Source organism: Carassius gibelio, chromosome B8 (assembly GCF_023724105.1).
Source record: "Carassius gibelio isolate Cgi1373 ecotype wild population from Czech Republic chromosome B8, carGib1.2-hapl.c, whole genome shotgun sequence".
In the NCBI taxonomy this organism is placed as follows: Eukaryota; Metazoa; Chordata; class Actinopteri; order Cypriniformes; family Cyprinidae; genus Carassius; species Carassius gibelio.
The window spans coordinates 30013443-30157621 of record NC_068403.1 but is presented as its reverse complement, the minus strand read 5'-3'; the positions used below and the strand labels follow the sequence as shown (position 1 = coordinate 30157621).

Sequence of the window (144179 nt, the reverse complement as noted above, 5' to 3'; positions counted from 1 at the left end):
AACTGATCTGCATAAATGGAGCAGGCGCTAAGCAGAAGTTTTGATTATCGGGGCATGTGGAAAAGCTGATTGTGTGAATGTGAATGTTTATTTCAACATCTTTGCCTTTACTGTATAAAGGCTGTTACCCGTAGCCTAGTAAGCAGCATTCTCTACCATAAAGGAGATTATAATGAGATTTTACCCAACGCTGAAGTACAGAACTAACATTACATTTAAGGAAGACATATATTGCTTTTGGTTGTTTAGTTTCCGTAACTTTGTGTCATGGCTTGTGTGTCGCTGTGCTGTAATACTGGGATCCCCTCACGTCACACTCCAGGATTCCCCAATGACGGGTAAGGGGCCTTTCACATATCGCGCTTAAAAACGCATGGAAAACGCTAGGCACACCGCTTTCTCCTTCTTTCCAAAGCGCCCGGGCAGAAGTGCTCCTGAGGCACCTGCCTTTGCTAAGCATCCATGACCTGCTCTCTCCATGAAGACGTGAAAATTTCAGCAAAGGATAAATGGATTTGCAACACTAAAAATCGCTTGCAGTAGAAAAAAACGAGCGCGTCCGCACCCGCAGCTAGTTAAAAACATCTCAACTTTTCAGAATGCCGCTGTCACGGTAGGAAATCCAGTGTTTCCTCCGTGTCATGTTTTGTGGTTGTTTTTGTACTTAAGTTGTCTCCATGTGCTCGTTTAGTTGATTGTGGTCACCTGGGTGTTGATTGTCTCGCTCCAGCTGATCCTCATCACCCCTCAGCTACATATACTCACCTCTCTCTCTGTCTGTTGTCAGATCCTCACTCATGTTGCAGTATCCCTGTTGGATTACCGTCTCTCGTGTTAGTGTTCTGGATTGTGTTCGTGTTGTCGTCTTCGTGTGAGTGTTCCGGTCACTTCCTGGTTTCATCCATCGACCGTCTACACCGTCACCACCGACTTCACCATCCAGCACTTCTCACGCCACTGTAGACCTTCCGTCACCATTGCCCACATCCTGGACTGTGCCTTCATCTTTCAGTTTCGCTGTATTTTCTACCATCAATAAACTACCATTCTAATTACCTGCAATTGCTTCCTCCTCTCTTACGAATCATCACAGTAGGATCTGACCATCATGGAAGCAGCAGGCAATCACTCCCCATCTCATCTAGAGGACATTCTGCAGAGAGTCGTTGATCGTATGGAGCGCCAAGACAAGACGATAGATGAGATGGGTCGAGCCTTCCAAGCAATGGTGACGAAGGTGTCCGAGCTCGCTCTACAGGCTCAACAGCAACAACAACCGCCACCCGCTGCGCCTCCCACGCTACCCACACCGCCGATCGTCTCCGGAGGGATTTCCCAGCCCGAACCACGCCTCCCCATTCCTGAGAAATATGCGGGTGAGCCAAACTTTTGTCGATCATTTCTGTCACATTGTTCTCTACACTTCGCCTTACAGCCCCGCACGTTCACCACCGAGGAGATGAAGGTGGCTTTCGTCTTGTCCCTACTGACGGGGAGGGCTGCCCTCTGGGGAACGGTGGTGTGGGAGAACCAGGACAGCTGCTGTGCATCGTTCCACACCCTTTCGGTGGAGATGAAACGAGTCTTCGACCGCTCCGTCGCCGGGAGGGAGGCGGCTAGACTTCTCACGGATCTACGCCAGGAAGAGAGGTCCGTATCCGACTATGCCATCGAGTTCCGCACCCTGGCGGCGGAGTGTAAGTGGAACGAAGAGGCGCAGTGGGATCACTTCCTGCATGGGTTGGCTGACCGCATCCAACAGGAGATCCGCGCCGCTGAACTCCCGAACTTCGAAATGATCGACAAAAACTTCTCTCAATGGTCTTATTGACTTCACCATCAGGATAGACAACCGACTCGACCAAGCCGACAGACGGAGGGGGAGAGTTGTTTTCGCGACCAGACCGGAGGCTCAGCGTCAGCGCTCAGAAGTTGCGGTCAGCCCACCTGGAGATTCTGAACCCATGCAGGTGGGGCGAGCTCGGCTCTCCCGGGAGGAGAGGATCAGGCGGAGATCCCTGGGACTGTGTTTATACTGTGGCAGCCAAGAACATCACATCCAGCGCTGTCCGGTAAAAGACCAAGCCCGATAGTAAAACCGAGGCTACTATCGGGTGGGATCTCTGCCAAGAAGACCTCATCTACATCGACACTCCTTCCGGTGAGTCTACGGTGGTCTACCCACGCACTTAATCTTCACGCTTTGGTGGATTCTGGGGCCGAGGGCAGTTTCATGGACTGCAAATTCGCCAGGAAGCTCAACATTCCTCTCACCTCCCTCAAACACCCCATTGCACCTTTTGCACTCAACGGACACAAACTGCCGATCATCACACAGACCACTCTACCGGTTTCGCTCATCACAGCTGGCAACCATACGGAAGAGATGTCATTCTTCATCACGGACTCACCTCTATCTCCCATTGTTCTCGGTCACACCTGGCTCCAGAAACACAACCCCAGGATCGATTGGCTTCTCGGATCTGTGGTTAGCTGGAGCGAGGAATGTCATTTGTCTTGTCTTTTGTCTGCTGGTGTTAATGTTTCTGAGTCTGTGTTTCAGGGGGAGGCAGTGGATTTGGCTAACGTGCCCGCGGAGTACCACGACCTGAGGGAGGTGTTCAGTAAGTCTCGGGCTGATTCTCTTCCTCCTCATCGTCCCTATGACTGTGCGATAGAGTTATTGCCAGGTACTTCTCTGCCTAAGGGCAAGTTATATTCCTTGTCTATTCCAGAGACGGCGGCCATGGAGAAATATATATCCAGTTCTCTAGCAACGGGGTTCATCCGCCCTTCTTCTTCTCCAGCGGGGGCGGGGTTCTTTTTTGTGGGAAAGAAGGACGGATCCTTGCGACCTTGCATTGACTACCGAGGGTTGAACAACATAACGGTAAAGAATACCTATCCTTTACCGCCTATGTCTTCAGCTTTTGAGAGGTTGCAGGGAGCGTCTGTTTTCACTATATTGGACTTACGTAATGCTTATCATTTGGTCCGCATCAGGGAGGGGGATGAGTGGAAGACTGCTTTTAACACCCCTAGAGGCCATTTTGAGTATTGCGTCATGCCCTTCGGGCTAACCAACTCGCCGGCAGTCTTTCAAGCACTCGTTAATGACGTGTTACGAGACATGGTCGATCTATTTATATATGTTTACCTGGATGACAGATTGATTTTTTCTTCGTCTCTCCAGGAACACGTGCAACACGTACGACGAGTGCTTCTGCGGTTGCTAGAGAATGGGTTGTTTGTCAAGGCGGAGAAATGCGTTTTTCATGCACAGTCTGTTTCTTTTCTAGGACACATCATTTCGACTGAGGGTGTTCGCATGGACCCTGATAAGGTTAAGGCTGTGGCAGATTGGCCATCCCCAGAGTCTCGCAAGGCCCTGCAGAGATTTCTGGGGTTCGCCAATTTTTACCGGCGTTTCATTCACAATTTCAGCCAACTAGCCGCGCCTCTGACCGCTTTGACCTCCCCTAGATTGACGTTCAGGTGGTCAGACGCAGCCGAGGCTGCGTTTACCAAACTGAAGAGCTGCTTTGTTTCGGCTCCCATTCTCGTCACCCCTGATCGCTCACGTCAATTCATAGTGGAGGTCGACGCGTCAGAGGTGGGGGTAGGAGCAGTGTTGTCCCAGCGCGCATCCTCAGACGAAAAGGTTCATCCTTGCGCGTATTATTCTCACCGTTTATCCCCTGCGGAGGTTAATTATGACATTGGTAATCGAGAGTTGTTGGCAGTCAAACGTGCACTGGAAGAATGGCGTCACTGGCTTGAAGGGTCGGGTGTACCCTTCATTGTATGGACGGACCATAAGAATCTCGAATACATTAGAACCGCCAAAAGACTTAACTCCAGGCAGGCTCGGTGGGCATTATTTTTTGGTCGTTTTGATTTTACACTTTCTTACCGGCCGGATGCTTTATCCCGTCTTTTTGAGCGTTCCGATCGTACTGCTACTCCCGAGCCCATTTTACCGGGGACCATCATTATCTCCGCGCTCAGATGGGAGGTCGAATCGAAGGTTTTGACTGCCTTAGAAGGGGTAACGCCCCCGGCTCGTTGCCCACCGAACCGATTGTTTGTGCCGGAGGGGTTACAGTCAGACGTTCTCCGGTGGGGTCATTGTTCCAGTGTTGCTTGTCACCCAGGGGTTAGTAGAACTAGGTTTCTAGTCATGCAACGATTTTGGTGGCCTGGTATGGCTCGTGACGTCCACGACTTCGTCTTGGCTTGTTCGGTTTGCGCTATTGGGAAGACTTCCAATCGACCTCCAGAGGGGTTACTCTTACCGCTGTCTGTCCCTTCGAGACCCTGGTCCCACATCTCGCTAGATTTCATTACCGCCCTCCCGCCCTCTAAGGGCAATACGGTGATTTTAACCGTAGTGGACCGGTTCTCGAAGACGACTCATTTCATTCCCTTGCCCAAATTGCCATCAGCCAAGGAAACAGCGGTAGCTGTCATTGACCACGTCTTCCGTATACATGGCCTTCCGACAGACGTGGTTTCTGACAGGGGTCCCCAGATTTTGGCGAGAATTCTGTAAATTGTTAGGAGCGACTGTTAGTCTTTCGTCCGGGTTCCATCCCCAGAGCAATGGTCAAACCAATCAGGATGTCGAAAGGGTTTTGCGATGTTTGGCTTCCAATAATCCTTCGTCCTGGTGTCAGCAACTCTCAATTGTGGAGTACGCACACAATTCTTTGCCAGTGTCATCTACGGGCATGTCTCCATTTAAGTGTAGCTTAGGGTACCAACCACCTAATTTTGTCAGTACGGAATCCGAGGTTTCGGTCCCCTCCGCACACGCACTAGTCCAGAGGTGTCACCGCACCTGGACCAGAGCTCGCAGAGCTCTGCTCCAGGCTAGGTCGCGCACCAAGGCTAAGGCCGATCGCCACCGGTCGAAGCCTCCCCGTTACGTCGTCGGTCAAAGAGTGTGGCTTTCTACCCAGAATATTCCTATGCGTTCCGTTTCTAACAAACTTGCTCCCAAATTTATTGGCCCGTTTTCTATTACCAAAATTATTAATCCGGTAACCGTGCGTCTTAGCCTTCCTCCGGCGTACAGGAGGATTCATCCCGTGTTCCATGTGTCCAAAATTAAATCGGTGATTTCTTCCCGTCTTAATCCGCCTGCCCCGGTTCCCCCCCCCCCCCCCCCGCCTCGTCTCGTTAATGGGGAAACCACCTATTCGGTTAATCGTATTCTGGACTCTAGACGGAGGGGACGCGGATTTCAGTACTTGGTGGATTGGGAGGGTTACGGTCCGGAGGAGAGAAGCTGGGTTCCTGCTCGGGACATATTGGATCACCACCTTATAGATGATTACAATCTACAGGTAAAGCAGGCTGGGAACGTCAGGTGACGTCCTAGGGGAGAGGGTACTGTCACGGTAGGAAATCCAGTGTTTCCTCCGTGTCATGTTTTGTGGTTGTTTTTGTACTTAAGTTGTCTCCATGTGCTCGTTTAGTTGATTGTGGTCACCTGGGTGTTGATTGTCTCGCTCCAGCTGATCCTCATCACCCCTCAGCTACATATACTCACCTCTCTCTCTGTCTGTTGTCAGATCCTCACTCATGTTGCAGTCTCCCTGTTGGATTACCGTCTCTCGTGTTAGTGTTCTGGATTGTGTTCATGTTGTCGTCTTCGTGTGAGTGTTCCGGTCACTTCCTGGTTTCATCCATCGACCGTCTACACCGTCACCACCGACTTCACCATCCAGCACTTCTCACGCCACTGTAGACCTTCCGTCACCATTGCCCACATCCTGGACTGTGCCTTCATCTTTCAGTTTCACTGTATTTTCTACCATCAATAAACTACCATTCTAATTACCTGCAATTGCTTCCTCCTCTCTTACGAATCATCACAGCCGCAAGTGCACCGCGAGTCATGTAGCTTCCTCACCTTTTCCGTAACAAGATGAAGGAACAGCTGATCATAGCTGTATATGGATTGCCATTTTTAAATTAATTTAGTAGCAGAGCAACTACAAGCAGTTTTTAGTGCTGCAAATCCATGTATCCATTGCTGAAATTTCCGCGTCTTCATGGAGAGAGCAGGGACCCAAGGGACCATCTGACAATTCCACTGACTGGGTTAAAAGGTCCAATGTGATTTAATAACAATTTTAAATAACGTACTGTCAAATTCTAAATCTTGTATTTCTCATAGTGATTATCTACAGGTGAGATTTTGCCAATACCTCCCTTCATATATTTACAGTATACAATTATTTAAAAATTAAAGATCCCTGGAAAGGGTTTTTCATGTTCCAACAGTTGTTGTACATTGCTAGATACTGACTTACTAATTTTTTCTTAAACAATATTTGTGTAGTGTCCATACAAAGAGAAATAAGTTATTGGCCATATATATTTAGTCAGTTTGAGTAAATAATTAATTTAGTGTAAACTGATTAATTTGAATTTAATATTGTACTACGTTTCATTTTGAGGTAAATTTGCAGATGGTCTCTAAAGCAGCTTAGGCGAATAGACAGCAAATATCAAACATAAAACTACTGCGCTTGGTTTTCTTTTTACAAAAAAAAAAAAAGGATTTGGTGAAACTTTTTGGTTTGTGGGGCTCATTTCTGGGCTCATCTGCTGAAATGTACATAATATACAGTAATATATTGTATTAATTAGATGCCGAATTTAATATCTTGAGGCAATAAAAGACGTTAATTTTTTAATGTTAAAGTTTAAAACTGAGTTTTTCTTAATTGACTTGCGTTAATATCCTCATCTGTCTGTATATAATTTGCTTCATCAGTAAGATGTGAGTTTAAGTCGCTTCGGATAAAAGCCTCTGCTAAGTGAATAAATGTAAATGTAATCGCTGTTAGTGCGCTGAGCCACGTTAATCAGTTTTCTTTTCTTTAACAGATTTCTGAAGGAAACCGCATGAAACCTTGAGCGTTCGTTCATATTTTACATCTGCTTAACTATCTATATAGTTTGCATAATCATCAATAAAGTGTAATCTGAGATCTGAGGTCTTATATCATAGTATTAATTGATTGAGAAGCGTTACTCGTCCTTGGGGAATCCTGGAGTGTGACGTGAGGGGATCCCCAGTATTACAGCACAGTGACGCACAAGCCATGACACAAAGTTACGGAAACTAAACAAGCGAAAGCAATATATGTGTTCCTTAGATGTAATGTTAGTTCTGTACTTCAGCGTTGAGTAAATCCTTTATGATAGAATGCTGCTTACTAGGCTACGGGTAACAGCCTTTATACAGTCTATGGTAAAGGCAAAGATGTTGAAATAAACATTCACATTCACACAATCAGCTTTTCCACATGCCCCGATAATCAAAACTTCTGCTTAGCGCCTGCTCCATTTATGCAGATCAGTTTTTGTAACTGTATTACTAATCCACCCGTTGCTTTGGTCTTCATCAGAAGCCGCTTGCACCACCTGCTGGTGAGCGACTGACAGCAGATGGACATCATGCCCTTGTGCTCTACTGCTATTCCTGCAGCTCCCGGATGTGAAAGGGTGAATTATCTGCTGAATTTTAACCACTGAATTTGTGGAAGCGAATTTGGAAAGTGAAATAAAATGGAGCGAAATTTGCCTGTCGAATATTATCGTATCTTTAAACCATCGTATTTTTAACATCGTATTTTTAAACCAATTTAATATTTTGGAAGTGAATTCTGGAACGTGAAAATGAATTATAGATTTTTTTAATTATGAAAAGGTGTGTGAAATATTTTCAATTGAAATATTCACAGCTTAAACGAACAACTATGTTAAATTTCAGGACCTAAAAATGCAAGCCCTGGAAATACAGGGCATTAAAATGCAAGCACTTGTAATGCAATGTATATTTTTTTCAGTTAGTGCTATTCAGCATGCTTTTTTGTTTCAAAGACATTTGTCATTATTTTACTTCCATACATAACAGTGCTTTAATTATCTTACAAATCTAAAAAAGTAGAATGAAATTGTATATGTGTAGAATGAAAGATATAGAAATCAACCATACAACCATAAAAATTTGCGATGGTGTCTGCGAATGTTCACTAAAACTTTAGATTTCGGAAACACATCCCAAATCCCGAATCCTTGAGCTATGTCATTAATGATGGAAGTTGTGAGCATAGTTGGCAAATTATACTGAAAAAACTTTTTCTCAGAAACACAAAACCACTAACTTACCTCATTCTGTGTTAATTTTTCACTACAAATGCCTCTGTACTGCAACAAACAAACAGACAAACAAAAATGTTTTCGATGTACCGATTTTGATGTCGGCCTCTTGATCAGATGGGACCTCACGAAAACTGAAGGGCGAGACGTCGCTCCACATGGAGAAAGCCTTGGCCATGCCTCTCCTTGTGTCACTGGCGTTCAAAAGATTCCTTGGAAATGACAGCAGTCTGCAGGAACACACAAAGCACCCATTGAACATTTGAGGATAAATGATCTACTCATGTTGTTCCACACTTGTATCACTTACTTCCTGCCATGAAGCACACAACAATTTCTAAAATAAGTTTTATACCAGATCAAACTTTGGATATGCAAGACCCCAATTAAATATTAATGGCATAAATATACTGTATGACCAGAGGGACACACATTTTGTGCTCATTGTCCTTTGGATACACGCTCTAGAGCTTCTAAACATATGTAAATATGGGGGGGGGGGGGGGGGGAATATGGACAAAGCAGAAGCCACAGGTTTCAAACGGAGGGCTGTGCTATCAGACTGATGCATAAAAACATAAAAGCATTCTTACTTGTAAGTCAGCTTGAATTTGTCCCACTTCAGTTTCTCTGGAGTGAGCGTGTAGCGTTTGTTTCTGGAAAGGTGAAGCACATGGGAGCGGGCGTCTTTATGAATCCCAATGATTAAAACACCAGACATGAGAGCTTCTTCCTTGGACAAAAAAATCTCAGATTAGATTAGATTGATCTGTGAGCAGGATTTTCCATGAAGCTCTGTGCCACGCTTGCTCCTACAAGAGCGATAAGTCCACTTGTGAGGTGCTTTAAAGTCTAATTTTCTCTAATAAATGTCTTGTTGAGCCAGGAACACATCTTGTATTGATTAGTCAGGACTGAAATGAGCGCTTGCAGAGAGGAAAGTTCAGTTCAGTTGTTAAGTCAGACTTGTTGGGCTGCTCTTCTCATCTTCCAGCCAGACTGCTCCACTGTCTGATGTAAGACAATTATTTCATGCTCTTTACAGAACAGCGCATGCAAAGCACTGCAGTACATTTACATTCAGTTACAGTAGCACATTAATTCACTAATGAACTCTTTTGTACAAGTGGTAAATATGACAAATTCTTAGTCTAAAACTCCAAACCGATCACGTACTCATTTCAGAATACAAGATAATCGTCATATATAATAAGAACATTTGGTTTAATCACCAAACCACAGCAGCATGACCTCAGTGAAGTCATTTTATCTATCTAAACAAAAACAGAAGAAGTTCAGATCAGATGTTGTCAGACTGTGGCTCTTGCTGATAGTGATGATAAGGTAGAAGTTGAATCACAGCGTCACTGCAGTAAATCAAAGAAGATTCTCGAAACTCCAGCCAGGAGGAGGCTTTTAAGAGATTTACACATGTTCTACAGTTAAAACACACACACACACAGTATTATCTGATGTGTAAATAAACTTCCAGATTTGCTCGAACCACACATGACATTTTGTCTGGTAGTTTATTATCTGTGTGACTTTTCTTCTGAAAGAATTTGACCTCTGCAGTGGTACTGAGGTGAAAACTACATTTTTGGTTGGAGCGTGCAACCACAGCCCACACATGCTGTCAACTTGCTCAAGTACTTAACTACATGAGTGGTCATTCCAGAAAATCAACAACAAATAAACATTAATAGAACTTTAAAGAGACCATGACATTTTTTTCCATGACACTGTTGACGTGGATTCACAGGAAGCTTTGGTGGGACATATCAAATTTTAAAACCATGGATGAAATGAAAGCACTTTCGTGAATAAATTTAATTCTTAGCAATAAATTCCTTTGCAAATGGCTGTTAAAAAATAAGGTACTAGTGCTACCTTAACTAAAGACTATGTGTCTACTGCTAGTTGGTGACAGATAGTAATTACGCTTTAATTTAGAGGAAGGGGTCAGTTTAATCCTAGAGAGGATGTATTAGAAAAAAAATTTAAACTTGTCTTTTACTAGCCATCAAAAATCACCTCATTCGATATTGTTATCCCAGAAGGTATTTGGCCTGAATTTGAACTCAGACGTTGATGTTGAGAGCGCTCTCTGGGTTTTATAAAGCTGTCCACATTTTTTTACTTCACTGGTAATCTGACCTTAAACTAGTGTCTGAAACAGACACATTAAGCAGACATTCACAGACACATACACAAACACAGCAGAGAGCCAAGAAGTCTCTGGGTTAGAAATCGACAGTGTTTGCATAGAGCTTGGCTCCTTTCGGCTTCACACAGAGCGTACGCTCTTCCAAACTGGACGAATGCATGGACTAACATGGAAGGTTTTCTATATGTGCTGTAAAGTCCTGTGCTGACTTTTATCTCAGTCTTCTACAAGAAAGGTCAAGCGTCGATAGAGTGCATGAGTCTGAGTGTTTTAAAAGGTAAAAAGCTAGCAGACGCCACTTGCAAACACTGATAGGAGCAGTGCAGTTAAGATAGTTATAACTAGAGGAGACAGACTATTTCGGTCCGACAGGGCAGAGGGGACATTCCTGAATCCCCAAGGCCTGCCTTTATATCACATGCATTTACAAGCTGACGTGGTTTTTTAAGCTGCACTCTTGGCAAGCAAGACTTCCATTCTTTTCCAGTGGAAAATAATTGAAAATGGAAAAACGTATTTTAGGTCCAAGATACATTGACGGAGTGGAACTCACAAATGACAGTGTTTTGGGGCGATCAGCTTGCCGCCTAGTTTCATCATACAATATGTGTTCAGCTGCACTCGAACCCGTGATGTAAAGGAGTTTGATACTTCAGTAAGGTCTCTTTGTGCAACTACTCGCCAAATCAGATGCTCGCAGGACTGTCTAAAGATTTAATCAGAGATCCGCAGAACCCCATGAACCAAGAAGAAACACAATGGGACATGAGTGCATTTCAAGAAATATGTGAAGCTAATACATGGGTGACTTATCATGAGTATAACTGCTCTGTACTATTGTTATAATAATACAAGTCTTCATAAACTACGTCCTTCTCTTAGAGAGCAGATGGTCAACGGAGTCTTCAAGAGCAACAAGTGCAAATTCTTGGAATGCCATTTTAAAGGCATCACTAAATATATAAAAGTGTTTTTAGCAGGGCGTGACTTGGAACCACATTATTTGCCCAACTCTGAGGTTTGGTGTTGGTTGCCAATGTCAATGTCAACTGGAATTCATGCGGCGTTCTGCAGCTGGCACATGGAGCGTCCCAGCACTGTTTGCTGTGTGCATTCCAGTCCCTCGCAGTGGAGAGAAGAGAAGGTGGAGGTTTAGTCCCTCAGAGACAAGCCAGCAAGTGCCTTTCCACACAGCTCTGGTCTACGGTTTAACCTTCAGGACAACTGGAATATGTCTGATCACAAGAATCTGCTAATTTCCTCATTTAGTCTTTCAGATTCTCTGTTCGACTGTCGATTTGACCTTGAAGTAAGGCAACGATTGGCATTTAAAGTCTAGTACACTGGGAACGTAATGGTTTGTGGAGAATAATGCTATAGAGAACTGGTCTGTGGTGGCAAAGAGAACAGAGACTTGTTTTGGTCTGCAATAAAACTCACAGAAATGTTTGACCACTGTCCAACATTTTTCATATAACCAACTGTATACGGTCTCTAATGAACAGAGTCAGGGGTAACGCATTACAAGTTACACAGTCAGATTACTTCTTTAAATTAACAAGTAAAGTAATGGAGTGCTTTTAGATTTACACCAAAATATCAGTTACTTTTTCAAATAAGTAATGCTAATTACTTTAGAGCTGCCAAAAATATAACTTTTGGGATTTTCGTTTTTAAAACATAAAAAAGCAAGCCCAGGTCAGGTGACAAAAAGTAACGCAAAAGTCACATACTTTGCCATAAAAAGTAACTATGTAACATAGTTAATTACCTTTTATGTAGTAATGCAATTCAGTAATGCAATGCATTTCTTTTAAAAGATCCTTTCCCCTATACACTGCTAGTGATGTTTGGTAGCAGTAACCTGGCTCGTGTATGTACTTGGACATACGCAAAACCTTGTGGACAGTATTCAGTTGTGGGATCAGAGGAAGGATATGGATAACTTATAAAATACATGGAATCAAATCTTTGAATCATATTCAAGGACTTTTTGTTTTTGAAGTAGTAAGTAGCAAGTAAACCCGATGAGGATGAATGTGAAGAAAGTGGATTAAAGGTAATTTAGCATACACTGAATACAGGGCTAATGCTGCCAAGCAGCCTTTTCCTGGGTAATGACCTGGAAAGAGTCTCTGATCATTGTATTTTCTTAGAATTGCAGGTCATTTTCCCCACATGCAGGATATCAGGATATCGGCCTACACAACTAATCATAACCATGTCATGCTGTAAGATTCAGGAACAGAAAAAGGATAAATCTGAAGGTAGCAGCTTGATCCAAGAGTCTTGAGGTTTGGCTGCTTTCCTCTTCATATGTTTGGTACTCTCTCAGACTCTTTTCTCTGTAGCACCACACTGCATGAAGATACAGGACAAGACACTGTGAACTAGATTTAATCCCCAGCTCCTTCCAGGATACAACTGCTCACAAGAATCACGGTTCAAGGTGATTTTAATGAACCATGGGTGACAGTAGCTGACCTCAGCACAAACATTCAATCAAACACACAAGAGAGTTGCTGTAACTGATTGTTAAAATGAGACACACTTCAGAGTCTTATCGATGGCCATGCTCCTTCCATGACAGAGACAAACTATCTTCCCAGCTACTTTTGTGATAACCAAATGATCAAACAATTTCCAAAACGGATGTTCATATTGTTCCTACAAATCAAAAGATCTGCTCTTATCTCTTCTCTCACGGTGTCTGACAGCTTTCTCAGCTGTTGGCCATGAGCAGATTTAATGCGAAGTAATGAGCTGCCACTGCTGACTGTAAATTATGTAACACTGCTAGATCCAGAAAAGTGAAATAGAAAGGTCTGAGAAGTGGACTGGATACGTTTGTAGATTTACTGAGACGGTGTAGTAACATGCCAAAGCAAATAGCTTAATATCCCAAAACAAAACTGTTAACACTTCAATAAACCAGTCAGACTGAAAAACCTTGGACAACAAGTAATGCAAGGGTTAAAATCCTAGCGACTGTCGAGAAGTCAGTAACACACTGATGGGTAAACTGTAAGTCATACTATCCATGCCAATACACATATTTCAGCCTTGTCCCCAAAGACAAAGACTGATTATACAACTACTACAGATGGAGCATAGTATGGTACTGTACCCTCCATCTACAGTCAGGATTGCAGATAATAACAAGAACTGCTAATACTGCATCCTGAAAGGAAACTGAGATCAGTACATACCCAGTTACCTTTATCTACGTCTCAGCAATGGATGCTCTGCAGTGAATACAGCTGATAAAAACATCCACAGCACTCCAGTCCATCAGTGAACATCTGGAGAAGACAAAAGCTGAAACACATCCAGCATCAAGAGTCCATGATCCATAACAACACTTCCTCCAGTGAAGAAGTGCATCTCCTGTCGTCTCTCACATCAGAATCCAGACACAGATTAGTTCAGATCTGTTTAATCGCTGCTTGATCTGTGCAGATTTCTCTCCTGATTCAGACCAGAACACGTCTTCACTGGAGGGAGTGTTATTATGGACTCATATTTGAGTTAAAAACATCTTAATGCTGGACGTTTTTTAAAAAACATGCAACTTTTTTCTTAACAGACTCACATTCTGATGGCACCCATTCACTGCAGATAATCAAATGGTGAACAAGTGATGCTAAATTACTCAAAATCCATCTTGATGAAGAAACGAGCTCATTCTTATCCATTAAGTGCACTAAACGAAAGCAGAAGTCCTGCACGTCACCAGAGACATGTCATAGTCAGTTAAACATCCAGGAGTTTTCTGAAGTCAAAACATAAGTTACAAAGAAGTTTAGTGTAGTTTTTATTTCATCCCTATATTCACATGGTCCCGGCTCATGATTGGGGAGTGCCCTACTTCCAGCACTACATGTGCCTCCTGCCTGGTGATGAATGGAAAGCTCTCTCCAGGCACTACAGACCCCCTCACAGGTGATATTAGGAGTGGATGCACTCAATCTGGGGACAGTTTATAGACAAAACTTTGGGGAAGCCTGTGAGTGCAGAATGAGTTGTCCTATTTCTTGGATGAGAATGGAGAACAACATGATTTTAAATACTGTGTAAATGTTTTTGTTTTCTAAAGGTTACACTAGTATGGATCAGTCAAAGCGAAGAAGCCTAAAAGCCACGAAAAACCAAAATGTAACATAGTTTGGAATTGCCAAAAGTGCATCCTCGAACGTTTCCGAATGTAAAAGTAGAAGAGAAACACGGACAAAGAAAAGACACACAAACACAGAGCAAAGAAACCGCAGCAGAAAACGTAGGAATGGAAAGCAGAAGAATGTCATAACTGCTGTCAGTCAGAGGTCGTTGTTGGCCAGACAAGCTTCGCTCGTGACTGTGTCGCGCCTCGCCACCAACACTGCGTTTTAAGCACGACGCGTCAAGTTAACGACCGCTGTCTACTCGTCGTTTCATAACGCGAGGGTTTCAGCTGATAGTATCGAATCAAGCGTGACACCTTTGAGCCGCTTAGATGCGTGTCTAGAGTTATGCAAGGAAAAAGCGCGCTTCTGAAATGATCGTTCTGATGAAAATCTAGCATACCTCAAGTCTCCAGACAGGCAAAGCCGTGACTTCATGCATCAAGAGCCCAAACCCTGCCGCCGCCAGCAGAAGCAGTCCTGCGAAGTATTCTTCTTTCCGCAGACTGCCATAAACTCCACGCACCATCTTTGCGACGTCGCCGTCCAAATGATTTCCCGTAACAAAGACGTGTCAGACCTCACCATTTATTCCCCGCGGGTGACTGGGCTTGCCATTGGGTTCGTGCAGCTCTGAAAGCGGTCAGTGCGCCAGACTGCAGCTCAGCTGAAGCACACATTGTAATGCAATCAATGCAGGGTTTTTTTCCTTTTTTTTTCTTTTTTTAATACCACACTTGCTGTTTCATTGTCATTTTTGGAGGATTAATCACCTTTCAAAAGACATCTGCTTTTGATTCAGCCTCCTGAATGCATCAGGCTTGCATTTAAAAACAAAAGTAGCCCAAATAGCCCTTTTTGTACATAAGTTACTTGGAAATGTAGCCTATAGTTTGCAGATTACAAGTAACCCTACCTAAAATGTAATAAGTCTTGTAACTATTTCAATTACTTTATTAAACATTTAACTGATTGCATTTGATTACTTTTTATTTTAGTTTTCTAAATATGTGATGTTTCAACTGTTGATCAAACATGTAAAGTAACATGTTATAGACTCAACACTGATTACATTCTAGATATGACAGCTATGACAGGAAACACTGGGATCTAACAATGCTTTGGAATAATAAAAATGCACAAACCCCAATAGAAAATAAAACAGTTATTGAATAAGCATGTGTCCTAAACTCCTATAACATTGGTATCTCATATTTTAGAGCAGTCACTGCAATTCATGAAAGACATCAATAAAATCTGTATGTGGGTGTATGAAAAAAAAACATCATAAGAAAACTGGCATCTACGCTAATATTAGTCTGTTTCTCTCTTATTCCGAGGTCACCGTAGCCACCAGATCCAGTCTGTATCCAGATCAGAGGGTCACTGCAGTCGCCCGGATCCAGTACGTATCCAGACCAGAGGGTGGATCAGCACCTAGATATGACCTTGACCCTTCTAAATGTCAGAGGAGATCAGGGCCCGTATTCACAAAACATTTTATCTTACCACTAAGAGTTATCCTAAATAGCAGTAAAAGTTTTTAGCTAAGATTTTTTTTTAACGCTGAGAAAAACTTTTACTAAGGAATAGACAGAAGTCTAAGAGTAAGAGCGGGGTTGACCTTGTTGCTATGGATGATGTCAGCATACTTGCAAACTATGCACACAGTGATTGGCTGATAGTCTCTGTCAGAGATTTATTCATAGAAATATTGTAGAGCGCAATATTATTTTGCCATATTCAAATAAAGGTTTTAAAATAAAAGTTTTAATTGCCACATTCAAATAAATATTTTATAATGCAGGCTTAGTGTCACCAATTAGTAAGCTATATATTCAGCTAAATGTCACCCTCTTATACAGTCATGGCCAGAAATATTTGCACCCTTGGTAAATATGATCAAAGAAAGCTGTGTAAATTAATCTGCATTGTTAATCCTTTTGAATTTTTTATTTAAACAATTCACAAAAACATATCCTTTTATTGGATAATAAGAATTTAAAATGGGGGGAAATATCATTATGAAACAAATGTTTTTCTCAAATACTCGGACACATTTATTGGCACCCCTAGAAATTCTTATGAGTAAAATATCTCTGAAGTATATTCCCAGTCATATTCACAATTTTGAAGCACTCCAGCATGATTATAAACATGAAATTCTCCAGCCGTGGCTTCCTTTTTCACAGAAATATAAATAGGGGGGAAAACAAAGGCCAAATTCCCTTAATCATCCATCACAATCAGAAAAACCAAAGAATATATTTCTGATGTGCAGCAAAAGATAATTGAGCTTCACAAATTAGTGAAGTGGCTATAAGAAAAGAGACTAGAGCAGTGAAAATTCCCATTTCCACCATCAGGGCAATTAATAAGAATTTCCCATCAACAGAAAATGTTATGAATCTGCCTGGAAGAGGACGTGTGTCTATATCATCCTAATGCACAGTGAGGAGGAGCGTTTGAGTCACCAAATACTCTCCAAGGATCACAGCTGGAGAATTGTAGTCTCAGGTTCAGAAATCTTTAAAAACAAATTGTCAAACAGAACCTACATCAACACATGTTGTATGGGATTGTTTCAAGAAAAATTCTCCTGCTCATCCAAAAACAAACTAAAGCATATTCAGTTATCAGACACGACTGGAACCTCAAATGGGACGGTCTTCTATGGTGAGATGAAACACAAACATTAGCTTTTTAGCAGCAAACACTCAAGATGGGTTTGGAACACAGAGATAAAAAGTACCCCATGTGTACAATGACATATAAAGCTGTATTTTTTTATGTTGTGAGCCTATATTTCTGCTGGAGGTCCTGGACATCTTATTTAGATACAGGGCATCATGGAATATATCAAATACCAACAGATAAAAATCAGTAAGTGACTGCCTCTGTTAGAAATATTATAATGGGCCATGTTTGGATCATTCAACCGTACAATAATCCAAACACAAACCTCAAAAACAACACCGAAATGGGTCACTGAACACAAAGCCAAGCTTCTGCTATAGCCAGTCCAGTCCTCTGACCTGAACCCTACAGAACAGTGGTTTTCAACCTGTGGTATTGCAGGTGGGCCGCCAATTACTATTAAAAGAAATAATATTGTTAATATATGTAAAAATGTCTAAGTCATAACATAGGATCATTTCATATATATAATAAAAAAAGGAAATATTAAACTGTAACTATGCTTCCACTATTCAAGCTCGCTGATTGGTTTAAGAATAAACCACCAATTTATCTTAGATATTTTTGCTGCATATGCTACAGAACAACAAATCCAAACATGCATAAATGGCTGTTGTGTTTCCTCCTGACTGCTTGCTCCGCTGACTGTCTATCCGCTGCCGAGCTCTGCCTGGATCTGGTTTTCCCGTTTTGCTGAGCGGTGCCAGCATAAAATCACGATTTGAGCGTGCGTGATTTCTAAATTGCTTTATAGCACGATTTTCCGCGGCCCTGACCTCCTGCAGTACGCTATCCGATCCAATCAGAATGCAACGCACCTAGCGCGAGAACAGAACAGACTGGGCATATGCCTAATTCCAGGTTCACACACTGTCTGTGATGCGTTTTTTTTCCTGAGCCCATTTTAACGGATCAGAGCGTTCACACTGTACACGGTAAAAGGCTAGAAATAAAAATGTGTGAAAATAATCAATATCTAACACATGAGCATAGAGAGAGCTGTGAGTGAACAGGACACCGTTTAAGTGAGAGGAGACAGGTTTTAAGTGCGCACACTCTCTCCGCACGAGAGCAGGGCGTATCTGAGCAAGTAGGCCTATGTCTGGTTTTGTGACAGTGCAAAGGAAATCTGCGTGCGAACAGAGAGATTCGTGCTCGAGCATTATTTTAATGTTCTTTCACGCTATATTTATGCGCTCTCGCTGCTGACTGCATACACAGACTGTATACACACTGCAAACACCTGAGGCACCGCTACAATTAATGAGCTCTATGAACAATGCATGGAAAAAAATAAAAAAAAGTCCCTGGACACTGGATTTTTTCTATACATTTTGTTAAATCTTTACTATAGTGATAATTTTGACTTATGTCTGTTCTAGAGACGTCACAACTTTTTGATAAAGCTCTAATTGTTTTTCTTTTGGAAATATGTTTCAAATTACCGTATTTTCCGGACTATAAGTCACACTTTTTTTCATAGTTTGGCTGGTCCTGCGACTTATAGTCAGGTGCGACTTATTTATCTAAATTAATTTGACATGAACCGAGAGAAATGAACTAACAGAAAACATTACCGTCTATAGCCGCGAGAGGGCGCTCTGTGCTGCCAGAGATGCTGCTCAGTTCTCCTGTAGTCTACACTAAGCAGCATATAGCGCCCTCTCGTCTCCTGCTTCTTGGGTCTAAATAAATGCGACTTATAGTCCGGTGCGACTTATAGATGTTTTTTCCTCGTCATGGCGTATTTTTGGACTGATGCAACTTATAATCAGGTGCGACTTATAGTCAGAAAAATACGGTAATCCTGAATGCATTTATGACTGTAAAAGCATATTGGTGTGTGTCACAATCGCAAAATTGATCAAAGAAATCTCGATAGTTTTTTTTTTTTTTGGTCCATATCGCACAGCCCTAGTTCATTCAATAAATACAGTTAACAATCTAGCTTCTGAGTACTTAGTTATTAACCCAACAATAGCGGGGTCAGTTAATTTTCTTGAAGTGGGCCGCGCAAACATATGTGTTTGGTTGTGTGGGCCACTAGCTGAAAAAGGTTGGGAACCACTGGATTACCTAATGTAGGAATATTTGTTTTCTGTTTGAATTGGTTTATTTAAAAGTTTCACTGTCTATAGATATATTTTTCAGTTCTGTAATAAGGCAAGAGTTTATAAGTTAATAAGTTCACAGAGTTTCGAAGTCACGTGCTTAAGTTCACAGTGTCCGAGATGGCAGAAAGCGCATCATGTTTGCTTGAATTATTTTACAAAAGCACAACATTTCGTTGCTATTCTGAGTGCACATGAATAAACGTAGTGTCTTTACAGATACAAAAGATGCATTACTCTTATTGGTATGACTATAATTGTCAAAGTATTTTAAGATCAAATGATCGCAGCGGTGATCCCTGATTTTAAGCCTAAAACTGAAATTTCTTGAAAAGTAATATCTCAATTCTGATTGGTTGATTGGAATGTTCATCCAGGAACATGTTGTACTTGGTGAAATCATGCTCACCATTTTACCACACAGACCAGCCATTAACGATTTGTCCGTCACGGACTGAATGATTTTGTCACTTCATGTGGATTTTTTTTCCTGCGACTAAGTGACTAATAACATTTTGGTAATATGCATATAAACAGCCTTTTAACTAGAAGAATAATCATGGCTGTTAGTAAGACATGCAAATATAAAAGAAAACCAAACTGGACGTGAGAACAACTATAGATTACAGATATACTCAAACATTTGGAGTTGGGATAACCTCCAAACCAAACCAATTAGAATTTTTTTTTTTTTTTAATGTGTATTACGAGGTAGATTGCTGGCAACATCCATTTTAAGATAGTTCAAATTTGGTTTTAGTGAATTAGGAGTCCTCTTTACTACTTCTAATGTTTCACAGATTTAGGAGCTAATTTTATTGCTAAAATGCTTTGTGAAATACTCTTAGAGCAAAAATGTAGGAGTCCAAAATTTATTACTGACATGCCCTCTATTTTTAAGATTTTTCCTAAATCGGTGAGTTATGAGCTACTTTTAGCCTTTTAGCCCAGGACATCTAGATGAGCCCCAGAGACAGTTTTAGACAAACTTTTGGTTTAATCAATTAAATGTATGAGAATTTTAGTCAGGTTTTTTAGCCAACTAAATATTATTTACATTTTCGTCATTTTGTATAATGGTTAAACTGATAATTTTTATTTTATTTTATTTTTTCTCAAAATTACAATCATAATTATTGTGTAATTTTAGAAATTTACTTTTGCTTTTAGGTACTGCACTTTCTCCAGGAAGCACAATAGAATGTGGACACACACATGGTGTATTTTAACTCATCTAGTGTACTTTATTAAAGCTTTTTTTTATATATAAATCAACACCAAAGACTTATTCAATCTCTCTGTCTACATTATGAAAGCAGCTAAAAGCAACAAAAAATATTATAACAATGAAGTTTATAGTAATTCCACTAATTCCATAATTCCAATAGTCTATATCTCTATTAAAACAACTGCAATTAAGTAAATGTCAGCAATCATAATCGCAAAAAATGTAGTAAGATCTCATGACAGAACACTGACCAGCTGAGTGACGCTTTCATTTAGATCACTATACTCCAGCTTGTTTTTTTTTTTTTCAGATCATCTTCTGCAATGAGGAGTCAGCATGTGCCATGGTTGCCAGATTGCTTAAACTAAAAATAAACACACCGGGCAGAAAATAACTGTGAAGCTCTGATTCAGGGATTTTAACTCTTGCAACCGCACTCATGAAAACTCACTTAAAGGGTTAGTTCACCCAAAAATCAAAATTATGTCATTAATAACTCGCCTTCATTTCGTTCCAAACCTATGAGACCTCTGTTCATCTTCAGAACACAGTTTAAGATATTTTAGATTTAGTCCGAGAGCTCTCAGTCCCTCCATTGAAGCTGTGTGTACGGTCTACTGTCCATGTCCAGAAAGGTAAGAAAAACATCATCAAAGTAGTCCATGTGACATCAGAGGGTCCGTTAGAATATTTTGAAGCATCAAAAATACACTGACTGAACTGCTGTGAAGAGAGAACTGAAGATGAACACTGAGCTGAGCCAGATAATGACTCGTTCACGAGTCAAGAACCGGTTGCACCGGTTTTCAGATCAACAGACAGATCGATTCAATAGACCGGTTGAAGAAAACGGTTCACCGGTTCTTTTGCGCAGGGCCGGCGCTCCGCACACACACATCACGCACTGCGCGTAGGGCACCAAGTGCTTGGGGGGCACCAAAAAATCTGGGTCGTGAAAAAATCATCACAATAGGCTACTAGTATAAATAACAAATAAAATATTTCTAAAAGCATGTTAATATAAAAAAGCAATACAAAAGCTAAGGCAGAGTCATGTGTTTCATGGTAGCCAATCAGAGCCAGTGTTTTTACACACATGCCGGCACACGCGGCTGCGCCAGCAGCGCCAAACACACACACACACACACACACACAGACAGACACACAGAGATTCGCAGCAGAGATGGCGAGATGGCGAGTCAGGAGCAATCCGATGAAAAGTTGGCATTTTCAAGGTGAAGATATAAGCACTACTTCAAATTCATTGTGTTCGAAGGCAAGAACGTGCATGTAATGTGTGAAACACACATCTACAAAGCTAGTGGCCAAAAACACTTGCAGGATAAAACTCTTGCTGTCTGTTGACGTGCAATAAATATTGAAAGTTTTGTACCTGTCTGTTCTACTCATTTCAACTGACTTGTGAAAACTGCAAAAAAAAAAAAAAAAAGTACAAATTCTCTCACATGTAGCAACTCTTTTTTTTTTTTTTTTTTTTTTTACAGTAAAGCAAATAGTTACTTTCCCTGGTAAGTTACTTTTATTATAGAGTAATTCAGTTACTAACTCAGTTACTTTTTGGAACAAGTAGTGAGTAACTATGACTAATTCCTTTTCTAAAGTAACGTTCCCAACACTGCTGATAGCTGATTTTGCAGCTAGGAAATGTAGGCGTGTGCCTCTGTAGGGCCTCTGACAACTGATGGTAGTGAAAATGTTTAATATAGTTCTATAGAATAGCAGAATGGTCTCTTTATAGAGATGTAGTCCCTCTGTTGAGTTATTTCTACTGTGCAGTTATGCATGGTTATTTGTAGTTTAAAATGTGCACTTTAAAATTCATACTTCATAAAATTCATACACTTATTCATTTGTGGATTAATGCTTATTGGAGATGTGAACCATTTAAAATGATTCAGTTCAATTTGGTGAACTGGTTCAAATAGATCCGGTTACATCGAATGATTCGTTCGCAAACCGGATATCACAAACTGCTTTGTTTTGAACTCTCTCACAACAGACACGGAAGAGTCTGGTCAGAGGAGAACTGACCCCAACTGAGTCTGGTTTCTCCCAAGGTTTTTTTCTCCATTCTGTCACCGATGGAGTTTTGGTTCCTTGCCGCTGTCGCCTCTGGCTTGCTTAGTTGGGGTCACTTCATCTACAGCGATATCATTGACTTGATTGCAAATTAAAACAGACACTATTTAAACTGAACAGAGATGACATCACTGAATTCAATGATGAACTGCCTTTAACTATCATTTTGCATTATTGACACACTGTTTTCCTAATGAATGTTGTTCAGTGCTTTGATGCAATGTATTTTGTTTAAAGCGCTATATAAATAAAGGTGATTGATTGATTGAGAAGACAATGCTGAATAAAGTCTGAGTTTTTGCTATTTTTGGACCAAAATGTATTTTCGATGCTTCAAAATATTCTAACTGATCCTCTGATGTCACATGGACTACTTTGATGATGTTTTTCTTCTCTTTCTGGACATGGACAGTAGACCGTACACACAGCTTCAATGGAGGGACTGAGAGCTCTCGGACTAAATCTAAAATATCTTAAACTGTGTTCTGAAGATGAACCGAGGTCTCACGGGTTTGGAACAACATGAGGGTGAGTTATTAATGACATAATTTTGCAAATTGGGCGAATTAACCCTTTAATATGTTTTTTGTTTACAAGAAGTTACAGTCAAAGGAATTGTGATTGTCCTTTAGGTTAATCATTTGAAATAGCAAAAACAATATGTTCAAACTTTTGACTACTTTCTTTAATAGCTACATAACACAATACTTCTACTTTTACTTTCAGTACTTGAGTAGTAAATTTTTAAATAGACTACTTGCAATACTTAAGTACAAAAAATGTTGAATACTTTAGTACTTCTACTTGAGTGTGGTGCTTAAAGAGCACTTCAACTTCTACTCAAGTCACTTTTTTGATAGAACACTTGTACTTTTACTCAAGTATGGGTCTCTAGTACTTTATACATCTCAGGTCAAGTCACCATAAACACTCATGATTTAAGCACTACTACTGTAAGACTTCAGGAGTCAAGTCAAGTCACTGTTGATCTTCATGGGCTAAGTCAAGTCACCAGTTTATTTCATGGGCAAAGTCAAGTCACAGTTGATCTTCCTGAATCCAGTAAAAACACCACTGAACTACCATAGCCTCTCCACGTCTCAGCCGAACTCCCTGAGTGTTCCGAATACTGAAATTTTGGTACTGTGACAACACTAATCCGGTCAAAGACCCTTAAGCATGAGTGTGATGGACAGTGTCGTGAAAGGGCATAAAACCACAAATCTCTTCAGTTCAACTGATTTCATATCATTTACAGTAGCTGTATCATTAATATTATTAAAATGATCATCATCATCATAATGATGTTCTTTTAATCTATAAACACAGTAATGTCTGTGACAAAAGTAGGCTCATCATGTAGCTTCCTTATAAATAGTTATTTTACACATAAATTACAAGGATACAAGCTTTTACATGTAATTATATTTATTTTGTTCCTTAAAATGCATACATGTCAAACTATTAATTACAACAACAACACAATACAAGATTATTATTTTTTTTATTACAAACTAATTATTATCATTTTATATTTTAATGTCAGAATTTCTGTTGTGTAATAGGAACATGATAGGTAAAATTGATAGCCTGATGCACTGTAAGTCGCTTTGGATAAAAGTGTCTGCTAAATGCATACATTTTGTGTAGATTTAAATATATATTTTTATATTTAAATCTATGTTTAATATGATGTGAAATATTACACACACAACAACATTTAGAAAAAGTAAAATAAAAAATGCTCTACTGATTTATGTTCAAATGCTTCAAATCAGTGCTTTAAAGATGAATTATTTCAAACCTGCACAAACTCTCAATTACTTGCAGGAACAAAGAAGACCAGAGAAGAACTTTACCATTGACCTCCAGTCTCAAAATGTCTTTTTAAATGTCCCACAGAAGAAAAGTCATACAGGGGCTTTCTTTATTCATGCAGCAGGTGTGCGGCTCTTCTGCATTAGGCCTATGTCCAGATATTCTAGCATTAATACATCAATTTAGCAATCACATACAGATGAGATTGGTTTGACTCTCGCAGCATCTAAATATAATGCATTACATTTCCAGTATTGGTAGAAGTTATATTAGCTGTTGAAAGTGCTGCATTGAAATGGATCGTCACATGATTTCATCATTGTGACTGGAGTTTCTGAAGAGTCTGCCTTTGCATTTTCTGCTGGACTCAGAGACATGTCTTCTTCTATTAAATGTAATGGTGCTTTGCAAACCAGCTATGGTGTATGTCTGCCACCTGCTGGGATGGAGTATAAAGCACTGACATAGAAGGAAAAATCTTAAACTTCTATTAAATCAACTAGAAAGCAACTTGACTTTCACAACACCAATACATTTGAGTACATGGTTTTGAAGGCTGACTCTCTCATAATTATTTTGCTCTATCGACCTCCTAAGGTCCTGTCTAACTTCTTTTCTGAACTCAGTGAACTGTTGACCCTTGCCTGCTCATTGTCATTTCCCATTCTTCTGCTTGGTGACTTTAATATTGATGTTGATGCTGTTTCCTCTAACTCCAACCAGTTGCTTTCTATTTTTGAATGTTTTAATCTAATTCAGCATGTTAATTTTCCTACTCATACCCGTGGTCATACCCTTGATTTGATTTGTACATCAAGGGCCAATATCTCTTCCATCACCTCTACTGACACTGGTATTTCTGATCATAAATTTCTTGATTTTATCTTCAGCCTGCCTATGCATAAGAATTGTTCTACAACTGTCATATCTTACCACAATCTCAAAGCTGTTGATACTGCATTATTTTGTACCTCCGTTTCCTCTTCTAATCTCTCTGATGTCTTTGATATCTCCTCACCCTCACTGATACTATCCAACTATAACTCCATAATCTCGGATATTTTAGATAAGCATGCTCCTGTCAAGACCAGAAGTGTCCCTTCCACACATTCGTCTCCTTGGTACACTCCTGAGCTCCGTATCTGAAAGGCCACTGGCAGACGGCTTGAGCGTTACTACAGGAAAACTGGCCTGACTGTTCACCATTTGGCATTCACCGAACATAGCAAGAATTATAAATCGGCCCTGAATTTTGCTCGTTCCAGTTTTGTATCTGCCAATAAATCAAGCAACAGGCCAAAATCATTATTCAACACAATAAATAAACTTACCAAACCTCCATCTCATGTTGCTCTAGCTTCTGATGAACTTTGCACTTCATTCTTGGCTCACATGCTCGAAAAGACTGATGCTGTAAACTAGTGCCTCTTTAATGATGCCACTAACATTAGTCATCTGCCGAATCAACCTGGTCAATCCCTGCCTTTTTTCTCTCTGTCTACTCCTTCTTCTGTCTCTGAGTTAATCTTGAAATCCAACCCTTCATCTTGTCATCTTGACCCTGCTCCTACTACTCTACTGAAACTTTGCCATTCAGTTATTTCTGCACCTATCTCTCACTTCATCAATGCTTCTCTTACCTCTGCTTCATTTCCTCTGTCACTCAAAACTGCAGCTGTTACCCCTGTTCTCAAGAAACCCAACCTTGATCCCTCAGTTTTATCTAATTATCGTCCCATTTCAAATCTCCCCTTCATAGCTAAATTACTGGAAAGTACTGTTGCCTCCCAGCTTCAGTCTTTTCTAGTTGAAAATAATCTTTTTGATCCTTTTAAATCTGGTTTTCTCCCTTTGCATAGTACTGAAACTGCTCTAGTTAAGGTACTGAATGATCTGCTTCTCTCTGGTGATTCTGGTTCTCTGTCTATGCTTTTGCTGCTCGACCTCAGCTCTGCCTTTGATACCGTCTCCCATCAACTACTCATTTCACGCCTTTCGGATGTGGGTATTTCTGGTGCTGCTCTTTCCTGGTTCTCCTCTTATCTCTCTGACAGACTGTTTTACATTTCACTTCAGAATTTTCGTTCACCCACTGTCCCCCTGAAGCAAGGTGTCCCTCAGGGATCCGTTCTTGGGCCATTATTATTTATAATTTATATAATACCTCTTGGTCAGATCCTCCGCAGTCATGGTTTTAATTATAATTTTTACGCTGACGACATTCAATTATATACTACCTGTACATCAACTTTATCTTTCACAACTGACAAAATCTCTGCCTGTGTACATGAAATAAAAGATTGGCTTCATTCAAATTTTCTAAAACTTAACATTGACAAAACTGAGATTATTTTCACTGGACCTTCATCACTCACTAATAAAATTCCTACTAACTTCACCTGTGAGATCGCCGGCTCTCTTATCAAACCATCTAGTTCTTTTAAAAATCTTGGTGTAATTTTTGATTCCTCTCTATCTTTCCACTCTCACATTAATTCCATCACTAAATTGGCATTCTTTCATCTACGTCGTATCGCTCAGCTCTGTCCCTTTATCAGTATCTCAGATGCTGAAACTGTCATCCATGCATTTGTCACCTCACGTCTTGATTACTGCAATGCAAGTTTCATCTGCCTACCAGCTTGCTCCATTTCCAAATTACAATACATTCAAAACTCTGCTGCCAGACTACTCACCCACACCAAGCGTTCTGCACATATTTCCCCATGATCTTCACTGGCTTCCTGTGGTTTACCGTATTAAATTCAAAATTCTCCTTCTCACTTTTAAGTATCTGCACACCCTTGCTCCCCCCTACCTCTGTAACCTGCTTTTTGTCCCTCGCCTTGCTTCAATGGGGGGCAGATCATTCAGTGTTGTTGCACCCAAAATGTGGAACTCTCTCCCCCCATCACTCCGTTTTGTTAACACTATCTCTGAATTCAAATCCATGCTCAAAACACAGCTATTTTCTGAATGTTATAGATCCAATTTTTTTTTGTTGCTGCCCCATCTACCCAATTTCTCACTTACTGTACTTGCACTCTCAATAGCCTATTGTTGTTCTGTCTGCTCTCTTTGTCAATTGCCTTTATTGTTGTTTGTTTATTGTAAAGTGTCCTTGAGCTCTGGAAAGGTGCTATATAAATACAACATATTATTATTATTATTATTATTATTATTAAATTCAATTTTATTTATATAGTGCTTTTGACAATAAAAATCGTTGCAAAACTGCTTTAAAATTAAGTTTCTACAACAGTGGCGGATACAGAAGGTCATTAATAGGTGGGCCTGGTGAATATATGGAGGGACCTCGGGTTTTCTAATCTTATACACCTGATTCCCGGACTCCGTATTATAGAGCTTTCACACTACGCGCGGATGCGGTGCAGTGCAGAGACCGTTTCCACACCGTGACCGAGTAATGTGCTGCACGCGCTGAATTAAAGTGACAGGCTGACAGTGCATGGTTTGTGGTCAAAATGAACACAGATTGACATGAAAATATAATAATCTCACCATAAATGCGTTTAATCCGCGCCTGTTCCATGCCTGTTCTACAATATATTTAGTAGTCGCACCCAAGTAAGTCGCATCAGTCCAAAAATCATCATGACAAGGGAAAAAACATAAGTCGCACTGGAATATAAATCGCATTTATTTAAAACCATGAACCAAGAGAAAACATTACCATGTACAGCCGCAAGAGGGCTCATGTGTCAAATTCATTTTGATAAATAGGTCGCACCTGACTATAAGTTGCAGAACCAGCCAAACTATGAAAAAAAATGTGATTTATAGTCCGGAAAATACGGTAGTTTGTCAGTGGTGACTATGTCAAAGTGTTGTACATATGGCGGAAATGTATGGTAAAATTCAGTTGATGTAATCAAACACACAATCAAATATTAACAGCAGATTATTGCAATCAAACTTTGGTAGTTTGTTGTTTTAGGGTTGGAATCATCTGAGGTCCTCTGAGAGGCTTGCATTATCTCTTCGATCATCTCAGGTCTTTGTAAGGGCTGGATCCAGACTGAAGGATGTGTAATTATAGGACCTAAAAACTCTGCATGTAATAATCTAGAACACTGTCTAAGACTTGATGGTTGCTCTGTCAATTCTTCATCATCAGTTAGGAAACTAGGTGTGCTATTTGATCGCACTCTTTCCTTAGAAAGCCACGTTTCTAGCATTTGTAAAACTGCATCTCAAAAATATACCTAAATTACGGCCTATGCTCTCAATGTCAAATGCAGAAATGTTAATCCATGCATTTATGACCTTTAAGGTTAGATTATTGTAATGCTTTATTGGGTGGTTGTTCTGCACGCTTAGTAAACAAACTACAGCTAGTCCAAAATGCAGCAGCAAGAGTTCTTACTAGAACCAGGAAGTATGACCATATTAGCCCGGTCCTGTCCACACTGCACTGGCTCCCTATCAAACATCGTATAGATTTTAAAATATTGCTTATTACTTATAAAGCCCTGAATGGTTTAGCACCTCAGTATTTGAATGAGCTCCTTCTACATTATACTCCTCTACGTCTGCTACGTTCTCAAAACTCAGGCAATTTGATAATACCTAGAATATCAAAATCAACTGCGGGCGGCAGATCCTTTTCCTATTTGGCGCCTAAACTCTGGAATAACCTACCTAACATTGTTCGAGCAACACCCAATGTACTTGCTACATCATTAGAAGAATGGCATCTACGCTAATATTTGTCTGTTTCTCTCTTGTTCCGAGGTCACCGCAGCCACCAGATCCAGTCTGTGTCCAGATCAGAGAGTCACTGCAGTCACCCGGATCCAGTACGTATCCAGACCAGATGGTGGATCAGCACCTAGAAAGGACCTCTACATCCCTGAAAGACAGCGGAGACCAGGACAACTAGAGCCCAGATACAGATCCCCTGTAAAGACCTTGTCTCAGAGGAGCACCAGGACAAGACCACAGGAAACAGATGATTCTTCTGCACAATCTGACTTTGCTGCAGCCTGGAATTGAACTACTGGTTTCGTCTGGTCAGAGGAGAACTGACCCCAACTGAGCCTGGTTTCTCCCAAGGTTTTTTTCTCCATTCTGTCACCGATGGAGTTTCGGTTCCTTGCCGCTGTCGCCTCTGGCTTGCTTAGTTGGGGTCACTTCATCTACAGCGATATCATTGACTTGATTGCAAATAAATGCACAGACACTATTTAAACTGAACAGAGATGACATCACTGAATTCAATGATGAACTGCCTTTAACTATCATTCTGCATTATTGAGACACTGTTTTCCAAATGAATGTTGTTCAGTTGCTTTGACGCAATGTATTTTGTTTTTAAGAGCTATATAAATAAAGGTGACTTGACTTAATTCCTAGTTACCATGAGATTTCAATCCTGTAACAGAAATAGGAGAAAAAAAACATAATTATCGTGATTTATTCTACCTATGCTAAGGAATAATAATGTGTAATGTGTGCAGTACAAGATTATAAGAAGCATTATCCGAATGATTGGCCAAAGAGATCTAAATCTAAATCTTAAATCTAGATTTAAACAGAGAGAGTGTGTCTGAACCCCAAACATTATCAGGAAGGCTATTCCAGAGTTTGGGAGCCAAATGCTAAAAAGCTCTACCTCCTTTAGTGGACTTAGCTATCCTAGGTACTACCAAAAGTCTAGAGTTTTGCATCCTTAAGCCCCGTTCACACTACAAGTGAAACGCAAGAGCAAAGCGACACAATCACGTTCATCACAATGGAGATTTGGCGATTTCCACCCACAATAGCGACAGCGGCAATTTGGCGACCGGATAGGGCATGTCCAGCAATGCAATAATGTTCAGTATCCCTTAACTTTATGCAAATGAAGAGCAACTTTTAGGTGCGAATTGAAATGGTCCATGAAAATGCCAGCAGTGCCAGAGTAAAAAACAAACAAGAAAAAAAAAACACCTAGAACCATTGTGCCCTGGGAGAAATGCAACACAGTCGAAAATCCAGCTGAAGGTCAGGGGTCAGTTATTTGTCTCATTTCAGCCCTCCTCTCTGTGGACGAGAAAGTCTCCAAGAGAGCCGTAGTAAAAAGCTCTTCCGTGTAATAAGGTGATTATATAAGCAACCCGACTGCTCTAGGTGGGAAAACTAATGGGTTGAAGTTGGAAGGCTAGAGAGCATTGGGTGATAAAACCTTGACAGTCCCTGGGTTTTCCACCATATCTCTCAGGAGGTGATAGTCTGGGCTCAAGAAGAGGAACCGCTGGAATGGCTTGAGGTTGAGGAAGGATGGGAGGTGGCGTGGGTAACTCAAGAACCTCCTGAGACGGAGGATTTTGGGGCAAGGTTAGAGAGCTCAAACGCTGAAGTATTTCTGTGAGTATCTGTTAATGATGTTGAATAGCGGAAGATTGATGGGTGAGCTCGGATAATATTCTCTCCACATTTGATGAAGGGCCTTGAGTCTCTGCTGGTCCATTCTTTGGTTCAGTCTTGCTGTAATGATACAGAAGCAGGAACTGCCAGACTATAGACTAAAATCTTGAATGTTGTCTTTAGCAGGGCTAGAACCCTGATCTCCTGAACACAGAGCTGGTGTTCTTCGTGAGCTAATTCAGGGTTGGGGATTTATTGAGACCCAAGTGCAGAGAAATAACAAAATCAAGAAGACAAGAGGTATAAACTACAAGTAGCTTTACCTGTAGAAGCTCCAAAAACAAGGAACAAAGTACAAACAAAACCAGAAGCAAAGCTTCTAAATGTCAAAAAATAAAATAAAAAAATAAGGGAAAAACAAAACAAGCACAATGGCTTACAATAGACTAACAATATGCAACAGGATACAAAGGTAGGTAGGCTCAAGACTGAACAAACAACAATGGCTAAAGGCAAACTTTAATAGGGCCCTACACAGGTGAGTATCATCAACCATGATTATTAAGTACAACAGAAGGCGTTTCTCAATATCAAGGAGACTTCCTTGGTAGGACTGATCCTTCCATGTCACCTCCTTCAGAGGCTAGGTGAGACTCCTCGTTAGCATACGGAGAACACGTAAATCGGACAGGCTAGCAAGTGCACGTAATTGCGTCATTACGTCAGTGAAAAGGTCTGTTTGAATAACGCTGTAAATGGTATCATTAAATTACTTTGGACAACTTAACTAGTCAATTATAAAAGGAATGCCGATGACGCAACCAATTGTTAAATGACAGGTCCAGTTCAGGTAACCATTTGTATAATTTACAATATCAATACGGTAGTAATTTGTACTGGCATTTAAACTTCAAACTTTACGTTAACGTTCCACATTTTTGAACTAGATAGCAAAGCTGCGCGCATAGGATTGTGGGTGATTTGAGAGCGTGAAGAGCGCGAAGGATACACATATGCATCCTTTCCTGTGTATGGGATATTCTTCAAACGAAGGACTCAGTCCTTGGTTGAAATTCAGAGGATCCTCGACATTGGAACAGTTGGATGTCGATGACGTAGCATCCTCGAAATACTGGCTTCCGAGGATCCTTCCTTGACATTGAGAAACACCTAAGCTGTGTCCAAATTCAGGGTCTGCATCCTCCTTAGGATCCTTCCTACCCGGTTGAAGGAGGATGGGTCCTCCGACGACCGCAAAAACCGGAAGTCGGTGTTTGTGAATTTGGACAGCCTACCCTTCTTTCAGTTCCCTCCCTTACCCGTTGCTCATATCCTGTCGCCTAGCAACCGTGACAGCGCTAAGCAAGACGCGGGTGAAGAGCTCATCGTTCTCTCCCCGGAGCTTTATAAACACTTCTGTCTGCTCTTTCGTCCTTAGAAGCGTTAAAAACAGCTTCAATCACTAACAAATAAGCTGTGTGTACGGGGATATTCACACAGGCAGTAAGGAAGAAGGTAGTTTACGAAAGTAAACTTTTTTTTTTTTTTTTTTTTTTTTACATATACACATACAAATGTAAAAAAAAAAAAAAAAAAATGCTTAACGCTAAAACAAAATGCCTAACTAGAAAACCACTGAAAATATATATTTTTGAAAAGCCCGTTTTTTAAAAACATCGAAAATAATACTCCTCGCCCACTCCTCTAGTTCTCGCTTCGTCCTGCCGAAAAGAATTATGGGATAGGTAGGACGCGAAAGGATCCACCACACCCATCCTTCCAATTCGGGGAAAAGGAGGACGCATTTGTGGGCCGCATTTGAAGGATCCTACGAATTTGGACAGCCTTCGTCGCGGTGCTGTGACGTAACATCCTTCAAATGAGTCCTCCAAAGGATGTAGACCCTGAATTTGGACACAGTACTAGAGTTCTTGCTAATGGTTGCCCCCTGACAACTGGGTGGAAGATTGCAGGCTAAAGACCTCCTTCGCCCCCTTGTGACTGGGAGCCATACTGCTGGTCATGGTAGGAGTGTGACCCCTAGTGGTCGGAGGAAATATTTTTAGCTAAAGTCTTACAGGAATGTAGCCATACATATTAGATACATATATTAAAAGATCCTTCTCTGATGATCATTTATTTTTCCCAGCAAATGCAGACTTGACTTATTGTTTCGGTAATAAATGATCATGGGGCCTGTACCATGATGGTAGCTGAACAAATTCAGAGTTACAGGATTAGTTTTGAGTTGACAAAACCAAACCTTTCCAACCTGGCTTTGTTAATACCATGATGCTGTTCATCAACTTTCTTTGTCAATTCTGGCTTTGATCCTGAGTTTGTGGAGCGCGTGCACATGAATGTGTGACATCACTGGCGAACAGCCAATCACGAGCCTTGCAACACAAAGCAAGTTTGATTTACTTCTCGTGAGAGACCCAGCGAGATTCATAACTAAAGATTAAAGGTTTTGCTAAAGGTTAAGAGATTGAAGAAAATGACAAATTTAAATGTCATATGAAAAATGAAGGAGGACTAATAAAATAAATGATCTTGCTCCATCAGTGTAGTCACAAGTGGAACTTGTTAACTTAGTTTATGCATTTGAAAATATACAGTGATAGAGACTTGAACATGTAAATTCAGATTTGTAATTTTTAAAATAGTGCAATCTTTTGATACTACAGCTTATTTATAATACATGATCTGTATACATTAATATTTATTTAAAATAATTTATAATAACTGTTAAACTAAAATTGCTTGTGTGTAAGAGATAAATACTAATATGAATCACAAAAGTTATATAAATCATAAAAGGACTCAGTTATTATCATTAAAGCCAGACTTCTATTTTATTTTATTTTTTTAAGCATAAATGACCTTTAATTTGGAGCAAGATAAACTGGAGTGACTTTGTGTCAGACATGTGTCACTTCTCTCACATCTGATTGGTTCACCTTCAGTCTGAGATCTCTAATCCGGAACATAACCTGCCCCGGAGCAGGTTAGCCGTGCAGCGTAAGATACCATGGCAACGAACACTGAGTAAAGCCGAGCTACTTTCATAGCACCTAAAACCCAGGGTTGGCGGAAACTAAGCTGAAACATAGCTGGCTAGCCACCTAATCCAGCTTCATGGTACAGGCCCATGGAGCTAAAGCTGATATTGATACTTGTTACACTGTCAGACATTTCAAATGTTTTTACAGTAACTTACTGGCAACATTGTTGAACTGTTTATGTTATTATTATTATTATTATAATTACTATTATTATTATTATTATGCAGTAAAGAGAAACAATTACGAATACAAAAACAGAATGAGAACAAAAGACAATGAAGGTTACATACACGAATACATGTTAACTTTAAAAATAGGAAGGATTCACTGTTCTGATGCACTTCTGCCATGTGTTTATGTATTAATATTACTATTTTTGTATTAAGATATGTTTATTGTATTATTTCGTGATTTGTGTGAAAGTGTAATGATTTAAGTTTTTAAGGTAAGTGGTTGCAATCAATCTATTATTTTATCTACTTTAAAATAAACAAATTTAGTTAACTAACTTTTTAAAATAAATTGATTGCAACAATTAAAATGTTTTAGTAAATTCAATGATTTTTTTTTTCTTAAATAGTCAAGTCAAATTTAGGACCGAATTTCAACAATAAAGTATAATTGAGAAAGAATATATATATATATATATATATATATATATATATATATATATATATATATATATATATATATATATATATATATATAAATAAAATATATATATATATATATATATATATATATATATATATATATATGGGGGGTTATACAAATTTTTGAATACAGTTTTTTTGTTTTTTGTTTGTTTGTTTTGTTTTGTCTTTACAATAAGCACAATCCCAACATAAGTGATTGATTGTTTCTTCAGACTGAAGACAAAATAATTGAGGAAAATACTATTATTAAATTTAGCAAGTTTGTTATTAACTAGGTAGCAATTATGGACTATGTAAATTACCTAGAGAGGTTTCTCGGGGGCGGAACGCGTGAAGTCGCTGCGCGTGTTTCCGCCCGAGCCGTTCTCGCGGGTGCGCTCTGTGGTGCTGGACGGAAATGGTGATGTGTGTCATTAAATGTTGTTAATGTCGTGTAAATATCGGCTCGACTGGACCCCGCGGGGATTTCTGTGATGAACGAGCGGCTCCTTGAGTAACTCCGGTGAAGTGTGTGCGGAGCAGGTATGATACATCCCCCACCCCTAGACACTTTGATAATCTCTAGTAATCTCTCTCACTAGCATTAGCCTGTAGCAGCCTGACTATCATCATCAGTGAGGAAACATATGAGAGAGAAACGCTTCATTGTGTCGATAATGCGGAATCTATACGTGTGTGTGTGTGTGTGTGTGTGTGTGTGTGTGTGTGTGTGTGTGTGTGTGTGTGTGTGTGTGTGTGTGTGTGTGTGTGTGAGAGTGTGTGTGTGAGAGTGTGTGTGAGAGTGTGTGACTGACTGTGTGTGTGTGTGTGTGTGAGAGTGTGTGTGAGAGAGCAGCTGAACATGTGATGATGATCAACAGGTGAGTGTTAGTTTACACGGTTATTAAAATTGAAAATCAAAGTTTTTATCATTTCATTACTTTTCATCTTTTCAACTGCTAGGGGTTTCTAAAACAGTGGCTCAGGAGCCAGGAGTCATAATCTAGTTTTCATTTAAATAATTTTTTTAATAATTTTCATTTTTTTGTAAACACTCATCTTTGCAAATTGAAATGTGCAAAAATCATATGTCTCCTGTTCACCAACAATTATTATTTTAAAATTAATTGCTTAACATCTGGAACATTACCCATGATGCATGTGCTGGAAATCACACCACTTAGAGTCCGGGCCTCTTTAGCTCCACTGCGGATGATGTGTATGTTTAGCAGTAAACTTAAAATATTGTATTTATTACAGGTAATGGTTATAACCAACAACTTTAAATAGTTTAATTTAACTCCATTGTTTTGATTCTGTAATTTGCAATGCTTCATGGTATTGTAGTTAGTTTACCTAATTATAGTATTTATAATCAATCATTTGTCTTTTTCTGTTTTTTTTTTTTTTTTTTACATTCGGTTTTTGCCTCAAATCAAAGTCTGCAATGTTCCGATCCGAAAACCGATCTAGGTGGCCCTAATGCTCTAGATATAGAAGCTTACACAAGTACGATGACTTTGCATCTGAGAAGCCTGGAAACAGTTTTCTGGTGTCGTTGTTTGCTGTTCTCATGATGTTTTTGTGTGTGATTGGACAGCTGCGTCCTCTGATCTCTCTGAAGCGCTTGTGGATTGAGCGGACGATGACCTCCAGCCTAAAGCAGACCGGCGGAGAATCCGGCTCGCTCGCTGGCTCTAACGGGCTGAATGGGACGAAGCCGTCGGAGGTGTCCCGGATGGCGCTGGGCGTTCAGGGCAAATGTGCGGCGTACGTGTTGGCCCTGCGGCCGTGGAGCTTCAGCGCCTCCCTCACCCCTGTGGCTCTGGGCAGCGCTCTGGCCTACAAGCTGGAAGGCTCGGTGGACCTCCTCGTCCTCCTGGTGTGTGCCGTGGCCGTGTTGGTGGTCCACGGGGCGGGGAACTTGGTGAACACCTACTATGACTTCTCCAAGGGAATCGATCACAAGAAGAGCGACGACAGGACTCTGGTGGATCAGATCCTGAAGCCGCAGGACGTGGTGATGTTCGGAGCAGCGCTGTACTCCGCAGGATGTCTCTGTGCCACGCTGCTCTACTTCCTGTCCAGCCTCAAACTAGAGCATCTGGCTCTCATTTATTTCGGAGGACTGTCCAGCTCTTTTTTGTACACTGGAGGTGAATATGCTATATGATTGGTTTTCATGCATTCGTTGAGGTTCGTACGGCGGTGTTTTAGTGCCACGTAAAAAAAAAAATCTAAGATCAAAGTGATAATAATTGAAGAATAAAGTCAAAGTTAGAAGAATTAAAGGATTAGTTCACCCAAAAAATTTAATTCTGTCATTAATTACTCACCCTTATGTCTTTCCAAACCCGTAAGACCTTTGTTCACCTTCAGAACACAACTCAAGATATTTTTATGAAGTCCGAGATCTCTCTGTCCCTCAACAAAGGATTTTCAAAGTCAAATCAGAATTCTTGAATCTTGCTGATATTCCACTAATAGTCGAATCATATGTTTGGGGGCGGGGCTAAATACATAATTACATAATTACTGATGCTAACACACAGGGAAAATGTGTAACAAATGCCTCGCAGATACAGACGGGGTAAATATTGTTTTTATGTTTTGATTAAAAGGTAGTTAACACTAAAAATGTTTACAATAGTGCTTTCATTGTGACCTTAGCCTAAAACGTTAGCAGTTAATGTTCTGCATTTCTGTTTTGAGCCGCACGCATCTATAGGGGTGGTTGGGTTTATTCATGCACTTTAAAATATTAATTTGAAGCTTCTTTCTTTCCAGATTCTTATTCACAGGTTTATCATAATAGGCTGCATATTAACTTACTGGGAGTAAACCGCAAGTTCAATGTGAAATCAGACATTTGAGCGCTCACATATAGTCAGAATGGCATAATCAGTAACAGCCCACGATTATTCGACTGTGAGATTGGTAGTCGAATCGAAGCATCGAATCGTCGACAATGTGGGGTCACCCCTAGTAACATTACATAACAGCAAGAAAACCATAATAACACCACTATTTGGAGAGTACCACAGAACGTAATCAGTAAACATACCAAAACACACTCATTACTCATTGAGAGAATAGGGACAACCCTTTTATACCGTACCCTGTGCACGCAGACCGTTTTTATTGGTCATTAAACTAGCAAACATGGAAACCTGGGCCGTGTGCTTTAGACCACGCACTTAAGATTGTTAAAATAGGGCCACTGATATCACATGGACTGTTTTACCCATGACCTTGCTGTGTTTCTGGATCCTGGTAGTTGTCTGCTGTCTATGGAGGGTCAGAGCTCTCAGATTTCATCAAAAATATCTTAATTTGTGTTTCTTAAGATGAACCAAGGTCTTACAGGTTTGGAACGAAATGAGGGTGAGTAATTAATGACAGAATTTCTATTTCTAAACTTAGTCGTATCATTTACAGCATTAAAGTTATCGGTTACGCTTTATTTTGGGAGTCCAATTTAGACATCAACTGTAAGTAACTTTGCGATTACATGATTTGAGGAAGTGAAATATTATTTCCAATCATTTACTCTTTTAGACACCATGAGTAAAACAGCTTGTGAATAGTCACTTAACGTCATATACCTCAGAAAAGACAATATGTTAAAGTCCAGCCTTTGAATGTTTTATTGTTGTTTTTGATTAAATACACATGAGGAATCAAAGGATGCACATAAGACATCCAATCAGAGTAGATCACTGTTAATCCCGCGCCCACGAGAGGTTTGTGTCAAAACACCAAACCAAAAACTGGGAGACGTAAGTGAAATCTGTGGCAATGAATTCAGAATCCACGATCAGCGAAAACTAATCTTTGAAAAACATTAACCAAGAATGAAGCACATTTGAAGAGCCTGTTAAATTTGTGCGACTGAGTTCATTTATTTTTATTTTCATTGAGTTAGGGTTAGGGTTTTGTAATTGGCATATTTTTGATAGTTTCTGAAAAAGTTACATTCAGTTTTATAAAGTTTTGTTCATTATTATTGAAACAAATGTAATTCCATACTAATCAGGGCCATTTGCATGTGCAATATAGGATATACTCTCAAAATATTATAACTTTAATTTCTACGACTTGATGATTTTACTTTTTTCTCATAATTGTAACGTGGCACTAACACGCTGTCATATAGGGCTGGGCAATATAGTGATTGATTTTTGTTGGCGATATAAAATTAAGATGCTTGTAAGGGATGTAATAGATTTACACATGAATCACACTTGTGTATTCCTGCTCCTGTCCAGTTCAGAGTGTGTGTGTACACTACAGCAGCGATCGTGCACTTTACAAAATCTATATTTCATAGAAATATGCAAGACATCCCAGATATCCCAGATCTGATAAATTGCCAGTATCTTATCATTGAGTTCATGTGCCCTGAAATGCCATGATTCAGAATAAAATAGTGTAAATTAATAATAAAAAAAAAAGAATTTTAAGCAGGAAAATTAAAACTTGCTGTCTGTTACATAATTGTAAAGTGTGAAGTATTAAAAGTCTAAATATGTAAATAAAGATCTATATAAAAAAAAAAATAATAATGATAAAATAAAAATTAAGAAAAAAAAAAAAAAAAACATAATTGTCCCAGCAGACAATCAAAGGCTCTACACACACACTCTTTGTCTTGCACAGGGACTTCTAGTTTCACATTTAATTACTATAGTGAAATATAATTATAATTAGATCATTTCGTATTTCAGTATGGTAGTGTAAATACATTAACGTTAGCTCTGAGCCACTTTAACCAGTCTGTGTCAGTGCATCTAAATGGGATTTTGTGAATATGAAACTTAGAAAACATTTCTGAGTTGAAGACCGTAGCCTTTTAATTTAAAATGGGTCTGCTTGTGCTTACAACAAACCTAGTTAAATGTAGTGAAGCAGGCAAAGTTCAGTGAAACACCAGCGCATGTGGAGCGTTTGAAGAAACCTGTTGGGATCTACACTATCATGAACAAAATTATCTTAAATGGACACCAGTAAACAAAGAGTCATTCAATTCATTTCAGTTGTCTGACATTATCAAGATGAATTAGTTCTGGCACAGTTTATTTCTGAATTCTTGTTATATTTGATTACCATTTTCTAAACTAGAGTGACTAATCTGTGATGTTGAAATGTGGAAGGTGTCTGAAAACATCTTGGTTTGACTGTATATTGCCCAGTCTGAGTTGAGGTTCTGCTTGTTTTGTGTGTTATTGGTCAGGGCCTGTATTCACAAAACATTATATCTTACCACCAAGAGTTCTCCTAAATGGCACTAAAAGTTTTTAGCTAAGAGTTTTCTCTTAAAACCTATTCACAAAGCTGCAGAGACAAACTTGTACTAAGGAATAGAATAGCTCAGAGTAAAGTGGGCGGGGCTGAGCTCATTGCTATGGATGATGTCAGCATAATTATTAATTATACACACAGTGATTGGCTGATAGTCTCTGTCAGAGATTTATTCATTGAAATATTGTAGAGCACAATTTTATGTTGCCATATTTGAAAAAAAGGTTTAAAAATAAAAATGTTAATTACCACAATCAAATACAGACTTTAAAATAGAGATTAAGTGTCAATAATTAAACGAGTATATATATTTAGCAAATAAACTAATATAATCAAAAGAGAATCTGGAGATGGGATAAACTCCGAAACCAAAGGGGTTAGTTTCTTAAAAAAAAAAAAAAAAAATTATCAAATATTTCTAAAATGTTTATATTCAAGAGTTACAGATTTGTGGTAACAGTATTTTAGGAGAGTTTGTGACTTAGTCTTAGTGACTAGGTCTCCACTGCTGCCAACCTTTTACAGATTTAGGAGTTTCTTTTAGCACTTAAAGACTTTGTGAAATTAAGTTAGAGCAAAAATTAGTTCCATTATTTTTAATATTTTCCCCTAAATCAGCAAGTTTTGAGCTACTACTAAAGATGTTTTGTGAATACAGGCCCAGCCAGGCATTTAAATTTAAATTAAATTAAAAATTGATGTATGCATTTAGCAGACACCTTTATCCAAAGTGACTTACAGTGCATTCAGGCTATCAGCTTTTACATATCATGTGTTCCTGGGGAATCGAACCCCCAACCTTGCGCTTGCTTGCTTGTTAAGCAGGGCTCTACCAGTTGAGCTACAGAAGCTATTTGTTCACCAGTGTTATTCCCTGACGTGTTCTTGCGCTTTAACCGCAGGCATCGGGCTGAAGTACGTAGCTCTGGGGGACGTGGTCATCCTCATCACCTTCGGTCCCCTGGCCGTGATGTTCGCTCACGCTGTGCAGGTGGGTTACCTGTCGGTGCTGCCGCTGGTGTACGCCGTGCCGCTAGCGCTCAACACCGAGGCTATCCTGCACAGCAACAACACGCGAGACATGGACTCGGACAAGCAGGCGGGCATCGTCACCCTGGCCATCCTGCTGGGGCCAGCGCTGTCCTACGTCATCTACAACCTGCTGCTGTTCGTGCCCTACCTGCTCTTCTGCATCCTGGCCACGCGCTACACCATCAGCATGGCTCTGCCGCTGCTCACGCTGCCCATGGCCTTCCCTCTGGAGAGACAGTTCCGCCGCCAGTGCTACGCCAAGATCCCGCAGAAGACGGCCAAGCTCAACCTGCTCATGGGACTCTTCTACGTGTTGGGCATTATACTGGCACCGCAGGGTAGCCTGCCCTTACTGTGAGAGAACTACTGATTTCTTATTTTAAAAACTTTCTGTTAGTGCTGTCAAATGATTAATCACAATTAATCTCATCCAAAATAAGTGTACATTTATATATCATATAAATTATAATAATATAAATATATAGATGTAAATATTTTTTAAACATATACATACATGCATGCATAATAAATATATATGTTATGTAAACAAAACATTTTATTTAGGGTGTGATCAATAGCCAGTAATCGTTTGACAGCAGAACTTTCTGTTTGTTTTAAACAACTCTAGATACTTTTGTATTTATAGCGGCAATGTTAATGGGAAGTACAGAGACTTTAATTTATTGTTTTTAATTTATGTTTTGGGAGTGGGCGAGTGCCCAGCACATCAGTATTGTCAAAACAGACCGATCTGGGAACGAAGAAGCCGATTGTATACAGTACATTTCCATAATAATAAATGGTTTACTAGTGAATTAAAGGTTTCCGATATATATACATTTAGGGCCTTTCTAATTGTTTGACAGCAGTATCCTCATGTTTTTATAAACATGGACAAATTATTTTTTAATGACGTTTTTGATGTACGTTTGATAAATCTTCCATGTCAAATCTCAAGTCCCAGCGTGGTGTTCAGCTGGTGAGTATTTCAGCGTTTAATAATTCTTTAGTTATAGTGCCATTGGCTTCGATGGGTTTTGCCAAATGAAACCTGAATCTGCCAGAACGGTGTATTTGAATAGAAATGCTTCTCAGTTTGATCTTCTGTATAGACATAAAGGACATAATTCAATGCCGTATTATCTTTCCAAAATAAAGAATATTCTAAATCAAGTATGTTTTCATTTATTATACTCCCGACTTCTCCATCATGACACACTGAGGACATTGCTTTTCTTGCTTTTTAAGTGTATGCATCAAAACTTTGGTGAGCACCATTTCAGTTATTATTTTCTGACAATAATACATATACATTGATACAGTAATTTTGAAGTGCAATCCATGCACCTGGTTTTCAGATAATCAGAACAACCTTAAAGTATATTTGTAGACAATACAGTTTGAAAATGTGTAGTAGTTGAGAATTATGCCTGTACGCACATCATCAATACAGTTCAACTAGATATTCAGTACAGTACAGACCAAAAGTTTGTAGAGTCACACTACTCAAGAGAATGAGGACTATGTGTTAAGTGTTAAAGGAGCCGTATGTAGGATTGTGGCCTAAACTCGTACTGCAATCACTATAAACACACTGTAGAGCGGTGTATCCCCTACCCCCTGACTCAAGGTTGCCAGATAATCTGCAGGATTCAGCAGAAACGTAGGCTGCTTCAATGAGCTTCCAATGGCAGGTGACGAACATAGACAGTAAAAGAAATGGACACAGCGACCCATTGGAACTCAATTGAGACAAGTGAAGCCCATTTTTAGCGTTTTTTTAGCACTTCCGTTTCTGACGCGCAGACTCAAACGAAGCTTGACGATGTCATCAACCTGTCTGACAGATGTAAATCTTCGAGTAGCTGTGCGTGCAAACTGCCATCGTTAATCTTGCAGAGACGGCGAGCTTGAGCGGGGAGTTCTTTGTCGTGAGTGAGCAGGAGTAAGTATTCTGATTAATTATTTTGTATAGTATTTTAAAATGTAACGCCAGTACGCCATATTAAGTTAATTGCCTGCGAGCTTCTCCTCCTGTCTGTACGGTAATGCGACAGAGAGCCGAGTGGTTATGACGCAATCGTTAGCCTATTTTTACAAAAACTGTTTCTACGGGGCCATAATGTAACATAGAAGGTAATGGAGCCCTTTATATATTGTCGTGTATCTTTAGAAATAAATAATGGACAAACGGAGTCTTTAAACGCCTCAGATGTAAAGTTATTCACTGTCAAAGTGACGCCAAAATGAATGGGAGTCAATGGGAATGCTAACGCAAGTGAAGTTCTGCTACAAGATGGTGGCACGCAGCCGACTTCAACTTCCGGTCGAGTTCCTTGCCGCCTGGTGACGAACAGACGTACACAGTAAGTTTTTCTGTTAATTATTTTTATGTTTCATGAGAGATATTTTGATAAGAAATTATGTATTTAAAAAATGTACTAATTGTCATTAGTTAAATATAATCGTAAAGATATATGCTCGTATGTGACAGTATAATCGAATCATTTTTACTGAGGTAACATTAGGCTACAGTCTCAATTACATTTCAAATTGCCATAATGGGCGTGCTAATGTTGTTTTCCTCAGCGTCTCAGCATAATGACAGAGAAACGGCCTCGTGTAATGCATTGCTAATGTTAGCATACATCCATGTGAGCTAACGTTATGTTACTTTGCACAAACATGCATAACTTTGTTAGTGATATAAGTATTTGAAATGAACATGATTTCTTAATGTCTAGTGACACATCAGGGCCATTTTATGATTAATTGAAATAGATTTCTTACATACAGCTCCTTTAAAGCAAAGATAAAAGGATATGGTGGGAAAATGTTAAATATTTAGTAAAAAAAATCACAATTAAGTATTGCAAATTAATACAGATATGTAAAAGGAAGAAGGAGAGAGAAATAATAGACAAATTGGAAAAGGAATTTAATGAGAATGGGAAAGATATACAAAAAATAAAAGAATTGGAGGAAATATTGAAAGAAATGGAAGAGAAAAAATATGAAGGTGCAAGACTAAGAAGTAAAGCTAAATATACTGTGGAGGGAGAAATATGTACAAAGTTTTTCTTTGATCTAGAAAAAATAAGAGGGAAAGCTGGAATGATTAAAGAAATAAGAGGAAAAAATGGTGTAGTGGTGGAAACAAATGAGGAAATATTAAAAGAAGTAAAGGCATATTATGAGAACCTGTTTAGTACTGAGGGGTTGAGGGAAGAAGAGAAATTTGAGTTACTAAATCAGATAAAAACAACAGTAGGAGAAGTAGACAAAAAAGAGTGTGATGAAGAGATAAGAGAAGAAGAGATAAAAAGAGCAATAAGTGAATTAAACAAAAATAAAAGTCCAGGTATAGATGGTTTGGGGAGTGAATTTTATATCGTTTTTAAAGATTTTTTAACCAGTATTTTAAAAGAAGTATATGAAGATATTTTTCAGAAAGAGGAAATGAATCAGAGAATGGGGATGGGATTATTAAAGTTGATATATAAAAGAAAAGGAGATAAAGTAGACTTAAACAATTATAGACCAATTACAATGCTGAATACAGATCTTAAAATTTTAACAAATGTTTTAGCTAACAGATTGAAAGAGGTAATGCCAACTATAATTGAAACAAATCAAGTGTATGGAGTAAAAGGAAAAGATATAGCGGATACAACTTTAAGTATAATAGATAGAATAAGATAAGAAAAAAAGAAAAAAGGATATGTTATTAGTTTGGATTTTGAAAAGGCCTTTGATAGAGTGGAGCATGATTATTTATTTGGAATTTTAAGAAGGTACAGGTTTGGGGAAAATTTTATCAAGTGGATTACAATTTTATACAGGGGAGCAATAACAAGAATACAGTGTAACGGTTTTTAACTGAATGTTTTAAAATTACTAGGTCAATAAGACAAGGATGTCCTTTATCAGCGCTTTTATATTCTTTAGTTGCAGAACCATTGGGATTAGCTGTTAAAATAGATGAAGACATAAGAGGGATAAACATTGAAGGAAGTGGGGGAAATGAAAAAATATTTCAATATGCAGACGATACAACAATAATAGTTAAGGATATGGAATGGAAGTAGTACAGATGTTTTGTAGGAGATCAGGAGGTAAGATAAATGAAGAAAAAAACAACATGTGAGATTTGGAGGAGTGACTGTTTTAACGGATTATTTTCATTTTAAAGAAACAAAAGAAATAAGGGTTTTAGGTGTTCTAATGGGAAAAGACGAAAGGAATGTTAAAGAAAAAATGTGGGAAGAAATAGTAGGAGGAATTGAAAGAAGGTTACATTTTTGGAAATTGAGGACTTTAAGTGTAAAAGGGAAGGTTTTAATTTTAAATGTGTTAATGGTGTCAAAGTTGTGGTATGTTTTATATGTGACTGCTCTGCCAATGTGGGTGGAGAAAAGGTTAAAAAATGTTTTTTAGATTTTTTATGGAATGGTAAACCGTCAAGAATTGCAGATAGTACATTAATAGGAGAGGCAGGGAAAGGAGGGATGGGATTAATTGATGTTGAACAGAGAAAAAATAGCTTAAGAGTTAAAATAGTAAAAAAATATCTAGATGATGGTCACAAAACTGCATGGAAAAAGACAATGGAGTATTTTTTAAACAAATGTGGGGATTTTAACACGGGGGATGGAATTTTATGGATGAAAACTAAGAATTGGATGACAGAAAGATTACCAGAGTTTTATAGAGAAATGTTTAGTGCCTGGGGAAAATTTTTAGATAGACTTCAGTATGATCCACATGGGAGAGAAAACATTTTAAATCAACCTCTGTTTTTAAACCAAAACATTTTAAAACAAGACAAAGAAATGTTTTTAAAGAAATGGTTGGATGTGGGGATAACAAGAGTGAGAGATGTTTTGTATGAATTTAAAGAAGGGTTTTTACCGACACAATTTATTGTAGATGCAATGGAGGAGGCAAAAGAGGATTACAGTGAACAAGAAATAAAAAATAAATATGAAATCATTAAAAATGCAATACCTAAAGAGTGGATTAAAAGAATAGAAAGGATGGAAGGAGAACCCAAAGAGAAATGTATTAATGTTAAAAAAACTGTATGATTTTAAGGAATGTACTGTGAAAATGATTTATTGTGCTTTTAGAGATGATGTTTTTAAAGAGCCGATTGTAAATGGATACTGGGTGCAGAAATTCAAAGATTTAAAAAAAGAGTGTATATGGAGAAACATGACGGGGAAATGTGTGGAAACAAAGCTGGAATGTTTGGAGTATTTTATAAGGCATAAAGTGGTTTTTACTGATGTTATTTTAAATAAAATAGGAATGGAAGAAAATGCTCTGTGTAAAGTGTGCCAGGAAGAGGAAGAGGGGATTTTATATGTTTTTCATATGTTTTTACATTGTAGAGAGCTAGAGAACTTTTTAAGGAAATGTAAATGTTTAATTAAAGATGTGACTGAGGAGTGGGATGAAAATGTGATGGAATGGAACAGAGTTGTGATGTTTGGTTGGGAAGAAAAGTGTAAAAACAAAAGTTTCATTAATCTGTGTGTAATGCTAATGAAAAGTGCAATATGGGACAGAAGAACTCTGGCTAAAAAGGAAAAAATTGTGTTGGATGTTTGGAGTGTGTTTAAAAGAAAAACAGAATTATATATTGAAAGACTGTATGTGTACTTTAAAGTGTGAATATGTTAGACTCTTTTTATGATGTTTTTACCCCAAAGGTTTGTTGTGTTTTAAACGATTTGATGTGGAAGTTGCCAGAAAGTAGAGTTTTTTTAAATTATCGATGTAAAGGAAAGAGGTGTAATGTAGAGATGTGTAAAGACGATGTTCTGTATTTTCTATTGATTTTGTTTAATCTATTGTATTTTATTGATTTAAATTTCTTAATAAATAAAAATAATAAATAAAAAAAGGCTATGCCCGATCTCGTCAGCTAAGCAGGTTTGGGGCAAACTGGCGATCCTCGGCCCATCTTTGCTCCTGAAGGATTAGACCTTTCTTGGATGCTGCTTTTGTACCAAATCATAATCACAATCACCTGTGGACATCACCTGTTTCAAATCACATCATTATTTAACCATTTTACCTCATTACTAGCCCTAAATTGCTCCTGTCCCAACTTTTTTTGAAATGTGTTGCAGGTCTGAATGACAGGAAAGGATGCATATTTACAAATGACATAGTCAAAGTAAATTTAGAAATCACTTCTTTCTTTTTTTATTTGCGTTTTCCATACTGTCCCAACTTTTTCTGATTTGGGGTTGTAGACGGAAGGAAATGGAAGAGATTAAGAAGCAATGCAAAATATACAGTGAAGGGGGAAAAGTGCAGAGAAAAGTGCAACTTTTTTTTCTTTTATCGAGAGAAGAGGAAAAGCAGACATGATTAAAGAAATAAGGGGCAAAAACGGGAGAATAGTAGGAAATTTTGGAAGAAATAAAATCATACTATGAAAACTTATTCTGTACAGAGTGGAATTACTGAAGCAAATAAAAGCCAGAGTAGAAGAAGTGGATAAAAAAAGTGTGTGATGATGAAGTAAGAGAAGAAGAAATAAGAAGAGCAATAATTGGATTAAACAAAAGAAAAAGTCCGCAATAGATGGGTTGGGGAGTGATTTTTACATTGTTTTAGAAGATTTTTCAAACTGTATCTTGAAGTATTTGAGGAGATTTTTAGGAAAGGTGAGATGAACTAAATGATGGGAATGGGATTAATGAAGCTGATATATAAAGGGAAAGGAGACAAAGTGGAGTTAAAGAACTATAGGCCTATAACAATGCTTAACACTGATCTGAAGATTAAAAGAAGTGATGCCCAGTATAATCGAAACAAACCAAGCATACAGTATTAAAGGAACAGACATTGCAGATAAAACAATGAGCATAAAATATACTATAAGATATATTAATGAAAAGAAGAAAGATGGTTTTATAATCAGTTTGGACTTTGAGAAGGCTTTTGAAAGAGTAGAGCTTGGGGTTCTAAAGAGTTGGTTTTGGAGGGAATTTTATTAAATGGGTTAAGATTTTTTATAAAGGTGCTGTAACGAGAGTAAAATGTAATGGGTTTTTAAAAGAGTATTTTAAATTAACGAGATCAGTTAGACAGGGTTGCCCATTGTTGGCCCTTTTATATGCTTTAGTCGCAGAACCACTGGGATTAATGATAGAACATGGAAGGGAGAATAAAAGAGATAGGCCTAGAGAGAGGAGAGAATAAAATATTTCAATTCACTGACGATACTACACTAATGCTACAAGATCTGTCGAATGTAGGGGAAGCAAAAAAATCGCAGGGGATCAGGGGCTAAAGTGAATGAGGATAAAAAGGTATATATAAGATTTGGGGGAACTGAGGTTTTAACTGGGCACTTTAATTTTACAGAAATTAATGGAATAAAAATTGTAGGTGTTTTAACAGGGAAGGATGAAACCAAAGCTGAAGGAACAGCTTACCACCTGAACAACAGTGAGGCCAGACGGGAACTGGACATATTCGTTAATAACAAGCGTCTTGAGTTCCAGCAAGCCCCACGGTACCTTGGCGTACGCCTGGATAGATCTCTAACATTCAAACAACACCTTGAAGAAGTGACGGCCAAAGTGTCATCAAGGGTGGCAATAATTCGACGTCTCGCTGGTACTAGCTGGGGTGCAACTGCCAAGGTGCTTTGAATATCAACAGTAGCTCTCGTCTTCTCCACAGCTGAATACTGTGCCCCAGCCTGGTGCAGAAGCCCACACGCCAGGAAAGTCGACACTGCCCTTCGGACTATAACTGGCTGCCTGAATTCTACCCCTGTCTACCATCTGCCAACACTAGCAGGAATTGCCCCGGCCGGCCTCCGACGAGAGGCTGCTACCCTCGCTCTTGCAAGGAAAGCCCAAAGATGCAACTGGAATATCCTGCACAATACCACCACAACAGCACTGCCTCCTCATAGACTGAAGTCCCGCCACCCGTACAACAAGGCGGCACAAGTCCTGCTCAGGTCCATCCCTGAGGACCTGTCTACAGAGGCATGGCTCGCGGCAGCTTGGAAGCAGGAGTGGGAGTCAGCAGGACCCTCACGAATCCACCGTTACATCTTTGACCCTGGAGGCGGTCTTGAAGGAGAGGATCTGCCACGTCGGCAATGGACTCTGCTAAACCGCCTGCGAACTGGGGTGGGACGTTACAAAGCATCGATGAGGAAGTGGGGCCTGGAGGACAGAGCAGTGTGTGAGTGTGTGGAGCCAGAGCAGACCGCTGAGCACATAATCACAACCTGTCCACTGTATAAACCACCTTCGGAGGCCGGCCTCTTCGACGTGGGACCTGAGATGAGAACGTGGCTGAGTTCTACTGAGCTGGACATTTGATGACGACACACGAAAGAAGAAGGAACTATATGGGAGGAGATTTTGGGAGGTTGAAGTTTTGGAAATGAATGTCCTTAACTTTGGAGGGGAGGGTTTTAATTTTAAATGTTTTAATGGTTTCTCAGTTATGGCATCTCTCGATGGCGCCGCACACGGCTGCTTCAGTGCTTGGCTCTCCAGTGTTTGTAGTGTTTTTGTTAGTTTTTCCTGTTTTTTGTTTCACCAGGGACGAACTGCTGAACATTTGGCAGAGCACAGCACAAGATCTTTTACCAGATTTCAGTTATTCAGACGTTTTACTGAACGTATTGTCTGAGGAGCAGCAGCGCTGATCAAATGCTATAGGACTCGCAGACGGGGGAAGTGAGCTTGTCAGACTAACGCCGTGGCCTAGCATCCATCTGGCAAATCTCCGCTCTCTACCTAAAAAAAAAAGACAACCTCCTTCTGCTCTCTTGGACAAATAAGGATTTCTCACACTCTGCTGCTCTGTGTTTCACGGAAACCTTGCTGAATGATGCCATACTGGACAGCGTATCAACATGGATATTAAAATCACCAACTATTAAAACTTTATCTGCAGCCAGTACTAACTCAGGTGTAAAATCACCAAACTCTTTAATAAAGTCTGTATGGTGCCCTGGTGGCCTGTATACAGTAGCCAGTACAAACATAACAGGGGATTTATCATTAACATTGGTTTCTCTGGATAATGTTATATGAAGCACCATTACTTAAATATAAATTGAAACAACACCTCCCCCTTTGCCTTTTAAACGCGGCTCATGTTTATAACAGTAATCTTGGGGGGTGGACTCATTTAAAATAATGTAATCATCAGGTTTTAGCCAAGTTTCTGTCAAACAGAGCACATCTATATTATGATGAGTGATCATATTATTTAACAAAAAGAGTCATCTCTCAGGACCTGGAGTGGGACATTCACATTGACTCCATTGTTAAAAAGGCCAGCTTCGCCAGCTTAGGACGTTTAACCTGCCACAGGAGCTGCTGAAACAGTTCTACTCCACCATCATTGAGTCTGTACTGTGTACTTCTATAACTGTCTGGTTTGGCTCAGCAACAAAATCAGACATCAGAAGACTACAGAGAACTGTTCGGACTGCTGAAAGGATTATTGGTGCTCCCCTGCCCACCCTTCAAGAACTGTATACATCCATAGTGAGGAAAAGGGCTCAGAAAATCACTCTGGATCCCACACATCCAAGTTGCTCCATCCATTTTTTTTTTTTTTTTTTCCCTGCTCCTCCCCGTTCCGGTGGATGGCAACAGGCCATAAAATAAAAACCAAACACAAACTAAAACCCAGACCTGGTCCTCTCTCGTCCTTCACTGTCTCCTCCGTGGGACTCGAGACCGGTGGGACGAGCAGGTGTCGCTCATCTCCAATCACTCCACCGGCCTCGCTCCTGCTCCCACGTCTCTCGGCCCCGTCCCACTCGCCACAGAGGGAATCACGAAAGTCAGAGGTGTTTTATACGAATTCAAAGAGGGGTTTTCACCATTGCAATACATTGTGGATGTGATGGAGGAGTCAAAGGAGGATTATAGCAGACAAGAGATTACAAACAATATGATTAATAAAATTAAAATTAATAATGATAAAATCAAATCACTCAAATCAAACAGGATTTCTTTTACAAAAGTGACAACCTAAGAAAGCAAAGTAAACGGTCTCTCAGTTGTAGGTTGCATGACACCTAGCGGTGGATGCAAGTAAAACAGTACCTCATTTTTTTTTTCTTTTCACCTGAAATTCATGCAATTAACATGTTTTTGACAAATATTTTGATTTGTTTGTGGTCTATATATCCTGCATCAAAATGAGGTTTGCAATGATGCGCCCGAAGGCACTGGTTGAAGACCCAGTCAGTGACGTCACGATATGCTAATTTGTTTAAATTCATACCTACGTCATTGCCATCACCAAAATTGTACTTTTTTTTTTTTTTTTTTTACATTGAAACTTATATTATTACAAATAATATTGAAGGCCTATATTATTACAAATATATTATTATTACAAATATTTGGATCGTCCCTTATTCTGTCCCTCATTTTCTTTTATTTTTTGATCAAGGTTTCTTTTATTTTCAAAGATAACAAACAAAAGATAAACAATATTCACATGAAACAGTCAAGTCTAGTTCCTGTAAATACAAACAACCCAAACAGCTCCCCAATGCTCGCCACCCACATGTACTGGACCCCAACAAATTACCATGCAACCAGACATACTCAGATATGAGTCTGCAGATTCATACATATATAATTACAATATCTAAATAAAATAAAATGACATCATCCATAAATAAAAAAATAAAAATAAAAAAATACATACACATATGCATTGCACACACAATTGGGTTACATAGACATGTTGATAGCTGCCGTGCCTTCTACAAAGGAGATAAAAGGCTGCCAGATTGTATAGAATTTTCTAGTGGACCCTCTTACAGTGTATCTAATTTTTTCTAAGTGAACATAACTCATAACCTCCCTAATCCATTGGCCATATGTTGGGGGGAGAGCATCTTTCCATTTGAAAAGAATAAGCCTCCTAGCCAACAAAGAGCAGAAGGCCATCATATTTAGGTGGCGCCCAGAAAAGGCGGCATCTACCGGAGCCACACCAAACAATGAACTCAAAGGAGATGGTTGTATTGTTCTTCCACATATTTCAGAAAATGCCTCAAAGATGGACTGCCAAAAATTACGCAGCTTAGGGCACAACCAAAACATGTGTAATAGTGTGGCAGGAGCCTGTCTGCACCGATCACACGTAGGATCAATACTTGTTTTAATTCTAGACAATCTATCTTTGGTCCAGTGAAGACAGTGCACTATTTTAAATTGAACCACAGCATGTCTGAGGCATATAGAGGAAGAATAAATGCGCTGTATAATTTTTTGCCAGGTTTCTTCTGAAATCGTTTCATTTAGGTCTGTTTCCCATTTAATTCTAAGGCAATCGAGACTATTCAAGTTATACGTATTGAGCAATGTATAAATTCTGCCTATTACTTGTTTTATGTTAACTTTACATTTTAAAATGGTTTCAAGCAGAGATTCAGAAGGCCTCAAAGGAAAACAGTCAGAATTAGAGGCCACGAAACCTCTAAGCTGCAGATACCTGAAGAAATGCGATTTATGGAGACCATACTTCTGTTGCAATTGTATAAAGCTGGCAAAACTATTCCTAATGTAGAGGTCAGATAATGTACCTATCCCATTTCCTGCCCAAACACTAAAAGCTTCATCCATCATTGATGGGACAAACATATGATTCTTTATCAATGGTGCTTCAAGTGAGAGATCAGTGAGATTAAAGGTCCTTCTAAACTGATTCCATGTTTTAACTGAATGGTTAACCACTGGATTCTTGGTGAAGGCTGAGAGAGGCTGTTTTAAAGGTAGTTTGGAACATAATAAAGCTGCTGGGGAGGTAGATCCAATGGATGCCCTCTCTAGCGCCATCCAATCAGTACTATTGACATCCGTGAAATCATTTCTCAACCAATACAGCAGTGCTCTTATATTAGCAGCCCAATGATAATACATAAAATTTGGAAGTGCCATACCACCCATCGCACGGGGCCTCTGTAATATATTTTTATTAATCCTGGGCTGCCTTTTATGCCATATAAAGGATGTAATCTGACTGTTTAAACTGGAAAAAAAAAAGATTTTGTTAGATAGAGAGGAAGACATTGAAACGAATATGAAAACTTAGGGAGAATATTTATCTTAATCGTATTGATCCTCCCTCCTAAGGAAAGAGGCAGAGGGTCCCAACGCTCAAGGTCTTGTTTAAGGCTGCTTAAGAGGGGATGATAATTAGCCTTAAAAAGATCCTTGTGGTTATGTGTGACCCATATACCTAAATATTTAATTTTTTTAGGACTAAATTTAAAAGGGATTGACCCAAGATATGATCTATCTACAGAAGAAATAGGCATAAGTTCACTTTTCTGAAAGTTGACTTTATAGCCAGATATTTTTCCGAACTTTGTGAGTAGACTCGATAATTCAGGAAGACTGGAGAGGGGATCCGATATGAATAATAACATGTCATCTGCATAAAGTGACACTTTATGCTCTGAACCCGCCCGGTGTATCCCCTTGATGGTGGGGCACTGCTTCAGGGCTAATGCTAGTGGCTCAAGTGCAACGGCAAACAAAAGTGGTGAAAGAGGACACCCCTGCCTTGTGCCCCGCTTCAGTTCAAAGTAGGTGGATAAGTTATTATTGGTGCGAATTGCAGTACTGGGAGCGTGTATAGGAGTCTGATCCAGGAGATGAATTTAGGGCCAAAATGAAACGCTTCTAAAGTCTTGAAAGGATAGTCCCACTCCACCCTATCGAACGATTTTTCAGCATCGAGGGATAACATCACTTCAATATTGCCAGGATCATGTGGAGTGGGACAATATAGGATATTAAATAGACGCCTGATATTGAAAAATGAATAACGATTTTTTATAAATCCTGTCTGATCAGACGAAATAATAGAGGGGATAATATTTTCAAGACGACGTGCCAAAATCTTGGCCAGAATCTTTGCATCTGTATTCAGCAATGAAATAGGGCGGTACGAACCGCAGTTGAGGGGATTTTTATCCTTTTTAATTAATAGAGAGATTACTGCTTGACGCGTGGTTGGGGGCAAAGAGTTGTTGGCTAAAGATTCTTGATATACTAACAATAACAGAGGAGATAACTCCTCAGAAAACTTTTTGAAAAATTCGGTTGAGAAGCCATCTGGCCCTGGAGATTTGCCACTTTGCAAGGCACCGATTGCTGACACTATCTCCTTAACTGAGAGATCCCTTTCTAGTTCAGCTGAGAATTCTACACTCACAGAAGGCATCTTTAGGAATCTAAAAAAGTCTTCTAGGAGAACAGGATTGTTGGGCCCATCTGAAGTATATAATAATTGGTAGAATTTTCTGAAACAGGAATTTATCTTCTCATTATCAGTGCATTTTAGACCACATTCATCATTAATTTCAGGAATTGTTTGATTAGCAGTTCTTTGGCGCAACTGGTGAGCAAGTGCTCGGCCGGACTTTTCCCCATGTTCATAATGACCATGTCTTGACTTGGAAATAAGGTATTCAGCATGTCTGGTAGACAGGAGATCAAACTCTGTCTGTAATGACAAACGTTTGTTAATCTGCTGAAGGGGTATAACCATGCAGCCTGTCTAACTCTAATATCTCATCTGATAATTTTTTAATACGTTCAGTGTTGGCCCTTCTTTTATTTGCACAGTATGAAATAATTTGACCCTTCAAATATGCCTTTAGCGACTCCCAAACAGTAGATGACGACATCCCTGGGGTTTGGTTGATGTCGAGAAACACTTTAATTTCAGATGATATGAATTTAGTGAATTCATCTTCTGACAGAAGCAGAGGATTAAACCGCCATGCACGTAGATTGTGTATCAGGAATGTACATTTTCATGATTAAGATCCGAGATGACCATAGCCCCGTAATCACACTCTTTCATGAGATGCAGAATACTTTTATCCAGGAAGAAGTAATCAATACGTGAATACGTCTTATGCACCAGGGAAAAGTATGAGTACGCCCTAGAGGTGGGGTTGCGAAACCGCCACACATCCGCTACACCATAGGTCTTCAGGAAGAGCTGAATAGTGTGAGCTGACTTCGTCAGGGATGTCCTCTTAGAAATACTCCTATCTAAAAGAGGAGAAAGTACACAGTTAATGTCACCACCGAGCATAAGATGATGTGATGATAGGTCTGGTAAATGAGAAAAAACATTTGTGAAGAATGTAGAGTCATCCCAGTTCGGGGCAAATATACAGGCTAAAATAACTGGGAGCGAGTATAATTTTCCTACCACAATGACATATCGCCCTGCGGAGTCCCTCATTTTCTTAAAGAATAAACACTTGTTTTATACAAGGATAAACATTATAAATAAAGAATAAAAGAAAGAATCTCAATTAGCCCTTATTTTCCATTTCTGAAGTTAATTGGCAACTCTAATGATGATGTAATTATATTTTGACTCCCTGACAGTGGCACCTTCCTCAAAAAACAAAAAAACAAACAAACCCGTTGTAGGAGATACATAGATTTAAAACAAGAAAGAAGTGGGTGCTGTGATTCTGAAATGGAAAATGAATACAGCTCGTAAAAAAAATATGAAGAAAAAGTAATGATTAACAAATTATTAATTAATAGAGATAATTTAAACAATTAAAACCTTTCTTATACTAGATTCAACTTGAATTTCAATACTATTAAACTGACTTTAAAATCTCAAGGAGTTTATAAGTTGAAACAGGGCATGTTAAATCGCCTAAATGAACTTGTATCTTGTATAGTATCCAAAGATGTCACCATATTCTAATTTGTTGAGAGTGAATTGGTTTGTTTTTGTTAAATCTGAGTCAAAATCATCACAATTAAAATAAACCAATTCATTTAATACACGAGATTCACAATTTTAGTTGGATTGCTGAAATAAATGAGCTTTTCCACGACTTTATAATTTATTGAGATGCACCTGTATATATATATATATATATATATATATATATATATATATATATATATATATATATATATATATATATATATATATATATATATATATATAGGCAGACAGATAGGCCCAGATAGATGTAAATGAACTTTCTGACCATGGAAAATGTCTGTATAAAATTCAAGTAATAAAAAGAAGATCACCTGACATTGTTTAAAAAGTGTGTAGCAGTGATTTATGTCACAGAGAGCTCGGGGTGTAGCGTGTGGAGCGACATCAAGATGGCTCGCGAGGTCCACAGCGGCAGCGCAGGCTCAGACATCTGCGCATGCGCACTGCGCGTTTCGAATACTGGAATCACTCACTCATTTTATACGTTGAGGTTTCCCACAAGTTCTACATATCCTGCTTCTTAAAGTCCATAATTCAAAACAAGATAATTATTTTAATGTGTATCCCGCGAGCAATTACAAATCCCACTACGGCGAAGGATTACCCCATGAATGAGCGTTGCTTGGTAACCTTCCTGGAGCGTCACCAGATTAATATTCAAGAGGCAATCCTTCGACATAGTGAGGTTGGTGATCTGCAGCTCGCGCAGGGAAGCGGTGACGCCGCGCAGCGTGTGGGCGTGTCCAGCCGAACCCAGAGCTGCTAGCTGAACTAGCGCGCTTATGTTTTGATCTCCCTCTGCCAAAACCATGGCGTGTTGACGCTTTCCTTTCGTTTTTCACCTGGGATTATTTGAAAGCACGCCTCGCGGACGCCTCGCGCAAGGCTCGTGACACTCTGGGTTGATGGATGTGCAGTGACGCGCTCGGACACGCGCGCAGCGCTGGAATAATCCCCGTAAGCCCGTACAAGGACGTTAATCACCGGTGGGCCGGCGTGGTTTTCGCGGAAGCATTAATGTTGTCTACAGGTAAGCGTCACGCGATGATCCACGCGTTGTGCCGCGGGCGATGACGCTTCACATAACGGCGGTTACACGGGGCGCGCGGCCGTGGACATCGATTACTTCTTTTGTTTGAATATTCTTATTAATTTGCATGTTTTGCTGCTAAAGGGATTTTTTAAACGCCTACTGCTAATGGCTCACACAGTCAGCACGATCAGTAAATGACAAGTGCATATAAACGCGAGACAAACCAACGCACGTCTGTCACTGTCTGATATTTATTTACTTTCATTATTTCCTGTGATTTGTTTGTTTGATGAAAGCGGTGGTGGGATCATTGTGTAGAGATGGCAGGATTTTCTCATATTCTGTGGTATTGCGTGATTACTGCGTATATATCATTGCTCAAATAATTCCATGGTGGTGCCAAAAGACATGGTATTATAAAGTGACATCCCAGAAACATGGCATTACCCTGGCACTATGTCCAGACAACTATGGTGCTTTTTGTGTACTGAAATGGTGAGTCATTGTTTACTATTAAAATTGTTTGGTAAAATCTAACATGAGGCACTGTGGAGTGGTCAGAGTTATTACTATGATGACATAATGTCAAAAACATGGCAATATCAGGGTAGCATTCAAGCATTCATTGAAAGGGCAGCAGGTTTATTTCGAAGGTCAGCGAAGCCGGTTTTATTATCGGTCAGCTAACAAAGAAGTTGACGAATCAGAGACACTTCATTTGTGCCAGTTCAGTCCTGTGCCCTTCACAGAGTGCTTGTATTAGTTGTAGTGTATATAGGCCTTTTGCATCCTGACATTTCATATTACATTAAATACATGTAGTGTATTTATTATTGAAAAATATAGTAGAACATTAAAAACATTTAGGGGCACAATACAAATTTTTCAAATGACAGGGAACTACACTGACATTTTCCTCTGGTGGCACTTGTGCTACTAACTTTTTCAGTTAGTGGCGTTAAAACATGATTTGGTCGCACAAATTATTTATAGTAAGTTGCTCTGGATAATAATGAACAATAATGAAACCATTGCATACAGATGTGCTTTTTGTTTTACTTGGCATCTTTTAAACCCCATGCCTTGTTCTATTTCTTACAGTACACACAGTGCATTGCTCTGTCTTGTAGCTGGGGTTAGAGGGACCCCGGTGCAGGGTGTACAGTGAGCCCTGTTTAAAATTGTTTAATTTGTACTGTATGTTCATTCTATTTATTTATTTGTGCTATTTACACAATGTTAACTTTTTTAAGTTTGTTTTTGTTAATTTAAAATAGCACTGCATAGTCTTCACTGTAAAATAAAATACACAATCAAACACCTTCAACATTTCTCACATTATCACAGTTTATTTGCTGTGGTTTAGAAATTTGTAATAAAATATGACAATAACTCAAAAACAAATTCCTCTGATAATATCAGATAACTTTGATAGAGAGATATGTAATGGAATCAACCTAAACTTCAGACATCTGTCAGTATGACAATATTTACACAACTATCAATACTTAGTTGAACAGTTAGCAAGCAAGCAATGCTTAATTTGGTTCAGTCTGGTGTGTAAAGGTTGCATTAGCAATTAAAGAAAGAAACACTTAGGCAAAACATGGTCAGGTCCCTAATTTTTTTTTTTCTTTTAAATCAATTTAACTGGTAGTCTACAGTATGAAGAATTTTTGGGTATAATATTTCACAGATCACTGTATTTTGCTATACTCGCATACATAAATGAACCAGCGTCCTGAACACACCAGTAAAACAATAGAATCACATCCGATTTCTTTCTCAACTCTTTACTTTCACTAAAGACATAATCACAGACTTTTTAGTTTTAGTTTCAGACTCCATTTAATAGGCTAATTATGTAATTAGTTATAGTCCTATTAAACTGTATGTACATTAGGTATGTGACAGTATCAGGTTTTCACGATAGTCATTGAAGATTTTGTCACAGTGTTTGTTTTATTTTTGTATTTATCACAATATATAATTTCTAAGTGGAAAAAGTGTTGTCCTCCTAACAGGTTAAATAACTATATTAAAGATCCTTTACTAAAAAAAAAAAAAAAAAAAAAGTAAAAAAATAAAATAAAAATACACAAAAATATAAAGTTAGCAGGTGTTTCAAGACTAGAGATTGTTAAAATGCAATAGCTAATTGTTTCAGTAGTTAATATTCTTTGTTAACGTTAATTAATAAAAATGCAACTGTGTTAGTTATTGTTAGCTCCATTGAATAATATTAGCAGACAAAACCTTTGATTAATGTTATTAAAAGTTGAAAATAACATGAACAGTTAATAACCGCAGTCATTGTTTTTTCATGTTAACTTATGGAAACTGTTAAAGGGTTAGTTCACCCCAAAATTAAAATTATGTCATTAATAACTCACCCTCATGTAGGGATGGGTCCCGAAACCCAGTATTAAAATGGCCCCGGGGTTAAATTATGAAAGATAGTAAGAATCATTAATATCTGACGGTATCGGTTCTGCTTTCGGTAATGGAGGGGAAAAATTTTTATGTATTTTTGCATAACAAGAACGAGCGCGGCGCACACACACGGATAAGGGGCCGTTCACATATCACGTCTTTTGTGCGCTCAAGTTCGTTATTTCAAATGTAGGTGCGCGGTATGCGTGCTCATAACGTTTTTTCCAGGTGCGTCCGCACCACATAGAGTTAAAAACATCTCAACTTTTCAGAATGCCGCAAGCGCACTGCAGGTCATGTAGCTTCCTCACCTTTTCTGTAACAACGTTGAAAGCTCAGCCAAGATGAAGGAACAGCTGATAGCTGTATGTGGATTTTTAAATTACTTTAGTAATTTTATTTTATTTCAGTTTATAGAGCTGCAAATCCATTTATCCTTTGCTGAAATTTCCGCGTCTTCATGGAGAGAGCAGGTCATGGTCGCTTAGCAACGGCAGACGCCTCAAGAGAGTTTTTCACGCGTTTTTAGACGCGATGTGCAAATACAAAGAGTGAAGATGGCGGAGACAGCAAAATTTTCCAAAGTGTGGTTATACTTCACTAGAGTTGATGCAGACAACGCTCGTTTTCACAATTTTTGCAACACAATTTTTGCATGTAAGGGCGCAAACACAAGCAACCTGTCAAAGCATCTTTCAAAAGTGCAGTATGTGCAGACAGAGAAATGCAAAGTTTTCGACTGCCTAACACAACACAAAGTACCGATAAGAATACCGTTAAAGTAACGGTATCGGTAAGCAGTATCGGTAAGAGTAGTAATACCATTAAAACCTTAACGATACCCATCCCTACCCTCATCTTGTTCCAAACCCGTAACACCTCCGTGTATCTTCAGGACACAGTTTAAGATATTTTAGATTTAGTCCGAGAGCTCTCAGTCCCTCCATTGAAGCTGTGTGTACGGTCTACTGTCCATGTCCAGAAAGGTAAGAAAAACATCATCAAAGTATACCATGTGACATCAGAGGGTCAGTTAGAATATTCTGAAGCACCAAAAATACATTTTGGCCCAAAAATAGCAAAAGACTTTATTCATCATTGTCTTCTCTTCCGTGTCTGTGTGAGCGTGAATGCTGATGTATTGTCTTTGTTATTGGGTGCGCCAGAAAACACATCAGCAGCTTCATGAACAAATACATGCAACAAGTGTCTTCCCAAATTCGTGATGAGAATCATTTATAAATCGACTGTTGTCAACAAAAAGAAGCACTGAGTTCTTCCTGCAGGCTTAAAGCACAGTTTTCAGTAACAGTCTCAGTACGCACAGCACGCAGAGTAGATAATGTTTAGAGGCAAAACAGAGCAGAAAAGGTGCGAGGTTTTAAAAGAGTGCTAAGAGAATTATTCAAATTAATTGATGAATGAATTGATTATATGAATGTACCCCTGACGGTTCTCACTGTCTTCAGAAATGATTTGATGGCATTTTATTTTCATCTTTGTTCCATGTAATACTCCACTCTGCACATTTAGTCTGTTTCTCTTATCACTTCAGATGTTTGTTCTATTCGCACTAGTGTTGTCAAAAGACCCGGTACTTCAGTACCAAGTTGGTACTAAAAAAAATGTAAATTTGACGGTACTGTGTGAATTAATGGCAGAGACATGCAGGTTTGTTTACTACATAGACTGAAGCGCATGACGCTTGCATTAATTTCAGCATCTGAGCTTCAGAGTTCTCTCTCCATCAAGCGATCTCAACTTTTCAGTTCATCTCAATGGACGCGCAGCGCACCTGTATTTGATGCTCTGTAAACTCTGTGTGAAGGCGCACGACTCACCGTCGCTTTACTGATAGCGCTGTTTCTCACACATGCAAAGAGAGAGAGCGAGAGTCTTACCACGCTGAATCGACACGCTATATGTAAACTATTCTTTGTTGTCTTCTCCTGTCAAAATAATGGAGTTCATTTAGAGTTATTCATATTTTCGAACAAGCAGAAGACACACCGGTTTCTCCGGTAGTGGGCGGAGCTAATGCGCAAATGGCAATTTCTTTGGCTGGCGCTGATCTAGTACCGCCCCTGTTTTGATTTCAGCAAATCAGTTTGACCGAACGCAGACAACGTGATTAATATTCATGAACCCAGCAGATCATCAATTCATAGTGCATTGTTTATTGTTAGTATGGTAGTAGAATTAGTAACAGTATTATATTTTAATAATAATTCATATGATCTATTACTATATATTTTTTTTTTTTACAGAAACCCTCAATGACCAAAAATATCTCAAGCATCACCACCAGTCTTAAGTTCAGTTAAAGTGACAAATATGCATTCATTAAAAGTTCATTTTTACATAAAGGCATTGTGCTACTAAATATTACTATTATTTAGAAAAATGTATGTGATACTGCTACTACTGTTGAAATTTTTTTACAGTTTTTTTTTACTGTTCAAGTTACGTTTTTTAAAGAAATAAATCACAAAATATTTTTTCCATGTTTTAACTTTAATAGCAAATCCCCTTTATTTACCAAAAATAAAATGTTTAAATTTCATAAATTAAAAGACAAAAATTAATTTGGGTGAAACTTGTTTACTGTTTTCCATAATTATATAACTTGTAGAAAAACTTTTAACACAATTGTAAATAAGTATAAAGAATGGCATTGGTTTTATTTTTAATGATAAAAAGTTTTTTAATTTTAATTATTTTTTTTTTAATTAGCATATTTTTGTGTTTTGCTTTGGTACCGAAATTGGTACCGGAACCGTGGATTTTCACTGGTATCGGTACCGAATACTGAAATTTTGGTACCGTGACAACACTAATTCGCACACAAATGCCCTGTAAAGTGGATATTCTGCCATGATTCCAGTTCGAAGCGAACGTATGTGTGTAGTTTGTATGTTCCATTCAAAGTGCTTTGAAGTGTGCGAGACATGGATTTATTTACACAGGTATATGATGTCACACTTCCGTGTGTGAAGACCTTGCACAGCACAAAACCGTGAATTAATGTTCTGAAGTGAAGTAAACTTCCCCTGATCAGGGAGTAGGGAGCAATGAACACTGTGTAGGGACCATGTCGATGGGAACACAGTTCATGCACGGAGCTCACTTCTAAGGAGTTGATTATCTGAATCAGGTGTGTTAACAAAGAGAGACATATAAAATATGCAGAGCAGGGGATGACGAGGACTGGGATTGAGAACCGCTGATCTACAGGAAGTGCTGTGTTGTTCAGGGAGGTTATGGGAAACTGCTGTAATTCATCTTTTCCATGAGCGCCACCTGCTGTCAAAGAGAGGATTTACAGAGACTTGCATTCAGTCTGTGTGCAACTTCTGTCTGGCACAAAACAAACCAAAGTAACATGCCCTGCTGTACATTTTTACCAGTTGATGAAAAACAAGCTTAAGTGGATTCCACACATTTAAACAATTCAGATATCTATAATTATTTATGGAGCAGATAAAATACATATAATCATTTATTAAGCAATTATCGTTTTGGCATCTTTTCTTTATTTACAGGCTAAAATATGAGGTTTACCTTTTTATCAAACTTTTTCAAAACTTTATTTGAACATTTACATTAGATTTATCAACACTAGTATTAAACTGTTGTCAATCAAGTTGTCTTTTAAAATCCAGACATCATTGGTAATGTCCTTGTTTTAGTGATTATGCATTAACTGAAGTCATTTTATTTGTTGTTTGTTTATTTTTAAATGTAAAACTTTCATCAGTAAGCGTCATACGAGTGTGATCTCAGCGGTCACAGTAATGCTGCTTCTTCCCATAGATCAGCACAGCACAGAGCTGGACGTTATTACTCTTATTTATGGTTCGATTGGTGGAGGTTTTGAAGATGGTGAAGGGTTTAAAAAGTAGCATCTTCTGTAGTGTTTTTTCTCTTTTCAAGCATCTATTGTGTTTTTAACATGCATCATATTCAATAAATGTCCCAAAATAAAAATTCAGTCATTATCTACTTGAAATAATTTCTTCTGTTGAACTCAAATTCTGTGTTTGCTTTTAGGGATTCAGCTTTGGGTTATTCTTTCCCATATAATGAAAGTAAATGAGGGCTTTATCTGTAGAGCTGTAAAATGATGATAAAATAAACAGATTCACATCACAGTGGTTCATGTGTCTGAAGTCATTCAATCAGTCATGTCCATCAGTGAATCATGAGAGATCTGTGTGAGTTATTCCTGATGGAAATCAAGCCCTGCAGTGTGTGCAGAGAGAGGAGGAAAACCAGACGGACTTGACTTGTTGTGATATAAACCAAATGATGGGTTTCATGAGAAGTGGCCTGTTTACATTGGCGAGGTTCATTCACGGGTCCAAGCCATCATAGCTTCTGGAATAAAGCACCCGGCAAATAATGAGGAAAGTTAAACAAATACATAGCATGTTTTTCACATGCATATATATAAAAGCCTCATTAGTTAAGGAAATGTATTATAATAACCTTGAAATGTCCGTCCAGATAAAGAAAGCTTATATATCCGATCAGTCAGAAAGGCTGTTATTATGTGTAATGTTAGAGTGTGCTCTTTTAATTTTGTTCTCGAGGCACTGCTGATGTTTCACAGTCCTGTCCGGTCTGGCCTAAAGTGTGTGTGTGTGTGTGTGTGTGGTAGACAGTTTTCTATTGGAGGGAATCGCTTCATGGTAAATTGTGCATTGCCTTCATCTTCTGGGCTCTTCTCTGCGTGTGTAAATAGTAGGCTATGCTTTATTAATAAGATGTATGCTTTGCTTTTTCAAACACTGTTTTAATGCATTAAGCCATAAGCCATAGCATTTTCTAATAATGGATTTCAAAAGAAATAAAATGCTATGTCACATTCATACTCCGGTCACATCTGTTTCTCAGTAGGTAACATTAATAAGGTGTAGTATGCCGAATTTACACCATCTTCTTCCATTGAGCCTATGGGAGGATAACAGTTTAGTTGTACCTATACTTTATTAATACATTGTATTAATACATATACAGAGTTTGTGCTTTTTAATGTATCCCACGGTCTTGTCTTCATTCATTGAGCCAGGTGTTTTCTTTAGGTTTTCAGTGGGGCACAAAACACTTAACGTGCAATTTAGTGCAATTTGCTTTAATGTTCTGGTCTATTCTGCTGGTCTGTCAATAGTAGCCTATATGTTTATTAATAAGGTGTGTCCTCCATTGTCACTGTTTTAGTAGAACACATTAAGCCCCTTTAAGTGTTTGTGAAACCTGCGGCCACACTCCCGCGTTAATGGTACAGCACACAGCACAGATTGTAAGATTAAAAAACAAATGGAAAAATAGAAAATATTTCTTCAAATGATCTTTCTGAAGTCACAATTTAGCAAAAGTAAAATTGAAAAAAGGAAAGAAAATGGCAATTGTTAATAAAAAAAAAAAAAAGGTAAAATTATTGTTTGGTTTAATTGTGAAGCGTTATACACAGACTGTGCGTGCTGCCACTCAGTGAAGTTTCACAAACACTTGCTTTCTGTCATGAAGGACCTTTATGCAAAATAGATATACAGTACTTGTGTGAATTTGCAGCATTAACAGATAAGGGCATCAGCAGAATGAAGGTTAAACAACCCACCCGTGGCAAGGAAATCGACATTGGCTAGTCGTTTTAGACTGGCACATTACTAATCAAATTCTACTCGCAAAATGGCAAGCATTTTTATAAAGATACATTCATATATAAAATTATTTGAAAGAAGAACTACTTGTTTCTGAACAAAACCTCAGACAATCAAGGTTTTTATGTTTCTACTTTAGTAATTAGAACTAAAGCGTAGCAGCGTTGGATTAATTAAATTGTATTAAATTGTATTACCGTATTTTTCGGACTATAAGTCGCACCTGAGTATAAGTCGCATCATTTCAAAAATACGTCACGAAGAAGAAAAAAACATATATAAGTCACACTGGACTAAAAGTCGCATTTATTTAGAACTGCCCTCTCGCTGCTGGAGATGGTAATGTTTTCTCTTGGTTCATTTCTCTCGGTTCATGTCAAATTAATTTTGATAAATAAGTCGCACCTGACTATAAGTCACAGGACCAGCCAAACTATGAAAAAAAGTGCGACTTATAGTCCGGAAAATACGGTAAACAGAATAGCGGTACCAACAATTAATCGTTGTTCAATTAATTGTCTATAAGAGATGTAATCGATTCAAGATATGCATGTTCGATTAAGCGATTTAATTTTGGCTCATGCACAGAACACGTGCGAGTGGCTGAATGACGCTGACGGTATATAAGTGCATCATCATTAGGGATGCACCGAAGGTAACATTTTTGACTGAAGCTGAACAAAATGAAGCACTGGGCTGAAGCCTGAACACAGTTATTCACCCCCCGCCCCATGTTGGCCTGTTTTGCCTTTTGTGTTTCACCATTGCATTAATTAAATTGCCAAAATGTGCTTTTCACTGTTTTGTCCTGCTTTTCAAATAAAAAATTAATTACAAAACAACTATTCTAAGTATTTTATACTATTATAATATGTAATATAATATTAACATTCTAGCAGACATTATTCCAACAAAGTGTAATTTAACTTAAAATTAATAAGTTAGTAAAATAATACTTTTTGGCCATTTTTGAGACTTGAATCTGTATTTTTGAATGTACAAATAAAGGCTGAGCTTGCTGAGCGGAACAGACTTCTTTTAAAACATTAGAATATATTACAGATCCCAATTTGAACACGGTGTGTGAATGTTATAATAAATGTATTAATAGAGCTATTGTAATGTGGTTATTATCATTATTATTGCCTTTCTTATTTTATTTTACAGAATGACAGTAAAATTACAATACTATTATTTATGAATGTCGATAGAGTTGTTGCTTTTTCTCTGCTTTTATTTTGGCAGAAACCCTCAGGAAGATCTCAGTGCTTCTTTTTGTGGACAGCAGCATGCAAATTTATAAATGATTCTCATTACAAATTTGGGAAGATGTTTGTTTCACGGATCACATTGTCACATGCCTTTAAAAAAATTCACAAAAATGTAACTGAGTAACAAGTTCAGCACAGATTGTCCTCAAGCCTTTGGACCTTGAATCCTGGGGCTCATGCAGAGCTGTCAGAATACATGCAATGTAGTGCGAGCGTTAGAAAATACAACCTTCTGCAGTTTGTTTACTGATGATTTGAGGTAATTTCACCATTTCAGTCATCATCTGGTGTGCTTGAGACAAATGTGAGTCAAATAGTACTTCTGCTAATAACGGTATGCACATGCTAAGAAGGGCTGTGCAATATGGGGAAAATATTCAGCTCAATATTGTCATTATGCACAGTATGAGTATCTTTACCCTGCTGAAAAAAACAAAACAGAAATTCTAACAGTTACCATTAAGTCTTTACAAAATTCCTTTTGTTTTTGGCATTATTCCAATAGGAATTACTGTTGTTTTATTGGTTGTTATCTGCCATAGTACATCCCAATAGAATCCATCAAATAGACTCCATTTTAGTTTACATTAAAACCCGTACAATTCCCTTATAACCCTGAAATCCATTCGATTGTGTTCTGGGAGGGGTTCCATACATAAACATATATACATACGTGGCCCGGGGAGCAGTTGGGGGTTCAGTGTCTTGCTCAAGGGCTCCTCAGTCGTGGTATTGCCGGACCAGAACGAGACTCGAACCCAAAATCTCTAACCACTGGGCCTATTATTTCACAATTGTTCATGGTGTGTGTGTGTGTGTGTGTGCACTTCAGATGGCTTAAATGCAGAGCATGTATTCTGAGTATGGGTCATCATACTTGGCTGTATGTCACATCACTTTCATATATATACTGTTTTTTCTTTTATTTAATTTTTTATAATGGTGGGGCGTTTACACCGCTGATCAGAGCAGTGTGATTGGGAAGAACAGAGGTGCTCTCACTCTATTGGTTAGTAAGACTGTCACTCAAGGCTGCAGTCATGCATTTGATATGCAATATCGTGTCCACATCGCAGGCTTTTACGATTAGCAAATCGCAACGTCTCAAATCGTGATTTCGATTCGATTTCAATTAATCTCACAACTCTAATGCTAAGGTCTGATGAGATGTGTTATTCCAGTGTTTTCCACAGCCTTGCACTCTATTTGTGGCACACTCCCCTGCCTCCATATGCAGTATAGGTGCAGCAGGAGGTGCTTTAAGAGCAGGAGAGAGAGAGGTAAAGCAGCGCTGAGCTCACAAACACTGCTTTATCAAGCATTACATGCAAGATTAAATGAAAATGACATTGAAAATGTTCAAAATACAGAGAGGCAGGGCATAGAGGAGCAACAATAATGAACATTATGTAAATACAGTCGGTTATGTTCTGAAATACAGTGATATAAAAACACCCGCACCGGTCTTTCATTTTGAAACATGTCTATTTGTGGTGAGTTTTGATATTGTGGCGAAACACCACAAATAAATCAATGTGTGGGAAACCCTGCACTCTCTGTGTTTGCTCAAACTGATTGGCTGAAAACAGATTGTTGATGTAATAGATGAGTACTAGCAAACGAGTGCTTTAGCTCCGCCCACTAATGCAGAAACAGTGGAGGAAAAGTTTACTCCCAGTGTAGAGGATTGCATTTCCTGCAGCAGTTAACTTTGGGACCTCTGCTACTAGGTTTATGATGTGATTGGTTAATTGAAATGTGTTATTTAACCACTGTAATTTGACCTGAATAATGGAGGTTTTCCACGCCACAGACTCAATTAAAGGAATACATCAACCTAAAATAAAAATGTGCTTTTTCGGGCAATCAGAGATGGAGATGAGTTTGTTTCTTCATCAGGTTTGTAGAAATGAAGCATTGCATCAGTGTCTAATCGATGGATGCTCTGCAGTGAATGGGTGCCGTCAGAATGAGAGTCTGATAAAAACATCACAATAATCCACAGCACTCCAGTCCATCAGTGAACATCTGGAGAAGACAAAACCTGAAACACATCCAGCATTAAGATGTTTTTAACTCAAATATGAGTCCATAATAACACTTCCTCCAGTGAAGAGTGTTCTGGTCTGAATCAGGAGAGAAATCTGCACAGATCAAGCAGCGTTTAAACAGATCTGAACTAATCTGTGTCTGGATTCTGATGTGAGAGACGACAGGAGATGCACTTCTTCACTGGAGGATGTGTTATTATTGTTTTTATATATATAGCTGTTTGGACTCTCATTCTGACGGCACCCATTCACTGCAGAGCATCCGTTGATGAGACACTGATGCAGTGCTACATTTCTACTAAACCTGTGTGATCTTTAGCACAGCTTAACCTCTGGACTGGAGTGTTCTTGTTGTCCTCTCTGGGTTTTCATTCTTCACTGGTGGCTCGGCTACAGCTTGGCTCACGTGGAAGCGTGTGTTTATTGCGATCCCGCCTAATGCAGCTGTGTGTAGATTTATTAGTGCACGAGCGACTCTTCCAGCACGCCTGGAGCAGTTCACACCAGCATCTGTCTCACATCTACGCAGAGCGACACGTCACGTGAGGCGTCCAGCTCTGATCACCTTTAACGGCTTGTGCTGTGCAGCGGATACAAGAATAATTATTGCAGCAATAAAGTGTGTGTACTGTGGAGGGTTGGGAATCGAAAATCACTTCCAGTCACATAATCAGATGCTTAAGGTCAGGAATTGGATACTTGTAAAAAAATTTTTTTTTATTCCACCTATCAATTCCTGTGTGCGCAACTTTTATGGGAAACCTCCAGTATTCACCTCATTTTGGTGTGAAGTACTCCTTTAATTGTGTCTGATATATAAGACCTCCATATATATATATATATATATATATATTAGGGGTGTAACGATACGCGTATTCGTATTGAACCGTTCGGTACGACGCTTTCGGTTCGGTACGCGGTATGCATTATGTATACCGAACGGTTCGTTGGAGTAATTAATTATATTTGGAAAAAAAAAAAAAAGAGAGAGAAAGAAATATAATGATATGTGTTCAACAAGGTAGCCCAATAACCCAAACAACGTAACAGGCAACGCCCCTGACACTCCCGAAGAAGAAAAAAACACCATCTTATATGTTTATGTTAGGCTACTCAGCAGGCGCTCGCTCACTCAGTACGCGCTGAAGGCTCGTTGCAAAATAGCCAATGCGTTTAACAGACTAGAAATGAGAAGATCCTCCAATAACCAACAGGTCTGGTGTTTGGGTGCACTTTGGATTCCCTTTAAGCTATAATGGTGATGGCAAGAGAGTGGTGGATAAAAAAACAACGGTATGTCGCATCTGCAACATGACAGGGTACACCAGCGGGAATAAAAAAAAAAAAAAAAAAACACCAGCGGGAATATCTGGGATATATGCGTCAGTACTATCTGGGAAAAGACGAAAAAAAGGAGAAACATGCACGCAGCAAACTATCCCTGCAGCATTTAGAAACTATAGCTTACAGGGAATCCAACCCAAACACCAGACCTGTTGGTTATTTTAGGATCTTATATTTCTGGTCTGTTAAATGCATTCGACATTTTGCAACGAGCCTTCAGCGCGTGCTGAGTGAGCGAGCGCCTTAGGGGCCGTTCACATATCGTGCCTAAAAACGCATGGAAAACGCTAAGCGCGTCTTTCTCCTCCTTTCCAAAGCGCTCGGGCAGAAGCGCTCATGAGGCGTCTGTCTTTGCTAAGCAACAATGACGTGCTCTCTCCATGAGATGCGGAAATTTCAGCGAAGGATAAATGGATTTGCAGCTCTAAAAATCGCTTGCAGTAGCTCTGCTACTGAATTTATTTCAAAATTGCAATCCATATACAACTATGATCAGCTGTTCCTTCATCTTGGCTGAGCTCTCAACGTTGTTACGGGAAAGGATGAAGCTGATTGGTTAGTTCTTGTCACATGACCCGCGGTGCGCTTGCGGCATTCTGAAAAGTTGAGATGTTTTTACATTTTGCTGTATCTAAAACGTATCGAACCGAACCGAACCGTGACATCAGTGTATCGTATCGAACCGAACCGTGAATTTTGTGAACCGTTACACCCCTAATATATATATATATATAATTTTTTTATATAGTTGAATGAATCAACTGTTTAAATGGTTTGGTTCAATCTCAGTGACTTGCTGCCACCTATTGGCAGTTTTAATTTCACATTTAAAATATCTTTTTTTTTTATAATTTCAAATATTAGTATTCAATGTTTTCTGTTTAAAATATCAGAACATTGTGCATGTGTAACTGCAGGCTAAAGCACTTCATGTCCCTCTGAGCTGAAATAAATAGTGTGTAAATACAGCTAAATGCCACTTCAGATGCAACGTCTGCAAAGATTCATTTTGTTGATACTAGTTACATTTTTTTAGTAACAGCCTAAATGTCTTTTTTTGACTCAAAAGATGCAAACCTAAAAAAAAAAAAAGGCTTTATTAAAGGTAAAATTGCCCATGAAAGTATTAATATAGATGTATTATTGTTCACTGACATGAACTGACCACACAGAACGTAGAATATAAAAAAGTGTTTATTATGTTTGAAATCTGGATATTTATCTTACAAAAACGCATGGATTCATTACAGGGGGCTTTATTGACCCCCCGGAGCTGTGTGAGGGACGTTTTATTACAGACGCGTGCACTTTATTTCACATCTTCTGAACGACTGACAACAAACACCTGCTTTACCCCCATGGAAAGGTCTGGAAGAGCAGGACAATATTTAATAAATCTTCTGTTGGATTATTCTGAAAGAGGAAAGCCACATAAACCTCGGATGCTTTCAGGGAGAGTAGAGGATAAACACGTTTTCATTCTCGGGTGAACCAGCCCTTTAAAGGTTTTTCAGAAAGAGACAGAATAAATATGTTTGATATCTGTTGACTTTTATTTTTAAACCACTTTGGAATTGAAAATGGGAATCGATGAGTGGAATCATAATTGATCAAATTCAAATGACTCCCATCTTAACGTGCGTGTGTGCGTGCGTGTGCGTGTGTGTGTGTGTGTGTGTGTGCGTGTGTGTGTGTGCGTGCGTGTGTGTGAGAGTGTGTGTGTGTGTGTGTGTGTGCGTGTGTGTGTGCGTGCGTGTGTGTGTGTGCGCGTGTTGTGTGTGTGATCAGCCACGGTCTCAGTATCCCGCGTGGGATAATCTGTGCTGATCAGACAGGTGAAGGACTAAACGCTGGGCTCCTCCTGTAGCAGCGCGGGCTCCTGGACGGTGATTGTGCTTGGCTCAGCAGTGTTGCCTGCAGACACGTCCAGCCATGAAGACTCTTTCTGTGTTTGTCTGCTTCCCGGGAGTGAGCCGGGGCTGGTGCTGTAGCTTACAGGACCGCTGGGTGCCGTCCATCGTACTGTGAGAGATCTGCAGGGCTTCATGGCGTTTTGATTTGCGGCACAAACCTCTCAACAGGTAACGAAGACGAGCGAACAGAGGCCTGCTGGTGAGATTACAGACATGCGTCTCAGTTTAGGTTGTGTTGTAATCTCTGGATTATTTTACAAGGTTTAGTGCGTGTTCTCCACTCCCAGAGAATGTTAAATGCTTGTGAACTCTTTAAAAGCAGTGAAGTTGTTGCATTGTACGCTGTTGTCTTACAGGAAGCACCCCATCTAATCTAATTCAAATTGTTGTAATGTGAAAAAAAATTGCAGTGTTTTATAATTTATTTAATTTCTGCAGTTCAGTAAAAATGACTCAGACTGAGAATAATGAGAATTTAACGTCTAGTAAAACATCTGTTGATGTGTTACGATTATGAAATATGCTTAATTGGCATTAAAACAATGTCATAATTGCATAGACTTATTTCCCACATATAATGAATATTCTGGGCAGGTTTTTATTCATGATGATCAAGGGACTGTAGAGTTTTTCTGGAAAAAGCATCTTCTCCGATCGCATGCGCTTCTGATCCTGAAGAATGTGATTGTGTTGCTGTCATTCTTATCTCACTGTCCATATGAGGAGTAGATTATAATGAGATGATGATGATGATGATGATGCATCTGCACGCGCCGTCCTAATCCTGCCCTTCACACATCTCACTGAGCATTAAATACACACATAGGAGGTCAACTTTTGATTTATTTATTTAAATTTCACAAAGAAATGTGCAGCAATAGCCTAAAAAAAGGATCTTGAATATTTTCATTTACTGTATCATTTAGTTTAAAAAAAAATCGTTAATCGGATCATGAGTTGAGTAAATCCTTATTTCCCTAATAGATTTGAAAGTAAAGACAAAATTTCATTGCAGATTTCTGCATGTTATCATATAAGGTCAGTACTGTTGATGAACCACACTTTCAGGACTGACATGAATAAATATCACGTTTAGATGCACTGATTGCTATTTTCTTTCTAAGATCTATGTAAAAATTTTTACTTTTTTTCAATGCAAAATATTACTTATGTAATAAAATTAATTATTGAACATTACAATTCCACAAATCTGGACCAAGTTACATATGTTTACTCGCTTAAAGGGATACTCCACCCCAAAAATAAATTAAATACATTTTTGTCATTAATCTCTTACCCCCCCTGTTGTTCCAAACCTGTAAAAGCGTTGTTCATCATCGGAACACAGTTTAAGATATTTAGGATGAAAACCGGGGGGCTTGTGACTGTCCCATAGACTGCCAAGTAGCTTACACTGCAAAGTCCAGAGGAGCATGAAAGACGTCGTCAGAGTAGTCCTCCTCCTCAGGATCCAAAACCATCTGAGTGAGTCAGGGCTGTGCCTGCTGGGTCTATGAAAACCATTCCAGATATTAGCCCCCCATCTCCATTTAACTGCTCCCCGGGAGGATTTATATATTTGGGTGTTATTGTGAGCCCTGTATTTAAAAATCAGTTCAAAGACAATTTTACCGTGCTGCTTAGTAAAATTAGAGAAGGTTTAAACCGATGGGACACTCTTTCATGGCTCTTATAAAAGTGACTGTCCTTCCCAAGCTTCTCTACTCAATTCAGAGGACACCTGTTCTGTTCTCTAAAGAGGTTTTAAAGGACATGAATGGTTGGCTAAGCATTTTAATTTGGAGCAAGCACAAACCAAGGTGGAAGTTTTCTGCACTATAGTTCCCAGGTTCAAATGGAGGTCTGGACTTCCCTAATATTGAGCTATATCATGGTCTGCTCATCTCTGATTGGGTTGTTCTCCATAACTCCACAAACCTTCCCCTTGTGGAGCTGTTGTTTCTTTAAAATATAAAATCCTTACTGGATAACGGTGATAACCCTGTAACTGTAAATGCACTTAAGGCATGGAGGGCTGTTTGTCGTTTTGATGGAAGAACTAAATTAACCTCTGCTTTTACACCAATTGGGAATAACCCAGACTTCCCTCCAGCCAGATTTGATGGGACGTTTCAATTTTGGGTGAATCAAGGCATTAACCCACTTATGGATGTGTTTGATGAAGAAGGCCTAATGTCCTTTGAGGATCTGAGATGGAAATATACATTATTAAAACAGGACTTCTTTTGTTTTTTAGAGATTAGAAACAATATTTTGAAGGATACCTCATTATGTACTAATAGAAGTCTGACTCCTATAGAAAAACGTCTTTTTCAAACACCTGGACAGAGGTCAGTGAGTTTATGTAAGGTTCTTAGTGTTACATTTGAGGGACCAGTAGTTTTGAATACTAGACTTGCTTTGGTAGAGGGAACTTTCTATCTCTGTAAGTGAGGAAGATTGGGGTAGTATTGGGAATTATGCCAAATCGGTTTCAGTATGTAACCGTGCTAAGGCGATACATTTAACAATTCTACATCGAATGCATATTTCACTAAACCGTAGACATGCATTCAACAAAACCCTTTCAGCTCTATGCCTTCAGTGCACTCTCACTCAGTGTCTTCGGTCATGTAATCAGTTGCTGATACACTGGGGTAAGACTGTATGAAATGAGTGATGTCTTTGATAAGGATTTGGTCATGGATCCTTGGTTTTCCTGATAAAGCTTTGATTTTATCAAGTGAAAAGAGACTTTACAATCTTCTCACACTTGCAGCCAGGAAAAACATATTAATGAGATGGAGAAGTGATAAGACTCTGACTATTTTGGGATGACACAAGATTTTACTGGAACTACTCCCATTTAGTTAATGGTCAGCCGAGTCAGTTTAATAATGTCTGGAAGCCTTATATCAGTAATCACGGGATTGATTTGTCAATTGTCCTGTTGGGTTTTCCTATTCCTGTCCCAAAGCAGTGCATAAGAGGCTGAACGTGTACTGTACTACCACTATGTATTTAGTGTAGTTATCCACTTAATGTTTTGAGTATCTCAATTTTCTTTTCTTTTTTTTAGTGGCCTAGGACAAGTCTGCTGCTTTTTATTTTGCCGACTTTTTTATTTATGTATTTATTTTCTGATTAATCAAAGATGTGCTGTTTCTACATGTATTTATGCTTTGGTTTGAAAGAAAACAGCGCATCCTTGTGGCGCGGCTGACACAGAAGAGCGGAGGCACTTTGAGTGGCCAAGATTCAGTGCTTCCATAATTATTTTTGTTTTGGATGTTTTAATCAGTAATAATCTCTCGTACTTGCTTTATTAAATCTACTTGTCCCAGACAAGTGTTAATTTATCCACGGGTTACACATTGTGAACTTTGTGTCTTCTTCGCTCACGGTCAAGAACTTCCAGTGTTCACATGCAAGTGGAAAATCTGCTAATATCAGTCCCTGGCAAAGTGAATTTCTCTAGAAAAGATGACCCACCAATAAAAGGACAAGACAAAAAAAGACAAATGAACAGCTCAAATAAATAGGGTTTTATTTTAATAGAAGTACAGGCTTGACTTAGCTTTTAAACATTTCTCCTCCCCTGCAGACAGACAGTAGAGCTTCAGCAGTGTTGAAGCTGGAGCCTTCACCGGTTTATCTTCTCCTATTCCCCAGCCGATAGTTAACAGAAGTGTCACTATTTTAGGTAATGCACCCATTATTTAAGCCATGTTCTCTTCTAAAGCTGTGTAGATGCAGAAGTGTGGCGTTGCATCATAGCCCTGTGTCCAAACACGTTTTCAATGACAGCATTGTGGAGGGAAATGTGTTTGTTCTGCTCTCTCCAGTCTCTTGAGTTCCCAATCAGAGCAAAGTTCACCCCAAAACAAACTGCGGTGGACGACCGAGAGCGAGCAGGACAGCGAGGATGATTCGAAGCGCTCTGAAACGAATGGCCTGTAAGTGTTTTGTGTGTTTGTTCTGCTTTAACTCTTTGTAATCACAATCTGGCGTTTTGAGTTAAAAGGACATGATGGGAATAACAGTGGATTTGTTGAGCTAGGCTGGTTGAGTGTCCTCTGTTCATGCTGGCTCTCTTAGCATCTGATGCGTAGTGCATATTCTCAATCACAACACTGGCCCTCTTCCAAACTCTGGATATGTTAGTGAGAGTTTCATCAGAACCCGAGCCATGGGTTAAGTGCGGTCTCAGCTGGCTGGAAGAGTTAGCCATGATTCTTCGCCTGGGTTTCATGAGGAATGGATGTGTTTTGGCCGCTCGTGGAGGGTTGATGTAATCCCCCTTCAGTGTGCTGTTTATCCTGGATGAGTAATGATTTATCTTCTCTCTGGTGTGTCTGATGAAAGCCATCCCCAGCCCGTTCTGTCAGAGGTAGGACTCGTGTCACTCTAGCATGGATTTATGGGCAGTTGACATCACATGTCATCATGCCGGTTTTCTTTCTTTTGATGTGTTCATCTGGATGGACTGTGTTATTTATTTATTTTTTTCCATTTTTTTGTTGTTGCATACAACTTCAAGTAAAACTTGCATGAGTAAAATGTGTATTTTTTCATGTAGTGTGACTTTCTTCATGAGCTGTGAAATACACAAGCTGGAAACAAATGACAAAATTGGCATTATGAAATTGGTATACTGACCGCAGGCCTGGGTAAGAAAACAGTTTCAGTATAATCGTTACCTTCGTCGATAACGACTAGCGTGTAATGGGAGTAACAACAGTGATGAAGTACAACAACGACACTTGCATCATCATCACAGCATTTCCTGGATGCACACCTAAATTCAAATACACCATTTTTGCATTCGAAAGTTAATATTTAGTTGGAATTTGACTAATATTATCATTCTTCTATTTTATTCTCAATCTTTTCAACGCACTGCCCAGCTGCACTCATTTTAACGCTTACAATCTGTGTGATCGGTGCTTTAATTTCAGCTATGCTTGAATACATCATGCTGTTTTGTTCATAATCGCTTGTGCAGTTTGTTTTGCTCATTGCACCCTCCTGTGGCCGCCAGAGGCAGGCCAGACATTTCTTCAACACTAATTTGAATATCAAATATTAGGGATGGGCATTTTCCGCAAATATCTCATTTGAATATTTGTTTATTTAAATTAAGTTTAATGAGACAGACGTTATTTTTTCAGCTCCATTTATTGTTGAGAGAAGATTACACGCAATAAGCTTGAACATTACACATCGTGTTTTGTAGCTGAAAACCTTTAACGATGCGTGCAAACAAACAAAAGTACAGATTAAAAGCAAAAAAAAAAAAGTGAACAAAGAAAAAACGTAATGCAGCCTGCAGCAATTAGGATATTGTAGAACGTAGCCTACACTTAACTTTTAAACCGTCAGCAAATCTTTTTTGCTTTAATTCTATTGTTTTACATGTTCTTGTTAAGAAACACGGGCATGTAAACATGATCGGGGGAAAGTGGGCTCCTCAGTCTGTTAAAAATAAGGCCGGCCGCGGAGAAAACGCGCTCTGACGGCACAGACGTTGGCGGGACTCACAAATAACGGTGTGCTAAGCAAATAAGTTTTGTGAAGCACGTCGTGTTTTGGTTTCACCACTGAATGGGATCCTCATCTGGAGCAATACATGGCTCCAGCAAGAACTGTTCCCACTCGTCTCGGCTGGACTCTCTGTAATCATCGCTGAAGAAATGGAGAAGATCTTTTACGACGAGTGGACATTGCATCCTCTTCATCGTTGGTGACGCACCACTCGCATCAAGGAAGATGTTCTGATAATGTTCAAAAAAGTTTTTTTTTTCCTTACTTCTCTCATGTTTTCATCGAGAAACCTGAGATGTTTTCACTGCATTCTCCAAGCTAGCGGTGTTTATTTGTTGCTTGAGAGACGCCGGAACAATGTTCTTGAATTCGGTCACTTTCTGTGATTCTCCTCGTCATATCTGAAGTACTGTAGAAGACGTAGTTCTTATGGGCGTTCACATATCGCGTCTTTTAATAGTTAATTCAGTCAAGTATTGTGTTAAAGGCTGTATACTAACAATTGTGATAATAAAAACATGATATGCTTATGAAATTACCAGAGAGCACTTGAAGGACTTTGATAAATCATATATGATTATAATGATGTATTTGGTTTAATATGAGTTTTGTCTTCTACATCTGCATGTCATGAACTGTGTATAAAAGTGTTGCTCTGGATGAAACGCTCACAGTACAGTGAGACGGGAGACAGCGCTCCTCAGATTACATGCATCGTGGAGAATACGAATAAAGAAATCAGACTGAAACATACAAGGGTTGGTCAGTTTCTGTTGGTTATATGCATGCAGATGGACTAAAAGGCCTAATGCAGTTGTTTTGTGCATTCCTGTCGTCACAAATAAACAGATTTCTTTCTTTTACTTCCAAATGTCTTTGGAGCTCTCAGATCCATTATAATGAGCATGCGTTGGTCTTGTGCTGTAAGATGATCAGATCTGATCAGTCTCAGGTCTTCCTTCAGTTTCTGTGCATCGTCCAGTGCTGTGAAGGCCAGCGGGTTACATGGACGTCTGTGTGAATCTCAGAGCCATCCATCTGTTCAGAAGGACCCAGGGCTGTGAGCGGACACACATCTGCTGCTCTTCTCCTCGTCTGTTGTAGTTATGAGAGTACAAACAGCTGTTTAATTCAATCTGATTTCAGCAGCTTGTACAAGGCCTGCTTGACTGTGTGTCACGTACCGCTGCGTAATCATTTTGACTGGATTCATTACTACAGCTGCTTATGTCTGATCTCTGCTTCACAAGCTTGCATTTGGGTTTGATTGGATTGACTTGAATGGAACAATGACAGTTCTGATAGGAGAAGATGGAAAGATATATTCTGATGAACTTTCCTTACTTGGTCATTTTTATGCATGCTTTGTGGCTCACTGCAAGGAACCCCGTTCTATACTCTTTCTTTTTTTAAAGGCATGCATTTATAGATCAGATAACATTTAAAGTGTGATTTATCAGTGATTCAGAAACCCCAGTCCTGTTCACACTGGATGACAGACCATGCCCAGTTTTTTCCACCAACGTCTGAAACCAGTGAGACGTCATTGTGGATGGATCTTCCCAGACCAGTGCATTAAAAATAGAGACTAAATGACGGATATTACAGTATATGACAAATATAGTCAGGAAAACCATAAAAAGCACTGGGGTCATGAGAATATGAGGTATGTGCTCTCAGCCTTACGTCCTTCAGCTGGAGAGAGCACATACACGGCTGGATTTGGGATTGCTTACACCATTCCACATCCAGGATCTCTGCTCTGGGGTCAAGCTTGAAATATGAACTAAAGTCCTAACAATTTTGCCTTTGTACACAACTTCACTAATGCATTGATGTTTGACAAGCAGAATTAATTTAATGGCAGAATAGTGTTTTAAATGCAGCATGACACATTCACTACCCAATTTGTTTCTGTAATGTTACAGTTCAAGTGAAACGAGGCTTTCAATGAGAAATGTTCAGAAGCTGAGGAAATGGGTTCAGTTTTATGTTGACTTTAACTATTGTCCAACAGGATTTATTCAGTTATTTATTAAAGTATAACGTAAATATCTTTGAAGGAAAAAGCACATGATATTATTATGTATTGACTTTTTTAAATGACTTTTTCTCTTCACCACAGTAAAAGTAATTTCATCCCCAACTAGAAACATCACAACACAGTGATTCTGCCTGAAACTAATGAAGGATGTAGCGCTTCAGTGAGTCCTAATTAAACCTGGATAATGTTAAACTATATCAGACTCCCTGATATCCTCCGAGATCTTCACTGATGCTTTCTGGGAATTGTTTACTCTGGCTTTCAACAAAACCAACCAATATTAACATTTCGTAAATACCTTTTGCAGCCAGATCATGACCCACTGAGAAGTTCTAGACAACACTACAAATATATTATTATTGTTTTTTTTTCGTTTGTTTTTTTTTTAAAGTTGGATTTCTCTCTCTCTAAATCTGCTTTGAAGCTTTCTTTATTATATCCAGGTTCTTTTTTTAATAACATCACAAGGCTGGTGTCATTCCCTTCCAGTTATTTTTAGCTGTACAAAACCGCTTGTTATGCTGCTGCAAACTGCTGTTTAAAAAAAAAAAAATTATACCATATTATTTTAATAAATGTTCTTAATTATAAACACGCTGGTTTGTAGCTCATACAGTTTTACCGTTTACTGCATTTTGAAATGCTTGTTATTTGTCTACAGCAGCTAATGAACCAGAAGTGTTGCACATTCACAGAAAACAGCTGACTTCTGTGCTGAAAGATAAGGTGGAAAGAAATAAAGATGACTTGTCTATATCTAGATTCTTTGGATCGCATGTATCATTGTTATATATTAACTTCAAATACACTAGCAGTCAAACAATGATGACCAGAAAGATGTTTCTGTTTTTTAAAGAAGTCACTTCTGCTCAAGCCTGTATTCATTTGATCCAAAATACAGCACAGCAGTAACATTTTTAGTACTATTTAAAATAACTTTATATTATTATTAAAATAACCTTTTCTATTTGAATAGTTTTTAAAATGTGATTTATTCCTGTGATTTGAAAGCTGTATTTTTAGCATCATTACTCCAACCTTCAGAAATTGTTCTGATAATATTCTGATTTGCTGTAAAAAAACAAAAAAAAACATGAATAATGTGTTGAAAACAGCGGAGTACAATTTAGTTTTTTATTTTTTCACTAATGGAACGTTTATCTGAAATGTTATGAATTTGATCAGTTAAAGTATCCTTGCTAAATCAAAGTATTCATTTCTATACCCCCCCCCCCCCAAAAAACAACAACAACAAACAAACAAACAAAAAAACAAAACAAAAACAAATTATACATACTTATTAGGGGTGTAACGATACGCGTATTCGTATTGAACCGTTCGGTACGACGCTTTCGGTTCGGTACGCGGTACGCATTATGTATACCGAACGGTTCGTTGGAGTAATTAATTATATTTGAAAAAAAAAAAAAAGAGAGAGAAAGAAAGAAATATAATGATATGCGTTCAACAAGGTAGCCCAATAACCCAAACAACGTAACAGGCAACGCCCCTGACACTCCCGAAGAAGAAAAAAACACCATCTTATATGTTTATGTTAGGCTACTCAGCAGGCGCTCGCTCACTCAGTACGCGCTGAAGGCTCGTTGCAAAATAGCCAATGCGTTTAACAGACTAGAAATGAGAAGATCCTCCAATAACCAACAGGTCTGGTGTTTGGGTGCACTTTGGATTCCCTTTAAGCTATAATGGTGATGGCAAGAGAGTGGTGGATAAAAAAACAACGGTATGTCGCATCTGCAACATGACAGGGTACACCAGCGGGATTACAAAAAAAAAAAAAAAAAAAAAAACCAGCGGGAATATCTGGGATATATGCGTCAGTACTATCTGGGAAAAGACGAAAAAAAGGAGAAACATGCACGCAGCAAACTATCCCTGCAGCATTTAGACACTATAGCTTACAGGGAATCCAACCCAAACACCAGACCTGTTGGTTATTTTAGGATCTTATATTTCTGGTCTGTTAAATGCATTCGACATTTTGCAACGAGCCTTCAGCGCGTGCTGAGTGAGCGAGCGCCTTAGGGGCCGTTCACATATCGTGCCTAAAAACGCATGGAAAACGCTAAGCGCGTCTTTCTCCTGAGGCGTCTGTCTTTGCTAAGCAACAATGACGTGCTCTCTCCATGAGACGCGGAAATTTCAGCGAAGGATAAATGGATTTGCAGCTCTAAAAATCGCTTGCAGTAGCTCTGCTACTGAATTTATTTCAAAATTGCAATCCATATACAACTATGATCAGCTGTTCCTTCATCTTGGCTGAGCTCTCAACGTTGTTACGGGAAAGGATGAAGCTGATTGGTTGGTTCTTGTCACATGACCCGCGGTGCGCTTGCGGCATTCTGAAAAGTTGAGATGTTTTTACATTTTGCTGTATCTAAAGCGTATCGAACCGAACCGAACCGAACCGTGACATCAGTGTATCGTATCGAACCGAACCGTGAATTTTGTGAACCGTTACACCCCTAATACTTATACGTATTATTGTTTTTAACTTTATTTTTTCATTTAAATGTTACGTTTATAAATTTTGTTGTATGCATTTGTCATTTTTATCTAATTTCTTAATTTTTAACATGTGTATAGGTAGTATTTATAAAGTTTTAGCTTTTAGTTTTGGTTCTGTTCGTCGCTTTGGATAAAAGCGTCTGATAAATGACTAAATAAAAAATAATAGTGATTACAATATTGACCAAAGTATTGATGATTGAGATTAGTGTGATAATGGAGCAGCCCTGCGTGATACTGAAGGTGAGCGCTGCTGAACTGACGTGTGTGTGTGTGTGTGTGTGTGTCTCCAGTCACCCCTGACCTGTCTCCAGAGACTCCTCGACCCCCAGCAGCCACCGCCGGCCCCCGAGCACACCACAAGCCCAGCGAGGGCCACAGCGGGCAGCCGGAGCGCAGCAGCATGGAGGTGGGCATGCGGGTGGTGCGCGGTCTGGACTGGAAGTGGGGGAACCAGGATGAAGGAGAGGGGCACGTGGGCACGGTGGTGGAGATCGGCCGGCAGGGCAGCACTACTACACCCGACAAAACTGTGGTGGTGCAGTGGGACAGCGGCACTCGCACTAACTACCGCACGGGATACCAGAGCGCCTACGACCTGCTGCTGTACGACAACGCTCAGATCGGTGAGATACACTTACTCTTATAAAGTCATGATCACGAGCTCGCTGCATGCTTTTCTGTTCAAAAATAACAGTGCACAGTGGTTTGTGAATGCTAATGCTTAGCCTAAATAATCTGATCAGGAACCATCCCCTCCTGTGACCCATGATTTGTCTGTATGTGTATTCAGAGCCAGCGAGCAATGGACTTTCATAATAATAATAAAAACTGCGTTAATGTGCGATTCAAATAATTGGTCCGTTAATGCATTAACGTGATAATACTGTGTTAACTTGCCCAGCCCTAGTAAAAATGTTGGAATTTAAATGACATGGTGAAATAAAAGATATACCCTGGTACAGAGACGATGCTTTGGACCGGGATGCTGAAGTGTTGTGGGGAGATATAGAAATAATACATAAACACATTATACATTAGGGCTGCTCAATAATTCTCATGCGATTATTTAATGTGCATCTTGTCGGTTCTGTGATCAGCGGTAAATCTCCATCATGAGTGAAACTATCTTCAGATAATTTACAGAGACTATAGAAACCAGTTCCTCATGGAAACACGTCCAAGTATAAGTTTGGGTTAGTTTAAAAAAATGATCAGAAATGTATTACTTATTTGTCTTATTCTACTTATCATTCTGTTTTAATTAGAAATTGTAAATAGCTTATAAACATACATTTTTGATTTATTACTGACAGCTAATTTTCTATAATGTTGAGGACTTTTATTAGTTTTTCTACTAGCTAACGTTATACCCAAGTATTCTGCTGTGCTATTGAGAGGTTCGCTGGTCTCTTAAATGTGGATGTCACCGCAATCTTATTTACAGAAAATGTGTATTTGATCCATCACATTGTTAAATGATTCACTCAAAGTGTTGGTCATATGACCCACTCATAATTAGATTAAATAATCATGATTACAATATTATGCTTTATATAATTGAGCAGCCCTAGTGTGAGTGTAGGAGTTATTTTATAGCCTGGGGAAGACAGACGTTAAAGAGACTGGATTCACTTCCCTTTGTTCCTGGCAGGTGTCCGACACTCAAACATCATCTGTGACAGCTGTAAGAAGCACGGCATCATGGGAATGCGCTGGAAGTGTAAGGTGTGTTTCGACTACGACCTGTGCACCCAGTGCTACATGAACAACAAGCACGAGCTGACGCACGCCTTCGAGCGCTACGAGACGGCACATTCACACCCGTGAGTCCTCTGTCTGCTCGCTTTCTCTTAGAAACATCAGTAAGACAGATTCTGTTGAGGATAGTGATGGCATGAATAACTCAAAACAGCTGTGTGTGCAGTAATGCACTTACAGGGGAAGTCTTCTAGCCAACACCAGAACAAACCAAACCTGCAGTTACTCAGATCAAGCAGCACATGTCATGCTAACTGGGCCTGGTGTTTTCTATTACACCACTACTAACACAAGTACATCATTATCAGTGCACAGATATCAGTGGTAAGTGCTTCCTCAGGTCACGGCAGCTCTGTCAGAGGTCATGTGCAGGCGGAGGTAACGTCTGGTTTCGTGTTAGGACACGCTTCACCATATGGTCTCCCATATGTTCAGCACACAGCCTGACCTGTTAATCGGCTAAGACAGCTACTAGTTAGCTTCTGTTGTGTTGTCTTCTTTAATCTTACTGTAGGAGAGTGTGGAGCTCAGCAGGTCTTTCTTACAGTAATATCTGTTATTCTTTATAAATCTGTGTAGATGTTGATGATGGACTCGTAGTGCTGGGGTAATGGAGAAGCACAGATAGTGTCTGATCTGGTGTTTTCAGTCACGTAGCATGAGGTTGTCTCTGTGTATGGCCCTGGATTACTCCAGTTTGGATGTCAACAGGCTAAAAGAGGACTGACCTTGATCTGTGACTGACCTTTGACACAGTAGAGCAGTGTCACACAGAGCGAGCTGAACACAGATATGGAGCTCACTGCATCGATTAAACACACCACACCAGAGAACTTCACAGAGATAACTGTTCTGAAACGGGTTTATCGGGATCCTAACCGTGTTACCTGGCCACTAAAAGTTTGGGATATTTTTTGACGTTTTTAAAAGAGGCTGCGTTTATTTGAGCAAAAATAGGTTAAAAACAATGTTATTGCAATGTAAAACAGCTGTTTTCTGTGTGGATATATAGTAAACTGATTGATCGCTGTATTTTCAGCATCATTCCTCCAGTCTTCAGTGTCACAGGATCTTCAGAAATCATTCTGATATGTGACCGTGGACAACAAAACCAGTCCCGAGGGTCAAACTGAGATCTGTGCGGCCTCTGAATAAATAAGGTCTCCAGTGATGTCTGGTTTGTTAGGAAGACATTTGGCTCAGATATTACTGTTTCAAAAACTGGAATCTGAGGGAGCAAAAAAATCTAAATATTGAGCAAATCACATTTAAAGTTGTCCAAATGAGGTTTTGTAGCAATGCATATTACTAATCAAAATTATTGATATATTTACAGTAGGAGATTTACTAAATATCTTCATGGGACATGATCTTTACTTAATATCCTAATGATTTGTGGCATACATTTTTTTTTTTTTAATACATTTTTGACCCATACAATGTATTGTTGTCTATTGCTACAGATATTCTGCAGCGACTCCAGACTGGTTTTGTGCTCCAGGGTCATGTGTGCTGATTTACTGATCAATACACATTTTTGATTATTATCAGTGTTGTTTTGTTTCTGTGGAAACCGTGATACATTGCCATTTAAAAGTTTGGGGAAGTACAGTAAAAGAATTGAGTGCTTCCAATCGATTTAAAAAATGAACTAATCAATTCTTTTATTTTTCTGAACTGAATTGTGATTAATGTCACCTAACATTAAAGTTTTTAAATATACTTTTATATTGCAGTAATTTCACATTCAATATTAAAATTAATGTAAAAAATAGACAGTATTTTTTTTAGATTTGTTTAATGGCATTTTTATATGACTTACATACAAATACTACTGATGTCTCCTGGAAATCTTCTTTTTTTGACGATAACCATTCAACATTACAGTAGAAATGAGAGCTATCAACTTGAACATTTATTCTAGCATGCTTCTAGTTCATTCATGCTTTAATATGAACTGAAACGGGCTACAGTGTGTGTGTGACTGAAGAGCAAGTGTTCAGGTAAAGTGTAACAGGAGTGTGTTTTTACTGACATACAGTCTCTCGTCACTGGCTCCACGCTCATCTGACTCGTCTCAGTCGCAAAGACGTTCTGCGTCTAAATTAACTCAATTCTTTTCACGGAAAAAGAGACAGAAGCAGCATTTGTGAGGGGGGTGTCCAACCCAAGCTCCGGCCCTGCGTTACCTGCGCGAAATATTGTAAAACTTGAAACGTTCAACTGAAGAGATTGATAGCCTGCTTTAAACGCACTCAATTTTACAGCACAAAAAAAAAATTGATGATAATAAAGAATAAAAAAATCTCTTTTCATTATTACCTGGGTCGTCATGCCTGCAAAACAAAACTCGCCCAATGGCAGTCCAAACTGCCGTAAATACATATTTTTGCAGTCCCAGAAAAATGAAAATCCTAATAACAGGAGCTCACAGGTGCTGAATGGCTCTGTATTATACAGCACAGTTTTATCATTGGTAGAGTAACAGAATGGGTAAACTATTCCAATACAGCATTTCAGTCAAATGCAGTTTATTCTGTATGTCAAACCCTTGGCAACAAAAGCTATTTGTTTAAGATGCCACGTTTTACTTGATGAGAGAGAGAGAGATGTTCATCTCGTTGCATCTGTGGATTACGTCTTACCTTTGATCTCAGACGCACACCTGAGACACAGGAGACACAGACTGCTTAGAGATTTATCCTGATTGTGTTTTAAGCCTTGGAGCCGTGCAGGTGCTGCCATATGGCATCAGAGCGTAGGTAAGGACGGACGTGATCTTAGCGCTCCGCACAGTTTGGAGAGAAACCCAAAGCCGAGTTGAGATCTCTGACCGTTGAGGAGTGGATGTGCTGGAGCTGATGGAGTAGGTCTAGCTGGGCAGCTGATACTTTGGATGAATTATGGGAATAGGCAGTTCCTTTGCTCCCCGATCAGATCAGATCTTTACTATAAGGTATGTGCTGTGATTCGTTCTTATTCCTCTGTGTTTAGCTCAACGTGTTCTGGAAGAGCTCTGGAGGATGCTAGACAGCCTTCTGTCATTAGTTTTATTGAGAGCGTGTGTTTCCCATCATGCTGCTCATGTACAAAATCTGTCCTGGAGCACACATTCCCAAATGAGAAACCGGGACATACAGTCCTCTCTGACTGTGGGCGTCCTCATCGCTCTCAACGAGTGTGAATCAGTGATTTAGACATTGCTTGCTTTAACAGTCTGAAGTAAACCAAGCTCTCGCTCAGGTGTCTTCAGCTAAAGCTTGTTTCTTCATGTGATGATTTAATATATATAAAAATAATCTTTAAATATGAATCCTGCATGTTCTGTGTGTCTGTGTGTGAATAAATGTAGCAGACTCGCAGTTTCGTTTACTACACACGTAATAAAGAGCGTGTGATTCTCAAGGTGTTTTCAGCCAAGTATGAGCACATGAACACAAACACAATCTCTAGAACTGCTCTGAGAGTCACTTCATGAGTGTTTTACCGTTGCTTTTGAGTAAACTATCATCAAATCATTTACAAACGGAAACCTAAAGGTCTTCACTGCAACCTGCTAAAATAGAAGTTTAACTTGAAGAAACTGTGATAGAAATATATTACTTAATGTAATGATAGAACTACTACTACTAATGAAATTATTATTTACAAAAATAATAATTAATATTTACCAGAAACAACATGGTATTTCTTAAAATAATAATAATAGTAATAATAATAATTATATATATATATATATATATATATATATATATATATATATATATATATATATATATATATATATATATATATATATATATATATATATATATATATATATATATATATAATAAAATAACATCAATTACTCAGAGATGCTTTTGATTTATTAAAATTAAACCATTAAAAATAGAATCCAGAAAAGTAATGAAAAACAGAATTTGGTAAAAATGAAGTCTAGTTGTAGTCTGTTTTTATCCACAATTTTAGTATACCTAAAAATTAAGTGTTGATTTTTCCTCAGGTTATTGGATTCTAATGCATTTGCATTTAGTATCAAACTATTTTTTGTTTGATTTCAGTATTAAATGCATATTTTGTTTAGAATCATTCAGAAAGACGAGTTTATTTTTTAAACAAATCAAGTTCACAAAGACAACATTGTGTAAAGTGATCTTAATTGTATGCAGCAGATCAGATTTGAAAGGTTTCCTCAGGTTAATAACTGCCTCTTCTTCTCTCAATCTCAGAGTGAGCTTGACACCAAGACAGAACCTGTCCAGAATCATCCTGAAGGGAATCTTCCAGGGGGTGAAGGTGGTCCGGGGGCCCGACTGGGACTGGGGCAACCAGGACGGTGAGACACACGCGCTATCATCCCTGATTTCAGCCCTGTCTCAAAGGCTTAATGGGACGTTCTGGGTCTGTTTAATGCAGCATCTGTAGAGTTTATAGAACAAACAACCTGAATCTCATTCACTAGAAGAGTTGAAGTCTGTCTCATGTTAGACATTTGCAGATTTATCATCGCCTTAAAAGGATAGTTCACCTAAAAATGAAAATTCATTCATCATTCATTACTCACCCACTTGTCGTTCCAAATGTAGCACCATTTTGGACAGTATCACATAGGCAAACAACATATGTAACGTATGTATGCGGATGTGTTGTGTATGTTCAGATCAAAGCGTAAAATACTTAAACAGTGTATCAACGTAAAGACGTTTCATATGTTGTCTACTTATGTAATACTCTCCAAAATGGTGCTACATGGTGAGACAAATTGTTGAATAAAGTTGTTTTCTTTACACACAAAAAGTATTCTCGGCTTTATAACATTACGGTTGAAGCCCTGGTTATTTTCACGATCTCCTTGCTATGTTTCTGAGCCGTGATCGTGGTAGTTCCCTTGCTGTCTGTGGAGAGTCAGAAAGCTCTCGGATTTCATCAGAAATATCCTAATTTGTTTTCTTAAGAAGAACAAAGGTCTAATGGGTTTGGAACGACATGAGGGCGAGTAATTAATGACCGGATTCATTTTTGGGTGAACTGTCCCTTTAATCACTTCTGGTCCTGCAGAGTTTAGTTTGAATTAGTTTTTTCAAGAAATGTTTTTAGGAAGTTCTGATTGAAACGGTTGAAATGAAACTCTCCATGATCAGGAATCAGAAACTTTTTTGCAAAGGAAAGTGACTTTGTTATAGTTTTTTTTTTACATTAAAAATATGTGAGATGTAAGATGTGAAGACTTTATGGTAGATCAGGGGCCTGTTTCATAAAACAAGTTTACCAAGTAAGCCAGGCTTATTTTTAGTTATTTTGAACCAAATCAACTAAACCTGGTTTATTTGATAAACTATTTTTTTTTTAATCAGACTCCTAATGTTTGAGCTTGTTGTGTTGTGATGTTTTATCATCCATTGTGCCATTTCTTTAAACACTTGCACATGTTCTCGTTTGAAGGTTGTATTTTAAAATGTATAATCACTTGAGTGATGAATGAGTCAAAATGCCCATGTGGAGTTGATTGCCTGATCTTCCCAGACTCTTTCTCTGTGTTTTGTGTGATCTGAAAGCATATTCTGGCTGTCATCGCTGTGAAGATAGTGTTGGTTAGCTGTTGCTGAACACTTGTGTTAGTTAGTGATGGTTGTTATTAGGTGTTCATATTTCACCCCAAAATCAAATGAGAAAGTAAAAAAGGTTTCCATTACCATTAAGTAATGGAATGGTTTCAGACCATTAAGATGTTTACGATCATTATGACATATTCATTCTGACGATTAACATATTTTGCATAAAGAAAATGAATGAGATTTTTTTCCAAATAAAATGAAGAAATAGTATGCTTAGAATTGACTTATTTGATTTTCTTTATTCTAAAAATGACTGCTTATTTGGTCTTGTGATTTTGGGGTAAATCTTGAGAGTTTTTGTGAGAGTCAGCTATGTTCCCCTGTGTTTGCCGTAGCTTTTTGAGCTTTTTTCGTACTCTTGTTGTTTGATTATCCTTTCATTGTGAACAGTTAAATATTGTCTTTGTTCAGGTTAAGTATTCAGGTGTCATAATTTGATTGACAGATGACACTAGATTTTGAGATTAATTTGATTTGAAGTTCCCTTTCGATACTTCACTCGTACTGCGTCGCTTGGGGAAAAACTCCTTTTTCTTGGAGGACTGAAGCCATTACAATCACACAGTGTAACTGCACAGCCATTGGTTCATGCAGTAATTAAAAAAACAAACCAGTGGCTCAGCAAAGGAGCTGCATGAGCCTATGGTAACGAAGCCCACCAGAACCCGACAAAATGGGCGTGGCCATCTGGCTATATAAGAGGTATTTTGCCATAGACTCTCAGATTAATTCTCCTTCAGCGACGATGATCTTCTCTTCGCTGACCCATGAGACTTGAAGCCACTCGCCATCGACCTGCCTATCTGTGGACAGAAGCTGATTCAGCTGATTCTTGATCTCCCTGAGAGTGTCTTGAATACTATTTCACAGGCTAGAGCCCCATTTACCAGATGCCTCTATGCTCTTAAGTGTTCTGTCTTTTCCGCCTGGTGCACAATCCGTGGCCAAGACCCGGTTTCATGAGTGGGACCTGCCCATGGTCCTAAAGCTCTCAAGGGCTCCCCCTTTGAGTCTGTGGACTTGAAAACCTTATCATTGAAAACCAATCTGCTACTGGCTTTAGCATCGGTTAAACAAGTAGGTGACCTCTTTCTCTCTTGGTGAGTCCTACCTGTCTTGAGTTCGGGCCTAAAGACTCCAGTCATACTAAAATGTTTAGAGCCCAGGTTATCTCTCTCTTTGCTCTTCCTCCTTCTGAGGAGGACCAGGAGTGTAATTGCCCGGTTAAGGCACTGAAAATTTAAATTGAGCATTCTGCCCCGTTCAGGCGGTTGGAACAACTCAGTGATTAGTTGACGCTATCGCACTAGCTTACTCCTCCCTTGGTCTTTAGAGCCCCACAGGAGTCAGAGCCCATTCCACTTGGGGTGTTTCCTCATCCTGGGCGTGGTCTAGTGGTGTGTCCTAAGCAGATATCTGTGCAGTGGCTGGCTGGGCCTCACCATCCACTTTCACCAGGTCTATAACTTGGAGGTTCTGGTCTTGCAGGCTTGGATTCTGTCTGCTTAAATGGATACGCACCTGAAAGTGAAAGTTATGTGACATACAGCCAAGTATGGTGAACCATACTCAGAATTTGTGCTCTGCATTTCAATCAATCAATCAATCACCGTTATTTATATAGTGCTTTAAACAAAATACATTGCGTCAAAGCACTGAACAACATTCATTAGGAAAACAGTGTCTCAATAATGCAAAATGATAGTTAAAGGCAGTTCATCATTGAATTCAGTGATGTCATCTCTGTTCAGTTAAATAGTGTCTGTGCATTTATTTGCAATCAAGTCAATGATATCGCTGTAGATGAAGTGACCCCAACTAAGCAAGCCAGAGGCGACAGCGGCAAGGAACCGAAACTCCATCGGTGACAGAATGGAGAAAAAAACCTTGGGAGAAACCAGGCTCAGTTGGGGGGTCAGTTCTCCTCTGACCAGACGAAACCAGTAGTTCAATTCCAGACTGCAGCAAAGTCAGATTGTGCAGAAGAATCATCTGTTTCCTGTGGTCTTGTCCTGGTGCTCCTCTGAGACAAGGTCTTTACAGGGGATCTGTATCTGGGCTCTAGTTGTCCTGGTCTCCGCTGCCTTTCAGGGCAGTAGAGGTCCTTTCTAGATGCTGATCCACCATCTGATCTGGATACATACTGGATCTGGTGGCCACGGTGACCTCGGAACAAGAGAGAAACAGACTAATATTAGCGTAGATGCCATTCTTCTAATGATGTAGCAAGTACATCGGGTGTTATGGGAAGTGTTTCCGGTTCCGGTTTACCTAATTAATGCAGCCTAAAAATCCTTTAACGGATGTGGATATTAAAAGCATATTAGTATGTTATGTGTGAGCCAGGTTAAAGAGATGGGTCTTTAATCTAGATTTAAACTGCAAGAGTGTGTCTTCCTCCCGAACAATGTTAGGTAGGTTATTCCAGAGTTTAGGCGCCAAATAGGAAAAGGATCTGCCGCCCGCAGTTGATTTTGATATTCTAGGTATTATCAAATTGCCTGAGTTTTGAGAAAGTAGCGGACGTAGAGGAGTATAATGTAAAAGGAGCTCATTCAAATACTGAGGTGCTAAACCATTCAGGGCTTTATAAGTAATAAGCAATATTTTAAAATCTATACGATGTTTGATAGGGAGCCAGTGCAGTGTGGACAGGACCGGGCATTTAACCCATCCGAAGTGCAAACACACAGCGGTGAATACACATACACTGTGAATATACACCTGTATTGGTGCATAAGGCAGTCTAATTCTTCAGGTATTGCCTGCTTTCTTAAGTATGCCCTTGGCCCTTTTACTAGTAGAACAATTATACAAGGCTGTGCTGAGCTTCTGAGTTCAGCCTCTTTACCCCCTGCAGGGCTCACCCTGTGTATAATCGGTCCCTCTGAGCCTTTTAAGCTCAAGGCCAGTTTGGTCAGTCGTTCGTCTTTCAGGGCAGGGCAGGATTGTATTGGTTCCCATAAGAGTCTAGTGACACCGTATGAGTGAAGTATACAGGAACGAGTACTGCGTTCCTTGCAATGATGCTGCACGACTCCATGTCGTCGCTTCAGTTGAATTCACCTGAGATCCTATAGCAAAATACCCACTTATATAGCCAGATGACTCCGCCCACTTTGACCAGCTCTGACAGGCTTCTTCACCATAGACTCGTGCAGCTTCACTGACACACCATTGGTTCTTTTTTAAATTACTGCATAACCCAACAGCTGTGCAGTTACACTGCGTGATTGTAAAGGCTTCAGTCCTCTGAGAAAAAGGAGTTTTTCCCCATAAGTACTTGTTTCTCTATCTCAGGGAACTGACTATGCTGACTGGGGTGTTTTAGTTGTTACTCCTCTTTACTCCGGTCCAGTGTCAGAAACAGGTAATATTTGCTCCCTACAGTTGATTTGATTATTTTCATAGAGGCATATTTTTATCCAGTCATTATATAATTGATAATGATATAGTTTTGTGTGAGAAACAGAATTGACTGATGATCTTCTCCATGTTAGTAAGATGCTCTGTAACTTTGCTCACAAGACTCAGTATAAAGAGGAGACTCCAGCTGGTGAACTGCCTGATTTTGTGTTTATCTGCTCATAAACCATGTGTTTAAGGTAGTGCTAAGATTGTGGTTCATTCGCTTCACCATTTTCATTTTCTGCTCTCTCCACACTCACGTAATAATGTTCAGGGTCTTACAGCAGTTTCCTGCCATTCACACAAACAATGGTGACACATTTGAGAATGTGCTTTTTTCCTTATAACCAAATCCCAGACAAAATGTAACTAGTCTCACGTTTTGGGAGTGCTTTTCTTAGCTTTTACATTTTTCCATGGAAAACCAAAAGCATCCTCATCCCTGGAAAACAGGTGCTTGACAACAAATTGATCATGAAAATAGAAAAAAGTCAGCATGAAACACACTGTACTAGACTATTGTATAGGACATTCTGCTATTACATTTTTGTGTATACTTATTTGTATTTTCCTGAAAATAGAATGTGTCATAATATCTCATAATATAGTATATAAAACCACAGGAACTCTCTTCTGAGACCATATGTTTTGCATATTTTTACATAGCTGAACCTATGTTACCCTTCTGACCCTGCTCTGATATTTCTAATTTCTTTCAGACAAAGTGCATGCATCTTGATTTTTGAACTGTTTTCTTCTATCTCGCAATTTTAGATAATTTAAAACTGATGACGTTGGACGTGAGTCTCATGCCTTGTGCTGCTTCTCTCTCTCTCTCTGTATATATATATATATGTGTATATATGTGTGTGTGTGTGTGTGTGTGTGTGTGTGTGTGTGTGTGAGAGCAGGAGGTGAGGGGAAGGTTGGGAAGGTAGTGGATATTCGTGGATGGGATCAGGAATCAGGTCGTAGCGTGGCTAGTGTCACCTGGTCCAGTGGAACCACAAACGTGTACAGAATGGGCCACAAGGGCAAGGTGGATCTCAAATACGTGTCGGATGTGCAGGGAGGATTCTACTACAAGGAACATCTGCCCAAATTAGGTAAGAGCGGCCATAAAACACAGCCGTGTGTGTGTGTATGTATACACATTTTTGTCCCTTTCCGTTTATCTATTTATTTATTTTTTGCGTATTTGTCACACATGAAACTAATTTGAATATTACACAAAGATAATGCAAGTAAATACAAAATGCAGTTTTAAAATTATGATTTCATTTATTAAGAAAAAAAAGGCTTTCCAAACCTACCAGACCCTACGTGAAAAAGTAATTGCCCCCTCCAGTGAAATCATGAGAGAACTGTGATGAACCTCATGATTTTAGGAAGCAGAGGTAAAACTCTTTAGCCACACCCAGACCTGATTACTGCCAGACCTGTTGAATCAAGAAATAACTCAAAACCTGTATGACCAAGTGAAGCATGCTTGAAGAGCAACACATATCACAATCTAAAGAAATGATGAAGCCTTTTCTAAGGCTTTGGGAGTCCAGCGAACGATGGTCAGAGCCATTATCCTTAAATAGAGAAAAGTTGGAGCAGTGCTGGACCTTCCCAGGAGTGGCCTGCCTACTACAATTACTCCAAGAGCACAAGGACTCATCCAGGAGGTCATGCAAGAACCCAGAACCACATGTAAAGACCTGCAGGCCTCACCTGCCTCAGTTAAGGTCAGTGTTCATGACTCAGCAATGAGAAAGAGACTGGGCAAAAGATTCTGCTGATTCTGACCTCAAGATCAAGTGCACTTGAGTAATGCAGCAGGACAATGATCCCTAACACACCAAAGAAGCACAGAAGAGCGGACCACAGTTCCTCTACAGCTGTGTGAAAGACTCATTGACAGTTATCACAAACACATGATTTCACTTGTTTCTGCAAAGGCTGGCACAACCAGTTATTAGATTTAGGGGCAATTGATTTCTCACATAGTGCCAGATGATTGAAATCATCATTTCAAAACTGCATTTTGCATTTACTCCGGTGATCTTTGTACAATATTAAAATTAGTTTGATGATCTGAATCTGAAGTCAAAACAGGAAGGAAATTACATATTATTTTGTGCAGTTATTGCAATATATTATGTTATAGAATTATTGTAAATATTAAATAATACTGTATGTCACTCAACAAAAAAGCAATGTAAAATACGACACACTCGGATGAATAAGTGATCCTTTTCAGAACAAACTGATTCATTAAATTGTTATCGGTCATGCTGACTTAAACATTTTGATGCACTGTTTTGTCATGTTACATTTTACCCTGCTGAGAATGTATTGATGATACATGTGCTCTGACGTTTGATGTGTGTGTGTGTGTGTGCCTGTGTGTGTGTGTGTGTGCCTGTGTGTGTGTGTGTGTGTGTGTGTGTGTGTGTGTGTGTGTGTGCAGGCGAGCACGCGGAGCTGCAGCGGCAGGACAGTGCAGACACTCACTCGTTCCAGCAGGGTGATAAGGTCAAGTGTCTGCTGGAGGTGGAGATCCTCAGACAGATGCAGGAGGGGCACGGCGGCTGGAACCCAAAAATGGCAGAGGTGCAAATCAGTTGTGTTCACTTTTAATAAATGTTCCAGATTTCCACAGTGCACTTAATTTATTTAAAATGTTGTACCGGTGTGGTTTTGTAACTGTAGTCATAAGATGTTTTAATTATTATAAATGTTGCTCAAAATAACTTTCTTTAAGTGTAAAATGTCTTCGCATTGACTTTTATCTGGACCTTGGCCTCTTTTTATGTCTACACTTTTTTTTCTTTTTTTTTTATGAAGCCAAACAATGAAATTGAATAATAAAATATTATTCCTAAAACAATAATCTGTTACTTATGTAATATGGCTGCACTATAAATTAAAATTAAATGTAAAAGCGAGTATTTCATGGTAAGTATATTCATATTTTTTATAGTAAAATTGCAATACTTGCACCTTTAAATTTGTCCAGAGAGTGTGTGAGAGAAACACAGAGCCAGATCTAAAAGGTACATCTAGAGACCCCTGTTACACTAGTTCTGTCTGAAGAGGGCTTTAGTCTTGTTTTTGGGAAGTGTTGGATATCAGTGCTTGTGTTTGAGTGTGTTGTGTTCTGGTGTTGGCAGTACATCTCCAGGATCGGCAGCGTGCACAGGATCACGGACCGCGGGGACGTGCGCGTCCAGTACAGTAACAACATCCGCTGGACCTTCCACCCCGGAGCCCTGACCAAGGCAAGCACATCCCTCACAGAAACACACCAGCTGCTGTTTGTTCATCAGGCTATTTTTACTGGGAGCTGTGTATATTTAGTTCCTCTCAAGCTCCTTCACAGACTGTCCCTATCCTGAACTTCTTTGTCTGTACCAAAAGTGAGCCGTAAATAGATGGCTGTGCTGTTTCTATCTGCTTATGTGTCAGACTGTGCGTTCTGGGCTGGTGATTAGCTGAAGCTCCAGACGGTCTTTAGGAAGTGTGTGTTCCTCTAATGGAGTGGTGTGTGTGCAGGTGAACACGTTTGCCGTGGGGGAGCTGGTGAAGGTGCTGGATGACATTGACAGTGTGAAGAGACTCCAGGTGGGCCATGGAGAGTGGACAGACAGCATGGCTCCAGTAGGTTCCTCCTCAACACACACTTTACAGACAAAATCACATTCATTTGAGCCAGTCAATAAAATAACTTCCCAATCCTTTTGTGATTGGCTTTAAATAAGCTGTTTAAAAAATATCTTGCCTGAATGTATTTTAGATTATATATATATATATATATATATATATATATATATATATATATATATATATATATATATATAATATGTATTCATATAATTTTTTTTTTTTTTTGTCTAGTATTATTAACCTTATATGTCTTCTGTAGCTTCTTTTTAATCGTATGACAAAGTTGTGCCATATTTAATTTATTCTTTAAGGAACAGCCATTCAATAACTAATCACATTTAACTTGTAACTTGTAATATATATATATATATATATATATATATATATATATATAAAAAAAATCATATATCATTGTTTTAATTTATTATATATATTTAAATCTTTTAAATAATAGTTTTATAATTATTTAAAATTAGTGTTTTTATAAATATATATATATATATGCACACAACAGCTACACACAGAATGTATAGACAGCGACACAGGGCTATAAATACACAGAGTCACGAGACTAATGAGGTACAGGTGAGACTAATGAATCACCATGGGAACAAATAAAGGTGACTGAGGAGACGAGGGCAACATAGGAAACAGGAACTAAACAGATGAAGACAGGAACAATACATCAAAATAAGCACACAAAACTGAGGACTTCATGACAGCGTCTGATTTTTAGGTGTCTTCTTGCTAGGGCTGGGCATTTTTTTTTTAAATTAATTCGAATTAAATGTATTGCCACAATTATTATAATAATTTTTTTATAAATTGAGGAATCTTGATTTTGACTACAAATATTTCCAAGCGTTAGAATAAGACATTTTGACAATATGACCATGATAAGCGTAAAGATAACTGGTGCACCTGATTAACTGCTCGTGTGTGACGCGCTCATATCGCTAGGTGCTATTCACACAGAATGTGCTTTTGTGTCGACAAAGATGCAGCACAGCTAGAGGAAAAACATGCACGAAGATGGGAGTGAGCTTCTTTTAACTCGAGAGCCATGTTTTAAGAATAACTTTTTTTTTGGCGTGTGTGTGTGTGTCTGTGTGTGTGTGTCTGTGTGTGTGTGTCTGTGTGTGTGTGTGTGTGTGTGTGTGTGTGTGTGTTCTCAGGCTCTGGGTCAGGTCGGGAAGGTTCTGAAGGTGTATGCAGACGGTGACCTGCGCGTGGCGTTCGGAGGTCAGACGTGGACCTTTAACCCCGCGTGTCTCTCTGTGCAGCCTGGCGAGGTCGACGCCAATCTGATGACGGCTGAGAACAGCAGCGAATCAGGAAGTAAGAAGTCACAGGAAGTAGCTCTCCACTACCAACCCAGCTCATAATCACTCTATGATCACAGTCACTCTGTATAATTAATTTTTACTGGACTTTCTCTTTAACTCTTTCACCGCCTAGCACAGCATTTTCTGTGTTTTCATTGTTATACACTTGGGAACGCTCCTGAATGAGTCTAGAACCACTCGACCAAAAATAAATGATAACTGCGTAATGTTACAGAGTGAAATGTGGACCCAGGAAGTGGAAAAGGACTGTGCAAGCTGACGAAAGCCATCTACTGCATCTTTGCTTTCATCATCCTACTGAATACGATCCATGTGTAGTATTTGATAAAAATTTTATCTTTACAGCTTTTTACTCAAAATGTTGCTTTTATAAATGAAATCTCCCTATATTCAAGTGTTGTCAAAAAATAATGCTTGAAGCTAGAATAAAACAGATTTTCGATTAAAAGTTGATATGCTCTCTTCTTTATTTTAATGAATTGCATGTCCAGATATTCATACAACACAGTATTCTGGTGGCCATGAAATTTTTGTGAAAATCATCAGTCATCAGTCTTTCTTTGGCGGGGAAAGAGTTAATGTGAAAGAGAAGATAAGCACATCTTCTGTTCTCTTCCACACTGTCCTGCATGATACCGATGCTTGTTCTTCTCGTTTCAGCACCGTGTTTTTGTGTGTGTATCTCTCTCTCTTTTTCTCTCCTACATGCTGTGCCAGTTCTGGATAGTTTGTGATGTTTGATGCATGGTGACATTTTGACTCATTCTGACTGGTTTGGAGGGTTTTGAACTGCAGGACTGTAACACAGACCCTTCTCTGAACACAGAATGTAAATGTCTGTTTCTCGCTGTCGTTCAGGCACGGTGATTTCAGTCCTGGAGAAGCTGCTCTCTCAGTCCACAGAGCAGGATCATCCGGGCCGGCTGGTCATCGAGGCAGCACACGGGAACACCGCTAAAGTGCGTGAACTGTTGCAGAAATACCCTGACAAGGTTAGTGCCTCGGTCTGATTTAGTGGAAAGATACCGGATTTTGTTTGCATGGGTTGTCCTAAGGGAGCGAGTCTCCAGACGTTTCGTTATTTCTGGCTCCCTCCGTCTGAAGGGTTATAGCCTTTCCCTTTATAAACACACAGCCCACCAGAGACTTCAAGGAAAGAGTGTCCTCTCTGAAAGATACTGTACTAGAGACTACGGACGGCTGGTTAAAACGTTTATAAGGCTGTCCTCAATGGGATCTTTGTCTGATTAAACTGATCAAAGCTAGATCGTTTGGTAGATGTTAAAGGAATAATTCACCCAAATCTGAATATGTGCTCACCCTCGGGCAATCAGAGATCAGGAAGAGTGTGTTCCTTCATCAGGTTTGGAGAAATGTAGCTCTGCATCAGTGTCTCATCAAACAGCTGATAAAAACATCCCAATAATCCACAGAGCTCCAGTCCATCAGTGAACATCTGGAGAAGACAAAAGCTGAAACACATCCAGCATTAAGATGATTTTAACTAAAATAATCCATAATAACACTTCCTCCAGTGAAGAAGTGTTCTGGTCTGAATCAGGAGAGAAATCTGCACAGATCAAGCAGCGTTTAAACAGATCTGAACTAATCTGTGTCTGGATTCTGATGTGAGAGACGACAGGAGATGCACTTCTTCACTGGAGGTAGTATAGGTTCGTATTTGAGTTTAAAACATCTTGATGGATTTGTTTCGGTTTTGGTCTTCTCCAGATGTTCACTGATGGACTGAGGATTACTTGTGGAATATTGTGAAGTTTTTATTAGGGCTAATAGTCAGCTAACTGTTAGAGAGACTTGGTTAACCAAAATTTATTGGTTGCAGAGAAAAAAAATCCAGGGGAAGTGGTGAAGTCACACAGTCCATGACGGATAGATCGTTAACGGCTGGTCCATGTGGTAATTCATTGGGCAGGACATCCAAACGCTCACCGATCTCAAACATGGCTCATCACCTCAAATAAGTTAGTAGCAGCAGCTTTACATGGCTGCTCAATGGAGACACCGGTGCGCTCACTTACTCTTGAAATACTCCCTCACGTTTGGTCATACAGATGAGAGTAATATATCTTTTGAATCTGTAAAGACTATTTATCTGTACTCTCAGAATAACAATGAAACTAATGAAAGCACCTTCTCGGTCCAAACAAAGATGCTGCACACATGCAACATGAGTGGTTCTGAATCTATATTAGATTGGCATGTCTAGACGTCTAGAACTAGATTAAAATGGCATGTCTTTTATTATAAGAGATCAGTAATCCCTTAATTTTAATTGGATTTTATTTATTTTGCCATATCAACATGCATATGTATTTAACGGTACCATTTTTAAATGGCGTTCACTTGATAACATTGACTGCGACCTCTAAGAAAGCTAATAACTAGAAGATCCTGTAGGATTTCCAGTGTGTTTGGGTGCATTGATTACACACACATTCTCACCATCACATCTTCCCAAAATTAAGCTCGTTACTGAATGGACTGGAAGGATGCCATATTGCAAGGTAGCATAAGGTTATCTATGCCTTACCACAGCTGTTAAATAAACACAAATTATTCACAGTTTATTTGGTCATCTTTATGTTCTTCAAATACAAAAGGAACCAATTATTTTTTTCCTGTTGGATTTTAATATCAGTATTGATGCCATCTTCTCTTCATCTGTCAGTAGTGCTGGGGCAGATTCATTTCCCATTATGAGTCTCTGCCTTCTCGCTGTTGGCATCTGAATGGAAGTCCAATGTTTTTCAGTACCCTAAATAAGATATGTAGCACGCTGGATTAGAGACATTTATGTATGTGAAAAAGCATTAGACTGTGGGAAAAGCTGCTGCACATTGAAAAAGATATACACTACAAAATATTTGGCATTCAATAAATATCATTCAGAGTCATGTAACATTGGCCTACAACCATTTCCCGCTTGAAGCTTTGAATTTAGAATTACAGTGACATATTCCGTAGGATGAGGAAGTCTTTTTGGCGGGAGCTGTTGCCAAAGTGGATTCCAAGTGGATTGAACTAATGCTGGGCACACACCAAAATAATTCTTACATCTTATACGAATTTTTAAATGTGATAGACCACAAACATGAGGATAAAAAAATCCTACATTTAACCGTTTTGCTCCTATAGTGTGTGGTGTGCCATGATGTGACAAACCCAGCACACCACACACAAACAGATTTTCACCCAGAGTCTCGACTGTGAACTTCAGAAAAAGCATGGCGGACGATATGCAGGAAGAAATTGCAGTGATAGTGTTTGGAATTATTTTATACATGACACGTTGTATAAACACCCCCCCCCACACACACACACACATCAGGATTAAACATGTTTAATATTTACAATTCACGATCGGGGCGGCTCCGATGTTTCTCTGATCTGGCTCGGACACTCTTAACACACCTCACAACAAGGAAAAAACTGATAAAATAATCTAATGAGCACGGACTGGCAAAAACAAGAGGGCAAGGGTGACAATAAATAAGGAGCAAGTCACACGAGTAACAGGTGAGAACAATTAGACCAACAAAGACTGAAGAGGGTGTGGTAAAGTGGAAAGACTTCAACAAAGCCATGTGCTGACACACCAGACCACACAGACACAGGAAACAGACACGAGGCAAACGGAGCGTCATGGCAGAACCCTGATGAATTCATATAATACATGCACACAGACGCATCACAACTGCAGAGATGATGGGTCAGTGTTAAAAACAAGAACAAAAACAAAGCATGCACTAGTTTATCAATACATTATTCAAATGTTAATGCAGTTTGGGGGTTTCAAGTTGCATAGTGGTTAGAGAGTTTGACTCCTAACCCTAAGGTTGTGGGTTCGAGTCTCGTTCTGGGCCAACAATACCACGACTGAGGAGCCCTTGAGCAAGGCATCGAACCCCCAACTGCTCCCCGGGCACCGCAACATAAATGATGAACACTGCTCCGGGTGTGTGTGTGTGTGCATGCTGTGTGTGTGTGTGTTAACTGCTGTGTGTGTGCATGTGCACCCATTCACTGCAGAGCACATGCTGAGACAGTGGTGCAATGCTACATTTGTCCAAATTTGATGAAGAAACAAACTGATCTGTATCTTAAATGGAATAAGGGTCAGACTCAGTAAATTATTTGTTTAGTCTGATTGGAAGGTAAAGTCTTTGCAGAAGTGTGTTTGAATGAAGCTGTGTTTATCTGTCTTCAGGTGGATATTAAGAACCAGGGGAAGACAGCTCTGCAGGTTGCTGCCCATCAGGGGCACATGGAGGTGGTGAAGGTCCTGCTTCAGGCCAACAGCGGCATTGAAACTAAAGATGAGGACGGTGATGCTGCGCTGCACTACACAGCGTTCGGGTGAGAGCCAGTACTTATTCCTGCACTTTAGGATAGGTTATCAACGACCGTTATAAGAAAAAGCTACATGTCAATTATCAAGTATTATATATCAAAATTATGTCATTAATGACTCGCCCTCATGTCGTTCCAAACCCGTGAGACCTCCGTTCATCTTCTGGACACAGTTTAAGATATTTTAGATTTAGTCCGAGAGCTCTGACTAAATCTAAAATATCTTAAACTGTGTTCTGAAGATGAAAAGAGGTCTCACAGGTTTGGAACGACATGAGGGTGAGTTATTAATGACATCATTTTTAATATATGGATGAACTAACCCTTTAAAGAATAAACTATGCTCGAGAAACTATGTAACTGTAGTAAAAAACAGCATGGTTTTGTAGCATGCAGTGTCACTAACAGGATGAGAACATCCACTTGATGACTTGTGATGCGCTGTGACACAACGGTCATCTGATGGAGGCATAACTTAATTTGTTCTTCAACATTTTTCATAAATCTTTTTGTGGGGACTTGTGTATAAAAGTTTTTGCATTGTAGGCAGTACTTGTACACTAGATGTATTTGTATTTTCCTCATCTCATGTGTGTCTCGCTGTGTTTGTGCGTGTGTGACGTGGTTTGTGTGCTGTTTGTGCAGGAATCAGGCAGAGATCGCACGCTTGCTGCTCAGTAAAGGAGCCAGTGTGAACCTGCTGAATAACTCCATGTGTACGGCGCTGCACATCGCTGTCAATAAAGGCTTCACAGATGTGGTGAGAGTGTTAACGGAGCACATGGCAGACGTCAACCTGCAGGTTAGACCGAAAACACGCCTCATGCCCAAGTACATCACTTTAGCAGGGCTGTTTGAGTGCTTAAGACACTGGATCAGTGATCTGATGTAGTTTTTTTTTTTTTGCTAATGAATAACAGTGTGATTTTATTTTTCATTTATATATATATATATGTTTGTTAAACGTTCCATCACTGTGAGTCCATGTGATTCAGGTCACAAAAAGTGCACACAGCCAAGAAAACAAAGAGTAAAAAAGAAAGATGAGCAAATGATGAGCGAATTTTCATTTTGGGGCGGCATATCCCTTTAACATTTCTGTTTAATTTGAATTTGTGACCCTGGAGCACAAAACCAATTGTGATTTAAACATCATCTGAAAGCTGAATGAATAAGCTTCACCATTGATGTGTGGTTTGTTCGGAGGACAATATTCGTCTGAGATACAACTATTAGTAAATCTGGAATCTGAGGGAGCAAAGAACTTAAAATATTGAGAAAATCATCTTTAAAGTTGTCCAAATAAAGTTCTTAGCAATGCATATTACTAATCAAAAATTAAGTTTTAATATATTCACAAAATATCTTCATGGATCATGATTTTTATTTAATATCTTAGTGATTTTTGGCATAAAAGAGTAATGGATAACTTTAACCCATACAGTGTATTGTTGGCTGTTCCCTGTGCTCCTGATGACTGCTTCTGTGCTGCAGGGACACATTGTGACCGCTAGATTCAGCAGTGTTCACTAACAGTAGTGATTCTGTGTTGTCAGGATTCATACGGAGATACACCCTTACATGACGCCATTGCCAAAGACTTCAGGAGCATCATTGAGATCCTGATTGTGGTGCCCAACATCGATTTCACGCAGCAGAACAACCGCGGCTTCAACCTGCTGCACCACGCCGCTCTGAAGGGAAACAAACTGTGAGTGTTCCTCTGCTGCTCCGTCTTCCTTTATTACCTTTCAGTTTTGTTGTATCTGAATGTTTTCATAGCTTATCCTGCTGAAGCGGAAACGTATGGTACATGTCATTGTGAAAGTGGCATTTCCTGAGGGATGTGGCAGTAATATTTCCGTGGTTAATGCGTTCAAGCTTGTACACATTTCCTCGGGTGTCATGAGAATGTGGCCCAGATTCTTTCATAACGGTGACACAGTTGACTTAAAGAGCTACAGGACACATGTCTGTCACACAGAGTCCCTCCCTCGGCCTCGCATGCCCTCCTGGAGTCACACTTCTCATGATTTACACAAGTACCACTCCGTCCTGCATCTGTTTGCTTATGGTCCTGGAACAACATTACTATGAACCAGTCAGACTTAGGTTTCAGTTTAGGGTTGAGTCTGAATTAAAAATATTGTTACTGGCTGGGGCTGTGCAGATTTTGGTTGTCCGATAATGATTTCTTGATCATAAGTAATAGAAAATGACATCTGTTTGATTCATGTTAGCTACGGTTGTAAGGGAAACAGGTCAATTTAGCTCAAAGGGAATCATTTAAGATTTTAAAGGGAATTTGAACAGAATCACTGTTTCACGGCTGTTCACGGAGACGCCCTGTGATTCAGTGAACAAGCCGTTTAACATCAAATCTGCGCTGGATATTAATATCCAAACTATAGTGAAACACTATTAATTAGCACAATAACAAGATCGGCAGTTTAAGACATTAACTTGTAAGCACAAAACACAAGATACTTCTCTTTTCAATATGAATAAGGCTTTATTAGATAATCTAAGACATATATAAACTAATCTAACACATAAACGCACGCACACACACATTCACACAAGTTGCAGGAAGATCGAAAGTTAGGGAAAGATGAGTTTAAGAGAATGGAAATATGGAATTCCAAGTTTACTGCAATACGTTAAATTGTATAAACATGAACAACCATCGATCACGTAATTAGCCCTTGCATTGAGTTCCTCAATGTGACTAAAATTATATTAGATACACCAGCACAAATGTCAGAGTCTGGAGGTAAAGTTACTTGCATCTCCTGTGAAGAAGGAGCCTCGGTGAAAGGGCTATCCCGAGGTCGTTGATTGGCTGGAAGTTCAGTAGTGAAGTGACGTCTTGGGAAGCCCGTGGTTGTTGGGTGTTGGCTGAAAGTGCAGAGTCGTGTTCGCTGGTTGAAGTTGAACGGGCATCCGAGGTCAGGCGTCGGAGACTCGACGTTACAAAACTTAACTCAGAACACGAAACTCTTAAACGGAAAAGAAAAGAAACAAAGTTTGACGAGACTAGGTTGTGTTCCTTCTCATCGTGGCATAGTAGCAGCAGGCAGGCACGCTGGAACCGCGCTCAAAGAACAATGATGACTAACCGCATGGCTAGATGCTTATAGCTAAAGCTAGGTAGCAAAGCTACAAGCTAAAAGCTAAGAGCAGGCATGACTAATAGCATGACTGATAGCACGAGCAAGGCGGGAACTAAAAGCAAAATTTCATGGTGTCCAAAATATTTAAACCCCTCAAATGTTGCCTTGACCAATCAGATTTGGTCTTGGCTCGGGGGTATCATAAATCATTTGTTTATCTTACCAAGCATGTGGTTCCTCCCCCGCAGGGTCTAATTTTGGACATGATTCCTATAACATGATTATGATATATTTTACAAATAAATGACTGTCAGGACAATATCAAGCAAGAAAATTTGATTACATCAATACTAGACATGACTATGTATCCTATAGTTATCAAAAGACATACACAATAAGTGATTATACATGATAGTCAAATGTGTGGGTTATACATAAATGAATATGGAGTTAAGCAATGGAACGATTCATTGTCTTTTTGAGTTCATTCTGGTCCATATATAATGTATAAAAAGGGTTTCTTTGCCATTCTCTGGCAAAGGACTTTTCTGTGAAGACAAAGGTTTAAAGCCCTTCCCCCTTAGGAATTTCAGTCTGGTTTCACTGGCTGGGGGGGAAGTCAATGCAAGTATTTAACTTGATCTCCTGGGTTTACATGTGATGTCCAGCGTTGCATTTCAATCACGAACAATAAATTTGACAATCTCTTCTTCGAATTAAAATTGTCAATAATTGTTCTATTGGTGTTAATGTTGAAAGCTGTTGTGTGAACAGGTTGGTTGGTTGGTTATCTTGCTTGGTTCTTGTGGCACTAGAACTGATTTATGACTTCCTGAGGAGTTCGGCTCTCATTTCAATGCACACAGCTCTGATAGACTCTTTGATTTGTCTGGTTCGACTCATTTCTGCTACACGATGGAAACTTACTAAATGTGACCCTGGAGCACAAAACCAGACATAAGGGTCAATTAAGTTCTTGATTAATTAAGCACATTATTGTATAACATGTTCACATTGACAGTCGCAAGAACATCTTGTTTTGTGAAACAAAGAAAATCCGTTCCAGGGACAAGGGCGATCCGAATAGCTGAATACCAGGAAAAGATTTACTCCAGCCGTAATCCTGAAGAGAGACGTCCACTAATCAGAGAAGCTGCTTGCCAATGGAAACTCAGCAGACTCTTCTTGTTTCTATAATATGTGTGTGTACTTTGTTATATTTATTATTGTGTACACGAAAATATGTCTATATAAATTATATATAAAAATATTCATAAAAATATTTTCAAAACATATATTCTGTATGGTTGCTAATTATGTTGGTCTGAGCCACCACAGTCATTTAAACGCATACAAAATGACACCAAGTGAAAGAAGCATTGTATTGAAAGGAAAAAGCAGTTACAGTGCTGATTATACAATACTAACATGAACTGTTAATGAAATGTGGAAACTGTCCCGAGCAGAATTAATATCATACCTTCATGCAAATCCTTCCCAGCTAACACACGCAGTGCCAGTTTTATGTGATTTATGGCTACTGTACTTATATTTCACACACCTAAGTGATACACAGTGCGGCTAGAGAAGAGCGCGAGCTACGAATGAAAATAACGATAGAATAATCACACTGACATGAAACCTGTCAGCATCTCATCTGAATCAGGACAGCACACTTTTCTCAGCCACTCTTTACTTGTATATACATCTGACACAAGTGTCAGCCGCTTTCACATATTGTATGTCTTTTAAAATAAACGTCTTGCATTAGAAAAACCTTTAGAATAGTTTTGTTGTTGATGTGGTTTCTTTGGCCGTTTACTCCCATCAGTTGAGGGACACTGGCATACATGAGACGAATGCACGGCATCTGTTCAGTGCTTGTAGTGCTTGTAGTTAGCAGTGAGGTTACAGCACACCGTTCTCAGTGATGTTCTCCTGCACTGCAGTCTCGACCCTGCAAACACTTGAGCAGAGCTGCAATCACAATAAACTTGATTCATGTGGAAAGAGAGGCAAACAAACAGTCTCTCTCTCTCTCTCTCTCTCTTACACACACACACACACTGGGTGTCAGGGTCTGCTTTCGTTTGAGGTTCTTAGTATTTAGTTTAGTTTCTGTTCATATTATATTTGGACAGGTCTACACACCCTACTGTTATCTGTGTGTTTTTGTACAACCGTTCACAGAGACTATGCTTTGATTGGTGGCCGTCTGTCATTGAGGCTGGTTTTTAGCTTGAAGAGGATGAAAGAAGACCGCTCACATGAACACACCTGTGCATTTCCAGAATAATGTCCTCCTGGCCTACAGTCCTAACTATATATCAGTTATTAGACTGATTTACGTCTCAAGTACACTGTGACACATTTCCAATCGCTTTGAGCCGAAAGTGAGTGAGTCAGATGTTCATTTAATAAGTGCCTTGAGTGATTCAGCGAGTGAGCTTTAAAATGCAACTTTAAAATACAATGCAATGCATAATTTACAATAAATGTTGAATAACCGATATGGTTAATTCATGTCAACACGGTTCAGTCACAAAAAAAAAAAATTTGAAGTAAAATGTACTAAATTCTTATTTTGCAAGTTTTTGCACACATTTGTTTTTTTAAGTAAATTTGAGTATGGTATTAAGTAAAATCTATTTAGGTTATGTAAAATTAGCAAAGGAAACAAGTACATTTAACATGGCCAGTTAGACTTGAATGAGTAATTTCTTCTTAATTATTTTAAGTTTACTCTGCAATACTCACGTACATTTCCCTCAGTCACGGTTTGTAAACTTTACTCAAACAACATAGCACTGTATAAAATGGCAGTAAAGCATGTGGTTCACTTCTAATCACGTTTGTGAGCAGGTAGACAGCTTGTTATTCTCTGACAGGTCATGTTTACTCAGTACAGTTATTACTGAATGAACAGAGAGCTGAATACTTGGCACATGATACACAGTGACGTGACGATCAGTGGATAGTGTTTGAGTTTGAATGGGTCATTTTGAGTAAAAGATGAACTTCAGATGTCACAAAACAGCAAGTTACTAAACCTAACAACAAAAGCAACCATAAAACTGTGTAAATGCATCTTGAAAACTGCAAAAACAATGTAACGTATTATTCATGCCCAAGTGCATGATGGGAACAACAGGATCATGACTTTGATATTTAATTAATCTTTGAAAAAATAACAAACAATTACAAGTGAAATATACTTATAAGTTCAAACTTTAAATTCTACAAGTATAAATTGAGTACTAATATTGAATTTACTAATGCAGAACTCTTGAATCCTGATTCAAAGCTGATGCTCTGGAAGTGACTCGTCTGTCTGGGCTTCAGTGAGCCAGATATTTGTGTATAATGATGCTCAACTGTTGTCAAGATTTCCTACATAACTGTTCTAGTTTCAAGTGTCTCCTGTTGCATTGTGCTCTCTTTCTCCTCTTATAATGACATCATTTACTCTCGGATATAAACAGGATACGAGATCACGATGCAATCCTTGGGTTTCCTGGTGTTTACTCTCTGTCCTGCTGACAGCTTTTGCACTTGTTCTAGTGCAGATAAACAGTTGTAAAGTGTGTCTAAGTTTCTGAACGAGGCCTAGTGGCGCTGGATCCCCGTTCCTCCCGCTGTGGGTGTCACACGGAGCTGATGGTCTCGATCTCTGTTTGTGTTCCTCCAGAGCGACGGAGATGATCTTGGCTCGAGCGCGACAGCTGGCTGACGTTAAGAAGGAAGATGGTTTCTCTGCTCTGCATCTGGCCGCCTTGAACAACCACCGAGATGTAGCTGAGATCCTCCTCAAAGAGGTGAGAGAGACTTTGATCACAATTAACCCCAAGAGGAAAGTCTGATAAAACACGGGAAACATACACATACAGTCGTACACTCACGATGGATGTCCAAGAGGAAATTACACAATTGTTTTGAAAGTATAACAATAATGCTTCAACTCTAATAATCTGATCTAATGAATAAGTTCTATCCAGACTCTGTGTCCTAAAAAGATTTTACAAAGTCTACCACATGAATTACAGAATTGTAGTCCCACCTGAAAAGGATAATTTAAACAACTTTACATTTGTTACTGAATTTTAAAGTTACTGAACCCCCAGTGGTCTTGTCCAATAAACTCTGTCTATACATAGAAGCGTACTGTAAGTTATTTAAACCCCGAACTTGAACAGCATTCATACCCTCACTTTCTGCCATGTGTCTGGTGTTTGGCTTGAGTAACACCATATTTGATGAACTTAGTTTGCTGCCATCTGGTGGCTGGTGGGTTTCTATTACGTTTAAATGTTTTGTAGGTGTTTGAAGCTGAAAAAAAGAAAAGAAAATGTGGTCCCAGGATGTTTTGAATGGTTTATGATTGTGTTTCAGAATGTTGATGCTATTTGTTGCAGAATTAATCAGTTGGCAGAAGCAATTTATTTTTGCCTACAAAAACAAACAGGTGCCTTTAATTCAAAACACATTTAAAGGGACAGTTCACCCAAAAAGTGATTAATGACTCACCCTCATGTCGTTCCACACCCGTAAGCCCTTTGTTAATCTTCGGAACACAAATTAAGATATTTTTGATGAAATCCGAGAGCTTTCTGACCCTCCATAGACAGCAGTGCAACAGCAAACGTAGTAAGGACCTTGGTAAATTAGTCCCTGTGACATCAGGGTTTCTTTTTGGGTGAACGATCACTTTAAGCTCAGTTCAGTGTGTCAGACTTTTGCCCGACAGTGTGTTTGTAATCTGCTCTAATCCTGTCCTCTTTGGCTTTAAGGGTCGCTGTGACATTAACATCCGCAACAATCGCAATCAGACGCCGCTGCAGCTGGCCGTGACTCAGGGTCACGTGGCTCTCGTGGCTCTGCTGGTGACGGAGGGGGCAGATGTCAATGCAGAGGATGAGGATGGAGACACGGCCATGCACACGGCCCTCAGCCGCCAGCAGCTGGCCTCCGTCATGAGCAGCGGCGAGGGAGAAGGAGCGGTGCTCTACAGCAGGGTAAGAGCAGGAGTCACGGAGTCATAAATCATGGCAGTGGATTTTGGTGGTATTCTGGCTCTATTTATTCGAAGGAGGTGTATGCATGCATCATTAGAGATTCTGCGCTGGTAAAGACACAAGCATTGACTAGGATGGCACAATCAGCTTCAGTGTCCGAATCAGAGCCGCACACGTGTGCACTGTTAATTGTCCAAGCATTAATGGCAGGGAAAGCCACTGTGTGAAGTGTTTCTTGGAGGATATAGTACATTGAAGAATGATCGTATGACTTTTTATCTACACCATGAGACCTGTGTATGTGAAAAAACATCTCCATTGCAGTTATGTTAAATATTACATTTTCGAATTGCCTATAAATGGGAGTTTTTGCAAAATTGGCACATTTCCATTAGGCATATTTTCAATTAGCGATTTTAATTTGAGTAATTTGAAGGTTAATGGGAATGCAGCAAGTGATTTGCATTGTACTCTCTGTTCATTCCTTGTGCACTACATTCTCTGTCGGTGGAGATATGGTTTTTCTTAGGCCCAACCTGACAGTTATGCCAAGTGTTTCCCAGCATGCACACATGTGGTCATCAAGCTTTCCTCTTTCTACCCACAGCCTTTCTCCTTTGTGCTTAGGATCAGAGGTTGAATGCTGTATGTCCTCTGTTGAGGGTTTGAATGTGAAGAAGCACTTTGTTTCTTGCCAATGCCTCTTTCATTGGCTGATTGAATCCCTATCATTGGCAAATTAATATAAGCGAGTCCCTTCAGGGCACACTCTATTAGGGGGATGGCCACCTCTTGGGCTATGTTGAGAAGAGTTTAATTGCAGGAAATTGCAAGCTAGGCTTTTTCAGACGCTACTGGCTTGATGTTCATTCTGTCCTGGAGTATAAAGCCTTGTTCTGTAATAACAATCAATTCCTCCTCAATAGAGTACTGTGCAGAAATACAGAAGCATTGCACACCAGAGTAGGGTCATCCAGTTTTCCAGTGTATTTGTGTGCTGTACAGTATAATTAAGAGAGAGGTAGTCAATGGTGTTTGTTTCTTCATTCTCTGCATGTAGCTGTGTAGCTCAGGGCTGATGGGAAACACTGAGCTGAACGTAGGAGCTGCTATCGCTTGCTTCTTGGCACAGGAAGGGGCTGATATCAGTTATGCCAACCATAAAGGGAAAAGCCCCCTGGATCTGGTAACAGACAGCGGCGTGCAGACTCTCATCAGGAGCTTCGCAGAAAAACACAGGTGTGTCTCAGTGTGTTGATTGTGTGAGGGTTTACAGAATGAACCGATGTGATCTTGACGTGTGTGTGTGTTCAGGCTTCAGGCCGTCACCTGTGGCACAGGCAGCAGCAGCAGCAGTCTCAGGCGGGTACACACTACGCCCAACACCATGACCAACCTGGCCATGCCCAGCGTGACGGGCCCGAGCGAGTGCCTGATCTGCTCCGAGCTCGCCCTGCTGGTGCTGTTCTCTCCGTGTCAACACAGCGTGGCCTGCGAGGGTGAGCCTACTCACAGGAACAGTGCTGACCTCAAAACACAGCTTCACTCAGAAATACTTTACCATATGGTAGAAAAGTTGGTCACAAGTTGGATTGATGTTGATCCAGAAATGTTTTACTTGGCTATATGTGACCCTGGAGCACAAAACCAGTCATTGAGATTTATACATCATCTGAAAGCAAATCAATAATCTTCCCTTTGATGCATGGTTTGTTAAGATCGGACAGTATTTGGCTGAGATACTAGCTGAAAATCTGGAATCTGAGGAAGCAAAACAATCTAAATATTGAGAAAAGCATCTTTTGATGTTGTTCTAATGAAGTTCTTAGCAATGCATATCAATAATCAAAAATTAAGTTTTTATATATTTCAAGTAAAACATTTACAAAATATCTTCATGGAACATGATCTTTATTTAATATCCTACTGATTTTTGTCATGAAAGTAAAATGTATCGTTTTGACCCATACAATGTATTGTTGGCTATTGCCTCAAATATACACCTGTGCTAGTGAAGCCTCATGACTGCTCCAGGGACACAGATACACAGCTGGTGTGTAGAAACTCAGTCCTGTGTGTCTCTGTTCAGAATGTGCTCACAGAATGAAGAAATGTATCCGGTGCCAGGTGACAATAACAAAGAAAATTCGACAAGGTAAGCATTTTTACATTTAAGAATCAAAAAGCTTTACAAACAACAAACGCTTTAGAAAGAAATCCAGTTTATTACACGTAATAAATCCTTTTAAAATGAGCTCACATTGTTACGATCAGCATATGCTCCGCTCTTAATGCATCTTTTTTTGGTAATATTTCGGTATGGACATGCGATTTGAAGAACCCAATTTCTCTCAAACATTGGTTGTAGTAAATACTGTCTACTGTTACAAGACGTAATGTCTTAAACCCCATAAAAACCTGTTAAGAAAAGCACTTTGAGTAAAAAACTGACTGGGCTTCAGATTTTAGACTCGAGAACAATAAGATCTGCATGTATTTGAGCACTCAGTACATGAAGCCTGTTCAGAATGGTTTTCTGTAGAAGAACATTACGAGTCTGTTAAGATACGAAGAAAGTGAGTCTTTCTCTTCAACAGCACATTAAGAAACATGAACTGTCCTTTAACATGCCTTCATGGGGGACTGATTTAGTTTTGTTGTTATAGAAGAGAATGAGGAATGAGCTGGTCACAGCTGTACTACAGTAAATCCCCGCAGCAGGAAGTGATGTCATTCTGAAAGTTTACTCTTTGGTTTCATTAAAAATGAATGGAGCCAGTAATTAAAGATAATGTTTTCGGTCAGGGGCAACTGAAAGAAATAATATTCCCATTCTCTGTTACGATCTTCTTATTACTATTAAGTAGAGATGGAACGGTAGTATCAACATCCTGGTATCGATATTAATATTCCCCTTTAAAGTTCAGCTACAAGTCAATTCACTGACGTCTTTCTGAATTGAGTTTTCTCAGGAACATGGTTCATTTTAATCTCTCAGAGTGCATTAAATAGAAGTATTTAACTCTAAAATTAGTGCTGTCAAACAATCGCATCCAAAATAATAGTTTTTGTTTACATAATAAATGTGTGTGTACTGTGTGTATTTATTATGTACCGTATTTTCCTGACTATAAGTTGCACTTTTTTTCTTAGTTTGGCTGGTCCTGTGACTTATAGTCAGGTGCGACTTATTTATCAAAATTAATTTGACATGAATGAGAGAAATGAGAGACACACACATATATACTGTAAACAGAAACATTAATTTTGGATGCGATGAATCGTTTGACAGCTCTATTTTGAACAACTTCCAGGTATCCCTCAGTCTTCTTTTTTACATCGTTGCATTCCTGCTGTTAAGATGTAGTTGTTTCCTGGAGGTAATGCTGGCTCCTGCATTGTGTTGTGTGTCTCTTGAAAGCAGACCAGACGGAGGTGGAGTGCAGCCCCAGCTCAGAGAACTCAGAGAAGCACAACCTGCTGGAGCAGCTGCAGTCCCGCTACAGACAGATGGAGGAGCGCATCACCTGCCCCATCTGCATCGACAACCACATCAAGCTGGTGTTCCAGTGCGGACACGCCTCCTGCATCGACTGCAGCGCCGCGCTCAAGACCTGCCCCATCTGCAGACAGACCATCCGCGAGAGGATCCAGCTGTTCGTGTGACGCGCTAGCTCCTGTCTGTCCGTCCTGAGCCTCAGCATTCAGCCCCCAGCGCTGCGTTTGGGACCTGGTGATGGATCGGTGTAGTCCTCTGACTAGCATCTGCTTCGACGACCTACAGTATCACCGAGTGAAGAGGAGCTTAAACACTTCGTGCCGCTGAAGAGCTAGATTATAGCGAACCGTAAAGCATACCCAGCATGCAACGTGAGCTGACATGTCACGCAAAATAAAACGTCTCACCAAACCTGTCGGGACCTGGGCCATATTTCACACTAAACTCCACAGGAAGAAATCATGTTCTGAGATATTTAGCGCTGCATGAAGTTATTTGATTTTGTGACATTCTCACCGGCGTCAGTGCTTAGAAAATCTGAAGTGTTCATGCATCATGGTAGTGCAGGTACTCTAGCTTTAATTTAATTTTTTTTTACAGAGAATATAAGGAATATTAATTCTCCTAGATTCACAATGTGAGTTATTGCTATTTCCCGAGTGATTTTTAGGGTGAAATATGAGCTGGTTGGTTTCCATCAGATCCCCCGCACACGGTGATCCAGGGCTTGCTGCTTTAAACACTAACTTCATTCTGAGCCAGATCTGATGTACACTTCATGGCTCGTGTCCCAGCGTCCCTGAGAATGCCGTTCACATCACTTGCCGTCGTTTGTCCGAGGGTGATGTCTTACCTCTCGCAGAGCAAGAGATTATACATAATGCATGCTGATGAGCATATTATCTGCCTCATATATTGTGTCACGATTACCATTTGTAGTGTTATAAGAGCAGACGACCTGTAATTTTTACCCATGTGTGATAAAGGCTCTGTGTCTGTGCGAGGGTCCGACTGAAAGACCCTTAATAGCATAATAGTAGATTAATTTGTGGCAGCAAAGGTGCTGAATGCTACGAGGAGTTCTTTAGTTTTTTCTCAGGTTTATGCAAGTCAGTTCAACTCGAAATGCAAGAAATGGCCCTCTGTAAACTTTACTAAACGTGCAACCTTGTCCGCTGGCATTGCATGACATTATAAGCGTTTATTAGCCTCATATCTCCCAAAGTAATGCTTTGCCTAAATGTGTTCTGAGATGGACACCTCTTGTTTTGAACGTGATGAATTGGGAACTCTCCAGGGTTGTAGGTGATTGCACCTAGAGAACCTGTAGAATTGACTAATGTATGATTTAAAGAAATCACTGCAGTCAGCAGTTAGTTTGTGTGTGTGAAACACAAAGCAGAATTGATGGAAGAGTGGCAAATACAGTAACTCTCTCCCATACACCAGTCCAAATGTCTGTCACGCTCCAGAAATGGACCATCATCCAAACTGTGCTGTGGTGTAAGGATGCTTCAAAAACCTTGATAAATAATAATAATAACAGCAGGAGTCTGGAAAGCAGGAGGCTGAGTAAATAAGAGAACCATCATTTTTGAGAGAGCTGCTTCTGTAATGAGTATTATATTTCACCTGCTATTATGAAGTGTAAAATGTGTTATAATGGCAGTTGGGTGTGTTTTGTCAGAAAGTGTATGTTACCCTTGTTAGCTGAAATAATTTCCATGTTGTTCTTCAGCATCGGTTCATATTCCTCCTGAAGTCTCATTGTCTCAAGTGTTTTTGTTCCAGAAGGGCTTTCCTGGGAGTCTCTGTAGGTGTCATTCAGTGATGGGCTCTTTTTATAGCTCCCTCTTTTGGGATGGCCAACACAAACATGTTGATTTGAATGTCTCGCTGTACGCCAACCGCTGCAGAGTTTTGCAGTTTGTCAGAAATGTGGTGGCGGTATTAGTGCCAAAATTTGTCAGCATGTGTGTGTGAGAGAGAGAGAGCACAGATGCGTACAGGAGCTGTGTGTCCCATGAGCCTTTGTACAGGACTGGACGTTTCTAATGTGTTCAAACTGATCGTTTGTGTAGTTCTTTTGCTTTATGGGTTTAGAGACCAGTGGTTGAACATGAAAGTCAGCGTGACTTGTTAGAACAGAAGGACGGTGTGTTGTCTAGTTTTATTAGCTTACCTGCTAACAGCTCACAAGACACAACAGCTGCACACAAAAAACGGTGCAATATGATGTATATTGCAAAAACGTGCCATAAATGTACCATCATGCACTGTGGCATCATTCACTGGCGCTAGAATCAAAACTGGCTCCATTTCTCCAAAAGTAATATCAGAAACGGTGAATTTGAAGAGGAATTGAGTCTCTTCGTGTAGAATATTGACAATACACAATTCATCTAGAAATGTCCATGTGTTTAGACAGTTTTAGTAATATAGTTTGTGCTGTACATAATCATCATTCAGAAGTAAAAATACAGGTGAGTTGTCAGCAGGTAAGGGCAAACACATGATGATGAACTACAGAAACGGTTTGCCGAGTTTTACTTTAAGGAGTATTTCAAATAAATATAGAAAAACTATTACGAATGATTTCTACAGTTCATGATGTGGAGTTCAGATGTTGGCCTTACTGTCCATTTGCTATATTTATTTGCTGTTTTGTCTTTTTTTTTTTTTTTCAAGTTTTACTCTGTAAAAATATTTTGCAGTAAATATTGAACTGTTTTATAAGCATATATTTCTGGTTTCGTTTTTTTGGGTGCTGTAGTGGCTGGATCTAAGGATCTTAGCAATGAATAAAACTGAGAATGAATTGTGTTTAATATTGAAATGAGAAGAAGAGGTGTTTAGGAGTGATTTAGTGAAATGCACAGGAACATTGGCAGAGCTCAGGTGAACTTCTAGCTGTACTCCTGCGTTCAGCTCCGTCACACTTCCCTGAAGACCTCCATTCACTGCTTTGAGAGGGTCTTCGTGTCACTTTAAGATACATGACCGTGTCAGTTTGATGTGTTTATGCAGAACGTGTGAACAGATAATAGTGTGTGTTCTCCTGGGTTCCCCATAAAACACATTCTCATCATTACAATCATTACAAGCCAGTGTGTTTGATCAGGGTTGAAACTGAACTGCAGAACGGTAAATAAAAGATTTAATAAATGATTAATAATATAATAAATACATTAGTAAATATGGATAAAATATGAAATATTATTTTTGGGCAGTATACATTCAGATTTCCTCATTTTGGCTGGCTGCTGAGTGTAAGGTTAATAATGATGGTCCGTTCCCTGAAAGAGTGAGAAGAATACACACTTTCATCAAGGCTTCAGAGGCTACCAGATTTATTTTATAGAGTTATTTTCTATCAATACTGGTTTTTTTCTGGGTGCGGGATCACAGCATGAAAAATGAGGGACATGTTTTTTTACACAGTTGAATAATTTACAAAGAAAATATAAAATTATATTTTTTGGAACTTAAAAAAAAAAAGAAGAAGAATGAAAAAGATGCTCTTAAAAATTAATGTTTTTATTTTCATACGTTGAAATTTAGGGTTTGGGGTTCGGGACAGCCACTTCACAACTGAAAGTACCCAGTAAAGGATTATTTTATATGTATATTGAGCTTATTAATATTTTCAATATTATTGTGGGTTTCAGCAGATAATAGAAGGCTCTTAATATACACATCTAAGATCTGAATACATGAAGTATTTTTTAAATGTGTTTTTGGTTGTGCACCAGTTCTGTATATGGCCCATACGCACATGTCTTCCATCACTGGACAACTCAAAGGTATGAATGCCTTTCTAGAATCATTTTAGACTTGGGGTTCAATTCAGGATTTTTTTTCAATATGTAAACGTATATAAGCATCATTAAAAAAATAATAATAAGAAGTAATTACTTCTTAATTGTAATCTTTAAAAATCTAGTGTTTAATCATGTGTAGATATTTCTTCAAATAAAAACGTACAAATAAGTAAGCAGGTACAACCTGCAATATTCTAGATAGGATTCAGTAAACAGCCATACAGGTATCTATAGTGGTTTAACCGTGGCATTACAAATGACACAACTACTTGAATTTGCCTCTTTGCATTGGAATCTCTGTTTTAACCGTTACATAATAATTGTAATATGTAAGTAATAGATATATATATATAAAAATACTTTCATTAATGGATCCTAATTATTGCACAAATAGTATTTGGTGCCAAAATATATCCTTAAAATATTAAATAAATATTTTTTAGCTAAAATATAGAACATTTATTTAACTGAAAATATTTAAGTTGTATGATCACAATTATAAATAAGCAATACTTGAGGGTTAAATACAAGAAAATCATACTAATGTTGCCTCCCCACCATTCTCCAGAATAAAATGACACTGTAGATGTCATCGAACAATATACATAATAATTTATGTATAATATTCTGTAATGTTTACTCAGAATTGCTGCAAATACCTGTATAATGCAGGTGTAGTCTATTCTACTTAAACCCATTCAAATGGATTGTCAGCTGGTTTGTTTGGAGCGCTCCCTGAACCACGTGACAGCGAGATCAACGCTCGTCAGCTATTTATCAGTGGCTCTGGCTGTAAAAGTGATACATTTCACGATTTACGCCACATTAAGTTCGGCAGAACTGTATTTATTGTTTAAATTTCGTATTAAAACTTACAAAACGGAGGAGCCGCGTTCAGAAATGTAGTCTAATAATAATAATAATAATAATAATAATAAGAGGCTTACGTAGAACATCAGAAATAAATATATAGGCTTTAAAAGGTAAACCATGCTGGAACACGGTCAGAATATGCGTGCTTTTATTTATTTATTTTTACAGAGTAACTGCGACTTTACACGTACTAAAGAAACGCGGCGGAAATGGCGCCTTAACACTATCAGAGTATACAAAATAAACATGTTAAAAATTGTCGCCTTGACGAGGACACACATGACTTTTGGGACTTTTGGCCCTGTCAGTCTTCCATATTGGACAGGGCTCTACATTTGCGTCTGACGTCATCGACGAGTTCCTGTCGTCGTCGGGTTGTGACGTGCTTAGAGCTCGCCATAATAAAGTTGCAGCACATTGCTCGAGACAGACACGAGTGTCATGAGCTGTGAAGCGACGCGGTTCATGAGGTTATAACGGCCTGTGACGCGTCTCTGCTCCTCGAGCTGTTAGTGATCTCGAGGCGTGTGTTTGTGTGCGCTGAAGGTGAGTGCTCGCGGATTCAGTAGCACACTCTGTGGCACACAGCACTAGGAACACTGTTTACATGCGTGGTGTCATGAGTCTGATTAATGTGAGTGTAGGAAGAGTGTGCTGATGTATACATACATGTACTATAAAAGTACTGCGCGTATTAGCTCTGGAAACAGTCAAAACACTAGTGTACTAACGTTATATGATTATTAGTGTTTCTGTAAGGTTACCGGTTTATCGTCCACACGCTCGCTTTTCATTAGCAGGTGTTTCCGGTGGGTCTTTGACTCTTATAAACCAGAAGTACAAGCACTTCATTCTTGTTCAACTTTAGACACAAAACCACCTAACTTTAATAAAGCGCTTATTAATAAATTCAGATATGTATTAAGGTTCATAATCGGTGTAGTAAGCTTTCTAAAGCAAAGTAAGACTTCCTGCACTCTGCACTTCATAAGTGATGTTATGATCCTGTCAGGACATACACCATGGCCCTAAAACTGCACGTAGAGAAGCCCCGAGGTGGTGTGTGTGTGTGTGTGTGTGTGTGTGTGCGCGCTAACATCTACAGGTGCCCAGTGAACTCATGGACTTACATCAGTATCACCAAAACAACACTGGACTTTGACTTTAATTTGGAGGATGCTTTCAAGACTAAAATGATTAAATATCAATCTCTCCTTAAAAACCATTTCAGAAATAGGTTATCGAGGCCGATTCCTTGTTTTTATATTTGGTAGTTTAGGACACACACACACACACACACAGTTTGGTTGTGAAAGGGCTTCAACAGCATGGGATGCCCAGAACGAGGGCCAAACACTTGGTAAAGTAATGTGCACTGTCTGCTATCACAGGCAGCCATCATGTATGGAGGATAATAAGTGTCTTCTTTTAAGTGGACTTAACTAAACCTTTGAAATGTGTGTGTGCAGGGCCGATGGCGTCCTCCGGTGAGGGAGGTGTGGACGCTAAAGCGGAGCTGAGCGCTCTTCTGGAGCAGTGGGAGAGAGAACAGCAGGGAGGAACGGCCGACCTGCTCAACATACTGACCAAGTGAGTGACCCCGCGCTGACCCCTGCATCAGTGCAGTGTCACCTGACCTCATCACCCATAGCTGAACAGCACTGCCACCAGACCTTAAATACATCAGTGATAAACCAGGGTTAAATATGAGCACACTGTACAGAGACAGAGACAGAGGCTGTTCAGTTAGTTTCCTCTGAGGGCCGGAAAAACATATTCAGCTTTAAAATAAATATTATACCAACAATAACATGTTTGAACATTAGTGCTATCAATTGATTAAAAAAAAATACTTTTTTTAATGTAATTGCATATTAATATATTTATCATAATTTCATATTAAAACCTCCAAATTTATGAAGAAATAACATAAATATGGTGCGTTTTAAATACGGTTTAATTGAATCTTTTTGCTAAGTAGCCTACTGTTAATGAAGATATATTAAGAGGATATATTAAATTAATTTTCCCCTAATTTTTAGCCAGTATTTATAGCCTTTCAACATTACAGTATAATAGAAAGCCATTGTTTTTTTTACACTTAATAGGCTCTGAAAAATGACAACTTTAGACATTTCCTGGATTTCTTCTTCGGGGCACATTTGGCCTCTGTAAAACACATTTATAGTCTGTACCTCATATTTTGCTAATGTTTTGTGTCCTTAACTGTGTTAAAGATGGTGTCACATGGATGGAAATGATAAGCTGTTTTAAGCTCCATAAATGGCTACACAATCTTCTGCTGACTGGGTGTTATAAAGGGAATTCTGTTCAGGTTCTGGTGTACGCATGGCTTTATAGATCTTAAAACATTCATACGGACACAATCTAGCTTGTGTGTGCGCACACATTTAGGATGAAATCTAGGTCGAGTTTTATACATGAGGCCGAAGCTGAAATTCTGCGGTTGGGTTCTTATGCGTGAGAACTGGGGCTCTCCAGCTGTTTCAGTTATTAATTAATTATGTGACAAAATCACAAGTTTTGTTTTTACAATTTGTTCATATTTTACGAATGGGTCATTAAATCATTGTAGTAAGTTTATTTTGTAATAAAAAGAAAACATAGAAAAAGAATAGAGCAAGCTTGTGTTCGAGGCCTTTTTTGCTTTTGTTGATTGTATAATAAATTAATAGGAAAACTAAACATTAGAGAAGCTGGTATTATTATTTTTTCGTTTGTTTGTTTTGAAGAAAACGAGCAGTTAGTAAATAAATAGTGCAAGTCTAAAAGAGGCCAGTTTTATTTTAAGAATAGAATTAAACGAGTGCTAGAGTAATGTGTTGTGATGTGCTCTTCTTGTGTGTCAGGTTTAGTCGAGTGCTAACCGTAAAGCCTTCGCCTCTTCTTCCCAGCGCTCCTTCACACTCACACAGAACATGTTTTCAGACGGTGATGATGAATGTGTTAAAGCGTGCCTCTGGAGTGTTGCTGTGCTCATATCTGTGATGTGTTGACCCTCTGCAGGATTTCGGAGCTCGTTGAACGGGAGACGGAGGAGTATCATAAAGCTGATCCTGACCCGTTTGATGACCGTCATCCAGGTGATCCTCCTCGTTCACCTCATTCAGTGTGTCTCACAGATAGAAGAATAATCACTTTAACCTCTCGCTTTGCTCTGAAGGCCGGGCGGACCCAGAGTGCATGCTGGGACACCTGCTGAAAATCTTGTTCAAGAATGATGATTTCATGAATGCGGTAAGCTGGATTCATATTCATCTTGTGTTTGAATTGTGACTGATTCACATTTACTTACTCAGTATGTGTGTTGTTCTGTGCTGTCGCAGCTGGTGAACTCGTATGTGATGAGCAGTCGTGAGGCGTCTCTGAACACGGCTGCGTGCAGACTGCTGCTGAACATCATGCCTGGTCTGGAGACGGCCGTGGTCTTTCAGGAGAAGGTGCGCTGAGCCCCTGTGTTCATCTCTACAGGAGCAGATCATGGCTCGTGTGTCCTCACATCTGTGTGTGTGTGTGTGACAGGAGGGCATCGTGGAGCGCTTGTTTAAATGGGCGCAGGAGGCCGAGCAGCCCCTCCGAATCTACGCCACAGGTCTGCTGGCCGGAGCCATGGAGAACCAGGACATCGCAGCTAACTACCGCGAGGAAAACTCTGTCCTGGTGAGTCCTAATGGTCACTAACTTCAAGATGTGGGGGCACAAAATGTACATTTATATAATTTCTTATCGTTAATGTCACTCGAAGAGTGCAGTTTCTTTTCTCCAAAAATCTGCATGATTTCAAATGTGTTATATGGTTTAATAAAACATAAACCAATATTAAGAGAGTTGTTTCAGACCCCATGTTTCCTGTTTTTGCTTTATTTCACCAACACACATAATCCCAAACAAAGGCACTGTTTTGTGTCTCTGGGAAACATGACTGTGATTCGTTCCTGAATGATTCAACTGTTTAAATGATTCGGTTCAATCCCAATGATTCACTTATTAACAGTGTATGTGTTTTATTTGTATTTGTTCATTCAGTATTTTGAATGCTCTTTCAAAATTCAAACTGTACTAGAAAATTAAAGCACTCCTTATTTTATTTGTATATGTATTTTTGTTCATATTTTTTTGAATAAAGCTTATCTTCTCCCACTTTGACCTAGATGTCTGCCTTTTTTCAAGTTTTTTTTTTTTTTTTTAAGGCTTTGTTTTAATAGTAAAACCTTACAGTAATAGTAAACCCACATGACAAAGAATCTCGAGAAAATCCTGATATTATATTTTTGCCATATTGCTCACTCCTAGTCTTAGCTAAATGAGTGGCATTAACATTTTAATGCTATATATACACGCTGAATGATGTTAACTGCTTGTTCATTGAGAAGTCGATATATAAAACATGTTGTCTGTGGAATAAAGTCTTGATGCTTTTACTGTTATTTAGTATTCGTATAATTAAAGGGGAGCTCACAAATCTGTGTGTGTGTGTGTGTGTGTGTGTGTGTGTGTGTGGCAGGTTCCTTTAATGCTGCAGAGACTGCGGGAGCTTCAGGGGAAGCGTCCAGGCACGAGTCTCGCTCTGTTTCCTCTGGACGAGGAGGCCGTGGACGGAGAGTTCACTGCTGAGACTCACGACTCGATGAGAACCGACCCTGACTCTGCTGCCAGGTGCGTGGGGAGAGGGCACGCAGGCATGAAGGGCCTGATGAAGCCCGCCGCAGCCGTCCCGTTAGAGCTGGACGAGACCGACGGCTCGGTGGAGCTCATGAGGAACTGGTGGAAGAAGGAGAACGGTGGCAAGGTGAAGCAGAAGCTGAATTTCTCTGTGCCGGAGCCGGAGCGCAGCTTCAGTGAGCTGTCCAACAGCAGCTGGACCGAGATGAGCCCCTGGGTGATCGGAAACAACTACCACCTGCACCCGCTCACAGCCCAAATAGAGCAGCGCCTCGTCCTGCAGTACCTGACCCCGCTGGGAGAGTACCAGGAGGTGAGGACCGAGACCTCGTTTATCATGGTCATGGCCAATGTCTTTGTTTTTACACCCGTGTAAATGTCCTGTTTTATTACATTAAGAACTGACCTTAATGAGCTCAAGGAGTGTAATTTCTCTCTCTGTGTGTGTGTGTGTGTGTGTGTGTGCAGTTGTTGGCTGTCTTCATGCAGCTGGGAGCTTGTGAGCTGCTGATGCACTACATGGACCTGAAACAAACGAACGACGTTCAGCTCACGTTTGAAGCCCTGAAGGTGCCCGAAAGATGACACACACACACACACACACCTGACTTTAACAGTACTGTAGGTCTGTGCGTCTCTGAGACACAGCTCTTCTGGATTGAAGATGATGATGATGATGATCAGATCACATCTCACACACTCTCACTGCATTATTACTATTAATGGACAAATTAATGCATGGAAATACACACTACAGCAAGAGAGAGAAATAACGGACTGAAATACTGAAGATACTAGTGTTCTGATCATTTTGTCCAGCACTGTGTTTAAATCTCTTGACGACACCGTGATTATTAACACATTTATATTCTTTCTTTCAGTATCTTGCGTCCCTCCTCCTTCATAAGAAGTTTGCGGCTGAGTTTGTTGCTCACGGTGGAGTGCCGAAGCTGCTGGAGATCCCGCGCCCCTCCATGGCTGCCACCGGGGTCTCGCTGTGCCTCTATTATCTGGCCTACAACCAGGACGCCATGGAGCGGGTGAGATGCTGTCCTGATACGGTGAACACCACCGGAGCTCTCCTGTGTCTCACTGATGTGTGTGTGTGTGTGTCAGGTGTGCATGCTGCCTCACTCGCTGCTGGCCGAGGTGGTGAGCTACACGCTGTGGCTCCTGGAGTGCTCTCACGCCTCCGGCTGCTGTCACGCCACCATGTTCTTCTCCATCTGTTTCTCCTTCAGAGCCGTGCTCGAGCTCTTCGACCAGCAGGACGGCCTGCGCCGCCTCGTCAACCTGGTAGGATGGGGATCACTACACGCTGCAAATTAAGAGAACATCTTCGGCAATTTAACTACATGCACGCTGCAAATACATGCAGCACAGACACACTGCAGATAAGACACAGGCCACTTCAGAAATGTTTAAGGGAACCACAAAGTGATGAACATCATTTTTTTTTTTTTTTCATATTGAGTAGTATAAGGCTTATGCTTTTCTTGCACTGATTGGATGCAGAGTGTAGTTTGTGTGTAGTACTGTGTCCTCCTCTCAGGGTGTGTGTGTTTGTAGATTAGCACTCTGGAGATCTTGAACCCGGAGGACCAGGGGGCGCTGTTGAGCGATGATGAGATCTTCTCTAGCAGACAGACTGCCAAACACACCTGCATGGCGCTGCGCAGGTATTTTGAGGCTCACCTGGCCATTAAAGTGGAGCAGGTCAAACAGTCTCTGCAGCGAAAAGAGGGAGGAGCGCTGATTCACCCGCAGCCTTACTACAAGGTACATCTGTTTAACACACTACACTGCCAGACCCTTACTACAACAGCCACTTCACTGTGCTACCGGATTATGTTGTGCACGGTTTGTGGTCTGAAATGGACTTTGTAGTCTTCAATGTTGGGGTAACATTACAAGTACCATATTTTACGGACTATAAGTCGCACTTTTTTCATAGTTTGGCTGGTCCTGCGACTTATAGTCAGGTGCGACTTATTTATCAAAATTAATTTGACATGAACCGAGAGAAATGAACCAAGAGAAAACATTACCGTCTCCAGCCGTGAGAGGGCGCTCTATGCTGCTCCTGTAGTCTACACTGAAGACAGAGAGCGCCCTCTCGTGGCTGGAGACGGTAATGTTTTCTCTTGGTTCTAAATAAATGCGATTTATAGTCCGGTGCAATGTTTTTTTCCTCGTCATTACGTATTTTTGGACTGATGCGACTTATATTCATGTGCGACTTATAGTCAGAAAAATACGGTAATACAAGTTACGTCATCGATTACTTTTACTTTTTTCAAATAAAAAAAATAAATAAAAATAAAACAGATTCAGTATTTCTCAAAATGAATAAAAACAGTGCAGTGCAAACTCTAAATATGACGCAAACCTGTAATTAAATTTTAAATAACATAATAAAAAATTCCATTTTATTAACCTGTGTCTTCGCTGCTGACCTCTGATGATACAATGCAACAATACTAATTAGGGTTGGGTGTCGTTTGAGTTTTATCCGATACTGGTGCCATTTCAATAATTTTACAATGGTACCGGTTCCTAAATGGTGCCTGAACTGATACTTAAAAAAAGAGCCGCAAAAAACTATTGAAAACATTACAAATATTTAAAATAAATCCATAGCTTTCACCTTGGATGCTCTCATTTCCCAAGTTGTGCTTCCCTTAATCTAAGGCTAATAAATGTATTTCACAATCTGGGTCATTATTTAATACAAAAGCACACATAATGTTACTACTATATCTCTGTCACTCTCTCTGATATTTAGTTAAGATGAGTGCTGTCTTTAATCAGTTCTGTTAATTACTGTATGCTCATTGCTCATGTTGTGTGTAAAGTACAGTCTTAGGCACATTAGTATTTTCACCCCAAAAAAGGGTTTTAAGCCAGTTATTTATATCTTTTGCTGTAGTGTGTCAGAAGGAAATATCAGTTTGCCATTAATTTAATTATTAATAATCTAGTGAGATTGTAAATGCACAAGCAGTCTGACAATGGCTTAATGAATGTTTGGAAAAGTAAATTGATAATTTCTACTGACACACTACAGCAAAAGATATAAATAACTGGCCGAACACCATTCTTTTAAGTGAAAATACTTACAGCGAAATGAGGCACCGGAATCTGCGTTCTGATTCGGTTTCGGTTCCCAACACTAATACTAATGAACAAAATTTACTTTAGACAATATTTCTTTTTTTTTATTGGTGAAGAGTGCTGAACTTCTGTCTCCTGCATCCTTCTCTGTCTGTAATCCAGAATGCACAACTGAAAGGTTTAAGCAAACCTTTTATTGTACAGACACTTACATTTCCTTCAGCCTGAGGCTCATTCATTTCACTTTGTGTGTGAAAGGGCTTTTACATTTGCCAGGAGTATAACTTTTTGTATTAAAACAAACAAGCAAGGCCTGCACTGATGAGAAAAAGTAACGTTAAAGTAACAGTGCATTACTTTCCATAAAAAGTAACTAAGTAAAGCATTTACATTTTAATGAGTGACACAACATTGTAATGCACTACTTTTAGAAGTAACTCTCCCCAACACTGGTGCTTACGTACTGTACATCTGTGATGTCCCGTGTTACTTTTCAGAGAATAGGGGAATTTAGGAAAGAAGTTAAACTTGGAAATCTTGTCAGTTTGTGCAAGGCCAAAGTCCTGCTTTGTACACAAACGTGAGGTCTCTGGGAATGCATTCAGATTGTGTTGATGTTTTAATTCTCTTTTTGTGTGTGTGTGTGTAAATGTTGGTAGGCTTGCTCCTACACCCATGAGCAGGTGGTGGAGATGGTGGAGTTCCTGATTGAGTTTGCTCCAGCACGTCTGTACTGGGAGCCTGCCGAGGTCTTCCACAAACTGTCCTGTGTGCAGCTGCTTCTGCAGCTCATTTCTATCGCCTGCGACTGGAGAACATACTACGGCAGGTGAGGAACCGCTACGAGTGGTGTGCGAGTTACAGATGTGAATGGAGCCTTGCGAAGTTACTTTGATGCAACAAGTTTTGTTTGTTTTGCTGAAAACATTGTGACGGTAAAACGAATCTTCCTGTCAGCTGCTGTCCTGTGCTCATAGTGCGTGCTCTGTGGCGGTACACACTGAGAGAAAATAATAAGTGCGTCAGATCTGCATCACGTTCAGCAGCGGCAGCTCTTAAAGTAATAGCAGCCTAATAAGCTAATAGCCCAGCTGCTACGACCACTGTTCATCACAGAACAGAAAAAAAGTGTAAACAAATAACTTCAAATATACTGTCTCTATTTCTACACTAATTCCAAGATTGAATGTAAAATAAATGCATATTTAAAAATAATAATGTAAGGAGGGAATAATCGCTATTTCAGAAAAAAAATGTGCTGTTTAATTCATTTCGATTAATCTGATTAAAATGTCTCAAAGGCTTGTTGTTTTCATGCACAGCACTTTTTGTTGGGAACTGTAAATCGTTATAGAACTGATTAGGGCTGAAATGATTCCTCGAGTAACTCGATTACAAAAAATGTTCGAGGCAAATTCCTCTGCCTCGAAGCCTCGTTTAATTTATCTTAAATCTCATGTCAGGTTCTTTCGCAGTGATTTTTTTTTTTAAATGTGACAACGCGTTTACGTCACCCACATAGTGGGTGAAAAAAAACGCTGCGTCCGAAGTCGCATACTGTAAGGAGTCAGCAGTGTTTTGATTCGAGGGCGCGGGCAAACGTAAAGAGAACATCGTGGCGTGTGTCCATTGCAAGATAGAGCTGTATACCACAACTAGGGCTCTATGATTCCCGGGATGCAGAAAACGCGGAGGGAATCGCAGAATCCAGTCATTAAAACGGAATTTACAGTTAAACGCGGAATGGCACAGAATTTGCCAAATTTTGAATGAATTAATCCAAAATAGGTCATTGCACTTACATCAAATCACGATACGGACTAATATCTGTAAATATTAAGCAGGAATAGTCTGTTTAAATATGAATCCTGCATGTTCTGCGTGTCTGTGTTAATGAATGGAGCAGAAGCGCGTCTTCCTTTTATTAACACACACTGAAGCACGCGTGACGCCCCGGTGATTTAAGCATCTGCTGTCTCACTAAAAAAGGTGAGTATTTATTAATCCAGAGTTGTTCAAATCACGGTCATTGAATACGTTTTTAATGGCTTTTCTTAATATATGAAACAAATACTAACTTTGATAAAATTCCCCAAACCACTAAACATTACATCTCTACTAAATACATCACATACACAGAACTGTAGAGGTGTGTCAACCCGTAGTAGTAAATCCCATTTGTTTACCAAAAAAGTTAAGTTTGCTTAATTTTCAATAATTAAAAGATAAATTAAATGAATTTTCTGCTCAATTGGTAGGGCATTGTGCTATCAAGGTTGGGGGTTCAATTCCCTGGCTACACATGATAGGTAAAAACTGATATCCTGAATGCACTGTAAGTTGATTTGGATAAACGCGTCTGCTAAATGCATAAATGTAATGTGCATCTCAGAAAATGCTTTATCTGAATGGCACTTAAATGCACTTAAATCTGTCAACTTTATTGTCATTGTTCACAGTACAAGTACAGACAGAGAAACAATGGGTAATAATTGAATGTTTATTTTTGATGTATGCATTGCATTCTATGCATTTAAAAAAGATATATTTTTTTCCTAAAAAAAAAAAAAAAAGTTCATTTTAGGAGACCCAGGAGTCTAATTAATATTGCACTTTAAGCAAAAACACATTTTATCCGATTACTCAATTAATCGATGGAATTTTTGGTAGAATACACGATTACGAAAATATTCGATAGCTACAGCCCTAGAACTGAAAATGTGAAATTCCGGTATATCGCCGACCCCATGCTGAAGTATTCTTGTGCTTGATTTTGCCCTTTAAAAAAAAAAAAGGAATAATAAAGAAACATTTAAATTGTTACTAAATGCACTCTTTGTTTTCTGGTGAATGTGTGTTTCAGGGCTGACACGGTGAGGTACGCTTTGGATATCCTGAGCATTTTGACAGTCATTCCTAAAACACAGCTGCTGTTGTCGGAGAATGTGGCTGTGCTGGATGAGAATGGCTCCACCATCTCCACTGTTGGTGAGAATTTGCTATTTTGGTGGTGATGTACTTGGAAAAACACATGTTTGATTAAATTACTGTTTTTTTGTTTTTTTTTTATGTGAGATGCAGGCCTTATTTTAAGGTTGTATGTAAACCGAAGCACATGTTTGTGTTCTGCAGGTATGAGCATCGTGCTGGTCGTCGCAGAGGGTGAAGTGTTTGTAAATGATGCAGAAATCCAGAAGTCGGCCCTGCAGGTGATCATAAACTGCGTCTGCGCTCCAGACAGACGCGTCTCTAGCATCAGCAAGTTCATCTCGGGCACCCCGCGTCGCCGTCTGCCGCAGACCCACCGCGCCAGCGAGAGCGTCCTGGCCAAGATGTGGAACGTGGTTCAGTCCAACAACGGCATTAAAGTCCTGCTGTCCCTGTTCACCATCAAGATGCCCATCACCGATGCCGATCAGATCCGTGCTCTGGCGTGCAAAGCTTTAGTTGGGTTAGCACGTAGCGCCGCGGTACGACAGATCATCAGCAAGCTTCCGCTGTTCAGCAGCGGACAGATCCAGCAGCTGATGAAAGAGCCTGTGCTTCAGGACAAGCGCAGCGAGCATGTGCGCTTCTGCAAGTATGCAGCAGAACTCATAGAGCGAGTGTCTGGAAAGCCCTTGTTGATCGGCACAGATGTGTCCCTGGCGCGGCTGCAGCGGGCTAGCGTTGTGGCACAGTCGCGCATTTCGTTTCCAGAGAAGGAGCTTCTGTTGCTTATTCGGAATCATCTTTTATCTAAAGGTCTCACGGACACAGCGTTAGCGCTGACGAAAGAAGCCGAGCTGCCCATGGGGCTGCATGCTCTGGCTCACGCTAGCGTGCCACCGTTCACTCCCGTTACTGTCACGACGCCTCCTTCTCCTGCCGCTGGCATCCCACGGACTCCCCGGCTCACTAACGGAGTCACGGCCCGTCTGGGAGGCCACACCCCCCACGTGCTTCCTCATCACCAGCCCCGCCCCTCCACCTCACAGGCTCCGCCCCCTGCACCTCCGGCAGTGTCTCACCACAGTAATGGCTCTCCGCTCATCGGACGCATCGTGTTCTCGCGGGAGCGGCCGTCACCCTGTGCAGCTTCGGGAGGGAAGAAGCCAAAAGTACTGAGGCAGAAATCAGATCATGGTGCGTTCAGCCAGAGTCCGGCCATGAAGAAGCAGCTGGACAGACACCTGCCCTCTCCACCTTCTCTAGACAGGTGTGCTTCCCTTCATTCACACTGTCGTTTCATACCCACGTTTTTAAGTTATATCAAGTTATGATGTCTGCATTGTACAGCGTAACTCTTTGAACTAGAAAGGTCCTTCTAGCCCTCCTGATGTCAGGAATCATTAGATGACACTGTGGTAGTAGGATCGGCACTGTTATTTCTGAGCACTGGAAGCAATGTGTAAAATCTGTCAAGCCATGTGTGGCTGCTTGCTTTTGCAGCACTCGCTGCTTTCCATAGTCTTCCAAAGAAATCCCACATTTAAAACATGAAGTTTTGGGGGGACAGTCATATTTTGGCCGTTGAGTTTGGTGTTGATGTATCATACATAGCTGTATGACGTGTTGTTGTTTCCAGTATCATAACGGAGTATTTACGAGAGCAGCACGCCCGCTGCAAGAACCCGGTGACCACCTGTCCTCCCTTCAGCCTCTTCACACCGCACCAGTGCCCAGAGTCCAAGCAGAGACGCCAGGCTCCCACCAACTTCACTCCTCGCCACACACGCAGGGTCCTCTACCCCAAATACGGCGGGGTTGATGGAGGCTGTTTTGACCGGCATCTCATCTTCAGCAGGTACACTTACCCTGATTTGTGAGATCACACTGATGCTTTGATCAGATAAGAAAATATCTGATAGAGATGTAACGTTTACTGGTTTGATGATAAATCATGATAAAATTCCCCACAGTTAGTATTTGTTTCATATATTAAGAAAAGCCATTAAAAACGTATTTGATTACAGTGATTTGAACAACTCTGGATTAATAAATACTATCCAGCACAGCGTGAAAACATGGCGTAAAGCTGCAAGGTTTTAAAAGATAACCACGCGAACTATACAAATGAATTTATGAATGTTCCTCTGATGGTTCTGACTGTCTTTGGAGAAATAAGATTTGTGGTATTTTGTTTTAATCTTCACTCCCTGTAATAACTAATAAATAAGTTTTTTTTTTTTTTTTTAACCATGACACTGCTTTGTGCAGGTTACAGTGTGATTCTGCTGCTCCACCAGCGCCACCTGCTGTTTTGTGTACAGTCTCTGTCTAGACTAAAACTGCTCTGCTGTAAATAGACCAGTTGATTTATTAAAAAAAAAAAAATAGTATGGATTGTACACATTGAAACAATTCAGATAAAGTGCATATGGTCATTTACTGATAAATTATCATTTTGACTTGACCCTTTTCTTTATTTAAAGGTTGAAACATGAGGTTTACCGTTTTATCAAACCTGTTCAAAGTTTTATTTGAGCATTTCCTACGTTATTAGATAAACTTCTGACAGTCATGTTGTCATTTACAATCCAGACATCATCGATATATATATATATATATATATATATATTTCCATCTTATTTGCTGCTTGTTGATTTGACTTTTAAATGTGAAGCTACTGTCAGTACCTTTTGAACATTTCCAGCACATTTTAACAATACTGTGATAATTTTGTTCACTATAACTGAGATTTTCATACCGTTACGTTTCATACTTCTACCATACTCTAGTCAGTAGCCAAGTCCAGCTCTGTACTGTCTGTGTTGTTTGTTAACGATGTTGTTATTAATGAGTTAAGTTCTTGTTCACCATCTGGAGTGTCATCATGCTAATCTTCTGCTGTTTGTGACCATGTGTCCAGGTTTCGGCCGATCTCTGTGTTCAGGGAGGCTGAGGAGGATGAGAGCGGCTTCATGTGTTGTGCGTTCTCAGCGCGAGAGCGTTTCCTGATGCTGGGCACGTGTACCGGACAGCTCAAGCTCTACAATGTGTTCAGTGGACAGGAGGAAGCCAGCTACAGCTGCCACAGCTCCGCCATCACACACCTGGAGCCCTCCAGAGTAAACACACACACACACACACAGTCATGCATCTCGGGTCTCGGCCCAGGGCTCTAACAGGCTTGGATATGTTTTGAACAAACACTATCAAATATCAAATTAAACTGACTTCTTCTAAAAAGTCTTTGTTCAGGCTGTTTTTTTTTTAATACATTAGTTGGTAGAACTTTTTGAAAGTTATTTTTTTTTACAGTGTGCTTTAACATCCCTCAAAGTGGGAGGCTATGATGGATTCTGTATGAGTTTTGTGGTTTTACAGTTGGCCTGTAATTGCAGTGTATATATTGGTATTGGTTTGGCATGGTCCAGTAAGGCAGAGCTTGATACCCTGAAAGTGATTCATGCACTTCTGATGGTGGTTTTCCTCTTTGTAGGATGTAGTTCTGGTTGAAAGCTGCACTGACCCACATCAGCCATTAGTCTCAAAGTTTGCCGTGGTAATTGCTGTGTAAATGCATGTTTAATGGTAGATGGTGATGTATTGTCTGTGTGTCAGGACGGTTCCCTGCTGTTGACTTCAGCTTCCTGGAGTTATCCTTTATCAGCGCTGTGGGGAATGAAGTCAGTGTTCATTATGAAGTGAGTCAGCATGCCCATTAGTGATTAACTAATTGTTAAAAATCGAAATGATGATTTTTCACTTTTTTTGATCCATTGGTCACCCATTTTTGTTTTCTAGGCATTCGTTCCTGGACGATCATTATGTGGAGTTCAGCAAACTCTCTCAGGACAGAGTCATCGGGACAAAAGAACACATCGCACATGCAAGTCTCCTTTTTACCATTACTCTGTTTTGTGTTTGTTTTCCACTGAATGTCTGATTAGAATATAATATATTGTGTATTCTGTTCCAGCCTGTGAGCAGCTTTGTCTTTGTGTATTTCTGCAGATATATGACATCCAGTCTGGACAGAAGCTCCTGACCCTCAATAACCCTGACCTAGCCAACAACTACAAGCGCAACTGTGCCACGTTTAACCCCACGGATGACCTGGTCCTGAACGACGGGGTCATGTGGGACGTCCGCACCTCTCAGGCCATCCATAAGTTTGACAAGTTCAACATGAACATCAGTGGTGTCTTCCATCCCAATGGTTTAGAGGTCATCATCAACACAGAGATCGTATCCTTCTCTGCTCCTCAAACCACTGCCTGTGGCTTGTTGTTCTGATTCCTCTGTTTTAGTTAATTTGGTGATTATTAACAATAGTCCGTTATGTATTGTAGAAAGTGGTGCTCTTGTTTTGGAGAAGTGTTAATGCGATGTTTAAAGCGTGAACCTCTTCTTGCTGCATTGTGTGCTTTAACTGGTGCTCCAGTGGGATTTGAGGACGTTTCATCTTCTTCACACAGTACCAGCGCTCGATCAGTGTAGGATTGTCTTCAACAACAATGGAACAGTCATTTATGGAGGTGAGACACACACACACACACAGTATTCAAATTGTAAATGTAAATGGCGTGCTCTCTTGCTTCAGAAGAAATGTTGAGGTTTTGGATGTCATGGCAGTTAGCTGATGTTCTGGAGTGTGTTGTAGCCATGTTGCAGGCTGATGATGAGGATGATATGATGGAGCAGCAGATGAAGAGTCCGTTCGGCTCGTCTTTCAGGACCTTCGATGCCACCGATTATAAACCCATCGGTATGACTGTCTTTATTCTCTCTTCTCTTCATCTCGGTTCATATATATCGGCTTTTGTAAAAGTTGCAGCGAATGTTTAATATCTCTGTCTGTCATTAATATTTTTGTTATTAACAATAAGGCAGAGAGATGCATCTTGTAAAGGATTTAGACATTTGTGTTTAAAATGGTTTGATTAGTAGCACGGTATGTGCTTTGGAAATGATCTAAAATGTTTTTTGTAAAGATTTTAGTAAGATGGTGAAGCTGATGGAGATCTTGATGATGGTGTGTTTGCTTTCTCAGCCACCATTGATGTGAAGAGGAACATTTTTGACCTGTGCACAGACACTAAAGACTGCTATCTTGCCGTCATTGAGGCACGGTGCTTTTATTTTGTCTATTTAGTTAACCAGTTATTGTGTTATACCAGTGATACCTAAACTCTGGGATTTTGTTCTTAAATTATATACTTGTTCAGTTCAACATTTTTAAAATATTGTTTAAATGTCTTTACTGTAATAGAATCGTAGATTTGTAGAGTTTACTTTTATTTGAACACTATCAATCTTCTTGTACACAAACTGTGTGTGTTCTGTATGAATGTGTGTAACAGAATCAGGATTCAATAAATATGGACACTGTGTGCCGGCTGTATGAGGTCGGGCGCCAGAGACTTGCTGAGGAGGAAGAGGATGAGGAAGATCAGGTGAGACTGATGCAAACTACATCAAATACGTTTGAACAGTTTCTGTGTAGAAAACTAAATTATGAACTCATTAATTGTGATCTCAAAACTATAGTTTCTATTAGCTGTGGAAGCTTTTGACAGTCATTGCTGTCAAGCCTTAATAGTTCACATGTAATACGAGAATATATTCACCTTCGCTATCAGTGGCTGTTCTGATATAAAAAATAATATAGGTTTTAAAGTGTGTATATATAACTATAAAGCATCACTACAGAAGGCAATACTGTCATTGTTCTCAGTGCACACCTTGAGCTGAGTTCAGTTTAGATTGACCATAAAAAAACGACCTCTTCTGCTTGTGAAATGCACTCAAACGTAAGATCTGAATGTGAGGATGTTGTTGAACATCAGTGGCTTCAGCTGTGTCTTCTGATGCTGGGATTGTTCAGAAGCACATGTGCAGAGCAGCAGGTGCTACACAGTTTTATAGTTTCTCTGGAAATAAGAGGATCATCAGTGAGGCTGCTCACCTTAAACTTGATCATAAGACATTTGTTTAATTCAGGAGGAGGATGATCAGGATGAAGAGGACGACGATGACTCCGATGATGATGACATGGATGACATCGATACCGACCCGCTGCTGGCGGAGCTGGAGAACGAGAATAACGGAGAGGAAGAGGAGGATGGAGAGCAGGATTTCTCTCCGTCTGATGATGAGGAGGTGGCTCGCCTGCTGGATGAAGAGGCTGATGATGATGACGATGATGATGATGACGACGATGACGATGATGATGATGATTCTGATGACAATGAGCGAGATGCGGAGCTTGTTCTAGACAACAGTGAGTGACGCACACATGCTGCTCACTGCAGAAACACTTGATTTCTCTATCACACACTTAGAGCTTAATATAAGTTAAATGAAAAGAGAACAAACAATACTGGAGAAAAGTTTCATGCTTTATAAAACAGGAAAATTGATCTCTTATTAACAAGTCAGAGTTGCCTTCTCCCTTCTTGAGCTCATGGTGTAGTAAATGACTCCTGTGCAAATGTATTTAAATTGTGTATTATTAAGAATTAAGTGTTACAATTATGTATGCATCAATATGGAATTTAGCACCAGTAACTTATAAACAAGTTGGTTTGACCTCAACTAATTAAGCAAGTTACTGGAAATCACATTTTTTTTCAAATGAACACTAGCTATCACTAATAATATATACAGTACATGGTGAATTATGACGCAAGTATGACATTTGAATTTACATGATTTAAAGTTGCTCTCTCAGGCATGTAGGGCTGGGTATCGATTCACAAGCTCTCAAATCGATTCGATCTCGATTCGATTTTCTATTAGAGCTGCAATCGGGCCTTAAAAGTTAAGCCCGACAGGACCCGACCCCGACACGTACATTTTGATTGACAGCTTTTCAAAAGCCCGAACCCATTTACGACCCGACATTATTCAAATGTACCACGCACGCAGCTCTTTTGCCTTTTGTCAAGAATGAGTAATTTATACATGTTTAACATAATTTATACATGACTAACGTAATAGGCCACTTGGAAGTTTGAACAAAGAAATAAAATAAGTCCTCTCTCTTTAACATCGTAATATCTAAGCACTCTATAAATAGCCCGCTATAGGCTCGTTTAGCATATAAATAGGCCAACGCACCAATAAAAACTAGTCTTTCTTAAAACATTTAATTAAGATAAATTCTAAATTAAGATGGGTATTTGGCAATAAAGAAATTAAGATAAAGGCTCTGCCGGATTTGCTTCGCCATAGCAGCTGACATAATAAAATATTAATGCCAACATTAGCTGATATAGCCTACTCTGTCTACATTATGCATTTAAGACTCAATTAATATTTAGTTATTATTTGAAAAACATTTACTCACCAAGATTAGGTAAGTCCTACGTGTTTTTGTTTTTTTTGAGGAAAATGATTGAATCCACTGTAGATGGCTTCAGCGCGTTCCTGCGCTCACTGATGGTGCGTCCAGCAATATAACCCTCTGGCTCATTATTCGGGGATTCTCATTATAAACAAGGTCAAAACTTTTCCACACCTCAGACTTTGCTTTAGTTGCTGGTGCTACCAAAACGTAATCGTCAGAGGCAAGCCTCCGTTTCAACTACTCGGCATACATTTTTGCATCTTTCTCGCGCTAATCGAAACACATTACATGACCGCTCATTTACTGCACATGCCCGAGCCCGGCCTGAAATGATACAAAAGAACAGTGGACATAAGTTTACAATTGGGTAATTAAGAGCCACAAACCTGTATAATTAAACTCTTATTTTAGGTACACTTGGGCACATTAAAACAGAACCCATCTCTAATTTTCAAAGGCTTACAAGTTTGATGCAAGATGAAAAAAGCTTTGGTTTTGTCCACAACACTATCGTCGTCGTCTTGCTTACGAAATCTAAAATGCTCCCATACCTCTGACTTTTTATGTGAAGGTGGCATCAACGTCGACTTCAGAAAGCATACATTGATGGTCCGCTCTGCAACAAACATGTGAACAAACTATTGCCCAGAATCATTGCACATCGCTGTCTTTATATTCTTTATTCACACTGCCTGAACATGTGCAATTGTGCTTTTGAAGACTACTGACCACACACACCTGTCCGCGCTGTCGTTGAGTTATGACTGCACCACAGAGATTTCACTTGAGTTTGAATGACTTCTGTGTGAGCTGTTCTTCATTCATTTTAACACTAGTGACAATGAGCAATAGGCCTGTTTGCAAATGTCGCCGAAATTTCACAAATGACCGAACTTACATCATCCAAACAGAAAAACGTCTCTCTGTTGCTGGTGATTAGTCACGTGATCTATTGATCAACCGTTATTGTTAACCGCTACAGTGAAGTGACGCTAATCCTGTGAATACATTGGAGAGATTTCTTTCTTCAGAGCAATGTGGCTGAAACACGTGCAGTATCTTTGTTAGATTGTTTTGTTTCAATTGAGATTATATTCATTCTTTCTTCACTTTTGGCCTCTAGCAGGTGATAACAGTCACAGATTCGGATCCGTTATAAGAGCGGACTCTGATGCTGACAGGTTATTCAGTATCCGCAGCTGTTTGCTGTCACCTGTGACCCTTCATGTTTGTTTCATTTATTGCTGCTTTTCTTTCATTTTTCTTATTTTTGTTTTTCTGAAACATTGTTCTGTTGTTGTTCCTGTAGCGGACAGCTCCGATAACTCAGACCTGGACGATGACATCATCCTTTCCCTGAACGAGTGATGCTCAGTGAGAAGATCTGAGAGATGATGTCACAGGATGGCAGCAGCGGATGGGTGTCAGGTCGTGTGCCCCTTCCCCGAACGGACCTGCAGGAAAATTGTGAACAAACATAGTTTTATGGAAGGACATTGCATATGAAACGAATGTAATTTGTCTGATGTTTGGTTTTGGTGAAGTTCTCATTTTTAAAGAACTTGTACTGATGGATTTGGAGAGGGTGGTGTCCTTTCAACACTTGGCACATGTGCACCATTAGAGTGTTTTGTGTTGTTTGAGCCCCGCTGTCTAGAGGGTTCTGGGTGGCTCAAATACACTGTTTACATCTGCAGATGCGTGCATGCTCTCGACCTTTGACCTGCCCAGCACTCCTCAGGTGATCTCCAGTTTGATTTCATCTGAACATCTGAAAATCTAGTGCTTCTGTGTTTAGTTCATCCGTTTTTGCTTTTGGAATAGTAGTTTTGTTCTGTTTCATTTTACAAGAAATCGCTCCCTTTTGTCGGCTGACTGATTAGATTGAGATGTTGCACCACATTTAATGAGCAATAATTTCCGTTGATACTGAATTCACAGAAAGGACTGAAGGCCTGAGGTACCTCTGACATTATGCTCAGATCTGCAGCAGTGTTGGCTTCTCTCGAAGGAAGTTAACAGTTGCACTTGCAGCTTAAACATTTTTAAGCATCTGTGTACAGCCTCCATTTACTTTACGGTTTAACGTTTTTGTTCATGCCTTTCCAAAGTCAAGATCGAAGGCAACATTGTGTACAAAATGTATTAAAAATATTTTTACAATAAATGTTATAATTAAACCAGAGTAAATAGTTGCTTATGTCTTATTTTTTCTGAGTGACATCCCTTAGATTAACAACGCTATCAAACGGAATCAATCAAATAAATATACATGGCTTGCCACTTCAATAAATCAATTTAAGAAATAAAATGGAGAATGGCATAATCATACAAACACTATATTTCACATAATTTTGATTCAATGTGCCACACATTTAAATTGGGTTCAACCTTAACACAACACTTCTGAATCTCCTTACAAGACCAGAAACTGTGAATAAGATCTCCTTTCTCTGTTTTACATTTACATTACTTGTGCCTCCGCAAATCACATGTCCTTTTCAATATCCGTTAAAAAGCTAATTTACTAAAGGAATATCAGTATCAAACCACACTGTTCTGGACCCTCTATGTACCCAGTCAGAAATGTAACGCAAGTGAACACTTAGCTGATATCTCCGTATATCTGGAAGGTCAAGACCTCCCAATGAAGATTGAGCTGAAAAGTTGAAAGTTTTTAGCCCATATAAAGGAACTAAACCAGCCATTCAATTTCTTAATAGTTCCATGTGTAAAATGTATTGGAATCGTTTGAATGGGGTAAAGTAATCTTGGAAGAATATTCATCTTTAGGAGGAGATCCATCCCAACCAAGAAACCGAAAGAACACTCCACCTTTCTAAGTCCAGCCGAATATGTTCAAGATGTGGAAGAAAGTTTACTTTATTCATCAGTTTAAAGGAGGGGGTAACATGATTGCCCAAATATGTTAAACCCTCAGGGGCCCATCTAAATAGGAAGGATGGTAATGTTCGGGATATTTGTTTTAAGACTCCTATAGGCATTGCCACTGACTTATCATAATTAATGTTATAACTTTGAAAAAGTGCTGAATTTTTCATTTGTGTCTAAAAGAGCTGGGGTAAAGGGATCAGGATTCACCATGAATATCAAAATATCATCGGCATATAGGGCAATATTATATTGATTGTTTCATTGTTTGTTCTTATAGCTTCTGCCAATGGTTCAATTATCAAAGCAAATAAAAGGAGATAGAGGGCCTTGCCTCGTCCCCCTCCCAACCTCGAACGAGGCATCCATTAGTCAGCACGGCTCTAAGAGGTTCATTATACAATAATTAGACACACTTAAGTGCTCACCAAGACCAAATGTATGTAACGTATGAAATAAGTAGTGCTTCTCAGCATCTAGAGAAGTCACAAGATGGACAGAGTTGTGTCCTACTATAAAGCCTGTTTGGACATCCTTTATTAGAGCGGGGACAACGCATTCTAACCATGTTGCTAATATTTTAGAAAGAATCTTCAGATCTACATTAAGCAATGAAATATACCAACAGTCCTCCACTTGCTTACCTTTTTTCAAAATCAAGAATCTATTTGCCTCTCATGGACCATGGTAAATGGACTTTTCCAGATGAGGCATTGAGCATATTTAGTAAGGGTGTCAACTAATAAATCTCTAAACTCTTTATAAACTTCAGTAATAAGCCCATCTGGTGCTTTCCCAGACTGCAAACTCTTCATGGCTTCTAGAACTTCATTGTTAGAGATAGGAGCATTAAGGGAAGAGGTCTGATCCTCTGATAAACTGGGTAGGTAGAGCGTGGAGAAGAAAAGCTCTGTGGATTGTGTAATATCCCCTTCTAATTCTGACATGTACATTCTCAAACCATTTTTTAAAACGTATTATTAATAGATAAGCTGTCTAGAAAACGTTTACCGCCACTATCCACAATGGACAGGATAGACTGAGAGAGTCTATTTTTAGTTGTTAAGAATGCTAAATATTTCCCCACTTTATCCCCATGCTCGTGTGTTTTCTGTTTAACAAAATGGATTTTCACTTCTGCTTTTTTTGTTGAAAGAGAATCTAAGGCAGACCCAAGTGCTGAAATTTCCTTCATCTTATAAGGGGTTGTTCTTTTCATGTATAATCTCTCAGGATCCTTAAGCTTTGATTCTAAAATCTCTTTTTGTTTGGCTTATCTGTGTCTTTTACTTGGTGTGTATGATATAATAAGGCCTCTAGAAAACACTTTGGCTGTTTCTCATAGTAAAGATGGATCTTCGTTTGAGGCAGAGTTACTGTAGCCTGACTACGGCAGACTTCCTACTTGCTCAATTTCATTTAGCTTTTGTCTACGAAGCAAAGTTAAGTAGCAGAGTCTGGTGTTACCAGGCTAGAGTTACTGGACATGAAAGAGTTAAACTCCTCTGTAAAATATAATATAAAATTATGATCATACAAAATTAATGGGTGAAATCTCGAACTATTAGATTTAGTATTTTGGTTCCCAAAGGAGTATTCGGCAAAAACCGATGCATGGTCAGATATAGTAATATGGCAAGACATTATATGCTGCAACATATTTTTTGGAGAAAATAAATAATCTATCCTAGTATAGCAGCTGTGGACCCTAGAGAAAAAAAGTATACCCCTGTTCTGCAGGCTGGCAGACCCTCCAAATATCTACATAGTCAAAGTCTCCACGGAGAGCTTTGACAGTTTAGCCTGAGTTGAAAATAATGATTTACCTGTTGAGAATTTATCTATAATGGGGCATAAATGACAATTAAAATAGCCCCCAAATATACAGTGTCTTAACTCCCCACTGCTAATTTGTCAAACGCTGTAGTCAGAAAATCGCCTGGTTGACTTGGGGGAGAATAAATGTTCATAAAAACGATTTCCTCCCCGTATAATACCCCCTTCACAATTAAATAGCGCCCTCTTGTGTCCTTGATAACTTCTACTAATTGGAATGGCATACCTCTCTTATTTAAGATGACTACGCCTCTGCTCCTTGAAGTGAATGAGAAAGAAGATCTGAAAAAAATAAACACTAATTTAGTTACACATTTTACCTCCCGTGCCACCATTAATGAACGCACAACTTGTTAAACAATACAACAAGCACACATTTCAATGTCTCAGTTAAATGTTCAATATTTAAACTTGCACCAGTGTATACTTTTCTAAAATCCTACAGTGTACATTGGGCAATCAAGTATTACCAACAGGCTCAGCATCCAGAAAACGCACGTCCTGATTTTGCCAAGTTCGAAGTGTTCCTAGGTCAACATATTTTGTTGACCCTGGAACAACATTTTACTCCAAAAATATATTCTTAACCATATCCCTACACCTAAACCTAACCTTAACCATGAGTAATCCCTAAAATCAGAGGAAATGATAGATGAATGACACTGATGTACAAGCACCAAACACTGATTTTAAGCGTAAACTTCACAAAATCTAAAAACTGGTTCTTCAAATCTGATTGGTTAATCACAATGTTGTTCCAGGGTCAACAACGATGTTGTCCCAGGAACATGTCTCACTTGGTAAAATCAGGTTCTGCCCAGAAAACTTAGGAAGGCCTCGACAGCTCATGAAACACCTTCACCGAGCCACGGATGTTCACCTTTAGGAGGGCAGTCTAAATTTGCCTGTATTCCGCACCTAAGGATTTTAGGCTTTTCACCCTCCACGTCCTCCTTCCTCTGTTTTCAAATTCTTCAGCCCATTCGCCCATGGCATGTACAAGTTCCTCAAGGGACTGTAGCTTAGCCTTGGTCGGGGTTACCACGTCTTCCATAGCAGATATCCTCGTTTCCACTTCAGTGATCGGCTTATTATGCTTGTCTAGTTCAGAACAATGGAGTTGTAACAACTTGCGATATCGGATCAGTTTTTTCATCAATGAGTTTAGATATATTGGCTGTAATCTCCGCAACCGCGTCAGACAGTGGAGACGTGGGCGAGCTCGTATTAGCATTAGCAATGTCGGTGTGCTCACGGGCCTCGTCAGAGCTGTTGGTAATAGCCGTTTTCTTACGTGGCATGCTTTCTGTTTGCCTCAGAAAGTAGTTATTTATGCTCATAATGGCAAACACAAGACGTGTGTGCTAAAATTTAAATTTTTGGGTTGTAATAGTAGGAAACTCAGCAAAGAGACACTACCGCTCAACTTCACACAGCCTCCCTTCAAGCCGCCATCTTGAAATCCCCCAACTTGCCATAATTGATAAAAGCATGAATTCTGCAGTCTATCAGAAAATCCTGAAGGAGAATGACTGGCTGTCAGTCACCTAAAGATCAAGTGCACTTGGGTTGTGCAGTTATACAGCAGGACAATGATCCCAAACACACCAGCAAGTCCACCTCTAAATGGATCCAGAAAACATCTCCGTTTTTGCATGTAACCATGGTTCCACTTAACTGTCTGAAGGTGAGGTAAACAGGCAAACCAAAGGCATGGCAAGGGGTGCAGTATTTTCTTCTCTCTCAGGGAACCATGGTTACATGCGTAACCCAAGACGTTCTCTTACTAGGGGGCACATTGGGGAACAAAATCCAACCATGCCATGCCAAGGCACATGCCTGTCCAGCCGGTGGGGGAGCACCGAGTAAGCGACATACATACACCAAGCCTTTCCTTAGAAAGTGGCCATGCTATGGGCCTCTCACAGAACTTAGCAGAAATGGAGGAGCCCGAATAAATCAAGGGGAGCATCCTACCAAAGTAGGAGCACCGCTATCCTCAGATAGCTATGCTATGTGAGCAGTACTAGCCTGGATGACACCACTGAAGAGGCTAACTAGATAGCCTCTAGAGTAGCTCAAGAGATCGGCACTTAAATCATTCTCTGGGCCTCAGCCTGTGCAATAAAAAAAATCCAGTTTCCAGCAGTGCACCACCCTCAGCAACAGACCACTTTCATAGTGGTCAGTGGAACAAGAATTAGTCCAGAGAAGAAAAAATCGGAGGGGTGCAGCATCGAAGTGAACCTGTGAAAGGGAACATCTTTTTGAGTTTGCCATCTAAGCTGTACCTGGTTCGATAGATTCATTGAGTTTGCAGTTTTAATGTATAGGTGTGACAATGAAGTTGTAGATCCGTTCGTGGTTAAAAACAGGCAAGGTCCAACAACAGCAAACAACAGTATCCAAGCATATCTGTGCTGTTCTACTTCTTGATTGCAAAAGTTTTTTTTTTTTTTTTTTAATTGCACAACATATTTCCTGAAGGAGCAAAAACACCACAGTGTAAATATATCATGTGATTGGCTAGCTTGCAGATTAGCTGGTATGTTAAAATAATTACTGGACCCAGGGCCGGCTTTGCCGACAGGGCCGCCTGTGTCGCCATCTGCTGGACGGGGCGCAAAATTGCAGAATTAAAAAAAAAAAGTTAATTAAATGAAAGCTGCTTCTCTATTGTTTTCTACTGTATCCTTCAGGTTGTTGCTTTTAAACAGTTGTTTTGTGAACATTTAAAATAAAAATTGAATAACTATGGAATAACTGTGGAGTTGTTTTCCCGGGTTTGGGGCTCTCTCGCCTTGGACACCAAATAACCTAGAGCCGGCCCTGTCTGGACCCCTTATCCCTATGTACTTTGTGAAGATGAATTATTCATAATGTGCATTTCACCAGTGCCGTTTCAACTCTCTCCATCACACAGGAAATACAACTGAGAAAATCAAGCTGAATTTGACATTTTATTTTTATTTGTAAAGGCAAATCAAAGTGTCATAACTTTTGAATCTTCAGTGTTTTTTAGGTTACCTCTTCTCTGCCTGTGTGAATTCCCTCTACATCAGTGTATCACAAGTTCAGTTACTGTGGAACAAACAAGGTTTACTAGGCCACTGGGTCACAAACATCAGATTAAAGCCGAAATACTCCTGTAACGCTTCCATGCGATTGTGTAACCAGCTCTATTTGTATCAGAAAAATGTAAAAAAAAAAAAAAATTCCAACAGCCAAAACACTTAATCAATAAAACTTTATGATGGCAGTTAGTGACTCAAGGTCTATCTTTATCAAAGCACAGAGATCATAAACCAAAATGAGGAGGACAAAGATTCTTTCAGATCTGTCTGGACCTCCTTGATTTACACAATACCTCTACGCTCCAATAAACTACACAGCATATTAACCAGGATTTTCGGTCATGTT

At 39.5% G+C, this 144179-nt stretch overlaps 4 protein-coding genes across 10 annotated transcripts in view; 3 read left to right on the top strand and 1 right to left on the bottom strand.

Moving 5' to 3' along the window:
- Nucleotides 1-15173, bottom strand: part of mmp23ba (matrix metallopeptidase 23ba) — a 33590-nt gene extending 18417 nt beyond the window's left edge. The window contains exons 1-3 of one of the 3 annotated variants that reach the window (XM_052562939.1): nt 14909-15173; nt 8772-8911; nt 8269-8408 (exon numbers count right to left, since the gene is read on the bottom strand). In XM_052562939.1, coding sequence (XP_052418899.1) covers nt 8269-8408; nt 8772-8911; nt 14909-15034 — 406 coding nt within the window. In that variant the 5' untranslated portion in view covers nt 15035-15173. The remainder of the gene's footprint in view (nt 1-8268; nt 8409-8771; nt 8912-14908) is intronic. The other 2 variants (XM_052562937.1, XM_052562938.1) reach the window with 2 other exon arrangements.
- A 19695-nt stretch (nt 15174-34868) lies between these two features.
- ubiad1 (UbiA prenyltransferase domain containing 1) lies at nt 34869-42034 on the top strand. Its single transcript, XM_052562956.1, has 3 exons — nt 34869-35071; nt 36129-36684; nt 40732-42034. Exons 2-3 carry the CDS (start codon nt 36174-36176, stop codon nt 41217-41219), a joined length of 999 nt encoding a protein of 332 aa, XP_052418916.1. The 5' UTR covers nt 34869-35071; nt 36129-36173; the 3' UTR covers nt 41220-42034.
- A 14300-nt stretch (nt 42035-56334) lies between these two features.
- On the top strand, nt 56335-116005 carry mib2 (MIB E3 ubiquitin protein ligase 2). 5 transcript variants are annotated; one of them, XM_052562892.1, is made up of 19 exons: nt 56335-56687; nt 81776-82108; nt 83137-83308; nt 87476-87582; nt 93181-93375; nt 94728-94870; nt 95431-95538; nt 95813-95917; nt 97099-97261; nt 98128-98261; nt 101498-101646; nt 102286-102442; nt 103197-103351; nt 108442-108568; nt 109541-109765; nt 110826-111004; nt 111080-111264; nt 111855-111920; nt 113190-116005. In XM_052562892.1, the coding sequence occupies exons 1-19, from the start codon at nt 56567-56569 to the stop codon at nt 113429-113431; spliced, it is 3066 nt and encodes a 1021-aa protein (XP_052418852.1). In that variant the 5' UTR covers nt 56335-56566; the 3' UTR covers nt 113432-116005. The 5 variants fall into 5 exon arrangements, with proteins under 5 accessions (XP_052418852.1, XP_052418853.1, XP_052418851.1 ...); XM_052562893.1 differs by having other exon boundaries at nt 56370-56687; nt 102286-102400; nt 113187-116005; XM_052562891.1 differs by having other exon boundaries at nt 56372-56687; nt 113187-116005.
- A 2263-nt stretch (nt 116006-118268) lies between these two features.
- LOC127963134 (DDB1- and CUL4-associated factor 1) lies at nt 118269-138221 on the top strand. Its single transcript, XM_052562871.1, has 25 exons — nt 118269-118504; nt 119428-119548; nt 120986-121062; nt 121143-121216; nt 121306-121419; nt 121502-121639; nt 122484-122954; nt 123110-123211; nt 123523-123681; nt 123758-123937; nt 124211-124420; nt 126415-126584; nt 128619-128743; nt 128888-129953; nt 130323-130541; nt 131607-131805; nt 132302-132384; nt 132485-132569; nt 132695-132928; nt 133125-133218; nt 133344-133448; nt 133734-133807; nt 134044-134136; nt 134684-134963; nt 137341-138221. The coding sequence occupies exons 2-25, from the start codon at nt 119433-119435 to the stop codon at nt 137397-137399; spliced, it is 4527 nt and encodes a 1508-aa protein (XP_052418831.1). The 5' UTR covers nt 118269-118504; nt 119428-119432; the 3' UTR covers nt 137400-138221.
- The last annotated feature ends 5958 nt before the right edge of the window (nt 138222-144179 follow it).

Excerpts from the sequence above, each read along its gene's own strand:
- LOC127963134 (XM_052562871.1), top strand. The coding sequence starts at position 119,433 with ATGGCGTCCTCCGGTGAGGGAGGTGTGGACGCTAAAGCGGAGCTGAGC. Across the intron at positions 121,063-121,142 it reads GTTTGATGACCGTCATCCAG|GCCGGGCGGACCCAGAGTGC; the intron begins GTGATCCTCCTC and ends TTTGCTCTGAAG. Across the intron at positions 123,212-123,522 it reads TCACGTTTGAAGCCCTGAAG|TATCTTGCGTCCCTCCTCCT; the intron begins GTGCCCGAAAGA and ends TCTTTCTTTCAG.
- mib2 (XM_052562891.1), top strand. The coding sequence starts at position 56,567 with ATGTGCAGTGACGCGCTCGGACACGCGCGCAGCGCTGGAATAATCCCC. Across the intron at positions 102,443-103,196 it reads TGGCAGACGTCAACCTGCAG|GATTCATACGGAGATACACC; the intron begins GTTAGACCGAAA and ends CTGTGTTGTCAG. Across the intron at positions 111,265-111,854 it reads ACACAGCGTGGCCTGCGAGG|AATGTGCTCACAGAATGAAG; the intron begins GTGAGCCTACTC and ends GTCTCTGTTCAG.
- ubiad1 (XM_052562956.1), top strand. The coding sequence starts at position 36,174 with ATGACCTCCAGCCTAAAGCAGACCGGCGGAGAATCCGGCTCGCTCGCT. Across the intron at positions 36,685-40,731 it reads CTCTTTTTTGTACACTGGAG|GCATCGGGCTGAAGTACGTA; the intron begins GTGAATATGCTA and ends CTTTAACCGCAG.